The sequence below is a fragment of the Rhineura floridana genome, chromosome 3 (assembly GCF_030035675.1).
Source record: "Rhineura floridana isolate rRhiFlo1 chromosome 3, rRhiFlo1.hap2, whole genome shotgun sequence".
NCBI classification, from domain to species: domain Eukaryota; kingdom Metazoa; phylum Chordata; class Lepidosauria; order Squamata; family Rhineuridae; genus Rhineura; species Rhineura floridana.
In genome coordinates this window covers 59,578,326-59,698,101 of record NC_084482.1, presented here as the reverse complement: position 1 = coordinate 59,698,101, position 119,776 = coordinate 59,578,326, and the positions used below count along the sequence as shown (strand labels likewise).

Genomic DNA, 119,776 nt, shown 5'->3' with positions numbered 1-119,776 from the left:
CCAGGACACCTTAAGGACTGCCTGATTCCTTATCCTGGCCCAATCGCCAAGATGTTCAGGGGAGTCTGCTAATTGTATTCCATTGTTCAGATGGATGGCTTTGTAACTACCAGAATATTGTGGGCCCAACCCAGTGGAACTCCCTTCTGACTGACATTAGACAGGCCCCTCTGCCTGCTGAACCTCAGGTCTTGACAAAAACTTTCTGATTTCAGCAGGCGTTTTAAGGTTTCTATTATGAATTTTAATTGCTCTTATTCTTATGGGGTTTTTTTACATTTTATGTACACCGCTTAGAAATTTTGAATATTAAATGTGCATGAGTACTTGAAATAAATAAAATAAACAATGTCGCCCTCACTCCAATGCTGTGATGTGAAATAGTTGGGCACAATGATGCAGCTGGATCAGCTCATCTGGCTGTGGCGACTGTTGTTTGTGTACCATCCTGGCAGCTGCTGTGAGCATTATGATGTCCTCTGCTAGCCCATAGCAGGTCATATCACTGGGTTATAGGGAGGGAAAAAAGGCAGAGAAAAGAACTGCAAGCACCAGGAATGCCGTTCATTGCAGGCTGAACACTTCTTCAAGGGCACTGTAATTATACTGGCAACATAAATAAGATAAGGGGCAATATATACAAAATATATTATTGTAAACTCATACTAACCAAATAAAATTAACAAGTTTCTCTTTGTAATGTTACTACAAAAATTTTAAATGTAATGGCATGGATATATTTTTACTGATATATAACAAACTGTATAAAAAACAGGCTCCTAAAAAGTGAGAAAACTCTCTCTCTCTCTCTCTCTCTCTCTCTCTCTCTCTCTCTCTCACACACACACACACACACACACACACAAAATCCATTCAAACCAACAAAAAGCCCGAGTAATAAATTTTCCTAATAAACGTTACAAAAAGAAACTGGTTAATTTTTGTTTGTTCATTATATTTTTATGATAACATATTATATTTTCTTATATTTTTGTATCCTTTATCCAGTTTATGCTTTCTCTGTATTTACAGTGCCCTTCAAGAAGAAATTTTCTAAAATGTGTTGAGTCTACACTAAACTACATTTCCAGCACCTGGAGTTCTTTTTCCCGCTTTTTTCTTTTGCCTGCCAGTAGTGCTATCCCTGTTTTGTGGCTGTTTCCTGCAGATTAGAACATAAGAAGAGCTCCGCTGGACCAGGCCAAAGGCCCGCTTAGTTCAAGATCCTATTCTTACAGGGGGAAACCAGATCCCATGGGAAGCCCACAAGCAGGTCCCCTTGATATATATATATGTATGAGGGCCAGTGTGGTGTAGTGGTTAAGGTGATGGACTACGACCTGGGAGACCAGGATTCGAATCCCCACATAGCCATGAAGCTCATTGGGTGACCTTGGGCCAGTCACTGCCTCTCAGCCTCAGAGGAAGGCAATGGTAAACCCCCTCTGAATACTGCTTACCATGAACACCCTATTCATAGGGTCGCCATAAGTCGAGATCGACTTGAAGGCAGTCCAGTCCAGTCATACACACACACACACACACACATAGAGAGAGATTGTTTTGGAACTTCTTGCAATCCCTTTCCAATAAATTTGACTACCTCACTGCTCACCTGTAACATATCTAGAGGATATGACTAACTGGCTGGTGTATAAATACAACAAAGAAGCAGATCACTAATTGTGCCTCAGGTGAGCGGCCCAGAAGCTTGGCTATCAATCAGATTAAACCCAAGCATGTTGCTTAAATTGTTGGTGAATCATGTTGTCCTGTTTCTGCCAAGACACATAATTCATTTCATAATGGTGAAATTCTCTTCCAAAGGTTTGCGCCATGACTAGGGCACAGTGGCTGAAAAAGCGTCATCAGCAATCTTTAAAATAATCATCTCCTCCTCTGTTGGCAGCCTTCAGATTGATAGCTTTGTTTGCACACTCAGAGCTAAGACTGCGGCAGGGTATCTTGGCATCTTATCTATCAGTAGGCAAAGTGTAAATAAAAAGCAAGATGACTGGAAGTTTATGTAAAGCACCAATATTTATCTACGTGGGTTCCATAAAACATCATATGCCCAGGACACTCCAGCATGCATCACGTCAGACTGTTCCTGCCCACAGATAAGTACCCCAATGACATCTTGTCACTTAAACCACAATTTCAGCTGTGTTTTTCTTCCTGTTTGCAGAAAGCTTTTTTCCTGAATCTGTAGAATTGACAGCCTAAAGTTTTCATAATGTTAAATCAAATCTGATTCATTTTTTTTTAAAAAAAGAAAAGCATCAGACGGTTATTTAAAAAAATATCTGTTTAGGCTTTAGGGGTGACACAAAGGTTATGTGTCTTTTCTCCAAAACTGCTTGGTCTACAAACTCACATTTAAAACTGGAATTCTTAGGCCATTACCAGTACCAGTCCAGGTACTATATGTTCTTTTACAATTAATAAAGGAGCATTGAGAAATTTTACATTTGGTAGACAACTAGTTCTATCCAGGTCCAGGACAGGAAGCGATACTGTGAAATCTGGACCAGTTCAGTGTCCTTTTACTGATCCAGTTTTAAAATTGAAACTGCTGTGGTCACCCTGATGGATGATGTCCCTGTTGATTATCTGAAACTGCTTAGCAGCTTGCAATCCCTTGGGACCATGGGATCCTTTTGGTCTCTCTGTGGGAACTGGTATTTAGCATGACATGGAACAAATTGCGGAAGTCATCCAGAAACTTTGGGTTAAGATGACACTTTCTGTCCTCTTTTTCCTTTTCCTTTAATCCATGTGAGGCTGTGGACATTCTAAATAGGCACCTGGAGTCAGTAAAAGGCTGTCTAGGGGTCAATAAACAGAAATTTAATTCAGACAAGATGGAAGTGCTGTTGACAGAAGTAGCTGCGCCTGCACCACACCAAGCTCTTTGCTGCCTTGCCCCTCCCCCTCTTGGTGACTGGCAGTGGCATGTGGTGTTGGGGAACCAGCTCAGCGACACAGCCCTACCTGCATTGCTCACTACTGGTTTGTAGGTAGGATAACTGACCAGGGAGCTGGTATTCAGCCTGTCTAGACAAGGTTGTATTCATCCTAAAAAAAAGCAAGATCTGAAGCTTGGAGTGCTATTAGATCCAGCCTCGGAGATAGATGTCCACATGGCATCTGTGGTTTATTTATCACCAGTGTGTTATATGGCAGTCGTAATCCCTCCTGGAAAAATTTACTACAGCTATCCATGTCTTGAGAGCATCCAACTGCAATGTGCAGTTGTCTTTACTCAAACTTTACTCAAGATGTCTTGAGAGCATCCAACTGCAGTGTGCGTTCTATGTGGGTCTGCCTTTGAAGACTGTGCAAAAAATCCGACTGGTTCAGAATGCAGTGACCGAGCTGGGACTTAAAGAGCTGATCACATCTTGCCAATTCCTAAACATCTCTTCTGGCTGTCAGATTGGTTCTGGTCACAATTCAAAATGCTGGTTTGGACCTTTTAAGCTCTAAACAGTCTGGGGCCAGGGTATTTGAAGAACCACCTGCTTCCATATGAACCTTCCTGATTATGAAAATAATGGGCAGCCCCACTTTGCATCTTCACCCCCATGTCCATGTCTCCTCCCCCATCCTGTTCTGTACTCCCCCTGTACATAGACCACCTGCATGGTAACTTCCTGCATCTTCCTCCTCCCATACATGCAACTACTTACCCTTTTATGAAGCCACTGTTCTTCAGCCCCTTCTGTACCCATTTTCATCTTCACCCCCATTCCCATGCCTCCTACTCTCTTCTTTGTTTACAACCCCTTTGCCTCTCCCATTTTCACCTTCAGTCCCTTTTCTTTCCTCTTCCTCCCTCCTTTCCTCAACTCCCCCTTGCATACAGACCACTCCCATTTCCATATCTCCTGTCCCTCCTGTTCTGCAACCCCCCCTTTGCATGCACACCCCATTTTAAACAATGGGAGAGGTATAAGTAAAGCAGGGATGGAGGAGAATAAGAGAAGGAAAGTTTTGGCTTTGAATAACAGGACAGTTTTGAGTAAAGCAGGAATGGAGGAACACTCTGAGGGAAAGGGTTGTTTTTGAATTCCAGGAGAAATTTGAGCAAAGCAGAGATGGAGAAACAGTGAGAGGGAAAGGGGTGGTTTTAAACCACTGGAGAGGTTTGAATGCAGCAAGAAGGGAGTTGGGAAAGGTTCTGTTGTACCTGTGTTAGCTTTTGGGTGTTAGCTTCTGTTTCTCTGCTATTTCTCCTTGTTAAAAAGTGTTCCTTCCTCCCAATCTATTCAGACCTCTCCTATTGTTTTAAACCATCACTTTCCCCCCTCACTGTGCCTCAGTGCTTCACTAGGACAGAGAGGATCTCCGTATAGTTGCATGCACAGATGTAGTTCCGAGGCCACATCCCCACTTTGCTCCTCTCCCTTCATGCTTCAGTGGAGATGAGGCCTGCCCCTCCAGAGCAATGACATTCTTAGGCAAATGTAGAATGGGAGATAGTTTTTGATTTAGAGTCGCAGTGTTTTAAATAATGGTTTCATAAGCTACATTGGCAACCAAAATGATTTCAACCCAGCAGCTGATTAGTTCAAGCCTCTTTCTCCAACATATTTATTTATTACATTTATATCCCATTCTTCCTCCCAGGACCATAGAGTGGCATATTAATCAACGTCCTGACGGACACTGTCAGGTTGCAAAAAGCAATGGCTTCTTTGAGACCCACAAGAGGCAGCTGTTACTTAGGGTGGCATGCAGCACAATCGTTTGTATCTGCATCTCAGATTCCCAAGTACCTTTGCTTTTGCACCTATTTGCTTGGCAATTGTAACCGTGGAGCCCGAGACTGCTGCATTTTGTCCAAAGGCCAAACTGTAAAACAAACTCCCACAAACACACCACGCTGTCAGAGTAAAGAAATCAAGGCTGGAGGTTTGTGCTCTTCTTGTGTATTCTAACTCTGATTCTTAATGAGCAGCTAAAGTATGAGAGCTTTCTTATCTTTGGCTATTAGCAAGATTAGAGCCATTGTTGTGTAATTAAACAGTGAAAGGTCTTGGCTTTTGCACAGGCCCTGGGTCAGCCACAAGTGATGAATGGGGGACCTGACATTCCTGCTGCATTTAACAACAGTCTTTTCCCTAGGCCGGCCTAAGGCAGAACAAGAAATGGCACCTCCCTCCTCAAAACCCAAGGTGCATAATACTCTAGACTGGCCAAGTTATTTTGGCATCTGAGGCAGAAAATCTCAGAAGCACCTCTCCCTGTAGTATAACCACAATAATGCAATTAGACAACTGTTTGTTGTCATTCCAAGATAACCCAAAAATAGCTGCCTGAGGACCACCAAATTGCCTAATGGCAGGGCTGGCCCTTTGGAGTCTTTTCCTATGCATAAATGGGTGCTGCTCCCCTCCCACTCATTCACCCATATACTGAGGCAAGAGCTAATACACCTTGGCGGCTGCTTCTTACTGAAAGGTGGATATGAAATGCAGCCTGCATTGCTAAATAGCTTGCAACTTGCTAAAGTCAAAATGCAATATGTTAGCCCAAATGAAAAGACCTTGTGAGTATTTCTGAAAGAACACCACTGAAGTGTGCCTGTGAATACTAGCATGGCAAAAGGATGCTCTTTGGGGTGAATCATGATATTCTTCATTAGAATCGATCAAAGGGCAGAGGGGATGAGCAGTCTGTTAAGCATGTTAGAAATGTACACAGAACAGACTAGGACAGCCTTTGCCAGCCTGCTGCCCTTCAGATGTTTTGGACTACAACTGCCTGTGCTGGCTGGGGCTAGTAGTGGGAGTTGTAGATCAAAACATCTGGAGGGCAGCAAGTTGGCAAATGCTGCACTAGGGCCTCATGCAGACAAAGTGGCATATAAATACCTTAAACAAATAAATATTGCTTAGCAATGGGCTGTTTTTGAATGTTTAGTCATTTTAGTCAAATATTATTACCTGCCTTTCCATTAAAATTCACAAGGTAGTTTAACAATATGATATATATCAGTGCTTGGATGAACTAGTTCACTTGAATTAAGTTCACCACACTAGATTAAAAATCTCTGAACTATACCTGAAAGCAGTTCCCATAATTGCTGGATAAATTAAAGAGAATTAAGTTCATTTCGGGATAGAACTTTGAAAAATGTCTAGTTCATCTTTATGTTCATTATCTCCCTCCACTCCAGTCCCCTAGGCAGGAGGCCTGGACTCACAGCTTAACCTAAAAAAATGAAAGTCAGTTGGTCATCTATAAAGGAAACAAGAAAGGAAAACACGGAGACAATGTTCCAAGGCTTACTAAGAAGATATGGAAGCACTGTTGTTGCTAAGGCCGCCTAGTCACTTAAAAACTGTTGCTAAGCAATCAGAGGTAAGGAGTGTGAGGCATTTCCTGTATCTTCCCTGCTGAAGAGATTCACCCTCTTCCAACAGGAGCAGCTTGCAGTGAAAAGTACAGGGACAAAGCAAATGATGCTTTGTGCCTTTAGCCACTTTGTGTTTGGCACAATTAAACAGGGAAACCTTTTCATGTATGGAAATACAATGATTGGGAAAGCTTCATCTGGTGACATTCTGTCTGTCAGACATTTTATTGTGTGGTGCCAGGTTTACTTTTGAACTCTACACTTCTGCACAGGAGCTTGTAACATTCTGAATGCTGAAAAAAATGATGAGGATGAACTTTTTGTGAACAAGAGTTCATTTGGATGAACTAGAAATGAACTAGTTCATTTTGTAAAAGATTGAACTGGAACTATCTGAACATCCAAGGAGCAAAGCTGCATCCAAGAGGACACCCTCCCCCAGATTGTGAACCAGAGTTTTCAGTCTCTGCTGTTGCCCTCCCCACCCCTTTTCCGTCACCCTCTTTTTCCTTTTCTTCCAACTGTCATTACAGGATTCCCTCCCTGGCAGCCTTATAGCTGTTGTTTTCTCTCTCTTTTGTTCATTGGGTGGGAGGGTGCATGCCATCAGATTGTTTTCCTGTGAATTGTCATAAAATCTGTAAACATCTATACTTTTTTTAAAAAAGTGATTTTATTGAAAATGTTCAAACATAACTGTAAATGACAAATGTCTCCAGCAACATAAATATATATAAAGGAGAAGTTGCAATACAACATCACAATCAATGCAGAGAGGTCTTATATTCAGAAGGAAAAGCATCTTCTCAAAATGAATTCTGAGTCAATGGTGGGTGCCTCTCTGCCTCCCCCCCCCGAGCAAAACAGGTAATTGGGTACCAAACAGCTGGAAACTTATCTGTTTATTTTATAAATTTGTATCCCAGCTTTTACCATCTGTGTCTCAAAGTGGCTTACAACATTAAGAATGTACAATATACAAAATCTGAAACATAAATGAAACCTCAAATTGAAAACCTCAGAAATTTAAAATCTCAAAAATTTAAACACAAGCATGAGGCAATGTTAAAACAGCAGAGAAGCATTCATGATACAAAGGCCTCCTGAAACAAAATAATTTTAACCAGGCATCTCAAAACTCAGCAGGGATGGTGCCTGTCTGACTTCTAATGGAAGGGAGGTCTACAGAGTTGGGTACACAACACTGAAGACATGACTTCTTGTGGATGTGAGTTGTGGTCTATGGGGCACCATTAATAGTCTTCCCCCGGATGATCTCAGTGATCAATCTGTTGAAACTTCTTCCTTTGCCCTTTTTGCATTCTTGAGTCAGTTTCCCATCAAGACTCAGTTGCTAAATTCTGTGATACCAGCTTTTTACCGACATGTGTTCTGCCCCTTTCCAGTTTTTTGCCACCTCTCTCTAAGTATGCTGCAACCGAACCAGACATTTGATAATCAAAACCTTGTAGTATCAAATGACTGTATTCCCCTTGTGGAAGACTGATGAAAGTATTAAAGCTGGATCTGGCTAGACTGACTTTTGTTATTTGCCCAATTAAGGAAAAGACTCTAGACCAGAAATCTCTCACATTTGATATTCCCACCAGAGGTGACAGAGTGTTCCCCATAACCCACAACTCCTCCAACACGTTATGATTAATATGTTTGACTGAGGATGCCTTCTCTAATGGTTGCTGTGAATACCAGACCACATATCAGACTAGTTAGCTTCCAAAACTGAAGTATCAAGATCTACTTCCCAAGTCAGATGGTCATTTCTCCAAATTTAATATCCAGTAATAGCTTGTATGTTGTGGAAACAAGCCCTTTTCTGGCTTGCACAGACCTTCAACAATCATCAGTGACTGGTGAGCACCCTCTGTCCTCATAATCAGCCATACAAAAGAAGTGATTTGGACTACGTGAAACTAATTAACCCGTTAAGTCATGCAAATGCTGCAATAACGATCAGTTGGAAGAGGCAAACAAGTCATGCAAACAAGTCACGCACCGTAGACAAGTCCTTCTACTTGCAACCGGCAAAGTGCCTATATTTGTCCAGGTGCTTAGATCTAGAATGCTCAAGGAAAAGAAGCAGAGGGATGGTTGAGGTGTTAAAGCTTCAAGCCCAGCAATTCTATATCAAAAACGTTGGTTTTAGAATAGGATGGTCAATGCAGGGATGTCACTACCGGGGTGCGGAGGGTGCAGCCCGCACCCGGGTGTCACCATGAGGGGGGTGACACCCAGAGCCACCCCGCCCCGTCCCATTGCCCGGCAAGGCTGCTCCAACTCCTCCTCGAAGGCGGGCGGGCGGGCGAGACCGGGAGCAGCGTCGGTGGGGCGAGGAAGGCACGCTGGTGTTCCCAGGCCTTCTCCGGCTGGGTGCCCCTCCAGCGCGCGCCCTCCCAGGGGCATGGACGAGGTGGCTGGGCTTGCGTGCATGAGCACTCGAGGCCAACCACCCCGTCCATGCCCCTGGGAGGGCGCGCACCGGAGGTCCACCCCCCCCGCACTCCCGCTAGTGACGCTGCAGTGTCAATGGCTTTGAGGGCACGGGGAGAGGGAGGCAGAAGAAGCAAGGCTTGTACTGTACAACAGTCTAGCCAATATTCCATAGAAACCTATGGGACATCTAGATCATTTCTGATAACTGAGGCAGTTGATACAGATTGGCAGGCACCATAGCATAGCTGTAGGTTTGGCAGCCTGAAGCCACCCCTACTGCTTGTATGATATAAGATTGCTTTACTTATCTGAGGTCTTCCCTCACCACCACAGTAATTTTCAAATAGAGATGGGACCAGTTCCAGGTTTCTGGGCCCTTGGGCACAGTAGGCCCCTCTCCATCACCAGCACTGGCCTGCCTAGTTCTTCTTGCTGCCTGTCTTTGTTGTTGTGGCAACACTACCACCACTTCCTCCCTGCTTGCCCATCCCTTCAGTGGCTGGAGGCTCCAAGTGCTCCTCGGCAAGCGTTTCCACAGCCACCGCAGCCAGAAGCACATTAGGCCTCCATGGTGCATGCAAGCTCACTTTGCAGCAATGAAGATGGGAGGAGGTCCAGTGGTGAGGTGCCCCTGTGAGCTCCTCAGCCCTTGGGCCAGTGCCAGGCCTGATTAGAGATTGTCACCTCTTAAAGAGGTTGTCTGGTAGGAAAATGAAAAGGGACTGAAATAAAAACATGCATTTAGGGAGTATAGTCAACCTTGCAGCTGCAATTCTGCCAAGTCAGAAGGTGAGATCCTTCTAAGAATGGATCTCCCTCTTAATCAATTTCAAGAAGTGGGGGGACATAATTCCTATGATTTAACTGCTTCAGGTCCTTTGGAATTTAAATTCCAAGATTGTTAAATCTTCCAGATGAGAGTGACTGCCCAAAGGCAGATTGCAGGTGGATTTGTATCTGGGGCAAAATGTTCAAAGCATAGCATTTCAGATTTCCCGTAATTAATTTCAAGCCCCACTATTTTTTAGCAGCCAGAGAAATGTGCAGTTAGTGTGGGACGGCCTGCTGCAGATTGCTAAGAAGAAGAATGTCACCAGGAAAGAGGCTGATGAGATGTTCCATACCATTAATTGTTATACTACCAATATTTGGGTCTTCCCTAATTGTCTGCTAGCACTTATATAGCAATTGCAAAGAGGAGAGGAGATAATAGTAATCTGGATTCTGCATTTTAGACCAATTGAAGTTTCTAAGTAGTCTTCAAGGGCAGCCCTGCATAAGGCACGCTGCAATAATCCAGTATGGAAGTTACCAGAGTAGAAAATACAGCAACCAAGTTATGGACTGTAGCTAGCAAATCAGCCTGATTTCAAAATAGGCATTCCCAGCCAGCCACCTGAGCCTCCACTGATAGTGCTGCCTCCAGGAGTACTTACAAGCTATGGAAATGCTCCTTCCAGGGGAGTGCAGTCCCACTCAGAATAGGCCATCTCCCCACCTCCCGGTCTTGAGAACTCAGAACACATAACACCTCCGTCTTCTCCAGATTCAGCATCAATTTATTGGCTCACACACAACCCACGACAGCCTCCAAGCCCTGGTCTAGGAGCTCAACAAGCCTCTCCTGTCCCGATTCGGATGGAACAAAGACACAGAGGTGGGTGTCATCTGCATATTGATGACACCTCACTCCAAATCTTCTGATGATGGCTCCCAGTGGCTTCATATAGATGTTAAATCGCATGGGGGACAAGTTGGAACCCTGTAGGGGACACCACAGCATACTAAATTTGTCTTCACCCTGCGTTTTACACTTCTAAACCCAACACACTACTCTAGACTTTCCCAACCTGGTGCCCTCCAGGGCGGCTCTAGTAAATGCTTGTATACTACAATAACAATAACCTTTTAATCTCCAGCTGATTTTGCTCTAGATGTTCAGAATTGTGCTAGTCAGTAAATCCAGTGGAATTAAGTTATGTAAAACAGGCAGCTATGAATTTCAAAAGAAGAGAAGGTCTTCAGGCTCAAACACATGATTTTAATTTATTTGAGATTTTCAAACATCTCCCCCTCCCCCCATTTTTTAAACTGCAACGTTGCTTTCCATTGTTAATACAATTATATAAGAAGAAAAAAATTCTGGCAGTGTAGGTAGGTGAGTGACAATTGTGATCATATACTTTCACTTCCAAGCTCCTATAAAACATAACATAGCATAGGCTGTAGAGTTTCAGCCAATCCTTCCTATGATTTTAGAGCATTGTGTAACAGAGAATTAAGCACAGGACTCTTCCAAAGTTTTAAATATGAGTTCACTCTGCTAGAGCTGCTGCCTAATTTTGGCCTGGGAAAAAAGGTGTTAAAATGGTGGGAATGGGCCATGTTAGAACAATGCTGAGATATACTAGGACCCTGCAGGAACCCAGCATCCAAGGTTCAGGAGGCTCCACCAAGACAGCAGTGTGCAGATAGATATGATGCACACAGACGACATAGTGCTATCATCCTGTTTTGTGTTTGCAGAATGTATTGGATCAGTGAAGCCTCTGAACCTGGCAGAGCTATCTAGGTCAGCATTCCCCAACCTGGTGCCCTCCAGATGTTTTGCTCTTCAACTCCAGTCGGCCCTTGCCAGCATGGCCAATAGTCAGGGTGATGGGAGTTGTAATCCAAAACATCTGGAGGGCACAAGGTTGGGGAAAGCAGATCTAGATTCTGCTAAGTTCATCACCAGAAATAGACCCTTGGGATCTGTAATAGAAATTAGAACAGGAAACAGAAGTCTGGCAGATTAGCTAGAAAATCTGAATCTACAAACTCTATTCTCTGCCTTAATTTTGCAGTCATAGCGTCCACCAGAGAAGATAATCAAACCACGCAATAGATTTGGATGGGCTACATTTTAACCACAAGTACATGGGTGTCTATCTGGGCCATTTCCATGTTGACAGTCATCCAAAATTAAGCAGAGGGGAGGGGAAATGATTGAACAATGACCAAAAAAGGCCAAAATGAATCTCTATCCTTTTCATTGATAGACAATCCCCTGTTGTAGTGAAGGATGTGTAACAAACATGATGATCCTGACCAACATGGAAGAGTGGCTTGGGCAATTGCACTTGCAGGTTCAGCCTTCCAAAGTTTTGCACTGGATTCAAACAGCTTCCCACAACTTGACTCACCTCAGGTATTTCGGACTACAATTCCCATCAGCCCCATCCAACATGGACAATGTTCAGGGATAATGGGAGCTGTAGTCCAAAACATTTCGATGGCATTAGGTTGGGGAAGGCTGGATTAAAAGTGGCGGTGGAGGTGGAGACTTTGGAAAGAAGAGTTCATCAAATCCAGCGGCAATACACAGAACTTCCATGTATTTACAGACACCTCACCTAATAAGATGCTGCAGCAGAGTCTGAAGGACTAAGGGCAACAATACTCCACTTCCTACATCATCTGAGGCACAAGTGCCCTCACATGAACGGAAGAGACCCTGACCTTCTTCGGCATGCCTGCACTTTAAGCACTGCCAATGAATTGAGTTCAACGGTGTCTACCTTAGGCACTTTTCACTCTTTTTCTTATATTAGTATTGCCACAATTAAAATTAATAAATATATTTTTTGTAAAAATAGGCTCATTAAAAAAATATTATGCTACCTTTAAAAATTAACATATCTTAATATCCTTCTGACAGCACAACCCAATGCTGTTACACGTGGCAGGCCCTGATTCAGGACAGCAAGTGAGACTTCAAGCTCATACTTATTGTGTGAGCTCCAACAGGGTCATACTCCTGAGGCCTTTATGAATTGTTGGATCTCAGTTTCCATGAAGTAAAGGCGTGGTGGAGGGGGAAGAGCAGGAGCCTTGGATACAGGAACCTATGAAGTCATCCAAACTACAGTGAGGTATTTACTTTAACTGTCTCCAACATTTACTGAATTCTCTCAAACTGAGCTTCCCTAGACTAGTCTACTAAAGTCAAACAGTCCTTACAGTGACCAGTCTGGCCCTATACTGGGTTCATGTCACCATTTCCTGGTAGGAAAAAAAAGAATCAAAGATGAACATGCCTAAGTAGGATAAAGAAAAGAGCCGCTTAAATAGAACAAAAACCAAATAACAAACAGGAAAACAAACAAACAAAATACCTAGGGTATATTTGGGCTGTTGCCAGTACTGTTGAGTAATGCCCACTAATTACTAGGGTCTGACATCAAAGTAATGCTCAGTCTCTTTCCCCAGTACATCTGTATGGGCTTTCTGTCCTGAGAGGTTTGAGAAATATGGGTTCTTATTAGAAATTCTTCACTTTCCAGTTAAGACATGATGTAGACTTCTAGCAGGCTGGCCACTGCATGCATTCTGTAGAAGATGCCAAACGGCAAGCAGATGTCCACAATGGCAGCCCACATGGGATAGCCATAGAAGTTAAGCTCTGTTTTGTTGTCAAACTGTGGCCGGGCTCCAAATGCTGGCATGATCCAGAGCTGTTTGGGAAAAGACAAAAACAAAACATTAGGAAGTGATGCATGTGAAATGATGAGACGCCAGAGGGACATGGTTGTGGGTGCAGAGAGTGTCAGAGAGAAAGGAAAAGGATAAAGTGGGCAAGCTGCTTAAAACAGGATAGCATGAAGTCTCATAACATTCCATTTGTTTAGAAATCTGGATGGCTGTGATTATGGATCTTAGGGGCCTGGCATGGCACTAATTATATAAGTATTCATAGGTATTATGCCTGTGTGCAAATGTCAGAGAACGTGAATGCAGTGACCATGACCCAATGCACTGTTTAGTCTAATGGAGTTTCATTGATTGCATAACTGTGTAGTAGACTGTGGCCAATGGACCTACTCCATAAAACCTTGCTGCCTTGTGGGATGATCAGCCCATGCCCCCACCCACCCAGGCAACTCAGCTCCTGTAAACCCCAGTAAACTCCAGGTGTGCTGCATGGTTATGCACTTCCTGGTTTATAACTCAGATAACAGATTGTCCCTTGTACTGTTGAACTACCAGTCCCTTTAGAAAAAGTCCAGATCATGTAAAATTACAAGTCTTGCCACTGGATTAAATTCAAAAAATGAAGTAATTAATGCTATAGAAATGTTTGAGGTTTGCAAAACTTATTCTAACCACAGAAACTGGTTTCTTTGATTGCAAAACCTGGACACCTACATGAAGAAATCTAGATTGCCTTGCCTAACAATCTCTAAAAGCATATCCACTCAAACTGGCATGTTTGAACCATTTGAATTTGAAGCCTGTAGATGCTCCAACCCAGCTTCATTTGAATCTGTATGGGCAAACTCCGACCTTTGGTGGCTGATCATCTTGTTTTATTTATTTTAGTTTTTAGACATTTTCCAAAAGGTTCACAATGCCTTTCCCACAAAATAAAGTGAAAGAATAAAACTGGTCCCCATTCTGAACTCAAACTATTTCAGGGTGTTGCAACCTGCATGCAAATCAGGACTTGCTGGAACTCAGGTTTAGTTTCTCCCTGCCATTGTGATCACTTCCAAATGACCTGTTTAATGAGCATTCATTCTGATCTGTTTATGGGGAGAGCTGCATCACAGCAAGTGTTATCCCCTGATTTTTGGTACATTCTCCTACCTCTTTCCTCATCAGAAAAAATCAGATCTTTTGAGTAAGCTGTTTTGTTTCTCAAGAGCTCCAGATCAGGTTTAATTTAGCAGCCTGAATTTGGCGAGATGGGAGTGACTCGCACCCAAAAATAGTGACAGTCTGGAAGTGCTTCCAGAGATTACATCCTTTGTCAAGTATGAACATATTTTGGTTCAGTTAACATGACTGAAATTAGTTCTGCATCTAAAAAGAAAGAATCAAGTTGTACATGTACATTTTGTTCAGAACAGGAGTTCCTGGCATTGTTTGCTATTATGTATTTAAAAAAAGGAAGAAAATTGATCCAAACAATTAGACCCACAGAGAATACTGCCTTACTTACAATTACATTGCCCAGGAGCAGGAATACAGAGATCTCCTTTAAGAACCGCCTCCTCCAGTTCACTTTCTTGGAGGCCTTAACGGACTGCGTTACTTCAGAAGCCTGAATTGCTAGTCCTGGCAGCATAGTGGGTGGTAGAGCAGTTCCACTCTCAGGGACACGAAGTGATACTGCATTCAGATTGACAAAAGTGAGCCCATAGATATCCTTCTGCTGTGGGTCAATTTTGTCTTCCTCTTCTGGGGGCTGCCGGTGGAGGCCCTCAATTATAAAAATGTTCTGGAAAGTGTGTTGGGCAATCATCAGCAGGGAATAGCTCAAATTGAGGGCATTTACAGTGTCCCTTGCTGAACTAGCCACTGTAGCAACAATAGAGTAATAGGAAATGGCATATTGTCCTAAGGCTGCACCCATCAATAATGCTACATCCAAAGTTCTAGTTGGGTTTTTGTGATGGTCCATGTCTCTCTTGTCAAATCTATAAACGATGGAGCCTCCAATGGAGACGAGGGACATCAGGCTCAGGCAAATGATGTTGAAGGTGTAATACATAGTGAGTACCTGATTTGTCCTTTTAGAGTCATTTTTTGAATTTACCTGAATCTCGTACACAATCTGGACTGCTATGCCTGTCACCAGTAGCAAGAACCCTACAACGGTGCCCAAAAAATAAGTCCTTTTGAAAACCTTGAACTTCAGGTGGTGGATATGATTGTCATGGTGGTCTATGAGACGGCCAACATTCTTCCACATGACATAGACCATGGCGGAAGCAAAGAGACTGTACTCAATATTGAAGGGATACAACCAAAAGTAGCCATTCTGGAAGATTTTGCAGAGGTTGGTGTTGCAGGAACAGGTGTTTGATGAGCCGCCCGCCCTTATCCCAGCTGCAACAGAGAGAAGGCAAACATGTTAGGGATCATTGAAAAGTTTTTGTTCTTTAACATCTATAAAATTTGTCTGAAAGGAATTGAAACAAGCGCTCCCACTCCAGAACAATCTCCAGGATCCTTTAAGTCCTTTCAAGGCTCTACAAGCATTTGTTATACATACTGCCTTTTGTCCAAGGCGGTCAGGGTGACATACACAGTTCTCATCCTCCCAGTTTTTCTCACAACCCTGTGACGCTGGTTAGATTAAGAATGTGATTATTTAGGGCCTCTCTGGATGTTATTATCCTGAGGAAGAGACTGAGAGTGGTCCTTAGGCTCACATAAACTCATGCATTCCGTCTCTCAACCCCTCCTTACAGGGGCAAATGAGAGACTGAATGGGAGATTCCCCTTTTAAAAATAGTTTACTCTCTTGGGGGCAGGAGAGATCTCTTGTTCAAACAGTGTATTCTCCTTATCAGTCTTTCATTCCTTCCCATGGTAAGAGGAACAGGGCAGGAGAGGAGGCTAAGGTCTATTCCTGATCTCTTCCCAGGAACACTCTGTTAGGTTGTGGGGAAAAGGGGCAATGATCAAGGCAGCCCCTCACCAAGCAAGGAAAAAACCCACACAATTGACTTCTGGCCTTAGAATCGTCAGGAGATAGGAAGGATATGGGGCTGCTTTCAACCCTAATTTCAACCATGGGAGTTTCTACTGAAGTCAATTTTTTGGTAAATTGCTCTTCAATGTAAGCAATAAAATAAAATAAAATGTAAATAAAATGGTCCTCTATGAGACTGCTGTACTGTGGGGCTCTTCACTACACTGTAGCAGTGTTCATTCGATGCATTCAACAAGTGTACAATATGTGTACACAACAGTTGAACTGTGGAAATCAACAAGTATATACTCTTTCACACAGAGACTCGTACATGCGTAGAGACAGTCTGTACCTGTGTTCAGTGTAGTGTGTGAGAGTGCTTTGTGAGTTTAAAGTAATATGCTTCTAAGCTGGTCACCTTTCCTGAGCCACTTACCCCTTGTGTGTGAACTGTTTGTATCTGGGTTCTTTGATTCGGCCTTATGTACTGACTCATCTGTTACGGCTGACATCCACACCGCTAGGTTAGTGGTCAAGGTGACCATCAAGCCACATCTATAGGGAGAGAAAGGGGAAGCCATAGAATTGAGGACCAGCTCTGTTCATTACAGGATTGCAAACCACTTTCTGGGATCGCAAAACAAAAGTACCAGCCAATCCTATAGGAGTTGCTATCAAGATTACCATGATAAAAATGTAAAGAACTTTGAGCACTCAAGAAAAGCTCAGTATAAAAATTCTAAGTAGTTGATGTCATTTATTATTTCCATCGGGCAGCTGAATAAAGACCAACATATATTTTTTTCAAAAACCAGGAACAGGCAGAATGTGTGGGTGGAGGGAAGAGATCTACGAAATGAAGGCATGGTAAAAGATGCCAGCTCTAATCCTTGAGCATATGAGTTGATGGTTTGGAAGAAGGGCTAACTTGTAAAATCAGGCATATCTGGTATTCCTTCTTTTCTAGAACTGAATCCAAATAGTCTATAAAACTTTGGTGATGAAAAAATTCATTCTTGGGATGATTTAGTTTAACTTCATTGAGAAGTCAAAAAAGGAACAGTAATCCAAAGCATTTATAAGGGCCAAGCCAAAAAATCAGAAAGCGATGAGCTAGCTTTTGAGATTTACTTAACTCCCCCTCAAACTCAATGTTAAAAAAAAACCCAAACATCCAAAATTTGAAATGCCCTCCCTCATTTTGCCACTCCAACCACTGGTGGCAAGTGTGTGTGTGTATGATTCTGACAATTTTCAGGGAAGGGTGAATCCACAGACGTTTACTTTGGCGGTGGCATAAAGTCTTTTTGCTTAAAAAAAATACCATTGGTTGGGATGGTAGCCAGAGTAGAGCTCTGGGGGAAATGGCAGCCAGAGCCACATGTGTCCCCACCACAGTAAATATTCCTAATAGCCTTTTTACCCTGCCCTCAAAAAGGAGCCAAATTGTTTCACCTCACCTCCCCAACCATTCCCAAAATTGCCTTTTGGGGTGCGTGAGGAGAGGAATGGCTTTCAAATTGGGCAAAGCAGCAATTTGGGGAGGGATCCTCCTATCCCTACTCTCCATGCTGTATTGTACCCCCCAGCCCCCAATAATAACAAGAAAGCCTTCTAGTTCAGGGCTGGCAGAGAGTGCACATTGTGAGCCCTATAGCGCTATAAAGCACAGTGGGGGGAAGTTTCAAGAGAGGGTGGGAGAGAAAAAATGTGTCCACTGCAATCCCCAAAGCGAATGGCCAGCCCTACCATTAGACAAGAGTGAGGCAGCTGCTTCAGGAAGCTCATTTTGGGTGTTATCATGAGAGGACAGCAAGCTGTCACTTATTATTTTTGTATACATACTACCAGGGATGGCGGGGGGGGGGAGAAATACTTGCAGAATTTTTCTGCTTTAGGTGCCAAAATAACTTGGATGGCCTTCCGAACTATACGCCTTGACCTGAGGGGGAATGGCAGCATTTGCTGTTCTGCTTCAGGTAGCAAAATATATTTTAAAGAGCACTATAGGGCTGAACAGGATAATGCATTTTGGTGCAGATCCCCACTTGCTTTTCATTATTCCCACCAATGTCATGGTTAGTTGGGATCTGGCCCTGGTCTCTGTTCAGTCTGTAGTTCAACAAAACGATAAAACATCATGGAATATGTCTCGGCTAGGTGAACTTGATTGATATTCACTCACCTGGTAAGATCCAGATGCTTGTGAACACAGTCTTTGGCAGTCATCCAGAGAAAACAAGTCTAGGATGAAAAAAAGTATATATATTTAAAACAAGATTTAAAAGTAGTAGGTCTAGTCTGGCACTCTGCATGAAGTACAGGGCATAAATGGGAAAAAAGAAAAATTAAAGCTAAAAAAAGAACATTGAAGTCACATTAATGTATTCCCTTCATCTCATTTAGCAGCTTCTGTTGAGGTAATCTCATCTAGCAACCTGTTTTCTCTGTCTTGTCACTGCTCAGGGAGAGCAGGTGAACAGGAAGTAACAGCAAGGAGGTGCTGAGAGTCTACAGTGGGTTCCCCTGGAGAGGTGTGGGCCTTGGCAGATGCCCAATGATGCCAACCTCTGATGCTGGTGCTGAGGACAGGTTAAAACTATATAAAAGTTGAGGTGGGGACATAGCTAATATAGAAAAAAAATCATTCTGTGTTTACTGAAGTATTTTATTTTTCTCCTTCTAATGCTTTTTATTTTTTAAAAAGGTTTATGAGAAACTTGGGTGTTTGAGATGAGAAATGAAAACATGGGTTTGGATCCAGAAGTGCCATCACACAAGCATAGAAAGCACTTAGGCTTGTGAAAGGTGGGGTCCGTCATTTAATAGTTTCCCCATAGCCCCACCCCCGCCACAGATCCCTGCATCGCATCCTGAGCCACTCTGGTCTGGAGGCTTCCCCCAACCCTCAGGTGCAGCTGTTTGGGGTGGTGTAATGGGTTGCAGCAGGTAGGGAGAACTAGCAAAACAAACTCGGCTTGCACAAGGCAGGCCAAAGTGTTTTCCACTCTCAGAACAGTACCTGTGGATTCAAACCATAATTATAGAGCAGGACCTAACAGAGATGAGAATCATTTTGACTTTTTTTATGCTCTGTAATAAATACAAGCAACCAATGTTGTTTGAGCTATAGGATCATGAAACTGAGCCTACTTTTGTACTAGCTTTTATTTTGTGATATTGCCCCATTCTACAGTTTCTTGCAGAAATCAGTTTTTCCTACCTGCAGTGAATGCTTGAAAGCTATCCACACCAACTAGGAAAAGGAGGGGACAACAGGAAAAGTAAGAATCACTATCTTGGCTAATTGAACCAATTGGTCTGTAGGCAATGCTAAGCCCTTCCAGACACCCTTTTTGTGGTGATTTCATTATTATTTGTGTTCCTGACAGTACTGAGGCAAAAGAGCCAGTGTGGTGTAGTGGTTAAGGTGTTGGACCTGGGAGACCAGGGTTCGAATCCCCACATAGCCATGAAGCTCACTGGATGACCTTGTGCCAGTCACTGCCTCTCAGCCTCATGAAAACCCTATTCATAGGGTCGCCATAAGTCAAAATCGACTTGAAGGCAGTCCATTTCCTTCATTTTGCACCTATAAAGGTTTTGGGACAGACATACTGCTTGATTTCCAGTCAGTGTATGCTCTCTAACTTCCTGCTGAAATACTGCAACTTTTTATACCAGTTTTTGTTTTGCTCTGCTTTTGTTGTGGTATAGCACAAAAATGCCTTTCCAGATGACAATAATGTAGTAGGCACTAGTAGGGGCAGCATTTAGAACCACTAAAGCAGAATGATGTGTGGGTACTCCAATATAAATCCACTACTAATGCAGAGTTTGCACATCAATGGCATGTCGCAGAATACGCTTGCCAAAACAACCACCAGTCTGGAGGTGTCCTGGAACGAATCAGTGACAAACTGTCCTGCACTCATTAGAATGCTTTCTGCAAGACTGTGAAACTTACTAGGTCTGAATGCAGTCCAAAATGACAGACTAGAGGTTCCCCAAGCATATCAGGTAGGCAGCTGTGGCGGTCACACAAAAAGGAAGCGGTGGCAGAAATTGATCAGGTCTCCTTTTAGCAGACAAGGCCCTTCTGACCCAGAGCAGACTTCAATAAACACAAACACAGCCCACAAAAGCAAAGAACTTGCCCAGCATTCATTTGTTTTCCTTCCTCTGTTCAGCTAAATAAAGGTTGGTGCATGTGCTAGGTTCAGTAAAGCAGCCACAGCGAGATCTAAACTCCCCGTCTACCACCAATTACTCACAGACCAAGGGTAGGCATCATGGTGCTCTCTAATATTTTTGGACTATAACTCCCATCAACCCTAACCATTAGCCATGCTGGCTGAGGCTGATGGGGATCAGAGTCCAATCACATCTGGAGGACACCATGTTTGCTTCCTCTGCCATAGACCATTTCCTATGCACCTAGAACAAAAGGAACATTCAAACTCACCTGGACGATCACAAACACAGCCTGCACAATTGGATACATGATTTTGATGACTGACAGGCACTTGTAGAAGCTGGAGTAATATCCTGTCTTAAATACATCCATTACCAGTGTGAGGACTGCAAACAAGACCAAGCCTCCTGTTTTGGAAAGTAAATGCAATCACAATTCCATTCACCTTACATTTCTAGTCTTCTATAGGTCTTTTCTGTTTTGCCTTTTACCAACAGCCATGAATCCTTCATACCAATTTGCTGAAACTGGAGCTCTATTTGACAATTTTTGCTCACATAAAACAGAACACATCATTCTCACTATATTGGCTCATGCAAATCTGCAGCCCAAATTCAGTATCAGGATTGAAAATCCTTTTCTGCAAATGAAGCTCCAACTCTTCCAAGTCCTTGATCATACAGGGATACTCAGGACTGGCTCCAGATTTCTGTTGGGCCCTCTGGCATGGCACCATTTCCTATTTGACCAGACAAGACACCTGACGCTCCCCAGCAAGAGAGTGCCACTTGCTTACTACTGTGATTCACCCTCCCTAAAGCTCTCTGAAGCACTGGATCCAAGGCTTAGCTTGGTAGGCCCTCTGAACACTCATGAAGCTAGGCTATGTGCCCCCCAGTGTTGGCATCAGCTGTGGCCACACCAAATTTTACTTCACGTTTTATAGAATTCTCTGACATTGAAGGACATGCTTCCTCACAGCTCTCACCACAGCAGTAAATATTGCAGAACTGAGAGTGCAGTTGGGATATTTCACAAATACAGCAGGACCGTGGTTAGCCACTGTGAGAACAGAACGCTGGACTAGACTAGCCATTGACCTGATCCTGCAGGCTCCTCTTATGTTCTTACAAATGCGGCATTCCCTTCACAGGTTTATCCCACATGAATAACACCCACTTGCTCATGTTCTGTTTTGCCCCTCCCGCCCAACATACAGCCACTACTTACCTCTTAGCCAGATGGGTCCCGCATGGTTGTCCTTGCAGGGAATGGCATCCTCGAGTTTGGAGGTTCTGAAGATGTAGAAGAGCATCCAGGCAATGGCAAACAGCATCACAACAGTAAGCATGAAAAAGACATCATAGTCGTGCAAATCTACATTGTGGAAAGCCCCACCACTGACCAGGGTGCAGGCCAGGAGCACCAAATTGACAGCTAGTAGGACAGAGAAGATACGCCCTCCTTTCTTCCAGATTTCTTTGGGGCTGTGAGCTGATGGGAGTTTGTGGGGGGCAACGGGAGATAACTGATCAGGTCCAAAGCTGCCCCTATCATCCTTGTGGACAGAGCCCATAATCGAATCTGCACGTCTGATCTCGCAGTCTTGCCACATTGACACTTCGGTCATGATTTAACTGGCACTGATGTGTTGCTGCTGGCATGGGGGGGGGGGAGGAAGAGACAAAATGTATAATTCTATGTCAGTGATCCAGGTCTCATCCGAACAGGGAAGGTTGAAAATTATGGCATGATTAGAAAAAAGAGACAGATGCACAAAAAAAGGAACAAGAAGATTGGCAAAGTTGGTACAATTTTGCATTTTGACTTGGCCATGGTGTGTGAAGACCTATTTCTGTTACTGATTTTTAAGGTCCATATTTTGAGGGATACACAGCAAGAATTCTCTCGCTATGCTATCGCATTGTGAAGAAACAGAATCTCTAGGAGAATAACTACTCCACTGAAACTACACTTCATCAAATTAAATATTTTTTTTAAAAGAAAGGAAGAAGAAAATACAGTTTATCAGAATTATTCCTCTAGATAATTTGTATCTTTACAGTGCAGTAGGAAGAGATCAGTTGCTTTTTTGTGTATCCTACACAAGGCTTCTGATTAGTAATATCCTCTGCAGTAACATTATGTACTGCACAGGATTCTTACCCACTTCACTCCCTCCTCCAGGCATCTCACAGTGCAAACCTCTGCATGTCTCCTCAGAAGTAAGTCAGTCAGACTTACTCCCAGGTGTGTATAGGACTACAACCTTAAGCTGCAATCTTTATGCACATTGACCCAGAAATAAGCCTCAATGAAAACAATGGCATTTGTTTCAGATGTATAGGATTGCACTGGTAGAGTTAAGATTTTTTGCTGCCATTGAGAAGATAGTGTTTTCTAACAAGGCATGGAGAGAGAGACAGAACAATAATCATAGGCAAGGGCAAATCCACCAACCTCTTTTCTGCCTGTAAGTCGACTCTCTGTTCTCACCAGGGATTTTGCACAAGCTTCTTCTTTCCCCAGCTCACAATTGCCCCGGAATTTATATCTGTCTGGATGCCTTTGTGATTTACACCAATGGTTGGGCGGACAGCGCTGCTTCATAAACTTTTCAGTAAGGCTCACATGATCCATTTTGTGGATTAGCTACTTTTAGGGAAGAAAGGGTGAAAAAGAGGGGGTCAAGGTCACTCAATGGGAAAAATGGGAAGAAGGGAGCTTATCACAAGCCATCCTGCAGAGATTGCATTTTATGAAAAAGGAGCAGGTAAGAGGAAATTGGTCTTGGCTTAGTATCCACCTGCCAGTCCTGAGCTGGAAGGTAAACCTCCATAGACTGAAATCATATGCACACTTACCCACTCAGTGGGTCTCCTGAACAGACATGCATTGGATTGCATTGTCAGTGTTAGATTTCCCTCAGTGCCATGTTTCATACCTTTAGACTAGGGTTGCCAGATGCAAAAGAAGATTGGGGGGGGGAATCCTGTACCTTTAAGAGCTGTGTAGAAGCGAGAATTTCAGCAGGTGTTGCTTGTCATGCGAGGAACACCTGCTGAAATTCCCTGGCTATCCTACTTTAAACAGGTGCAGTCAACATTCATGCAGTGTTGACTTCTACATGTTATACAAATGTTATGGACAGAACCTTTTCCCATATGAAGGTGTCAGACCTATGCCCCTATGATAACTTCATCGGGAGTTGGCTGGGTACCTGCCTGCCTGGAGCAGCAGCAGCAGGCTTTGCTAGTGTAGGGACTGAGCTATCAGCTCAGCAGCAGCCAGAATCTTTAGGGCAACAGCTTTGTCCTATCATCTCAGAGTTTAGCACCTAACCATGAGCACAGAAAGGTGGCAGCTACTCAGAGAAAAAGGGTTATAAACTGACTTGGGGAGGGGAATTGTCTCCACTTGCTTCTGTTCCTCTAGTAAGCAGGTTGATATGCAGATGTCAGCAACCGGAGCATTGTTTTGCAACTGAGATAATTATCACCTGCTGATGTGTGCAGATCAAGCCACTTTTAAGGCACAGCTACAGCTCCTTAAAAAGTTGGCAACCCCATTTACATGATTATTATTTTGCAAGGCAAGGAATATTTATCATTTTGAAGTAGGGTGGCCAGATGAAAAAGAGAATACAAAGAGGGTATTTCAGTGTAGAGAGCCAGTGTGGTATAGTGGATAAGGGTGTTGGACTATGACCTGGGAGACCAGGGTTCAAATCCCCACAAAGCCATGAAGTTCCCTGGGTGACCTTGGGCCAGTCACTGCCTCTCAGCCTCAGAGGAAGACAGCGGTAAACCCCCTCTGAATACTGCTTACCATGAAAACCCTATTCATAGGGTTGCCATATGTCAGAATCGACTTGAAAACAGGCCATTCATTCATTTCAGTGTAGCTTGCATGACAAAACCAAACCCAACCACCCCCAACTATTAAAGATGAGGGAGTCCTGTCCTCTTTTTCACCTGTCCACTCTGTTTTGATATAGGTATAATTTAAAGCATTTGACATGGCAGTGTTTCTGGGAATCTGGGGTTAATTATCCATGCCCTTTTGTCAGCAGGGCACAATTGTGATTATTTGGGAGATGGAAGATTGCAGAAGTAGTCTTGCAGAAGCAGATCCTGCATGGCTTCACAAGGATAAGTCCTGTCTCACTAACCTATTAGAATTCTTTGAGAGTGTCAACAAGCATATAGATAAAGGTGATCCAGTTGACATAGGGTACTTGGGCTTTCAAGAAGCTTTTCACAGGGTATTTCACCAAAGACTCCTGAGTAAGCTTAGTGATCACGGAATACGAGGAGAGGTCATTTTGTGGATCAGTAAATGGTTACGAAACATGAAGCAGAGTGTAGGAACAATTGGACATCATAGTAGCAGGATGTAGAAAGTGGAGTTTCCAAAGGATTGGTATTGGGACCTGTGCTTTTTAACTTCTTGTTAAATGATTTAGAGTTAGGGGTGAAAAGTGAGGTAGTCACATTTGGGGATGATACCAAATTGTTCAGGATGGTTAAAATAAAAAGAGATTCCTCCAATATCTTCAAACTGAGTGAATGGGTGGTAAAATGACAAATGCAATTTAATATAAATAAATATAAAGTGATGCACATTTCTTAGCTTCACGTATAAGGTCATGGGGATGGAACTGGCAATGACTGACCAGGAATAAGACCTTGGGGTCATAGTGGATAACTCAATGAAGATGCTGACCCAGTGTGTGGCAGCTGCGGAAAAGGCAAATTCTATGCTAGGAATCATTAGGAAAGGAATTGAAAATAAAACTACCAATATCATAATGCCATTATACAAATCTGTGGTGTGACCACACTTGGAATACTGTGTACCATTCTGGTCAGTCACATAAAAATAAAAATGCAGAGCTGGACAAATGTCAAAAAAGGACAACCAAAATAATCAAAGGGATGGAGCAATTCTCCTACTATGTTGCAACATTTGAAGAAAAGCTGAGTAAGAGGAGACAGTGACAGAGGGGTATACTATTACGTATGGCATGGAGAAAATGGATATAGAAAACTTTTTCTTCTCATAACACTAGAACTTGGGGACATCTAATGAAGCTGAATATTGGAAGATTCAGAACAGACAAAAGAAAGTACTTCTTTACAGAGCGCATAATTAAACTATGGAATTCGCTCCCACAAGAGGCAGTGATGGCCTTCAACTTAGGTGGTTTTAAAAGAGAATTAGACAAATTCATGGAAGATAATGCTATCTTTCGCTACTGCTCATGATCATTAGGTTCTACTTCCACTGTTGTTATTATTATTAGAATTTATTAGCCACCCTTCACCGAGAGGTCCCAGGGCAGGTTACAACAGTTGAAAAACACATAACTAAAAGTTAAAAACAATCTAAACACTATCACAGAAAATAGGGTGGGTCCTAAAAATATACATCTCAGGTGTTGAAGGCCAGGGTGAAGAGGTGTTGGAGGCAATATGCCTCTGAATACCAGTTGCTGGGAATTGCAGGTGGGGAGAGCACTGTTGCCCTCAGCTCCTGCCTACGGATTTCCCCCAGGCATCTGATTGGCCACTGTGAGAACAGGATGCTGGACTAGATGGGCCATTGGCCTGATCCAGCAGGCTCTTATATTGTAATGGTTATGTTCTTATGGCTATTATTATACTCTAGGTAAGGAGCACTGACAACGAGCGCTCATTTATTTAACAAGATTTACAAAAAAAATGCTTAATCATAAAAACCTCTAAGCAGTTCAGATAACATATCCATCACACCCATTTATGCCGTTGTAACACAATATCATTACACCCATTTATCTTAAGGAAACTGTGTATGGGGTGGGGGGAATCATCTAGGTCCATGCTCAATAAGGCTCGAAGGAAATAAACATTTTAGAACTCAGTCTAGTCCACGAAAGCTTTTGTTGTTGTTATGTGCCTTCAAGTTAATTATGATGTATGGCGACCCTATGAATCAGCAACCTCCAGTAGCATCTGTTATAAACCACCCTGTTCAGATTTTGTAAGTTCAGGTCTGTGGCTTCCTTTGTGGAATCAATCCATCTCTTGTTTGGTCTTCCTTTTTTTCTACTCCCTTCTGTTTTTCCCAGCATTATTGTCTTTTCTAGTGAATCATGTCTTCCTTATGTCATAAAAAATTGGTGAGTCTGTAATGTCCTGTTATTTCTGGTAAGGAGATTCCGGTGGATTTTATTCTCTGAGCAACAGATGGCGCCAGAGGACCAGGTATTCCCAAGAGAGCTGGAAAAAGGAACTGTCTGGAATTCAGTTCACATGTTAATTTTTCAGGTATAGATTTTTTTTAAAGCATGTACACTGAAAGTGTGAATGCAGTGAGCAGCTGTTGGAAAGCACATGCATCATACACATAGCCTGGGTTAGCTGTGGCACCCTGTTGAGTAAATCCTTGACCAAACCCAGGTTTGTTGCTGTGTAATATGAGAAACAGTCCTGAGAGCCACTTCATTTGGGCCATTTTTTAAAGACTGGTGTACACTGGTGTGGATGGAGACAACCATGATCATCAGCACACATTAGTGTGTCTTATTTTATCAGATATCCACTGGTACCGTACAGGCCCGTGCAGAGGCATGCCCATTCTCACATGTATTAGATTCCTGCCCTACAATCTGTATACTGGGCATCACAGATAGGGCCTACGCTAGTTAGGGCAGACAGTTACCCATCACCTCCCCCCCAAATAAAAGCTGACACAGATTTAAATAAGATTTGCATATACTAATTTATATGTATATATGCATACTTGGAAAGAATTGCTATAATTAAACAGAAATGCAACGCAGCAGGGAATACAGGGATCAGGTGCCCTGTGTGCCTGCTCGGTCTCCTGCTTAGGTGCTACCTGTCGATGGGCAGCTTCAAGGCCCCGCCTCTCTCCCTTCTTATGGCTTTCCTTTTTCTTCTTTAAACTGGACTTGGACTGGGCAGCCCTTCAAATCGAGGTCTGTCCTCCGTAAAGTAGGACTCATGGTCACCCTAACACTCAGTGAGCTCTCCACACAAAAACGGTAGCCCAGCACACAACTGCTGGAGCCAGGGTAGGTGCCATGTGGTGGGAAGGGCATGAGAGTGTGATCCTGATCCTTTCACTGACCAAACATAGACTCAATTGTCTACACAGGGCTAGTGTACACCCGTTTACATGGCCCTTATCCCACTGCATAGGAAATAGATGGATGTGGAGTGGTGCACTGGGGTAAGGGCCGTAGCTCAATGGAAGAGCATCTGCCTTGCATGCAGAAGGTCCCAGGTTCAATCCCTGGTGTTTCCAAGTAAGACTAAGAATGTCTCCTGCCTGAGAGCTGCTGCCAGACAGAGCAGACAGTACCAAGCTAGATGGACCAATGGTCTGACTCGGTGTAAGGCAGCTTCCTATGTTCCTAAACTTTACTTAGCTGCCTTACGTAGCTGTGGTTCTTGGTTAGCTAGAAAAACTGGAGGGCACTGGAGACCAGTGGCTCCAATGTCAATAGGGCAATGAATCCGCTCCAGGTTTTAGCCCAAACTTTCAAGATACTGTCCAAGGTGCTGAACCTACTTTGGGAATGCACTTCGGGACCTTGGACAGCTCCTTGAAAGTTCGGACTAAAACTGGGAGGAGATTCACTGTCCCACTGACATCCAAGCCGCCCGTCTCCACTGCTGAAGGGAAGTCAGTTTCCAAAAGTAAAGGTAGATTTTAGTGTCTGTGGCAACTATCTCTTCTAAAAAAAGTTCCTTTCAAAAAGCTGCCATCCCAGATTTGAAGTCATAAGGGGAAAGGAAGAGGGGAAATATCTCAGAAGAATGGAGATAGCTGACAGAAGGTTTAAAGTTCCTTAAGAATGTGTTAGTGAGAAAACAGCATGGACAAAGAACCCCTGATCCACAGCATTTTCAGCACATTCCACTGCTAGGCAGAGGGCAGGACTAGTACTTTCTGCAAGGGGGTTGCTAAGGTGAAGTCAATAGCAGGGAGGAGCAAGGAATGCTTAGGACCCAGGGGAATCCACAGAGACTAATCTCATGCATTCAATATGAGGAGTTCCTTCCTCCCCTCACTGGTCAGGGATTCTCAGGTGTCCAAGTAACAAAGCTCTCTCCTCCTCCTCCTCCTCTCCTCTTTTCTCAGAAAGCTGCTTTCCTAGAACTCTCTCATCTGACTCAATGCCTGTTCTTTTACTCCCCCACCTTGCCCTTCCTAATGAAATGGCCAGGAAATAAGGCTGCACCATGAATGATCAGTACCACCGGGCAGCCAGGGATGGCTACCTCGATCTGCTGAAGGAAGCTACCAAGAAAGAGCTCAACTCGCCTGACGAGGATGGCATGACCCCAACCCTATGGGCCGCCTACCATGGCAACTTGGATGCGTTAAGGCTGATAGTTAGCAGAGGGTAAGTCCTGCTTTTTGGCCTCTCCGCCTTGCCTTAGTTCAGGGCTCAGTGAAAACTCCAGGGTCCTTTCCCTTGACAGGCCACCCAAAGTGGCAGAGGAGGAGAGCGACAGCCTCTGTCCTCCTCACACAGCACAGGTGGATTGAGCTTGTTTGCTTCTCCACTCTTGGGGAGAACGGTTAGAGTGTCATGTATGAATCTATGCGCGCCTGACCTTATTGATGAAATTTGTCTCCCATATCAAGAGGTTCTAAAAGCAGAGATACTCCATTTCTCACTGCAGCTGTTGTGAGGGTCAGTGGACAAGAAAACGTCTGCCTCCCCTTCCCGTCCCATCTTTTAACAACTGTATATTTCTCGATCAAGAGTGTCCACATTATCCAGGAATGGTCTCCCTTCCTCTCAAATTACACCCTTAAAATCTCTTGTGCGGACTCCAATGCTGTTTCCTCTCAATGTTTGTCAAAATGTTGGGTGTCTGGCTGACAACCCTAGCCCCCCCCTTCTTTTCTCTGGTTAAGGTAATGGTTTTGGTAACTCTCTCCTGTTATACATGGCAATAGTTTTAAAGAGAGATGGAAGTGATGTGAGAGAGGCATTGCTTTCTACACTCTGTCTCCTAGCGTCCCCTATTGTCTCCTGTCAAATAGCTTTTGTGTGCATTTTGAAGCAATAAAAAAATCTACAAAACCTATTGGAGGTGGAAATTGGATGGAGGATATAGCTGCATAAACACCACACATTTAAAGCACATGACTTCCCTCATGGAATCCTGGGAACTGTAGTTTGTCAAAGGTGTTGGGAATTGTAGCTCTGTGAGGGATAAATAGTTCCCAGGATCCTTTGGGGAAAGCATTGTACAGCAGGACCCCACTCATACAGCGGGTTACGTTCCGGACCCCCGCAATAAAGCTAAAACCGCTGTAAAGCGGATCCCATTGACTTACATTGACCCAAAATGGTGCCCGGCGGCAAAAGACCACCATAAAAGCAGAACAAGCACTGTAAAGCGGGGCCTTTCTACAATTCACAACTGCTGTATTAGCGGAACGCTGTAAAGCGAAGCGCTGTAAAGCGGGGCCCTACTGTATTTTAAATGTATGGTATGGATGCAGGTCTCCATGCATATCTGCACATACAGGTACACACCCCACAAGCAGCGATTCCTTTTTCAAGCCAACTCTGATTCTCACGGGAGGGAGGAATATTAGCTTTCTGTTATAGTTTGAAGAGGGATTTAGCATCCTTTGCCCCTCCCCACTCCAAAATCCATTGCTGAGAAGGCTGGAGAAGGCCTGTGAAATAGGTATGCTAAAATATAGATTGGATCTATACTATTATTTTCTCCCTCACAATCACTGATGATGTTAATCATAGAAGAAGAGGACTGGTGAGAGAGAGAATCTGAGAGCTGGAGAAGTAACGGGATAATTGGATTCTCTTCCTAGATTTTGCTGCCTGAGGCAGACCATCCTCTGTTCCAGAAAGCTTGAACTTTACAAGATGAAAATAAATATCTTGGTTATTGATTGAAAAGGTGTATTCTGCAAAGGCTGATCTGTCTATTGGCTGAAGACTTCCTTTATATGGCAGCTCTACTGTGAAGAAATAATCTAAAGTGTCCTCATTTCAGCCACTGCTGTTAACAGCTCTGCAAGATAGGACCACTGTTATTCCCCATTACACAAATGAACTGAGAGGCACAGAAACAGAGGTTTGCCTGAGGTCAGACAGTGCGGCTACAACAGAAGTGGTTAACCCCTGTACTGGGCCCCCAAAATATTCCCTCTCAAGCAATTTTGGTGGTGGCAAAAAGAAAAAAATGTAGAGAATGGGCAGAATTTTGATGGGGAGGCAACTTGCCCCCTCCCTTGTCAGCTGATCTATGCTGTGGTGGTGGGGCCTATGTGTGTGAGTGTGTAAGAGTGTGGGGTGGCAACACCCAGTGCTAGTATGTGGCCCTTGGAGGGATGGCCCTCAGCCCAAAAAATATTAGTCACCCCTGATCATTGAGCAGGGGGTTGGACTCGATGGCCTTATAGGCCCCTTCCAACTCTACTATTCTATGATTCTATGATTCTATGATCCACAGGGCTAGTCTGGGGTTTCTCCAAGTCTCTCAGGCAGATGCAATTTAGGAATTTAGGCAATTTAGGAATTGTGATATTTACTTATTTAAGGTATTTATATACCACTTAATGACCAAAGTATCTAAACAGCTCTGTGATAGCTCCAGTATACAGATGTGTAGGAGTCTAGAATCTTTTGGCCAAGGAAGACCTCTTTCACAAGATATTTTAAAATCTCAGCGTCACAAATAGAGCGGACCTACAAGCAAAGAACAAATCATTTGAGAACCAATGACTAGCCTTACATGGAGGCATTTCGATTTCCATGAGTGATAATACACACATTTTTATGTTTCTTCTAGTACCAAGTGTGAATATTCTCATAATCTGATGTACAAGCTGCATTCCTTTAATTTTCCAGTTTAGTCTGCAGTTCCACGCACAAGGAGAAACCCTATTAAACTCAAGGGAACTCAGTTTCAAGTAAACAGTCATAGGACTGGGCTGCATATCTCCATTCTCTCTACATCCCACAACTCTGATCTGCTATTCATTTCCTTGGTTGCTGTATAACTCATCTCTGCACAACACTCCCCTCCCTCCCTCCACACACACTCCAAAGGACCTAACACAGGCTTTGCCCTCCTGATGTTTTGGACTACAACTCCCACCAGCCCTAGCCAGTATACGGAGGGAACCAGGTTGGCAAATGAAGGAATTTCTGTTTCACCACCCATTTCCTTGGGGAGTGGGGACAGCTGAGATGTCCATATGATTCTCCACCACCACAAAGGGGACTTTAAAGTAGATTTCTGCAGATGCTGATGGCACGTTTAAGCTGGAATAGATGGTCCCAGGCAGAGAATCTTCCTTGCAGCTCAGTTAATTTTTTCAGCTCATTAAACACTATGTGCTTGCTGTCTGTGGGAGGATATAGTACAGAGGAATGTTCATGCCCTTTTGGTGATGAATGTTATTGGGAAAAGACAGATGGGGCTGGCGTTTTTTAAAAGGTGCTTTCATCCTTGGCCACAGTTTATCAGAGAGAGAAGAAATATACTCCAGTGCTTAATTAAAACAGCACAGAATTTGCGAAAAGGAGGGAGGGGGCTTTCCTGCACTCAGAGGAGCAAAATTACTGAAGCTCAGTGTTGACTGGGTGACTTCTCATGAATCTGCAATGTCACTTTCCCCCCTCCCCTTAACAACAGAACCATTTCCTATATTGGCACAGCTGCCTAGCTGCAGAGCAGAAATAGACAGGGAACTTTACTTTATTGCAGAGGATTAGGGATTCTAGTCATTTAGGTCTCCTGCTGGATGACTGCTTTTACCCATTTGCAAGTGATTCCTATAGACATTTCTGCATCAGTATTCAGTGGCTGGATGCACTTTGCTGTGCTAGGCTGGAGGCACAGACCCAGAGAGAAATGGCAAGGCTGCTGTCTTCTCTGGCCTGCTTCCCTATGCTTTCCCAAAACTGTTATCTGGGGGTAAATATGGTGGCTTTGATCATAGGCCTCCCCCTCCCCACCAAAAAAAAAATTACATCAATTGCACTTATATCTCAATGTCCAAGTCGAGAGCAATAATACTATAGTCACACACGGAGGATTTGTCTCTGTGCGCATGTCAGCATAAACAGCATGCTTGTCTTTCATGATGCAGCATAGGCACTGGATGAAGGCAAGACTGTGGGGAAGGACTTGGTGGTAGATCTACCCTGTTCATTAGCTAGACAAAAGGCCTCTTTCATCCTTCTGGCTGTGCACTAATGAAGAAAAGCAACACAATTAATGAGATGGCTGGGCAAATGGAGGCAAGCAGGCATTTGGTGCCATCGCCTCTGAGAGACAATTGCTTTGCAGTGTAAGTTTTTGACAACCTCATCAGTGGGGGTGCCTGAGATGGGCCAACTCATAATCATCTGAGCTCAACAATGAAGGGTTTCAGGAGACAAGCTAGAGAAGAGGTTGCCTTCTGTCAGACTGGCAGTGTGGTATTTTGGCAACAGCGATCTTACAAAAATAATGTCCCCCCATCCCCATATATGTTTTATTCCCTGGTGAATGCTGGAGATGCTCTCATTTCAAAAGGGACATAATTCAGCTATAAATACAGTATGGAGTTCAGATTGGAGGATGCCTAGATCCTGATCTGAGCTATACGTCCTGCACTGGATTTGAATTTAAGACTTTGCTTGATCCTACTCTTTGCAGGAAGCAAACACCATGAGGCAGGCTATGTAATACAACTGTATTGAACTCCATCTGGACAATTTGATCTAGGCAGGGCTTAAGCTTCAAATGGTGCTTATCCAGAGTAAGGAGATATAGAAGGATGATCTATGTCTAGGCAGGTGGTTAAATGCACTTAGACACCAGACTTAGAACAAAAGTATACTTTTTTAGTCAGACCATGCATGGATTGGTTCGCTTATATATGTGGACTATTCCACATATCTATGATCTGATCTGTGCAGCAATCCAGGAGGGCAAAACATTCAAAAAAGCAGAGCAAACTGAAATCCTCTCCCATCTCCACTCAGGAGGACAGACCCTGGCATACAGAGGGCTGTGTTGGTGTTGTTGGTAGTGGGAAGCATACACCCCTGCACACTGTCACAAGAGAATCTTACAACAAGAGTTTGCTTTTCTACAATATGACGTGTTTAGAAATAGCAGCATATTTCTGTTTAGGGAAAATGTTGTGTGAAACAGCTAAAAGGAGATCTCTTTTCAAGGAAGTGGCTCAGCCAGGTCATCACTTGGCAACCTTGGAGAATTCAATCTCTTTCGGCCTCAGTTCCAGACACACAGAATGGAATTCTGACATCCAGAGATTTTAGGGATGAAGTACTTATACAGTCAGAATGTCTCTAGTACCCTACAAGTTTGAGGCTCTAAGCAATAACCACTGAGTACTAGCACAATCAAGGTACACCAGACGGTTGGAATATTATGGATGCATAACACAGGGATGGGCGAATCCTTACATGTAGGACAAAGTTTGTCTGCTCCCTCTTTTTTGAAACCTGCTGCCCCATCCTACCCTCTTCTTCTACATCAGGTGTGGGGAACCGTTGGCCCTCCAGATGTTGCTGAACTACAACTCCCAATGGCCAAGGATGATAGGAGTTGTAGTTCAGCAACATCCAGAGGGCCAAGGTTCGCCATCTCTGTTCTGCATCCATTGTCCCCTTCCCTCACTCCAAGTTTTCCATGGGCTCACAGGTTATTTCCTCTGCCTCTTCATAGTTGTCTTGTCTGCGTGCTGTGCTTACATGCATCCCCCTCCCTTTCCTCCGTCCTCTGGCCATACACACTTGCTGCCACCTCTTCCTGCCTCAGAGAGAATGCAGGAGAAATAATAAATATAAAATACTTTGAATTATTAGGCCAGTTATAAATTGAATTCAACATTTTATATAGCCCTCTAGGCAAACAGGCAGATGTTTTGAAGATTTAGACAGAAGCTAGCTCTATTATCATTTTCCTGTCTGGTTACACATGGCAATAATTGATCTTTGCCCAGAGCTTCTCTAAGCACATAAGTCATTCAGTCTAAAAAAAGTAAAGGCATTAGTAGATTGCTAGGCTATTTTAATTACTGAAAAGTGGTTATGACAATTGTAAACACAAAAAAAGGAGTGAAAGTTGAGACTTGTTTTACTGGTTAATGGTGTTATAAAGGCACTCAAGCCTCTATACTCAGTCTTGCTACATTCCTCTCCCTGAAACTATTCCTTGGGGGAGATGACACTAATGTATGTTTCCAAATATTAGCCTATTACCTTCCTTTTCCTCTCAGCCCTCCCATTTGTGATTACCCCCCTGCCCCATTTTAGGCAGAATTTGCTCATCCAGAGGCTCCTAACAATAAATATTAACCAGTTATCTCCCTTTCTAATTTCCTTCAACATCTCCTCTGGCCCTTTCCCCTCAGAGGAGGGCGGCCTTCTTTCCTTCCCTCTTCTCCCCCTGACTTCTGTCTCCCAGCTACCTTTACTCAGCACAGAAGGAGCTGCAGATGCAGGCCTTGGTCCATCCTAAAGGCTATGGCATGGCTAGGGGGCGGGGAAGGCAAGGGAGGATGGAGGAGGCACTGGGCAGGCTGTGGAACTGAGGCCCACCTGAAAGTGGCCCAAGGCCTGCGGGTGGGTCCTATGTGAAAAGCAATTATCTATAGGGTATTATGGTGTATTTTTTTTAAAAATGGGACGCGCTGGAAATTTTTTGAAGTTAGGAAGTGGTACTACACACACAAGCTAAACAAGCATTACAACCTATTACATTATTATTAATAATGTAATCACATTGTGATTAAGCTGCACTCTCATTGACTGGACCTTGCTGCAACTCTACTCCTTCCCATGCATTTCTCCTGTTATCGGTCAGGAACTGATCTACCCAGCAAAGGGACTTCCCCATAGTTCCCCAGGGCTTGCTGCTTCCCGCTTCCAGTTGTTTTGTAACTGCACATAATAATTGCATATAATTATGTTTTTCCTAGGAAGGTGTTGTCAGTTGGGATTATCAGAATTCCCTGTGCAGGATGATCTGGTATCAGTCAAGTGAAAAGGAGATTTCTTCACAGGGCTCTTCTACCTCTTCTCCTGCATCAAGGATCTGCTTGGCCTCTGTGTCCTCTTCACATGATGCTGATGGCATCCAGCTATGATGCTGGAGCACTTGACATCATGCCAAGGAGGCAGCAGTCCAGGCAGGACTATGCTGGAGTAGAATGGAAAGCACACCAATTTGGCACTTGAAAGAGAAACTTGTCCTAGTCTCTTTATGACATGAGAGTCCATCCTGCGTGGAAACTGAGCAACCCTTGGACCCAGGGTTGGCCCAAGACATTTTGCTGCAAGATGGCACCCCTCCCCATTCCAAGTACAGAAGCCAATTGGAATGGCAGATGAAACTGATTTCAATGCTGGGGACACAATAGCATCTTCCACTGCAGGTGAGGCACCAGGCCATTGCAGGGTGACCAGGACAGGTAGTATAGCAACAGAGAGGAATTCTCAGGAGGAACACTCCAGGAACTGCCCCCTCCTGTGGCAGTCACTGCAATCTGTCTAATGGTAGACCTGGTTCTGCCTGGCCCTGTCAGCATTCCCCATTTGCCTCAAGTACTAATCTATATCCACCATTAATTGAAACACACTTCTCATTGACTCTCTATAGTAGAGTCATTTTCCTTGCAACAAATTTCCAGAGGGGTAGCTGAGTTAGTCTGTTGTAACAAAAAACAACAAAGAGTCTTGTGGCACCTTAAAGAGTGACCATTTTATTATTTATTTATTATTTGATTTATATCCCGCCCTTCCTCCCAGCAGGAGCCCAGGGAGGCACCCATTATGGCGTACACATTCGTGGACTATAGTCCACTTCATCAAATTCATGAAGTGTTCCCTGAGTTATAGCTATATGCATACATGATTTGTGTGTGTGTGTCGATTGTAAACAGTGAGGTCAGCTCAGGATGGGAAATCATTCATCTGATGAAGTGAACTGTAGTCCACAAGAGCTTATGCCAGAATTAAATGGTTAACCTTTTAAGGGGCCACAAGACTCTTCACTGATTTTCCTTGAAGAGGCACAGATTGAAGAACAGCCCTCACCCCCAGAACCTGCCTCAAGGAATGGTCTGGCACTGGAAGCAACTGCAACCCAAAATAACAAATCCATTCGTACCTTCAGGCAGGTTGAGTCAGCCCACCTCAGACAGTAGATGATAAAGTACCATATAAAGGGCAACAACTTTTCAATTGTGTCTGAATTGTATATAGTTGCTATCATTTGGGGATGTACCACTGGAATTTTCCTGTCTTGGGTTGTCTCTGTCAGTAGTAGTGAATGTACCAGGAGCTACGATTCTCAGAGTGGTTTAACAGTCAATCCCTGTTCCCAGAAATCTCTGGGAATTGTAAGTCTGTGAGGGGAATAGAGGTCTCCTAGCAACTTTCCTCACCGTTAAACTACAGTTCCCAGGATTTTTTTGGGAAGCCATGGCTATTTAAAGTGGTATGATAATGGTTTAAATGTATAGTGTAGATGAAGCCTTCCTCCTCTAGGATGCTTAGGATATAGAAATGAAGCAGGAGAGAGACTTATTGAATTCTGTGAAGCCAATAATTTGTTTCTTGGCAAACACATTTTTTGAGCAACAGAAAAGACAATTGTACACGTGGACATCACCAAATGGTCAATATAGGAATCAAATTGATTATATAGTTGGTAGTAGAAGATGGAGAAGTTCCATACTTTCTGCAAAAACAAGACCAGGAGCAGACTGCGGTACAGATCATGAACTGGTAGTATCGAAAATCAGAGTAAAGTTAAAGAAGAAGAACAAAGCAATCATAATGCCAAAATACAATTTAAATAACATCTCAGAAGAATATAAAGATCAAATAAGGAACAGATTTGAGGCTTTAAACTTAGTTGATAGAGAACCAGAAGAACTATGGAGTGAAGTTAGAGACATTATCAGGGAAGAATGCAAAAAGACAATACCTCTAGTTAAGAAGAGAGAAAGACCTCAATGGAGGACTTAAAATGGTTGAAGAAAGAAGGAAAGCAAAAGGAAATAAAAACATGGTCAGAATCCTATATGCAATAATACAACGACTAGTACGTAGGGACAAAGAGAGCTATTACAGTAGTTATTGAATAGAAATAGAAGAGAACAACAAAAAGGGAAGAACAAGAGCCCTATTCCAAAAGATTAGAGAAATTAAAGGGAATTTTAAACCAAGAGTAGGGATGTTGAATAATCAACAGGGGAACACACTGACTGACTGAGATGAAATAAAAGGAAGATGGAAGCAATACACTGAAGAACTCTGTAAAAGAGATGCAAGGATGTCAGATTCATTCACAGAGAAACCATATGATGAAGAATCAGAAATTTTAGAATGTGAGATAAAAGCTACTCTTAAAATACTTGGAAGAAACAAATCACCAGGAATAGATGGCACACCAATAGAGTTGTTTCAAGCTACTGAGACTAAATCTGTCCAAATTTTGACAAAAATTTGTGAAGAAATATGGAAAACTAAACAATGGCCCACAGACTGGAAGTAGGACTGGTGCCAGGCATGCCGGGGCCCTTGGGCCTTCTATCTCTTGTGGCTGCATGCGGAGGGCTTCTATTAACCAAGATGACAGCTGAGGTTTCCCTAAGGGGCTGAATCTATACGTATGGTGCTACGTGCAGACACCCCTGCCATCAACCAAGATGGCAACAGGGGCATCAGCACCTTAGGGAAACCTCGGCCACCATCTTGGTGAATGGCAGCCCTGTGTGCACAGCATGCGCAGCTGCAAAACACAGGAAAGACAGGTAGGTGGAGCCAGTGAACGGGCGGGCGGTTTGCAAGCTCCCTTCCTGTGATCTGCGGCAGCTACCCACAGATCGTGGAAGGAGAGTGCTACTCCTCCCCCCTATCAAGGAGCCCCTCACAGGCCCCCGTGGCACCAGGGGCCCTCGGTCAGGGCCCAACCTGGCAGCCCTTTGGTGCTGGCCCTGACTGGAAGCATTAAATATATATCCCAATTCCAATTAAAGGGGATCCCAGGGAATGCAGTAATTATCAAACTATTGCCTTAATATCCCATGCAAGTAAAATAATGCTCAAGATTCTACAACAAAGGCTCCTACCATATATGGAGCGAGAACTGCCAGATGTCCAAGCTGGATTTAGAAAAGGAAGAAGTACCAGAGATCATATCGCCAACATACGTTGGATAATTGAACAGACCAAGGAATTTCAGAAGAAAATCACCCTGTGCTTTATAGATTACAGCAAAGCTTTTGATTGTGTAGATCATGAAAAACTATGGAATGTTTAAAAGAAATGGGGGTGCCACAGCATCTGATTGTACTGATGTACAACCTATACTCTGGACAAGAGGCTACTGTAAGGACAGAATACGGAGAAACCAATTGGTTCCCCATCGGAAAGGGTGTCAGACAGGGGTGTAGTTTATCTACCTATTTGTTTAATCTATACACACAACATATCATACGGAAAGCGGGATTGTACCAAGATGAAGAAGGTGTGAAAACTGGAGGGAGACATATCAATAATTTAAGATATGCAGATGATACCATACTACTAGCAGAAACCAGTAATGATTTGAAATGAATGCTGACAAAAGTCAAACAGGAAAGCACAAAAGCAGGACTACAGCTGAATGCCAAGAAGACTAAAGTAATAACAGAAGATTTATGTCACTTTAAACTTGACAATGAGGACATTGATCTTGTCAAGGATTATCAATACCTTGGCACAGTCATTAACCAAAATGGAGACAATAGTCAAGAAATCAGAAGAAGGCTAGGATTGGGGAGGGCAGCTATGAGAGAACTAAAAAAGGTCCTCAAATGCAAAGACGTATCACTGAACACTGAAGTCAGGATCATTCAGACCATGGTATTCCCAATCTCTATGTATGGATGTGAAAGTTGGGCAGTGAAAAAAACAGATAAGAGAAAAATCAACTCATTTGAAATGTAGTTTTGGAAGAGAACTTTGCAGATACCATGGACTGTGAAAAAGACAAATAATTGGGTGTTAGAACAATTAAACCAGAACTATCATTAGAAGCCAAAATGATGAAACTGATGTTATCATACTTTGGACACAAAATGAGAAGACATGATTCAATAGAAAAGACAATCATGCTGGGAATAACAGAAGGGAGTAGAAAAAGAGGAAGACCAAACAAGAGATGGATTGATTTCATAAAGGAAGCCACAGACCTGAACTTACAAGATCTGAACAGGGTGGTTTATAAGAGATGCTACTGGAGGTTGCTGATTCATAGGAGCGCCATAAGTCGTAATCAACTTGAAGGCACATAACCACAACAAGATGATGCCTTAGTGGTTAAATTTGTTTTGCAATTTTCCATAATGTGAGGGGCCACTTCACATATTTCTCTCCTGTACAACAAGATAATCTCAATTTTGTAAGAACAAACCTTTTACAACATCTCTTGAATCATGTGGCACAAATGTTTATTTTGAAAAAATATATTTGTATTTAGATCCTCCTGCACAATCTCCTCTGGGTCCTCAGGACCTTTGAATACACCGAACAAGAAGTCAATGCTTAGGGTGAAATAAGCAGTTGTATTGTTCTTCACAGGTGATGGTGTACATGTATGTTTCTACACAGAGATCAGCTCAGGGTAGCAAAAAAACACTTTGTGATAAGTGGACCTAAACTGTTTTCCTTAATGTTGAGTCACAAAACCTTAGTGAATTCTAGGGATATGCTAGAATTCTGCCCAATTTGGATTCAGTACCAAATTTTCCATTAATCCACTTACTCTCGATTGTTGCAGATTGGATTTTTATGTATTGATTTTCTGCAGCTATTTTTGAAAAATATCAACATTAAGAATAACTATAAATAATATCAATATTTTAGGGAAGAAAAAATCAGATCAGTCAAAGCAGCACATAGCAGACAAAGAACAATTTTTTGAAGCAGCACTGGCCAACACAGCCCATCCTTAATTCCTATTCTATTGAATATAACATGGGAAGGAATCCCCCGCCCTCAAGCTGGGACATTCTGCTGTGGTATGATGAAATTACCTGCAGGGGCCGCAAACATCTTTGATACAGCTGCACTTTCCTACCCCATGAACTGCACCTGGTGCTATGAGGCTGCTTTGGGATAAATGGGGTGTGAAATACTTATTTTTATTGGGAAATAAGCAATGGCTTGCTTGCATTGGGAAAAAAGTATGGTCTCATTCCACTCCTTTGGCTGCTCCCACCCTTACACACCCAATTCCAGTACACACGTGTTCATTCAGAACAAACATAAACAATAACTCACACCCCCTGCACTCACAGCCGACACTGGCATTTGCAGTTTCACTGGCTCTTTAAGCAAACTCCATCAATAATTTACTCCTCTCTTGCAATTCATCAAATATTTATCTTTTCCCTGAATTTCCCACTACTGATAGGCCAGTATCAAGGTGAAAGGAAGAGGGCTGGCTGGCTAAGGAGTCAGAATGAATCTGCGCTATTTACCAAGGCCTCAAAGCAAGAGAAAACCTCCTCCAGCGTTCTTCTACCAAACAACACCCCTCTCGCCACCTGTCGCTTCTTGGTGGGCCTGGCCAATCTGGAAAAGGCCACTGACTGTTATTGGGACAGGCTGCCAGATATTCAGAAATCCTTCACTGACCTCTTTAGCGCTTCATTAAAGCTGGGAGAAGGCATGCAACTAAGAAATGTTATTTTAAAAAGTGTCTCCTGCCTTTGCTGATGAATTTCAAAGGTAGTTGACAAGCAGTACAACTCCCCAAAAACTTTATAATATTTATATTTATATCCTGCCTTTCCTCTAAAGAGCTCAAGGCAGTACACACAATTTGGGAAAACTGTACTGACCATATAAATGTAATAAATAATCATAAAAAAGACAGTGTACATGGCACTCCCTCGTCCCCCATTTTAATCCTTACAACAAACTAGTGAAGTCAGTAGGTTAGACTGAGAGATAGTATGACTAGCCCAAAGTCACCTAGGTAGGTAAGAGTGGGAATTTGAACCTGGGTCTCCTCCTACTTAGTGAGGATAAACCTGACAGAGTGTGTGTACCATGTATGCTATCTTGAACTCCTTAGAGCAGTGGTTCCCCAAATCCTCCCCCCCCCAACCACTTGAAAATTGCTGAGGGTCTTGGTGGTCTACTTCATAATTTTTCTGCCTGTTGGAGCCATTGTAATGCACTGTGCTAGATGCTGTATGGTTTTTAATTGTATTTTTACACACACTTTGTAGACCACCTGAACGAAGCTCATGGACCACTGGTGGCCTGCGGATCACAGTTTGGGAACCCCTGCCTTGGAGGAAAGGCAGGATATACAACAAAACAACAAAATGTTGTTAATACTATTTCTGCAAGACCAAGTTTTGGTTTACATACTAGGTTGGATTTTTATCGCGTCTGATTACATTAGTTAAACATCCAGTAACCTAGCATTGTCAGAGTGAAGTGGGCACAAGGGTTGATGTCACTACAAGCTCAGCCACTGACACTAGTAAATAAAATGGTTTTGGGGGTGGGCAGAGAAACCTCATAAGTACTCTATGTATACGAAGCCTACTATTCTGGGCCTCTTCTTAGAAAATCAACAAAAACACATACCAGTGCACAGTCACAGACGTTTTGTTAAATGTCTGGCACTGATAATGGACAACACAAAGTTGTACAGCTCCTAATACTGCTGCTACTCTATATACCTGAGCTACTTAGACAGAGGGTACAATATAATGACGAGAGAGACTTGTTATACCATTTTAAAAAAGCACTTCAGGATCGCATGCAAAGTGTATGATTTCTCCCTCACACATGCAGCACATAATCATTGTTATCGGATCACAGATATAAATTAGTTATGAACTTCTGTAAGTGCTGATCATGTATTAATATTCTGTGGTAGTTGAACAAGCATTGAGAAAGTGGGGTCATAGGTACTTCCTTCAAGACTATTTGCAGTCTTGTACTGTCAATATTTCTACTATTTTTCTCATAAAAAAGTGTTCCCTTGATTTATTTCATTGTTGCAAAGTGTGTTGTGGAGGAATCAGTCCTGGGTTAGCTATGGTTAAAAAATAAATGGCATATTCATGAAAGCAAAGGCATAGGGTGACCACGTGTTTGGATAGTCAAATGTTCATTATCTGACTACTGAATGGTGAATAGTAGGTGATCTAGCTAAGAAAAGGCCCACAACAGCAAGCTTCACAGAAACAAAATCTCACAAGGCTGAAGATACTTATTCCTAAATAGTTGGATGTGTAGATAAATGAGACATCCTTGTGGAAGGTTAATGGCTATAATTCAGTTTGCAAGGCTATCTTCCTTTAAAAAATGGTTGAGAATTATTGTGATTGATTAATATCGGAGATACAGGTAAGGCGAGGGCCAGAATAAGAATGGATAAAGTGAGTGTTGATACATTTCCTTATGTCCTAATGAACATCTACACAAAAGATAAACATGTCTCCTTGATCACCAACTATTTGTTTCCCATATTTTAGGGGTGACCCAGACAAGTGTGATATCTGGGGGAACACGCCTCTTCATCTGTCAGCTGCCAATGGTCATCTGAATTGCCTCTCTTTCCTGGTATCTTTTGGGGCCAACATCTGGTGTCTGGACAATGACTACCACACACCACTGGACATGGCGGCCATGAAGGGTCACATGGAGTGTGTGCGTTACTTGGACTCCATTGCTGCCAAGCAGAGCAGCCTTAACCCCAAGCTGGTGAGCAAATTGAAGGACAAGGCCTTCAAGGATGCAGAGAAACGTATTAAGGACTGTGTAAAGATGCAGAAAAAGCACCATGAGAGGATGGAGAAGCGGTACAAGAAGGAAATGTCTGATCACTCGGACACAATGAGTTTTTCCAGCTACTCCAGCAGCACTTTGAGCAGGAGGTTCCAGCACATGCCTATGATGACTTCCTTGCCATATTCTCAGGCCACCATACATGGCACAGCCAAGGGCAAGACCAAAATTCAGAAAAAGCTGGAAAAGAAGAAGCAGGTGGATGGGACTTTCAAAATCTATGAGGATGGGAGGAAAAGCGTGAGGTCATTGTCTGGCTTACAGCTGGGCAACGATGTCATGTTTGTGAAACAAGGCACCTATGTTAGCCCAAAGGACTGGACTCGGCGCAACATTAGGGACATGTTCCTGACTGATGAAGACACTGTCTCCCGTGCCATTAGTGACCCAGGTTTGCACTTGGACTCGGCCCATTCTGAGGTCAGCACTGATTCTGGTCATGACTCTTTATTCAATCGCCCTGGACTTGGCACTATGGTTTTCCGGAGGAACTATCTCAGTAGTGGACTGTTCGGGATTGGTCAGGATGACCCCAACATGCTGGGAGAGGGAAATATGGATAGGATGGGTGTTAAACTTCACAACCGCCTGCAGCGCTCGCCAAGTCTCAACGACAGCATCGGCAGTGCCAACAGCCTGCAGGAGAGGAATGTGGAGGAGCTGCCGTGGGATGAGGTGGAACTGGGCCTGGATGATGATATTGAACCTGAGACTAGCCCCTTGGAGACCTTCCTGGCTTCTTTACATATGTCTGAGTTCATTTCAATCTTCAAGAAGGAGAAGATTGATCTGGAAGCTCTTATGTTGTGTTCAGACAATGATCTGAAAAGCATCAGCATTCCACTGGGGCCCAGAAAAAAAATTCTGGATGCTGTCAAGAGGAGAAAACAGACTTTGGAGAACCCTGATGTCATAGAAGACACTGATTTGTAAGCAATACAGCCTCCTACCTTCATACTCATGGAATACACACAGGTCTTCAGAACGTGATGAGCAAAATGTAGAATGGTACTTCTCATGTACAAACAAATTATGTGTTTGAAGAATAGGAGTCCCCCAGTAGATCAGGGTGTTAGAAGAATATCTACACAACATATGACAGAAGACTGCCAGCTGATAGAACTTGACTGATGGACAAAAAGGAATTTATACAAATGTTTCAGTATTTGCAAGCTGGGTACACAAAAGCAGAGGTGCTCAACTATCGTGAGGTAATGTTTTGGAACATTTCTAGATTGGATTCTTATAGTTACCTAGATTAGAGTATTTATAATTTTTACCCAGTGAAATCAACACTAGTGCTGCCATTAAAGGCACTGGAAGGCATTTTAAGCATTCTTGGCCAGCCAAAACCAGAGCTTCATGACACAGACCTCATACTCCTTCAGGAGTACTATTCCACACCCTCATAGGGCAGGTATTATTATAGGCTCTCATGCCCATGTCACCTGACCATTTCTCATATATGCTCTCAGTGGCATGGTACCTCTCCTTCCTCCTTATCTAAAGCTTATGCTAGCCTTTAAAGCTTGAGATGCAACGAGAGAGACATGGGAGGTAGCAAAAGGCCATCTTTGCTGCTTGCTGAATATCAGCTAAAGTGGAGGAGACTCACTTTATCTGAAGGAGATGCGAGATGGTAGCAGAAAAGGCAGGTGAGGCAGCTGACTGACCAGCTGTGCCTAGACCAGGGCACTGATGTTCAACTGGGCAGTTTGCCAGTCATCAGCCATACACCTGCACAGTCATGGCAGAGTCACCTGCTGCTTCAGATGATGCAGTGCATCTCCCTCTGGAAAAGAAGTGTGGGTAGGGCCCCCCCTTTGGATGTGGCTTACTACCAGGAACCCCTTATTACCCATGCCTGCCCTGCATCTCCCTGGCTCTGTTGGGAGCTTTAAAGGCAAAACCAGTCTTCATGTGTGTCAATCTGGAGAGAGAGGCGATAAATCTGGCTTTGTAAACAGACTGTCATGCGTTCAGCTACTGAATTTGTGACTGCACTGCAGGCAGATAATATACCACCTATGGCAGCACAGGAGCCTTCAGTTATTCACAGTGTTGGAATTATATCTATGAAATGTGGATCCCAGTTAAAGCCAGTGCTGCTTCTTGGTAAATTGGATGCCTGCTATTCTTTTCCCCAGCCTTAGGTGGTTATTTGTAAAGCAGTTCTGAAGATTTAAGTACACATCTTTCTTTGTTGCAAGGAATGGAGGTCAGGGACTGTAATCTCATAGGCAGTTTTGAAAAACATTTCGAGAAATCTGAGGTTGGATTTACAGTAGACTACTGCACCTCAGCTTCTCACAGATAGTATATTCTGTTGCTTTATGCTTTTGTATCAATGATTATTCCATAGCCCTGTGAAGTATTTGTTCAGTAATTATACCCAAATGTCCTTTTCCTTTCTCTGTTACAGATAGCTGTTTTTAAGAAACAAACAAACAAAAACCCAATTCTAAGTTGCCAGAAAGCATCCTAACAGTTGGAAACCTGAACCTGAACGACGCCATAATAAAAGGCCCAAATCTAACAACCTCTCCGCTTCCTTTTTCTGCTTTCCTGCCTGCAAAAGTCAGCTAGACAGCAGCCTCATGCTAAAGAGAATTGTTGGGATATGAGTCACATAAAACTAACAATACAATCCTATGCAAGTCTACTCAGATGTAAGCCCCATCAAGTTCAATGGGACTTATAGCTAAGTGTGTATACGTTTGCAGCCTAAATTCCCTTCTTGGAGAACTAAGGTGCAAACTCAAGGCCACGTAATACAGATTATTTAGTCTTTAATAAATATGTCCCAACCATCTGGCAGAATAGTGGGATACATTCTTATTGGTGTAGGGTGGATTAGAATCCTGACTTAAGCCTTTGCATACAGAATCAGAATTTGGTGGTTGTTCTGGATTAATTAACAGAGTACAAAGATGTGACCTTGAAATCACAGTTCCATGAAATCTAAGCAGGGGACAAGGGAAACATGGAAAAGATAGTAAGAACACATACTAAAGGTCCATTTATCCAAATGAATTTGAGGGAGGGGAACATTAAAAAAGAAATTTGGAGAATGAAAAATTAAGATAAAGGAGACAGTTTTACAGAAAGTACATACGAGGCACAAAATAAATCTGGTGGGCACATTTAAATTGGGTTGTTAAAATGCTTTTAACTGCTGTTTTAAAGAAAGCATTTACAATCTTAATTTTTTAAAAAATTAAGCATAAATTAACATTTTAAAGTGGTTTAAAATTTAATAGATTTTTAATTTTTTAAAACTTTAAATCACTTTAAAATGATCATGACTTAAAATATTAAATTATAATGGGCACAGATTTCCCATTGAACACCTTTGGCAATTTTGCCTTTGAGCATGCAGGGATAGTTGCTATCCAAGGTATTCAAATAACACGATTTAAAGACTTACATATGCTTAACTCTAAACTACCTCCAAAGGCTTTAATGTAAATTAAAAACAATGTCTATTAACCTTTACTCATGCTAAAGTGCTGTAAGGCATATTAAATACTTTAATCATCTTCCTGTAATTGCACCTCAGTGTTGATCACCAAAGTTCCTGTTTCTAACCGTATGATCTAGCTGCTAAAGGCAAATATGTGGTTTGTGGCAGAAGGCTTGCAGATTCTGTTCCTAAGTAAGACAATTTTTCAGCAATGGAGTTGGAGAATCCAGTTACAGGCACTATTTCAAAAGTTATGTCATTCTGGATTTTGATGCTGGCCTTGAGACACTCTGATTTATTGTACTCAAAGTATATTTCATTAATTTTAGGAATGTCAATTTATGAATTTAATTAATGCCTGTTAAAGGTCCTATTTATTTTAGTTCCCCATTTAAGATGCTTTTAATCCCTCTCCAAACTTGAATTTCCATGGAATGGATTGAACCAACCTTCCCCAACCAGATGCCCTCTGAATGTTCTGAACTTCAATGCTTATCAGCTCTGCGGTTGTTGAGAGTTGTAATCCCTACCATCTAGAGGGCACGAGGTTAGGGAATGCAGGATTGAGCCAATCCATTCAAGGATTGAGGTTTGCCAAGATGGTTGTACTTGCACAATGTGAAGTTCAGAACATAGATAGCAACATGTGCAGAGGTGGATTGATTACAAAAACAGGCAAGTTCCTCAAAAGCCAATTTCCTGGAAAGCCAATTCCCTTGAAGCCACAGTTGAGGAAACTATAATTTGGCCCTTCCTGTTGCTAAACTACATCTCCCACCATCCCTTTAGCCATGCTTGCTGGGGCTAATGAGAATTGTAGTTCAGCAACATCTGGGGGGGCACAGGTTTGTCACTCCTGCAGCTGCTACAGTTCTTCAGCAGGAGTAATAATGGAAATGGGTGTTGACATAAAAGTATCAGTCCAACTGATGCAGCAATGCCAGTAGCTACATCACTCTTATGTCAAGTAGCAGACTAGCTTTATCAATCCACTACTCTTATGACTCATTCCTCTAAGACAGAGAGACAGAGTTAGAACAATAGCATTTCAAATCATTCCGAGGGTAGAACTTGGCAAACCCGTGTCTTCAAATGCAGCTTGCCACCAAACAGCTGTCAAGTGGAGTCATGGAAGGCCTTGATATGTGGAAGAGTAGAGGGCTGTGGATGGGGTGGCTTAATCCTTTGTCTGCTTACTTCTTTTCCCTGCACTTTCTTCCCTCCCTGCCCCCATCTCCCACCCCATTCCAGCTACTTTTCTCCTACACAGGCCATAATAATAATAATAATAATAATAATAACCCCCAGCCAAGTTTACATCTGCTGATTACATCTGAAGTTGAGAATCTGCTGTCCTATCTAGTTTTATTCTTACTTCACACATTGTGGGCTTCTTCAGATAATTGATGATGATGATGATAATAATAATAATAATTCTCTCTACACACATGAATGACTAGATGCAATTATTATAGGAACTTTGCTAATCCCCAGCTGTCTAAGGGCCCGTCTATACCTCTTTTCTATCTGCAATCTAAGCCCCTTGTGTTTCCATTAATTCACCAGCGCCATTTTGGACTTTCTTATACTTAAATCTGTGTTTCCTCTACCCTGCTATAAATCAAATATTATTGCTATCCCAATTATTAACCACTGCAACATCTGTAGTGAGGTCAACTTGCTCCATTTTTTTTGCATTATGGGTTGATCACAGGGATTGGTCCCACCATCTGTCCACACCTCCTCCTCCTTCCTTACAGCTCATTTGTGCTTCTAGCATTGAACCTGGGCACCTCTTTCCTTCACTGCAAAGGTTTATATTGTATTAATAACTTTTAAGTACTATGTACTTAAGTGCTCTATGTAACAGACCCTGGAAGGGATTTTTGAGTAAAAAACTGTTTTTTGTTTTTGCTTGAATGTTCGCGCTCAACTGAAAAATCAATTATTTACAAACGCACATTTTGATATAAAATGACTTGCGGATTTTCAAGGCTTAAGAAGGTTTATTTTGCTTGCACTTTGGGGGGGAGACTGTTAAATTTGCCATTTTGCACATCCATTTCCTGTTTATGTTCTGATGCCTTTAACAACGGATCAATTAAGTTCTGGTCTGAAACGCCTTTCTTTCTAGGGCCTCCTTTCCCTTCTTTGCAGGTAACCATTTTCTGCAGCCCATTGTTAGAACAGGATGGAAACTATCTGCTGCTCCGATTTCTGAGCAGGCTCTCAGTCCTCCTCCTATCATTCTTGCAGACCCTCCCTCATGTGTCGGACCCTTTAATCAGATATGTTTTTGCACTCTTCCAAGGATTGCCAGAACCAAAACATACGTGAACAGCAAAGGACCTTTAAAGACCAATCACCTTAAAGGGGTGGACTTAGAGGCGTGACAAACAGGGAAAGCAAAATAGAGAAAAAAATAAAATGCACACATGACGTCTGAAAATTCGGGTTTTAAACAATAAATCCGAGCACAAATAGGACATATATGGATCCTGAGGCCATCAACCTAATATGGAAAATGTTGATTTTGAGGCTAGGTATTGATGGGTCCTAAAAGTGTGAAAGAGGTTTTTAAAAGCATAAGACTTCAAGTGGGAGAATGCATCCATCTTGAGTGTGATTGTTTTTGCCTTTGAGTTGCCAAGATTTTACATTTTGATCCCAAGATGCAATCCACTAGGAACGTCTCCTGTGCAGACTCTGTTATGGATGGCAGTTTCACAAGAGCAATCTCCATGCTCTTGTGCAAGCCTAATACCCAGAAGCAAGAGAGGCCTGGGTTCTTGCCCTTTTAATTGCAGTGCACTTCAATCAAGTGCAGCTTTTTCTCACTGCTGTTGCAACACTGTGCTATGACAAGCAGCACCTGCCAAAATTCCATCTCCTGTACCAAGGCTGGGGAACCTGTGACCCTTCAGATGCTGTTGGACATGATTCCCATCATCCTTGGCCATTGGCCATGCTGTCTGGGGCTGATGGGACATGGAGATCAATAACATCTGGAGGGCCACAGGTGTCCCATGCCTGTCCTATACTAACAGCAGAAGTGTAGGAGCCCTTAACTGCAATATGGTCACCTGACTCTTGCATTCCTTTCACCCACTCATGAGCCAGGAGCTATATTTGAACCAAAACGTCATGGTTCTGTGCTTACTGACTACCAAGATCTACAATGTCAGTGGAATCCTACCAATATTGTAACTTTTGTTAGGGGCTAACACATTATTAAACCACCATTATTCAAAGCAAAGCTTAACCAGGAGCTCACCAGCATCACCTGATGTGAGAATACCCGGGCATCAGTGTAGGCATTATTCAAAACTTCTTTGCACAGTTCTGATTGAATGGCTTAGAGTGGAAGTAAACGTTCCCCATAAAATGATACCCAACTAAGGACAACAACAACAAAATATATAGAGGTGGGCATTTCATTTAACCCATGTTTTATTCGTCATGATTGCTCTTTCTGGGTAGCATTAGTATATTTTTATGCCCATCGTGCCTTTTCTCCTGCTGCCTTCACTCATTCTGACGGGAACAAAAATATTTTGGGTTTTATCCAACTAAGTCATCCTGCTAGTGCAAGGACTTGCTCAGCAGATCTTCTCCTCCCTCTCTTCCCTTGTGCACCCTCCCCATATGATCTGTGAATTCCCCCAACCCTCTGGAGCAGATTTGAGGGAGGGGGAGAAGAGAGGAAGGTGAAGTTCTATTGTACAATAAGAAATCATTGCGCTAATGCAGCCATAACCTTTGTCCCTCCAAAGGTTGCTGAATCACAATTCCCATCATCCCTGGCCATTGGCCATGCTTGCTGAGGCTAATGGGACTTGTAGTTCAGCAACCTCTGGAGCAGCCTTTCCCAACCAGTGTGCCTCCAGATGTTGTTGGACCACAACTCCCATCAGCCTCAGCCAGCATTCCCAATGGCTGAGGCTGATGGGAGTTGTGGTCCAACAACATCTGGAGGCACACCGGTTGGGAAAGGCTGCTCTGGAGAGCCGAAGGCAGTAAATAGAACAACTTTGTTGGGTCCAATTTTTTGTTTCAAGGTATTTTCCCACAATGTTCTTGTTTTTGTCAGTGGATGGGCTGTTCTATGCTATGGCACTTCTCTCTGATTTTTTCATGCATTTTGTAAAGAGTTGTGTGTGTGTGTGTTTTGCAGCCTTTTAAATAAATATGAAATAGAACAAGCAAAGCCATAACAATTAGATTGATGAAAAGCCCACTGGCAAAATGGGGTAGACTTTTTAGCACTGGATAGCCCATTGCCACATAGGACTCAATTATGATTTGGCAGCAGTTAAAAGTAGATGATCACAGTTGCATGTGGTGCACATGCCAACAGTGGGCAAATAAACTGCAGTGTAGCCAACCACTTTGTGTATGTTAGCCATTAAAATAACAAATCAAACTTAGTTGCAATTCTCAGGCTAGTTTTACTCAGTGGCATTTTTTTGGAGTAAGTGTTCTGTGGTTTGAGATCATGGTGAGAAATTGTTTCCCTTTTTCCAATTTACCCGTCTCTCTGTCACCTGGTCGTTTCTGCATTGTATATGTTTCAGGCTGCAATCTTATGTGAACTTGGGAGTAAGCCCCATGGAACATAGTGGGTGGAATCCAGTGCTCTGCAAGTTGACTTTCTCTTGCACAACGGGTCTTCACCTTCCTTTTCTCCCTCCTGCTGTCCCCTGTGTGACCCCAAGATCTGCTCCAACCCTCCAGAGAATAGTTTGAGGGTGTGTGAAGTATTGTAGTTTTGGGAGGAAAAAAGGAAGGTTAAGACCTGTTGCACAAGGGGAAGTCGATTCTGCTGTGGCATGGATAGAACCTTATGGGACTGATCTCTGAGCAAATATGCATAGAACTGGGCTGTCAGTTTAGTCAAAGTACATGCACATAAAATCTCTACCTTCTTTGAATGCTTGGTATGTTTTGTATTCCCTGTATGTATGTATGTATATCCTACCTGTAAAATGACCTTGATGTTTGCTGCTTATTTATTAGACCATGTGCATAGCATTTCCTGCCACTGTCCAACTACAATACTTTTAATAAAAAGTACCCATTGTATTCTGTCTTTCTTGACTCTAGCTTAAACACATGGTAATCATTTAGAAGACGAGGCTGCTTCCAGTTCTGAGGTTCCGCTTCCTGCAAATTTATTTAAAAGGCACATTGGACCTTTTGGGACTACAACAAGGGCACTATTTTAGTATAGCCAGATCCCAAGAAGTCCTATTTCTTGGCCAAAATGAGGCCCACTGTCTCCAGTACTACTTAGTTGCTAAGCTAGTTTGGCTACTTTGCCGCCCTGGGCTCCTACTGGGAGAAAGGGCGGAATATAAATTTAAATAAATAAATAAAGCTAGTGAGACCACTGTGTCACTCATTCCAGATAGCGGCTCCACCATGATGATCAATAGGTGCTCTGGGATACAGTCACAAATTGAGCACAGTGTAGTTGAGGAAATCAACAGGTTCCAGTGGTTGCAGCCTCTCTAGTGCTGATTCTCACATACACTTTTAGAGTAAATTTACCCAGCGATTTTGGTTTGTTGCATACAGTAAAAATTACAGATAGTCGAGGCTGGCATAGTGCTGTTCAAAGTGCTTTGCAAGACCTGACATTCAGCTAATCTGGGGTTTCAGTGCTAGACAAAAATGGATCTCCTGATGTCAGCTGATTGACAGGTAGTAGTCAATCTTGGCTCATGGGGGATGGGAGTTCCCTACCTTTGCAGTAAACGTATATAGTTGGAAGCAACAGCAGCTAAAGGGAAGGAAGGTTTTATCATTGTTCAGCTATATATCTCACTATGCGTAATTTTTACAGAGGCAAAGCTGAGTTTTCCATTGAGTGTATACCCAACAGGGAGCTGCAGCCAATCACAATTCCCTTATAAGTAGACTTGTATGGTACACATATTTGCAAACTGTGTTTGTCACATTCAAACTGTATATATTTTGGTGTGCATTTAAAAATTCTTGGGTGCTTGTGTACCCTTCAAATATGTGTGACGTTGCCCTGGGGGATCTTACGCAGGTAGGTGTACTGATGTTTATAGCACAATGACAGCTAGGCCACATCACATCACACAAGGTCTTGGGGAAGTTGCTATCTTTCACCTAAGCTACTTCACAGGGTGTTGCAATTGCAATGCTAAAATATCATTTGAGCTTCTTGGAGACCCCTTAGCCTGTCCACTTGACAAAGATGGGTGTATTTGACACATGTTCTCTGCATGGCAATATTCATGCATTCAGCATGGAAACAAAAAATCCAAATCCGACTTTCTCTTTCTTCTGTTTTTCCATGCTTCCAGTTTTGAATTAATGCAACAAATCAAAGCCTCAGAAAGTTGCTGTGTTGCTGTGTTTATTCAAGCTGTAGCACTGACTGGTTATAGGTTGAAGCTACTACAACCCCACTATTGGCAGTCCAGCAAATAGTCTTGTGGACACGCTGACAATAAATGCTAATCCATGGTTTGTTTAATAAACCATGAGTTGTCCCATATGTGACCAAACAAACCATGGCTTATTTCTCCAAAGTTTGGTTTGTTGTCCAGCTTCTCTTCTCTTATTCTTTTGTAGACGGATAAGCATCTGGGGTGGGGCCAAGCACACCATGGTTGTGGCTGAGCATATTCCCAGAAATTTTAAGTGTATATGTTGGGCAAGAATCACAACATTTATTGGTACAAGTACGACAAGACAGATCAATGTGCCTCAAAATGTAAACTTGTGATGGTTCTGCCATCACAATTTTAACATGAACTGGGCTTTCCACTCAGGAAATAAACAGTAAGCTATGATATATAAGGGTACAGAGAAGAGAAAAGCATAGTAAACAGTGGAACCAACTGACCATGAAGCAATGCAATCAGTATACAGTGACAATTCTATGACAATCAGTGACAATTCTATGTAAACATATACAAAATACAGTGAGCGAACGCTCACAACTACAGTCATCTTGTGGTTCTCTCTCTTGCTCTTTCCACACCATAAAACAATGTACTAGACAACTAGCACAGCCCTCAGATGTAACTGTAACAACCCTCTGAGTACATACAGTCCTGGGTTTAACCTTCCGTTGCTCAGTCTTAAACCATTCCCCAGTAATGAATTTTAAAATTAGTGATGCAATTACCCCCTCTGCTGGAGAAAAAATAACTAGTAACATCTAGACTCTACCAAGGGTTGATCTGTGTGATGATTCTGCAAAAGCGTGACCTCTTGCAAGTCCATTATGCTTTCTATATCCAGCCTGGATAACACTTTCAGTGTGATTGGGGGGGGGAGAGGGGCAATATGAGTGCCAGTCATGTGTGGTGTTTTAGGAACTTGCAAATAAAGTATTAAGTAATTTTGTCTGATCAGGACATCTCTTTCTTTCTACGTACAATAGATTGGTTTGCTCTGCTTGGAGAACACCAAGGAAGGAATTCCCTAATGCATGACAATTACCTTCTGTTGTGACAGATGTAACTTTTGTTGTTGCTGCTGATCTGGAACATAAACAATGCAATCCTATGCATATCTACTCAGAAGTAACTCCCACTGAGTTCAACAGGACTGACTCCCAGGGAAGTGTGTATAGTATAGTAGCCAATGCAATGCCCCTGCAGATATTGTTGGACTCCAGCTCCCCTCGTTTGTGACCGCTGGCATTGCTAACTAGGACTGATGGGAGTTGGAGTCTGGCAACATCTAGAGGGCACCACATTGTCTGCTCCTGGTGTATGGGGTAGTAGCCCCAATTACTTAAGCTCTTTTGCCTGCAGTATTGGCATTTAGCCATCATTGCAGCGAAAGGCTTTGTTCCTGGAAGTTCTTTATTGAATCTACGGCATCTAATTGTTTAGGTGCTTAATAAGGTATTACATATTTATCATTTACTAAATTAAAACACGTGTCCCTCTGTGTTTATTAGCTTATTACAAGTGCATCTGCTTTGCACTGGTTTATGATCGGGAAAAGTGAGGTTCAGCCGCGGCCCCACCAACACAAAATGTTCTACTATGGGCCTGGGCCAAGGGCTTATTTCACAGGATCCTGCAAAAGCATTCCCAACTCACATTCTGTCAGGCCCAGGATGTGACTCAGGAACCAGACCAACGATTGTAGTTAATTCGTGTTTTATTAGGGTAATGTCCAAACAAAGACTGCGTTTTCTCATGAATCAATACAGGGATACAGGTCCTGCGGCATTGGGAGAAAGTTGACAGAGCAAGGGACTTCTTCCCGCCTGTTCTTTAAGAAGGGGCCAAACGGGCGCGCAATCTTTCGCTCCTCCTTAACTGCCCCTCAGGTACTGCCCGCCTTCCCCCCCTTCTCTCCTGTCTTTTCAGCTGTCTGCGTGTGCGCAGTGAGGGGGGAAGCATCACCCCCTCCTCTTCTGAAGTTTCCGATTCCAGGATGGGGGATAGGGGAGGAGCTGATGGTAAACTGCCTCCCCGCTTTTCGGCTGTGAGCAGCCCTCCCTCTTCCCCCTCTTGCTCTGAGCCTGAAAGAGGGGGAGGCGTGAGAATGTCCAGGGAGGGCTCAGGCTCCCCGTTGCTAAGCGACCTTATCACTGGCAGTTCCTCTGTTTCGTCTTCGCTCCAAAGGGGGAAGTTCCTCCCCCTTCCCTCTGCCATCCATCCGAATACTCTTCTCCCAACTCTCCGGGATCCAGCTCCCCGGGATTGGGACCCCAGCTCTGCCTTCCGACACATTCTTTCCTTTGTACAATCCTCTTGCAGGTCCCTCAAGGTGCAAAAATCCCATGCCTCCAGAGCATGGTGGAGAGAACACAATCTTGCCAGGGCCCATCTAAAACATTTTGCTGCCCAGAGATTGGGACAAGTTGGCACCCTAACCTAAAATGAGCTGTATCTATTTCACTTCTGCTATTTTATTAAAAAAAAACATAAATCCTGATAGGCCTTTCAAAATGTCAATGCCTTCATGTTTGGAAATGAATATAATTATATCTATTTTTTAAAGAATATACAACTTTTCTTCCACAAGGGGGATCCAAAGCGCTTAACAGCATCTTATTATACCATATTTTCTGGGTTTGATCTCTGCAGGGGCCAGGAGAAGGGATTTCTGGATCGGAGATTGGAGCCTAAATATATACATTTCAACTATTGGTACAGCGTTCATCACATTAGCCTCTCTTTGGGGGTAAAAGTATGCATTTCTTAGATTTCCCAGACTGCACTGGCAGTCTTCAATAAGGTCGTCTTTTGGAAAACTCAGAACTTTGCTTCCTGATCCTGAGATCCTCTTTGCTCCATCTCATGATTTATTGACTGATGTTTGTTCCTCTCTCTTTTAATGTGGCAAAACCACAACTAAGCAGTTACTTACACCCAGGAGAAGAATCTTCAACTGAGGAAGCATTTTAGAACTTAACTGACAAGCCAGCATAATGAGGTGGTGTGAGGCAAAAGGAAACTGCACCCATTTTATGCAGCATTTGGAAAGCTCTGGAGGTGTGTGCGCAGTGCATTCACTATGATTATGAGTCAATTCATGCCACCTAAGGGGGTGGCAGGCATTCTAGCAGAATTCTGAGCAGCTCTGTAAGAGCTGCAGTTCTGCTGTTGGGGTGTTCGATCATTGGTGGCCCACTGATATCTATCCATTTCACATGGGGGGGGGGAAGAGGACACATCTGCCATGTATTCCAAGATTATGTATATGCAGGTGCAGTCTACTGTTGCTGAGAAACACCAGTTTTACAATTCGATTTTGGAATTGTTTTATATCACTTCCTTAGGGCCACAGGTTAGCCCTCTGGCTGTCCACCTGTGGTAGCTATAGAAAATGCAGCTTCCATTGAGCTTAGAATTCTGATTCAGGTATCCAGAGACTCTTTACTATGTTCTTTTTAAAAAAATGTTAATGCTGTAACCCATTTGTTACCTGGTCAATGCAAAGGCCCCTGTTCTCCCTCTTCCTCAAAAAAAAAAAAAAAAAAAAAAGGGGAAAAAAAGATTAGACAGACTTCCTCAACCTGGATTTTGTTGATCCCAAGTCTGAATGGCCCATGGTCAGGGATGATGGCAACTGTAGTCCAAAGCATCTGGAGGGCACCAAGGTGGGGTAAAACTAAGCTAGAACAAGAGAGCCCAGGGCTTCAAAGTGCAGAATGCCTTCACTTGAAACTTCCTGAACCACTGACAGAGAACCTATAGCTCTGCAATGTTGCTGGACTACAGCTACCATTAATCATGACCTTTGGCCACGCTGGCCGGGGCTGATGGGAACTGGAGTTAAACAACATCTGGAGGCCACAGATTGCCCATCCCTACCCTGAGCTATTGGGTAGTTTGCTTAAATGAGGTTCATCCTAGCAGGACTCTTTTTTAATAACTATCCTTTTCCAATCTGCTTAGGACACATCTTTATAAAGGGCAATTTGTTGTTATGTGCCTTCAAGTTGATTATGACTTATGGCGACTGTATGAATCAGTGATCTTCAAGAGCATCTATCATGAATCACCCTGTTCAGATCTGTGGCTTCCATCTCTTGTTTGGCCTTTCTCTTTTTCTACTCCCTTCTGTTATTCCTAGCATTATTGTTTTTTCTAGTGAATCATGTCTTCTCATTTTGTGTCCAAAGTTTGATAACCTCAGTTTCATAATTTTAGCTTCTAGTGATAGTTCTGGTTTAATTTGTTCTAACACCCAATTATTTGTCTTTTTCGCAGTCCATGGTATCTGCAAAGCTCTCCTCCAGCACTACATTTCAAATGAGCTGATTTTTCTCTTATCTGCTTTTTTCACTGTCCAACTTTCACATCCATACATAGAAATCGGGAATACCACGGTCTGAAAGATCCTGACTTTAGTGTTCAGTGATACATCTTTGCATTTGAGGACCTTTTCTAGTTCTCTCATAGCTGCCCTCCCCAATCCTAGCCTTCTTCTAATTTCTTGACTATTGTCTCCATTTTATAAAGAGCAATACAAATATTATTTTAAATTAGTTGGTATTGGTTGGTTGGTCTGGATGTTCTCTTGGGTTACCTTCTACGCTTGTGATTTTTTGTATTATTATTGTAAGATTGGGGTGTGGATAACAGAAGGACTGCTTAACTGGTCAAACCTGCCAAACACATCTGGATTTGTAAGATAAAGTAGTTGGCCAAATCCCATTCCTTTTGTGAAGGAGACTATTCTACACAGCTCCACTCTTCAGAAAGGAGAGAGCCTTTGGGGAATCAGACTTTGCTCCCTGGCTCAATGCCACTCTATAGGAGATCGAGTCTTTTGTGGAGAAGCTGCAGGTTTAGCTTTTTAAGCAAGACAGGCAGACTGAGGGGCCAGAGAGTTAACTGGAGCTCTGGAAGATTTGGCTTTGAGTTGTGAACCTCCGCCTATGCATGTATATTTATAAATAAATGGAAATATTACAAAACATCAGTAAGCCTCCATGACCTATTCAAAGGTATGTCTATATCATTTGTTATCTTTTGTTCTTCCAATACTTACAAACCTAGGGCTCATCCAATGATATCAGTTGGCAATAGGTATTAAAATAAATGAAGAAAAATGAGAAAGTGTGTCTTCATTTGTTTTACATGCAAGATATAATTAACTGCACCAGAAGATGCATTGTTGGCTTAAAAAACAACAAGAAAACCCCAAGACAGATTAAACAAATTAAACAGGCAGTTAATTGTCAATCCATAGCTATTGCCTGCAAATTGGAATTTTTTTTTTTTTTGCAGTATACCTCTGCTGCAGGGGTTGCCAACTTTTTGGGCCTGTGACCACATCTGCAAACCAGAGATACTGTTATGCTCCCCCCCGGCAACCTGTTCTGTCAGCTACAGTAGAATGCTGCTTTCCAGCCTAATTTCAGAGGGGAAAGAGGACCATGCAGGTACCAAGAGAGGTCTGTTTGGATGCCTGTGTGCACACAGGCACCACATTGGTGATGCCTGATCTAGAGACAAGCATGGATAGCTATCACTGTCCCTCTCACACCTTTTTTGTGAGCCATCCAAGTTGTTCCTGCTGGAGACAATGCGAGAACGGCAGAACCTTTGGTCTGATGTTCTGCAGAATGATTCTGATGTTCTGTATTTATTAGGTTACACTCACATGTTGAAACAGGCTATTGTTGAAAGGAAGTGCATTTGGTAGGTCAGCCAAACAGCCACTACACGTGCTGATTGCATGCCCAGAGTTTATGGCAGCAGCACATTCATTCTAGAGAGGCAGCTTGTGAAACCAACACATAGGCCAGTGTAGGTTGCACTCCTTCAAACATCCTTAAGTATTGTGCCTCCAAGGCAGAAACTGCTACAGACTGAGTGTCCTTTAATCGGCTCTTTTCCTAACAAGGAGAAAACAACTGCATGGAAAACTTCCTATTCCTTCTTGTTAATAATTTCTGCAGGCCCTTTATAGCCTCATCTTAATGATGTTTGCTAAGTTGTCCAATGGCTTTAATAAAGGACTACTTAAGACTACTGGAGATTCCTACTTAAGACTACTTAAGATTCCAGCTAGTCAACTTTACAATCCTCACAGTCTCCACTATTTTGTTACCATTTTACAGGCAAGAAACGGAGGGTTGTCCAAGACTACCCCATGGGCCTGCTCAGGTCCAAACAACATCCCTTTGGCCAGACAACGTCGCTCTATGGCATGCAGGCTGTGGAACTTCAAAAGATCAAAAACAACACCGCCGGGGAATATGATATCAAGCTGATTTCCAAACCATTTTTTTTGTGGAAGCTGCTTGATATCTTGATTGAGAAACAATGTTCTGTTTGATTTCAATTTCCTTCAACTTATTCAGGAGAAACCTTCTTGAACAGTTGTGTAATGGTAAGAAAGCTTTATTCCATTTCCTGACCACAAAGAAATGACTCTCTCTCAATCTGCACATTAGGTTCACATGGACAACTTTTGAAAATGTCTTTACTCTGAATTAAACTGGGAGAAATTAGAATATTTGTTTGAAAAGCAAATGGTGGTTAGTTTCCCCCAGGGGAGGTATATTCAAAATGTAGTGGGAAACTGAGAAGTCTCCTTGTCAAATAATTTTAGCTTGTACCTGCAAGTTTTGTCCCCTCGTTTCCCTTTGTGGCCTCTCATAAATAGGGATAGAAGGATCTGTCAGTTTTGCTTCTCTTTTTCTAATTTTTCCAATCTTAAATTCATTTCTCCACATTTATGTAGCAATTTGTGATTTTTTAAAAAGAAATCTGCATGAAAATTCTTCATAATTTTAGTGCCAATTTCTCCTAACATACACATTTTTGTATGCAGGTTTGACTAATATACAGATTTTTGAAGGCAATTTCTCCTAATATAATTCATTTTTATATGTTATTTTCATTATTAATTTTTATGCATAATTTCCCCTAACATACACATTTCTGTAAACCTTCTTTGGTTGGACAACTGCATTGCACAATTTGAATAAGTGCACATTTTTGAAAGATGGCTGTCTTTTGGTTCTCATACTGTTTTGGAAAGTGCACATTTGATGGATTCAGCTTTAAATGCAAACTGAATTGAATTTCTGCTCCATCCCTACTAATAAACCAGGAAGAACTCCACACAAATTGATACTACCAAGAGATAACCAAGTGTATCTGGTTGGTGTAAACATATTCTGCTCCCCCACATTTGCAGTATATTTTAACATGTGCTAGTAAGCTAACTGAAGTTTTGGTTCCTCAGGAATAAGATTTGCACCACTAAAATAAAACATTATCATGTCATCCCTCTCTATAGAAGTCAACAGAACTATTCCAGAGTAAACCTGGTTTCAGTTGAAACAGAGAATCAGTCTTGGGTAAGCCTATTAAAATGCTAATTTATATGACCAGAATTCCTCATACATTGTAGGAAGGATCTTACCCTAAAAGACCATGCACAATGTAGAAGAAAAACATATACAATTTTTAAGTATCCATAGGGAAAAGTATGAGAAGTGCACCCACCCCTGCAAACAAAACCCCTGCATACCTCAACACCAGTCCACTCAGTCTGCTTACACGTTACTGGCTTAAAATGTAGCTAGGTCCTTCCCCCCCCCCAATTCAGATTAAAGCTGGTCTGAGGAAAAACACATCGAAATGCAGCAGCAGGACAGATACAGAGTAGATACAAATTGTGGCTAACACCATGCGTACACAGCTTCCCAAACCAGTGGTGGAAGCACACTAGATGTAGCAAAAATTGGAATGTGTACACAATCTTATAGAAAAGGGGAGGAGTCAAGTAGATGGCAGAAAGAGCTGGAAACCACAAAATGATAGTGTTTGGTGAATGCCTGAACACACAATGGAAACTGAACAAACATATCAAATGAATGAACTATTTTTCCCTAGATGTAAACAAGCAATCTTCAAAGCAATAATTTGCAAATTAATAAGTCAGCCCCAAATTTGGTTATGGAGTCAACTTGACTGTAAGTAAGGAATGCTGGAGGAAATGTTTTCCAAATCAAATAATGTCCTGTTGTAATCTTAGGGAATTCACTGGATTCAGCCAGAACTGTATGTTGAATTAATGAATGAATGGTTTATTGCAGATCACAGACCAATCCCCTCTCCCAGTATGTTTGCAAATCAGGAGTGAATGTCATCCAGTTAAAGACATCTTTGCTGATCAACCAATTTAACATGATTAATTATCTGTGTTATCTGTTGTTCTATTAAAAAACAACTTAATTGGAATCCTTGTTCCCTGCCCCGAGATCAATATGATCTAAGGTGGATTATAAATATTTTAACTAATTTGCATACAAGTGAAAACAGTAGTTCTGAATCAAGAACATGCTTTGTTATTGGATGATGCATCTAAAAATGCATGTGTTGTAGTTAGGGATGGGCGAAAAACTCAATTAAGCAGAGCTTGGAAAAGTTACTTTTTAAAACTACAACTCCCATCAGGCCCAGCCAGCATGGCCACTGGATTGGGCTGATGGGAGTTGTAGTTCAAAAAAGTAAGTTTTCCAAGCTCTGCAATTAAGTTTGCATTTAAAGATGGATTTATCAAATTTGCATTTTCCAAAACAATATGAGAACCAAAACACAGCTATCCTTTACAATTCACACTTATCTGAATTTTACGATGCAGTTCTCCAACCAAGCAATGTTTTACAAAAATGCATATATTAGGGAAAGTGTGTGCAAAATGAATATATTTGTGAAAACATAAAAATGCATTATGATACATTGCTTGCAAGAATGTGTACATTAGTCAAAACTGCATACAAAAATGTATTAGAATAAATTTGCCCTAAAATGCTAAAGAATTTTCCTGAGGATTTTTTTAAAAAAATTGCAAACTGTTGCAGAAATGTGGAGAGCCATATTTAAGATCAGAAAAATGAGAAGCTGAGAGAACCAAAATTGACAGACCATTCTATCCCTAGTCCCAGCTGACATCATGTTAGAAGAGGCATTCCCTCTAGTGTAAGAGAGAAAATAGAATGACTCTTAAAATGGTGCTTGCCATTTGAAGTTTTTAAAGTAGTTCTATAAAAATATATTTTTTTTAAAAATCTGCTGCTTATTAAGAAGGGCACTTTTTAGTCTCTTAAAACAGTTTTTTAAAGTGATTAATCTGATTAAACGTTGCAGTTCTATTGTATACAGAAGCCATATCAATGAAAGTGGATTAAACTGGTGTGTATTATCACATCACTCTTTTACAAGTACACAATAAGTTTTGGGTTGTATTGGGTATATGCTTGGTGCATGTATGCCAAGATAAAGGAAATTAGCTACAAAAGCTGGAGTACTGCAATTTAAATTTAAATTTTAAAGGTTTGATTTTTGCACATTAACATCCGTATACTTTCCATAAAGTGGAATATCTGGTATGCAGTAGGGCCCCACTTTATGGCGCTTCACTAATGCGGCGGTCTCAATTAGATGCAATTAGACTAAAGCCCCACTCATACGGCGCTTGTTCTGCTTTTATGGTGGTTTTCAGGCATCGCGTGCCATTCTATTCAATGAGTTCTGCTTTTCGGCGGGGGTCCAGAACGTAACCATATGAGTGGGGCTCTACTGTACTGATAAATTCAAGGTACTTTAGGGTTCTCCCCAAACTGAGCAATTCCAACCAGAGGCGTCACTACCAGGGTGCGGACTGCACCCGGGTGACAACCTGAGGGGGGTGACACTCAGAGCCGCCCCGCCCTGCGCCGTTGCCCAGCAAAAGAGCTGAGAAGTGCTCCGGGTCGGCGCAGCCAACTCCTCCTCGGAGGCGGGCGGGCGGGCGAGACGGAAAGCAGGCGCCCACTCGCTGGCGGTGAAGCCGGGATGGGCCTTCCACTGCCAGCCTGGCCCGCACCCCCCCGCGCTCCCGCTAGTGACACTGCTGATTCCAACCTGCCTACTTGAAAATCTCTTGCAGTTTTTGCTTCCTTTCACAAATGTTGTGCAACCTTGTGGTGTGTTAATCAAGATTGTAGGCATTCCTCCACCAGAAGATGCTGCAATTCAGTGCACTAACGGGTGAACTAATCCCAGAATACTGCCATCTGAATATCATTTGCTCCTGTCTTAGGGATGTTTAAATATGGACTAGGTAACTGCTAGCCCACATTTAATCAAAGCTCAATAGGATTTGGCTTCTCAGTATCAGTGGCTGAATAGTATATTGTATGCAAGTGCCATGACAAGCAGAGCTTTCTGAGAAGGAGCTGGATACAAGTGAAGTGACATGGATAAGCATCTGCAGAGGCTGACTAAAATTGCACAAAGATGAGGAAAAGTACCTTTATGATTTCATTCTCTTGCAATGCTGAGAAAATCATAGGTATTTACAGATGTATGGCTGAGCCACCAATCTGATATGCGGTTTTATGGATTTATTCATTAACCCTTGTAATTCATGTTGATTGGGATGAAAAAACAGGTCCATGTGACAAGAAGAGCCCAGGAAGAAAGACAGAAGCTAGAAAGCATGCTAGAAGTCTATAGTACAGAAGTTGTAAAGCAAACAGCTCGGCTTGGTTTTCCTCTCATGCCCAGACCTGTATGGGGAGAATTGTGGGAATGAAAAGTTGGCAGCTACTCAGCTACTTTGTGGGATACCAGACAGAGGAGGAAGAAAAGCCACTGGCTCTGGGAAAGGCTTCTTGGCATTGCCGCCCCCAAGTGACTCTACAAACAGCAAAAACCGCAGTGTACAGAGACAATAATGAAATCACTAAGTGCTAAGAAACAAAGCGTAAAGTATTTAAAAGCTAAATGCGTCACTGCCAACACAACTTAAGTCACAATCAGATTATCCCCCAATGGATTCTGGAGTCATGAAAGGTGGTTTAACCACTGCAGAGCAAGCATAAAGATGGGCCACAAAGGCATAAACCTGTTGGGAGCATGCTTGAGCAAAATAGTGGTTCACTATTCTGGGCTTAACATCTACTGGTAAACCTATTTTAATTTTATTTATAATCTCCTCTACTTTGAATTCTCCTGTGACCTAATAACAGGCTGCATACACATGACATTTTATTCACGAATCAATGGTTACTGAGCTTCTGTTTTTCTATGTAGTTCACACACAACCTAGACCTACTGAATGTTTTTTTGCCCCTGAAAAGCAGGTCTTGACAAACTGGTTTCATTCCAAAAATAAAAGCCATTGCAGATTGATTCTGCATTACGCTGCAGTGTGTGCACTTGAAAACAGACGTAGGTGGCTCCAGCAATTGTGTGTGTGTATCCCCACCTGCCCAATAACATTGTGGATGGGCATATACCAAGATTGCAAGGAGAGGATTTTCAAACGCATATCAAAAGAACCACACCCACCCATCTGGAGGGCAGGATCTACAATCAATCTAGATTGGAAGCAACTTGTTGAGGACAAGCATGAATGATTCCATATTGAGAAAAACTACATTTTTGTGCTATAAACAGGCTTATATCCAGGTCATATCAGACTGTCTCCTCTTAAACAGATTGCCTCTTCCTACAGGGAACAAATTAAAACCTTGCTACAATTAACTGATTTGTCTGTGCTTTATGCCCAGTTCTTATTTACTCTAATTTCTTAACCCATGATCGAGCACAAGTGTCTGTTGTGCTGTGCGATTCCTATCCATTGCATGAGAGGCTTACTTTGAAAGAGTCACACTCTTTTCTTGATACTGCTCTTTCTCCTTTCGTGAACCTGGGAGAAAATAAAACATTCAGGAAAAATCTAGATGCAGGCAGGAAAGAAGTTTAAAAGGTTCTATTCTTGGTCATTCACAAAGATTCACAGTATGGTGACCTTCCTAATGTGGCCTCTGATGCCATTTATGATCTGGAGAGATGATTTCCAGAATCTGCAACAACGGACTCACAGACTGAATCTGCTACAACAGACTTCAGACAGAAAGAGAAGAGCTTCTCTTGGTTTCTGCTGAGCAACAGTGCCTGCCCTTCCCAACATTCCCTATTAGTGAATCCCCATATACTGAACAGGCCTTGACACCATCCCCTTTCTCACATGTCTCAGTGGCCCTGGGCACCACCACAAATACATAGCAGTCTTTGGGCCTCTCTGCTGTTTTTTCTTCATCTCTCCCCACTACCTGGTTATTAGAACCACCAGGATCCCACCTCCTGAGATGCTATACACCTGTGTTATCAGGGCCGGCCCCAGGCATGCCAGGGCCCTTGGGCATCAGCTTCCCCCAGGCCCTGGTGTGTGTGCGTGCACGCGTACAACCTCCCACGCCCCCACTTACCTGTCGCCTGTCTTTTAGCATTGCCATTAACCAAGATGGCAGCCATGGTTTCCCTAAGGGGATAAAGCCTCCACTGCCATTTTGGTTGATGGCATGCGTGCTTGCTATGCACATGCATCTCTGCCATCAACCAAGATGGCGGCAGGGACTTCAGCACCTTAGGGAAACCTCAGCCGCCATCTTCATTAAGGGCAATGCTAAAAGGTAGGAAACAGGTAGGTGGGGCAAGGGAATGGCGGGCTGGTGGAAGCTCCTGCCCTGTGATCTGTGGCTGCTGCCGCGGATTGCAGAAGGTACGTGGAGGGGCCCCTCGGGGCCAGTGCCCCACCTGGCTGTCCTTTAGAATCGGCCCTGTGTGTTATAAACAACTAGGCTTGAATGCTACCTCAATTGCCACAGTGCTCCTATGCCTTCCAGTTTTTTTTTCTTCATTTCTATGCTGCAAACTCATATAAAAATATATCTATGTGGTGTACAAAATCTCCATTAAAACTAAAAACAGCCTAGGTAGATAAAAAATCAAAGCAAAAGGCATTAAAGAAACAATTTTCCAGGCTTCCTCTCTGTCCTAAGTTGGGATGGTGAGTGGAGTTGGTCTCAGTTGCTATATAGGGTATGCGTATGTGTGTGAGCACACTGTTTGCCTACAGCAAAGAGTTTCCACTCACCACACCTGGAGGTGCAACGGGTTGATCTGCCAATCAGTTGCAAAATCTCTTTGAAGTGAATTTAAAAAATACAGTTAAGCTGCTCCTGCCAAGTTTTACAGTAAAAAGGGGCAGAGTTTGACTAGTGTTGTGTGCCCCAGTTTTCAGTAAAGAGAGGTGGAGAGCACTGGATCCGGCAGAACGGTAAGCGTGTCTCTGTGCTTGAGTGTGTGCTGGACAGTTTAAAGGAACACTATCCTGCTATATCTGACCGTTTAAAATGAACGTGAAATTCAACCCCCTCTGTCTATGAAGTTTGGCCTGCAAGTAATCACATGCTCAGCTTTGCGTTATGCAATGATGGTTTTGTCGTATTTTACAATATCATCTATCAAAATAAGGGGCTCTGTGCAGCTTGAACTGGGCAGGAGAAAAAGAAAATACAAAGGCATAAGGCTGAAGTAGGCCCCCACTACTCTTCATTATGCCAGCTTCTAAACTTCACTTCAGAACTAGTATTTTCACAGCCCGGTGAAGCTGTAGCATTTGGAAGAAAAACAGTTTATTTTAAAAATCCAATATAGCTGAGATGAGTTTTAATCCTTTCACTTGAGCACAAAGGGGTTGTGGACTGGGATGTTTATATAAATATCCAGCAGTCAGGACTCTTACCATGGGCTCACTTCATGGGGCATATAACTCCAATACAATTCCAACTTCACTTGTTGCCAGTTTGTTTCCAGGCCCAATTCAAGGCCATAGGAGACCATAGGAAGCTGCCTCATACAGAGTCAGATTGTTGGTCCATCTAGCTCAGTATTGTCTACACTGACTGATTGCAGCTCTCCAGGGTTTTATACCAGAGCATCTCCCAGCCTTGCTTGGATATGCCAGGGATTAAATCTGGGACCTTCTGCATGCAAACCAGATGCTCTATTACTGGGCTATGGCCTTTCCCCTTAAAAGGTCCTGATAAAAAGTAGTGGATCGCAAGTTGAACATGACCCAGCAGTGTGATGCTGCGGCAAAAAAGGCAAATGCGGTTTTGGGATGCATAAACAGAGCTATAGTTTCCAGGTCGAGGGAAGTAATAGTCCCACTATATTCTGCATTGGTCAGGCCTCATCTGGAATACTGTGTTCAGTTCTGGGCGCCTCATTTTAAGAAAGATATAGACAAGTTAGAGCGGGTTCAGAAGAAGGTGACGAGGATGATAGCCGGTATGGAGAACAAGTCTTATGAGGAAAGGTTGAAAGGTCTGGTGAAGAGAAGGCTGAGGGGTGACATGATTGCACTCTGTAAGTACCTGAAGGGCTGTCACATAGAGGAGGGTACAGATTTGTTCTCTGCTGCCCGAGAGGGTAGGACTAGGTCTAATGGTTTTAAGTTGCAGGAGCGTAGATTCAGACTGGACATTAGAAGGAACTTCTTGACAGTAAGGGCAGTTTGGCAATGGAACCGACTGCCTAGGGAGGTGGTGGGATCCCCTTCGCTGGATGTCTTCAAGCAGAGGCTGGACAGCTATCTGTGGGAGATGCTCTAGCTGTGGATTTCCTGCTGTGAGCAGGGGGTTGGACTCGATGGCCTACAAGGCCCCTTCCAACTGTATGATTCTATGATTCAAGTCGATCCCGACTTATGGCAATCCTATAATGGTAAGTGGTACTCAGAGGGGGTTTACCATTGCCTCTCTCTGAGGCTGAGAGGCAGTGACTGGCCCAAGGTCGCCCAGTGAGCTTTATGGCTCTGTGTGTGTGTGAGTGTGTGAGTGAGTGTGTGAGTGAGTGTGTGAGTGAGTGGCCATTGGCCACACTTACTTTTGGCTACACCTATTGCTGGCATGAGAGTTAGTAAAGGTGAATGTAGACCTCAGGCTAAAAAAGGTTAGCTGCTCCTGCCCCAAATGGTTTGGTGCTCTTTCAGTTATGGCACAATGGTTACAGAATACTCTCACTTTTCCCAATCACTGTTTGCCTTTTGGTAAGTAGTGAAAACCTGGCTGTTGAAGCATCTGGTGCTGATTCAGTCTGCTGCTGGATATATTCGATTCTATGTGATTTTTAAATTTTATTTCTGTAGGTTGTTTTACTATTTTATAACTTGGTATTCTTAATTCACTCTGTAAGCTGCCTTGGATTCGAAAAGGTGAGATACTAAATGTAATAAGTAATATACAGATAAATATCATTCATCACTGACTCATTTATCCAAGCTTATCTGGCTTTGTTTTGCTATTTTTACTTGGACCGTTTTAGGTTGAAGAAGAATAGATTCTCTCTGGCATTCTCACCACTCATACCAACCGCCAACCCCAGTCTGTGGCTCACCTGGAGGTTGTACCTACAGCAAGGTTAAGATCTTGCTGCAGGCACCAACTGAATGCCTCCCACCTTTGATGGTGGTCAGTACTCTGGAATGGCATCTTGAATCATCTCATTAACAGCTGTTTGACCAGGAATTATTAGTGTTGTCTGGGATCACATCCATACCATACATTTAAAGCACTCTCACAGCACTTTAACAGTCATGGCTCCCCCACCCTCCAAAAAAATGAATCCTAGGAACTGTAGTTTCTTAATGGTACAGACCTCACAGAACAACAGTTTCCAGCACTCTTAACAAACTACAGTTCCCACGGTTCTCCATGACTGTTAAAATTGTATAAGAGTGCTTTAAATATTTGGTGTAGATGTGTCCTGGCCTGGGTGATTTTTCATATAAGACCCTTCTATCTCCGAGAGAGTCAAGGAAGGAAAGGGGAGCATGGGAAGTGGCAGAGCATGATGGGCAGTGCTGATTGATCTGCCATGTTTTTACAATTGGGATTTTATGCTAGCTAATCAAGCCACTATGAAAAGAACATCATGTGAGAGACCTCTCATTGCATAGGCCCATTAAAGGCACACTTTATCCCTTCATTAACCAGGTCCAAGCCAGCTGCAACAGCCACATACAAAATGGAGTCACCTTGGAATTCCACCTGTTGCCATCTGACTGGTGTGTGGTTCCAGGGAACACTGAGGTGGAACTCAGGAGCTCTGCCTACATTTCTCAACTCCTCACTATATTTGCTGTGTGACTTTGGGCAAGGCACTCCATTGGCCTCTTGCTCAGTTTCCTTATTTATAAAAACAAGAAAATCGAGCTACGTTGACAATTAATTGTCTGGTGCATCTATCAACAGTTGATGTTACAGTCATGGGACCTGTGTTGTCACCATGTGTGAGCTACTAGCTTATGGGATCTCCATTCATTGTAAGGATAGGAGGGAAATGCCCAACACAAAACTAAAATGTCAGCATAAAGGACCCACATTCCAAGGGTGAATCTTATACTGAAGGGACGGCGACTCTTGTGGTCTTCCAGATGCTGTTGGATTATAGCTCCCATCATCCTTGACCATTGGGCCATGCTAGCTGGCACTAATGGAAGTTGAGTCAAACAACATCTGGAAGGCCACAGGTTAATCATCCCTCCATTGCTTTGGAAGTACAGTGTGGGAAGGACGGACTGTTTCTGTTCTATGGTGATCTTACTCTTAATATTTATTTGCTAGGGACCAGCAAGGTGTGGGAAGAAACTCTGCTAATACTCTGCTGAGCTTGAAGTCAAGAGAAATTAAAGAAGAAGTAAACAGAGGAACGTGAGTCAAGAAGAAGATGGGTTTGGACCCAATCACTCCATCCTGTTTTCAAACTGTGATAGTTTTTTGTATAGGGCTTTGTTTGGGTGTATATGTTTTTATTTATTGCATTACCACTATTGGGTTAACCCAGCCCACTGGGTTGGGCTGGCATGGTGATTAAACAAAAATGACTTAAAATACCTTCAAATTAAGAGTTCTCATGCATAAGAAAAAATGATTTTCAGAGGGATCTTCTGTTCCCTAAAGAGTTAAGAATTCCCATTGTGTATGATCACTTACTGTTTTCATGCCACTAAAGAAGCCATGGGGGTGGCGGCAGGGAACCAACAAAGAGCTCTCTCTTGTCTTCTGTGCATCACCGACACATTCTAACCTGGCAGCTGGATGATGAACATTACTCTGGATTTTTATGGAGTAAGTTTAAAGCAGAAACTTCCACTTTGATGCCAACATCGCATCAATTGGGGTGGGGTTATATATTCTACAGAAGGGAAGGGAAATCTCAGGCCTCTATATGTGGCCCCTTCAACTCTCTCCATACCATGCTCTTCATTGGCCCCGCACCAGTGCTTTTGCCTGGCTGGAATGCAATAATGCCTCTTTGATTGCAGTGGTGGCCGGTGCCCATTGGGACTGACAGGGCAGAAGGCAGCGAAACTAACAGTAGGTGGAACCAGAGCCAATGACAGGAGGAGCCAATGGAGTCTAGTCTTGTCCCTATCTTCCTCTCTCCCGAGTTCTACAAGTCAACACTGCCGCTCCCTGCGCTGCATGTAAGTAAAAAGGCAGGCAAGTGGGGTCTGACTGAGGTTAGTGGGCAGTGCCCCATACCAGCTTCCACTGCTTGATTGCACGGACTGAGTGGTGTGTGTGTGAGCGCCCATGTGCACATGCACACAGAAACCACTGACTTTTGCTATAATGTGGTCTACTGTAAGAGTCACATCTATTGCTTCTTTTCATTATAGCCCCACATGCCAGTGGCATGTTGCCCCTTCCCCAACTGTCTCTTACAGTCTCTTCTAACCTGTGTTATATTATAATCCCACAAATGGGTATTCCTATAATAATAATAATAATAATAATAAATTTTATTTCTGAGTCGCCTATCTGGCCGAATCAACGGCCACTCTAGGCGACGTACAATTTCATCAATAAATACAATAAAACCACAAGAATCATAATAATAATTAATAATATCAGTATTAAAACTAAACCACCCCAGAGGTCCCGTAGGCCTGCCTGAACAGCCAGGTTTTCAAGGCCCGGCGGAAACCTATCAGGGAAGGGGCATGGCAAAGATCGAAAGGAAGTGAGTTCCAGAGGGTGGGGGCCACAGTCGAAAATGCCCTCTCTCTGGTCCGCACCAGCCTCACTGTCCTAACTGGTGGGACCGAGAGAAGGTCTTGCGCGGCTGATCTCGTCAGGCGGCATAATTGGTGATGCTGGAGGCGCTCCTTCAGATAAACTGGGCCGAAACCGTATAGGGCTTTAAAGGTCAATACCAACACCTTGAATTGGGCCTGGTAAACAACTGGTAGCCAGTGTAGATCTATCAACACCGGAGTGATATGATCACGGCGGTGGCTGTTCTTAATCAAACGTGCTGCCGCATTCTGTATCAGTTGCAATTTCCGGACCGTTTTCGAGGGTAACCCCACATAGAGCACATTACAGTAGTCTAGGCGAGAGAAGACCAGGGCCTGTATTACCTCCGGGAGCAGATGGGCAGGCAGGTAGGGTTGCAACCTCCTAATCAGATGTAATTGATACCAAGCTGCCCGGCTCACTGCCGAGACCTGAGCCTCCATGGACAGCTGGGAGTCAAGAATGACCCCGAGGCTGCGGACCTGGTCTTTTAGGGGCAATCTTACCCCATTGAACACCAGGTCTATATCCCCCAGCCTGCCCCTGTCTCCCACAAGCAACACCCAGTCTTGTCGGGATTTAGTTTCAGCCTATTCCTTCCCATCCATCCACTTACGGATTCCAGGCACTTGGAGATGGTATCCACAGCCAACTCTGGTAAGGACTTAAACGAGAGATAGAGCTGGATGTCATCTGCATATTGGTGGCACTGCAGCCCAAATCTCCTGATGATGGCCCCCAGCGGCTTTACATAGATGTTGAATAACATGGGGGAGAGGATAGAACCCTGTGGCACTCCACAATTGAGAGGCCAAGGGTCTGAAACCTCCTCCCCCAATGCCACCCGTTGATGCCTGTCTGAGAGATAGGAACGGAGCCACCGTAAAACAGTGCCCCCTATTCCTAATCCCTCCAGGTGTTCTAAAAGGATACTGTGGTCAACGGTATCAAAAGCCGCTGAGAGATCCAGGAGGACGAGGAAGGTGAATTCTCCCCTATCCAGCGCCCTCCTCATATCATCCACCAGAGCGACCAAGGCTGTTTCAGTTCCATGTCCAGTCCTGAAGCCCGACTGGAATGGATCCAGATAATCTGTTTCCTCCAAGTGTGTCTGTAACTGTTTGGCCACCACTCGCTCAATCACCTTGCCCAGAAATGGTAAATTAGAGACTGGGCGGAAGTTATTTAACTCTTGGGGATCCAAGGAGGACTTTTTTAAGATGGGCTTTATAACTGCCTCCTTGAGGGCTAATGGTAGTTCACCCTCTTCCAAGGATGCATTTACTATAGCCTTGATCCTTTCACCCAGTCTCTCTTTGCAGCTCATAATGAGCCACGAGGGGCAAGGATCCAGTAGGCAGGTGGTTGGCTTCACAGTAGAGAGCACCTTGTCCACTTCCTCAGAGGGAAGAGGCTGAAACCGATCCCACCGGACCGGAATGCAACTGGCCGGCTCTGGCTCACTTCCTGTATCCATGGCGTACGGAATCAAGCTTTTCAGGCGCTCGATTTTATCGGCAAAGTGTTTATACCTATATGCATCAGGCTTCCCCAGCACAAAAAGGTATTTCTCAGATATTGTCCCTCAAATATGGAAACCCACTTCCTCCCAGGCCTACCCAAGTCTAGACATTTTGGGAAATGGCATAAACCTTTCCTAAGAACATAAGAACATAAGAAGAGCCTGCTGGATCAGGCCAGTGGCCCATCTAGTCCAGCATCCTGTTCTCACAGTGGCCAACCAGGTGCCTGGGGGAAGCCCCCTCTTTGTTTTAAACCTGGGTTGGCTTTTGGTGGATAGGGTTCATCTTTCTGAGAGTGCAAGATTTTAGCATAGAGATAATTTTATGGAATATTTTATGTGCTACTACAAAACTGTTATAGTCTTGTGAGTCAATAGGTGATGATGTGTATGTGATCATTAAAAAAACACAAACACACAAGTGCTACTACAGATTATGCAGATTAAAGTGCTTGCAATATACTTTCTTGTTATGCTTAGTTTATTCTGCTAGTTCTCAGGAAAGGCAAAGAGCTATGCAGTGCACCAATACCCACCCCTAACTCAAATTGTGATTTCTGAGATTTACCCAAATCCATACAGTTTTAAGCCTTTCATCGCAGCTAAGGGCTAGAAATTTGGGATTATGTTTCCTTCTTCAAATGAACTCTGAGATGAAACTGAAGAATTCTGGTCTGCGCTAATATTTAATTTTGTGTGTATGTGGTACAGCTGTGGAATCATGAAAGGGGAAAAATCATACTTCTATTTAACACAGAAAAATATGATTGTCTGCTGCACAGTTGCAGTCTTAACAGGTGATTAAAGTATGATTTCAATCATTTGTTAAGACTACTACTATGCAGCCAACAATCATATTTTTCTGTGTGGACTGTGTTAAACAGAAGTGGTGACAGTGAAAAGAAAAAATGGTGGCAGTGGTGTGACATTTTACATAAATATTGGGCATTCCGAATCTACAAATAGAATAATAAAATCCACTGCAGATTAAGAACATGCCATGTATATTATTTGCAGTTTGACACCTCATCACTTTCATCATAGGTGGTGATGATATGGTGAAAAGGATCAGCCCTTGGCATATCAAGATGTTAAAATCTTGTTTTCTCCACGCTTTAATCAAGTCTCCAGTGTGGATGTGGCAAGGAGATCAGATTTTGATAACAGGAGCCATGCTGGCACCTATGACAGGTATGATTGGTATGATAACTCTGGGAGTTTACGTGCCAAATGTCACTAGGCTCAAACCTGGATAATGGCAGAACCGTTCCTTCATACAGATACTTATAACGGGGAGGGGGGGATGGGCCAAACCCACACAGAACTCAACTGTACGCTGGAGAGAGTTAACAAGAAGGAAGGGAAACCGGTATGATCTTATATATTCCTGCTGCTGCTTCCATCAGGATCAGGAGTGGATTCTGGAAATCTATCTACCTTGTTCTTCTTTGGCCACTGAGTAGCAACAGGAGATACACAGCACAATCCTCCATCTACGCTGAAGTAAATCCCATTAAGTTCAATGGAACTTATTCCCAGCTAAGTGTGCCTAGGACTGCAGCCTCAAGCACCTGATTGCCTGCTAAGGACGGCACTGATAAAGGCCATCTTACCTATTCCTGCAAGCCACACGGGAATGAAAGAACAGAAAAACCAGCCATGGAACAAACAATATTGAAGGTAAGTGGGTGGAAAGGTGCCAGCATTTTCCCTAAGAGCACTTCAAGGAAACACAAGTGCCTGAACCACTAATGGATTCTTGGTATCTCAGCTAGTGTCGCCACATGTGCTCACCCTAGTCATTTTGGTGTCTCCTCCCTCTGACTCAGCCCTTGCTGATATCTAGCAATAGAGAATGCTTCCGAGTTAATTACATACATTGCATCTGGAAGTATTTGCACCATGCTGGAGAATGCAAGAGTTCTTTCGGTCATACCTGTATTAAAGGAAACCACTCCCCTCCCTCTTGTTTCACCTTCATGTGGCAATAGGGGTTGGGGAACCACACACACACGCACACACACACACACACACACACACACACACACCAAAACAGGGCTCATCAACCCATAATATATTTTAGTCCTCCCTAGCAGATGAATTAAATTATATGGAAAAATAGAGAAAGGTAAATGGATTATGGTTTAATATGAGCCAGAATTAACTTGGGCTGACCCCTGGAACTTGTGGACTCAGCCTCAGAACTTGTTGTCAGTGATAAGGCTTCATACCAGGACATGAGAAGTATGAATAAAGAAGGGATTGTTCTTGAATATATGCAGAGTACATCTCTGTCTTATCCCAGCATCATGAGAACCTCCTTCCCTTCCTGCATATGTATACATCCGGGATTAGACAAAAGGGCTTCAAATGTAAAATACAAGCCTTCTGGACAAGTTTGAGCCCCAATACTAAAAAACACGAAAATAGCCTGGAAGGACTAAGAGACTGCCTGATTGAGATGCGGAGATAATGTTTAATTGCGAGGAAGCCACGGCTGCATCTTATGCATGCTTGTTAGAAAAAAATCAATTTTGATAAATGATTCTGTAATTGAAGCTGTAGCCATAACCTTCTGAAGCAGTTAGGCACTGGTCACCCCACATTTCCCCAATAGATCTGATGCCTCTCCCTCAGTTTAGAAATGCAAAGAGTCCCATGAGGCCCATATATTTCCGCACTGGATCTATCCCCAATTCCACCTCTTTCCCCACCCCACAGTGTGGTCACTTGATATGGGGGCCTTAAGATACAATCCTATTCCATCCTGCTTCTTAAAACCCCTTTTAAAGTTTTTTTTGGACCCACTTTTGTTGTGCTGTGTTGCAGGAGTGCCCCTCCAAAGGGCAATAATGCAGTACCAATGGGGAAACATTGCAGAGCTGATAAAGTGGAATATGTGGATAGTCCAGTATAAATCCACCACTAATGCACTACTATTGCATCAATTACATTTTGCAGAATACATCCCCCCCGCAAGGAAACAGTGTGGAAGAGCCCAGAGATTAGCTGATTGAGATAAGGAAAATGGAAATGGACTGCCTTCAAATCGATCCCGACTTATGGCTACCCTGTGAATAGGGTTTTCATGGTAAGCAGTATTCAGAGGGGGTTTACCATTGCCTCCCTCCCTCTGAGGCTAGTCCTCCCCAGCTGGCTACGGCCTGCCCAGCTTGCCACAGCTGCACAAGCCAGCCCCTTCCTTGTCTGCAACTGCCAGCTGGGGGGCAACTGGGCTCCTTGGGACTCTGCAGCTTGCCCACGGCTGCACAGGTGGCAGGGCACATAACCCCTGAGCCACTCACTGTGTGGGTGATCTTTAGCTGGCCCTTGACACCCAGGAGACACGAGCGGTGATTTGAACTCACAGACTCTGGACTCCCAGCCAGGCTCTCCTCCCCACTGTGAGGACATAATACTTAGATTGTGCGGAAGCCGAGGCTGCATCTTATGCATGCTTGCTTGGGTGTAAGCCCCAAGGAATGCTTGCTTGGATGTAAAAATCAAAATATTCATATTGATTTTTATTTGTATTTTTAATGCTTCTTTTCTTTCTTACATTGTATTTCAATCTGAATTCTATGGTATGCAAATAGCACATCTGTGTAAGTAAGCATGCATAGGATTGTACTGCTAGCCTGTGATCTTATGCACGCTTACTAGGATAAATCCCCCAATTGAATTCATGTGAATTATATTTAATTAAACATTTTATTTTGGATCCAAAATAAGTGACTGGCAGACGTCGCCATCAAAAAGGTTTATACCCCATTTCCTTTCTGTCAGAATTAGGGTCCACAAGCAAATTAAACAGGCAATTTGGCATTTAAAATAATTACGGACATCATCCTTCTTGTATGCCTCTATGTATTAATATTACTAATGGCAAGAAAAATGCACACACACACGCACCCCGGATTTAGTGTACTGTTTGGTTAATATCCACAGAAATGGCCTTGTGGTCATCTGCTTCGCAAGGCACGATAGGAAAGAAGGCTGAAACCCAGATGAAAATGGGTGGGCTGCCACTCGGTGTGAAACAAAGCATACTACTGGGAGGAAGGGCGGGATATAAATCTAATAAATAAATAACTTCGGTCGCTTCAAGACAACCTGTTTATTGAGATCAGACGATGCTGGCTCAAGCAAGCATTATCCCACATTTTCCTGTCACTTTCCTCATCTCAAAAAGTCTTCTCTTTTGGGAAAGTGGGTTTGTTGCGCAAGAGCACTAAAACTTTAATTTGCACAACCTGAATTTGCCAGTGTGCAATTGAATCCCATCCCAAAATAGTGATTGTCTGGAAGCAGCCTTACATTCCATTGAAATAAATGAGAGCTATTACAGAAAGTAAACAAAGATACATACAAGGTGAAATAAGAAGAAAGCATGAATATCCATTTGCTGGATTGCAGGCATAATATTAACGGTGGAAGAACAGGATGATACTGTTCTGTTAATTGTGGTTAAACGTGGTGATTATAAATTGCAGGGAAGGGGAGTATCAATCCACTCTGCTTGATCATCTGAAAAGTCTAGACCAGAGGTTCCCAAACTGTGGTCTATGGACCACCAATAGTCCACGAGCTTCCTTCAGGTGGTCTGTGGTGTGTCCTCATTAAATATTCATATTGATTTTTAATTGTATTTTATTACTTTTCTTTCTTACATTGTATTTTATTGTATTTCAATCTGAATTTTATGGAATGAAAATTGTAATACCAAAAAATAGAGTCTGTGAAATAAAAGGAGCAATAAAAATACAATTATAAATCCTACAGCACCTAGCACGCTGCATTGCAATCACTACAACAGGCAGAAAAATCATGAAGTGGTCCACCAAGACCCCTCAGCAGTTTTCAAGTGGTCCATGGGGAAACTTTTTTGGGAACCACCAGCCTAGACAATAACCTTGCACAACATCAGAATCCAATAAAGATCTAAGTTCTAACTTATGTTCTGCATATAATTTAGAGTGGGAGACAGTTGTGGCCACAGAATCAAGTCACTATCTTTTTCAAATTGTGATGCCATTGCTCCAGTAACATGAGACCGAATTATGGCTTGACAGATCATTCAGGAAGGAGATAGTCAAGAAATTCCTCCCCTTCTCCCCAAAGAGAGATGAAGATAGTAGAATAAAACCACTGACGCTCACAGTTCTGCACACTGATTTTCCTCTGCCATTCAGGCTCAGTATCTTAGCATCACTGGACACCTGCTAAGGTCCACAATCCTGCAGAGAGCCCACAGTTGACCTTCAGAGCTTCCTAGTCTCGCTACTCCTCCTCACTGTCTCTGCCTGTTAACCTGTCCTCTCTGAGTATCTAAACAGTGACAACAGCAGTGGACATAGAGCAGCCCACACTTGCCTTGCGCAGTTAAGTGGACCGAGCTGAGAGGTGGGACAAGCAAATGGGCAGTGGTTATAAGGAGGTGGGCCCACTCAGAGAAGGGGGGGGCTGAAGATATTTTGGCCAAGCTTACCCCACGCTTTAAGTTGGCACTAACACAGCTATTGACTCTGGCCAAATGGATTTTGCAGGCTTTGAGTGCTTCAAAAACCTGCTAGACATCTTTGACCAGAGGGAATAGAGAAAAAAAGAAAAAAAGAGTACATGCACCAGATCCATCTATCTACAGTCTCAGACAAATATCTGATGTTTTTGGTTCATGTTTTCTCAGCAGAAACCAAAGGGCCACCCCCTGCCTGTGTCTGATGGCTCCATCATGCACTTAAACCAAGTTTCAACCTGCAAACAGATGAGCTACCAGCTTCCATGTACAGTGTTGCAAGCTGAAACCCCACTTGTCCATGTGACAGATGAGCCAGATGACAGTTTGTGCTGCACAGCCACCACTAATACACAGTGATCTTCCTGTGTGATGACCAGGGCAAAATTTTGATTATGTGACTCACTCACCTCTATGGTTCCAAGGCAGGTAAGGCAAAAAGCACAGAGAGACTTCAAACAAGAATGACAACTACTGTTAAGAGGCTGAAGAATGTACAGGAACACCGCCAACAAGCTAAACCAAATACTTGTAGCTCAGAACCCTACAGTTTCTATATTAGGTTCCCAGGTTTTCAATTCTCACCAGTCAGAGAAGGAAAAGACCCTTAAAACAAGCAGTACATTATTTAATACTGCCCTTTTAAATGTCAGCACGATAGCAAACTTGCTTTGCCGCTTGTCCGGATCCTGCATATTCCAAGGCTCCACATTAAAGAAAAGCAGATAAAGAAGTTATTCTGTTTCACTGACCTTGCTCCATCCCTCTTTTCTCTGGTGCGTGGTGGTTGTCTTGCTACAGAAGTGATGCACTGAGGCCTGTTGCTTGCAGTTGGTGTACCAGGCAGTCAGTGGGATAAGAAGGAAACACAGGTGTTTATCTTTCTTCCAGGCTGACTAGAAGATCCAGGAAACTGCTTGGTGATGAAGCACCTGGCACTCAGAACAGAATGACTCTTGACAGGTGCTTCTATAAGCACCATTGGCCCTTAGTACATTCCCTAGTATTACCTCCTCCTGAGCCACAGTCCCGCCCCCTTCCATGACCTGAGGCACTTCCAAGCTCTGCCACTTGATTAGGTTTGGTAGTGGTTGGGCAAGACCTGTTGTATATTCTCTACCATCCGTATGCTGAAATGACAATAAAAGCTATTTTTAAAGGAAAAGAGAGAGAGAATTGTAAAATAAAGTAAAGTACTTACTGGTTTCTTACATGGTGTCCAGATAAGAATTCTGCCCATTTTTGCAAAGGAAACTTTCCTTGGCCTGGAGCAAATTAGACTTTATAAAGAGTGATGCTGAAACACACCTGTTCAGGCTGGTTTATGTTACTATTTGATCTTGTGCTGTTATGACTCTGAAATGGGTATTTATTATCTGTTAGAAATTAAGCATGCTTTTATTTTATTTTTTGTGCTGAACTGCTTATAAAACCTTTATTGGCTTGAACTGGAGCAATTTCAACCACAGATGAAAACAAACAGAGTAAGGCTCATTTTAAATGATAACTGAAGTTGTGATACATATTTTTTAAAATTTTCTTGTTAGCCACTTTGGATGTGGCCTCCTTGGGAAAGTGGGGTATAAATCTATTCAATGAATGAATAAATAATAAAATCCTAATATGATGTTCAGTTCTTCATGGTGGGGGCAAGGGAGAAATTCTGCATTGGCTTCTACAGTTTAAGCACCTATGCAAAGCTCGAGCCAATATTACTGTTTATTGTTTACAGTTGATCAGGAGCCCAAATCAATATTATAATCTCCCATTGATAAAATCAAAAGGTTTCTGTAGAATGGATTTCAGGTAAAAAGGAGTCGCATCCAGCAAAACCAGCCCTTTTTATTTTGCTACCTGGACACACGTCTGTTTTCAGTACCAACTGGGACCTTCACACCTCAAATATTCTCTGTAAAACCCCAACCACAGATCTGCTCAGTCCTGCCCTCTCTTCTGAAGTGGGAACTGGAAACCAGGGATGAGGAACCTGTGGCCCTCCAGAAGTTGTTGGGCCCCAAATCCCATCAGCCCCAGCCAGCATGGCCAATGGTCACAGTTGATGGGAGTTGCAGTTGAGCAACCTCTGGAAGGCCACAGATCCCCGTGCCTGCATTTAAAGCAAATTGGCAGCTTGCTTTTCCAGTTCCATGTTTTCTTCTTATACCACTAGAGGTCAGTAGGGAGCTTGAGCTGGATTAAAGCTTTTTCGCTTACAGACCCGGAACTGGTTCATAATGCCAGTGGTTGGCTGTTGATCATGTGAAGTAATCATAAAGAAAATAACAGCCCTGAGCATAACCAATTACAGCCCATGTACGTCTGAGATTACAGGCAATGCCCAGGTATTTAAGCAAGTTGGGGGGAAGGTCAAAAGGTTTCCTGCTTTGTGTTTCCACGTCACCTTCTGAAGGTTACTAAGTAGCATTCCATTTCTCAAATTAGAAATGCTGAGGCGCACAAACTTGCATACAAGACCACCTCCTGTCAAACTGCTAAGCCCTGCCCCTTTTGAGTTTGATTGATGACATCAGCGGAAGTCCCGTGCCCCCAGAAATCCCACCCCTCTATTTCCAGTTCCCCTGATGACCTCACCAGATATCCTGTCCCCCAGAAGCCCCTTCCCTCATGTCCCACCCCGGAAACGGTAGTCATGTGACCCCCATGAACACGTGGCCCCCACTGGACCAATGGGTGTATTTTTACTCAAAACGCGGTCCTGGAGTGGTCCCCATAGGGGCATATGACCCCTCTATGAGCACGTGGTCTCCAGGGGACCAATCTGACGTGGTTTAAAACCCTTAGGTGAAAATAGGGTGCCGCCCCTCTCCAGACTGCTTCCTATAGGGGCATGTGACCCCTCTACAAGCACATGGTCTCGAGGGGACCAATCTGAAGAGGTTTAAAACCCTTAGGTCAAAGCAGGGTGTCAGAAATGGACCCCAAAGGGGTCCATTTCTGACACCCTCTCCAGATGGGCCCAACAGGGATAAGTAACCCCTCTACAGCTACGTCACCCAATAGGGGAGGTTTTGAAGGCCTAACCAATCAGGAGAGGGGATGGTACAGAAGTGCATTTTGCATGCCCAGACACATTCTGAGGATTGAACATGGAACCAGCCGGCACCCCTTTGAGTCCTACTCAATTAACTACACCGCGACCAGTAGAGAGACCTAACCCTCGAAAGTGCTTTATTAGCACAAGTTCTAATGAAGATGAATGTTTTTCAGCAACTAAACTGCTAAAAGAGGAAGAGAACAGCCAAATGTGGAACAGCATGTTGGAGACATAAGAACATAAGAAGAGCCTGCTGGATCAGGCCAGTGGCCCATCTAGTCCAGCATCCTGTTCTCACAGTGGCCAACCAGGTGCCTGGGGGAAGCCCGCAAGCAGGACCCGAGTGCAAGAACACTCTCCCCTCCTGAGGCTTCCGCCAACTGGTTTTCAGAAGCATGCTGCCTCTGACTAGGGTGGCGGAGCACAGCCATTACGGCTAGTAGCCATTGATAGCCCTGTCCTCCATGAATTTGTCTAATCTTCTTTTAAAGCCGTCCAAGCTGGTGGCCATTACTGCATCTTGTGGGAGCAAATTCCATAGTTTAACTATGCGCTGAGTAAAGAAGTACTTCCTTTTGTCTGTCCTGAATCTTCCAACATTCAGCTTCTTTGAATGTCCACGAGTTCTAGTATTATGAGAGAGGGAGAAGAACTTTTCTCTATCCACTTTCTCAATAATAATAATAATAATAATAAATTTAATTTCTGAGTCGCCTATCTGGCCAATGGCCACTCTAGCCGACGTACAAAATCGTTAAAACACAACATAGTAAAATACAGAATACAATATAGAAACAGTATAAAAGCAATACAGCTGCAACAACAATATTAAAACAGGGCAGGAGGCATTTCAGTCATAGCAAATTCACCCTCCCCGGAGATCCCAAAGGCCTGTTGAAAGAGCCAGGTCTTTAAGGCTTTCCGAAATATATTTAGGGAAGAGGCGTGCCGGAGATCTTGTGGGAGGGAGTTCCAAAGGGTGGGGGCTGCCACTGAGAATGCCCTCTCTCTAGTACCCGCCAATCTAGCTGTTTTTGTCGGCGGGATTGAGAGAAGGCCCTGTGTGGCTGATCTTGTCGGGCGGCATAACTGGTGGCGTTGAAGGCGCTCCTTAAGATAAACTGGGCCGAAATCATATAGGGATTTAAAGGTTAATACCAACACCTTGAACTGGGCTCGGAAAACAACTGGAAGCCAGTGTAGATCGAACAACACTGGTGTGATGTGATCCCGGCGGCGACTGTTCGTGAGCAGTCGAGCTGCCGCATTTTGTATAAGTTGTAATTTCCGGACCGTTTTCAAGGGTAACCCCACGTAGAGCGCATTACAGTAATCCAAACGAGAGGTGACCAGGGCGTGTACTACCTGTGGGAGCTGATGAACAGGAAGGTAGGGTTGCAGCCTTCGTATGAGGTGTAGTTGATACCAGGCTGCCCGGCTCACTGCCGAAATCTGAGCCTCCATGGACAGCCTGGAATCAAGTACAACTCCAAGGCTGCGGACCTGGTCCTTCAGGGGTAGACTCACCCCATTGAACTTCAAGTCAACATCTCCCAACCTCCTTTTGTCCCCCACGAGCAGCACCTCGGTCTTATCGGGGTTTAGCTTCAGCCTGTTCCTTCCCATCCATCCACTCACGGATTCCAGGCACTTGGACAAGGTCTCCACAGCCAACTCTGGCGAAGATTTAAACGAGAGATAGAGCTGAGTGTCATCTGCATATTGGTGACACTGCAGCCCAAATCTCCTAATGATTGTCCCCAGCGGCTTCATATAAATGTTAAATAGCATGGGAGAGAGGATAGAACCCTGTGGCACACCACAATTGAGAGGCCAAGGGTTTGAGACCTCCTCCCCCAATGCTACCTGTTGGTACCTGTCGGAGAGAAAGGAACGGAACCACTGTAATACAGTGCCTCCAATTCCCAATCCCTCCAGGCGAAGTAAAAGGATACAGTGGTCGACAGTATCAAAAGCCGCTGAGAGATCGAGAAGGACAAGAAAGGTGAATTCTCCCCTATCTAATGCCCTCCTCAAATCATCTACCAGAGCGACCAAGGCTGTTTCAGTTCCGTGACCAGTCCTGAAACCCGATTGGTATGGATCCAAGTAATCCGTTTCATCCAAGTGTGCTGACAACTGGTTGGCCACCACTCGCTCAATGACCTTGCCCAAAAATGGTAAGTTCGAAATTGGGCGGAAGTTATTGAAAACTTGGGGATCCAAGGAGGGCTTTTTTAGGATGGGCTTTACAATTGCCTCCTTGAAGGCTGATGGCATCACACCCTCTTTCAAGGATGCGTTTACCACCGCTTTGATCCCCTCGCCCAATTTCTCTCTGCAGCTCATAAGGAGCCACGAAGGGCAGGGATCAGTAAGACAAGTGGTAGGCTTCACAGACGAAAGCACCTTGTCCACTTCCTCAGAAGGGAGAAGCTGAAACCGATCCCAACTTACTGGCGTGCAACTGGCCAACTCTGGTTCATCCACTGTATCCACGGCGCACGGGATCGAGCTCCGTAAGTGTTCGATTTTATCAGCGAAGTGCTTTGCTAATAAGTCACAGGAGGCATTTGACTGTTCCAAGGGTTCCTGAGCAACTGGACCGACCAGGCTTCGGACCACTTGGAACAGCCTCCTGGGACAGCACTCCGCAGACGCAATAGAGGCAGCAAAGAAAGCCTTCTTTCCTGCCTTTATTGCCACTTGGTAGGCAGCTACTGCTGCTCTAACCTGTGTTCGGACATCTTTGGAGCGGGATTTCCGCCACCGGCGTTTTTGTCGTCTCACCTCCTGTCTCAGACTACGCAACCGCGGTGTATACCATGGTGCTAGCTGAGTTCTATTCAGGGGGAGAGGACGTTTCGGAGCCACCCGGTCTAATGCCCTGGTGATCCCCTCATTCCACTCCTTCACCAGGGTTTTGACCGGGCGACCTTCAGCTGGTTCCAATTCCCCTAGCGCAGTCAGGAATCCATCCGGATCCATCAGGCGCCTGGGGCGGACCATTCTAATAGGTCCTTCACCCCTGCGGAGGGGGCATGGCAACGAGAAGTCCATATTTACCAGGTAGTGATCTGATCATGACACAGGAGTGGCATAGACCACTCCCAACTTCAGATCACTTCTCTCCTCTCCTAGGACAAACACAAGGTCGACAGCATGACAGGCTACATGGGTGGGCCCAATATTACTTATGTGCAGTTCCCAGGAAGCCATGGTTTCCAGGAAATCTTGAGGGGCTCCCGCGAGGGCGGCCTCAACATGCACGTTAAAGTCACCCAGCACTAGCAATTCTGGGGACAATGCCCGTACAGCCGAGACCACCTCCAGCACCTCGGCCAGGGAATCTGCTGTGCAGCGGGGTGGGCGGTACACCAGCAAGATCCCTAAACTGCCCTTCGGGCCCAACCTCCAGTACATACAATCAACAAATCGAGTCCTATGGAGAGGAGGTCTGGCAAAAACCAAGGACTCTCGATAGATGACTGCCACACCCCCTCCCCGCCTTCCCACCCTTGGCTGCTGTGCATAACGGAAACCTGGCGGACACATGGCCTCAAGAATGGGAGCAGAGGCTTCGTCTAGCCAAGTCTCCGTAATACATGTCAGGTCTGCCCGCCCATCCAAGATCATATCATGGATGAGCGAGGTTTTCTGAGCCACAGACCTGGCATTACATAACAGCAGTCGAAGGTCGGTAGGAACCTTGCGTCCCCCAGTTTTCGTTTGGTTCTGAGCAGACCCGGAACATGGGATGGATATAATGCATCTGTCCCGCGTTCCCCTATTCCGGCATGGTCTGCCAGCAGCACCATTCCAGCGCCTGCCGCCCAAACTTCCTATAACTTGGCCCCCCACCTCCCTCCCTGGCTTGCACATGCCTCTATCCCTATCTGCCAGTCAACAGGCCACCCACCCTAATAAAATTAATCCGGAGACCCGCCTCCGTACCCTATAACAGCTGTAATACAAATTAAATTAAATTAAATTAATTAAACTAAATCAATATAATTTCAACCCAATTTCACATTCACACACATTCATACATCCATACATCCATACACACTCCAGCTTAAATTGGCACAATTCCTTCCATATTAAATAATCAACCGTGTCAGCAATAATGGCCAGAATTAACAAAACGGCCTAAGCAGCCCCCGCAATAATAAGAAAGCAGCACCTGGGTCGTGATAGCCGGCTAGAATGGTAGTCGCAGCGGTAGCCCAAGAGCCATCTAACTGCAAACCGGCCACAATGATGGATCACCCGAGTAGCAAAGCATTGAAACTGCAATGACAGGTCCGTAGAATGCCTGGTCCGGGTCGCAGCGATGAAATCCCAGTCGGCACGGGCGGGTGAACAACGGCAACGGTGACAATGCAATGACAATGTAAACAATGTCCCATCAGCATGCCATGCATAATTTTATACACTTCTATCATGTCTCCTCTGACCTGCCTTTTCTCTAAACTAAAAAGCCCCAAATGCTGCAACCTTTCCTCGTAAGGGAGTCGCTCCATCCCCTTGATCATTCTGGTTGCCCTCTTCTGAACCTTTTCCAACTCTATAATATCCTTTTTGAGATGAGGCGACTAGAACTGTACACAGTATTCCAAATGCGGCCGCACCATAGATTTATACAACGGCATTATGATATCGGCTGTTTTATTTTCAATACCTTTCCTAATTATCGCTAGCATGGAATTTGCCTTTTTCACAGCTGCCGCACACTGGGTCGACATTTTCATTGTGCTGTCCACTACAACCCCGAGGTCTCTCTCCTGGTCGGTCACCGCCAGTTCAGACCCCATGAGCGTATATGTGAAATTCAGATTTTTTGCTCCAATATGCATAATTTTACACTTGTTTATATTGAATTGCATTTGCCATTTTTCTGCCCATTCACTCCATTTGGAGAGGTCTTTTTGAGCTCTTTGCAATCCCTTTTTGTTTTAACAACGCTGAACAATTTATTGTCGTCAGCAAACTTGGCCACTTCACTGCTCACTCCTAATTCTAGGTCATTAATGAACAAGTTGCAAAGTACAGGTCCCAGTACTGATCCTTGAGGGACTCCACTTTCTACAGCCCTCCATTGGGAGAACTGTCCGTTTATTCCTACTCTCTCCTTTCTGCTTCTTAACCAATTCCTTATCCACAAGAGGACCTCTCCTCTTATTCCATGACTGCTAAGCTTCCTCTTTGGTGAGGTACCTTGTCAAACGCTTTTTGAAAGTCTAAGTACACTATGTCCACTGGATCACCTCTATCTATATGCTTGTTGACACTCTCAAAGAATTCTAATAGGTTACTGAGACAGGACTTTCCCTTGCAGAAGCCATGCTGGCTCTGCTTCAGCAAGGCTTGTTCTTCTATTTGCTTAGTTAATCTAGCTTTAATAATACTTTCTACCAGTTTTCCAGGGACAGAAGTTAAGCTAACTGGCCTGTAATTTCCAGGATCCCCTCTGGATCCCTTTTTGAAGATTGGCGTTACATTTGGCACTTTCCAGTCCTCAGGCACGCAGGAGGACCCGAGGGACAAGTTACATATTTTAGTTAGCAGATCAGCAATTTCACATTTGAGTTCTTTGAGAACTCTCGGGTGGATGCCATCCGGGCCCGGTGATTTGTCAGTTTTTATATTGTCCCTTAAGCCTAGAACTTCCTCTCTCGTTACCACTATTTGTCTCAGTTCCTCAGAATCCCTTCCTGCAAATGTTAGTTCAGGTTCAGGGATCTGCCCTATATCTACCACTGTGAAGACAGATGCAAAAAATTCATTTAGCTTCTCTGCAATCTCCTTATCATTCTTTAGTACACCTTTGACTCCCTTATCATCCAAGGGTCCAATTGCCTCCCTAGATGGTCTCCTGCTTTGAATGTATTTATAGATTTTTTTGTTGTTGGTTTTTATGTTCTTAGCAATGTGCTCCTCAAATTCTTTTTTAGCATCCCTTATTGTCTTCTTGCATTTATTTTGCCAGAGTTTTTGTTCTTTTTTATTTTCTTCATTCGGACAAGACTTCCATTTTCTGAAGGAAGACTTTTTGCCTCTAATTGCAAACTAATTACAAACTAATTGCCTCTAATTGCAGACCATTGCAACAGATAACGCTGTAATGCCGTAAGCTTTTATGTGTAAACTACTTGCATGGAGAGCTCCAAAATATAGGAGGGGAAAAAATGTGAAAACATGTCCTTACTTTTCTAGGGATCTTCAGTAACTGAAAACTCTGCTGAAGCTACTTCCCTGCCATGTCCATCTACCCTGTGGAAGATGGCATCAATAGGAAACATTCAAATACAGGTTTGTAGAGTGATTATTTTCATGGTGTATTATAAAAACAAGGAAAAGTCTGTGTTTGATTTTTTCTAAATCTTTTTTTAGGACTCTGCAGATCTGTCAACAAATCATCCCAACCATCTCATCTCTGGAAGCATTCTAGGCATTCAAACCGATGAAACAGACAATATTTTACCAAGAAAACGGAAGGCAGCAATGAAATGCATTGTGAGAGCAGCTGTGTATGCCATTTTGAAGCACTGTTTAATGCAAAATATGCATGAAGCTTGTGTGAGTTGCATAATTCAAGCCCCAGGTCAACATTCACATGAATGTCTGAACTGGACAAAGCCTGTCCTTTCTAGAATGTTGAGAATTATATGTGGAAAAAACTGTTTTAAAAGTGTGCTTCATGTTGTTATCTTAACAGCTTACAGTCTGAATTGTCTTGTTCTAACACAAGAAAATGTTGATGAAGTATTAAATCTGGTGACCAAAGTAGGCCGTTCCCAGAAGTCTGTTAAAGTTGTTGAAAAGATACTGAGAAACACTGAGCAGTCATATTTAAGCCACATTTTAAGAACAGAAGTTACAAAACTTTTCTAACATCTCTCAATGAAACTTCTGAATAAAATGCTCTATTTGGAAACATAGCGTCTCTTTCTTTCTTTCTTTCTTTCTTTCTTTCTTTCTTTCTTTCTTTCTTTCTTTCTTTCTTTCTTTCTTTCTTTCTTTCTTTCTTTCTTTCTTTCTTTCTTTCTTTCTTTCTTTCTTTCTTTCTTTCTTTTCTTAAATAAAGATGTAAATACATGACTCCTCCAGTGGAACACCCGAATGATTAAATTAGGACTGGTCTTATGGGGGTGTGAGCTAATCATTCTCACCATTCTGGCTTTAATGCCAAAAGTAAATAAAATATAATGGATGCTGACCATGAGCAGCTTCCTTAGGATTTAATCCTATCTGGATAGCTTCTCCTAGGCCTTAATTCAATCAGGGGAGATTACAGTTTAAACAGAATAAATGTACAGGCTCTTTTAGATTAAATAAAATACATAGGTTCCCAGTACCCAATAACACATATTATATTGAAGAGGATACTGTAAATGAGATTGTTATAAACATTCTCAGAATAAATGTACAGGATCTGTTTTTTTTAATTTCCCATTAGGTAAATCTTTGAAAAAACTAAAATATAGGGTTACCTGAGAGCTAAAGCAGCCCCCCCCTCCATGCAGCATGCCTATAAGATGTAGGGTTTTTATACTGTATAATCTGAATGAATTGTGTTAAATACAGGGTTTACCAGAGAGCTACAGCTAAAGCAGCCCCCCCACAACAAAAAAGTACCCATTTGCAACATACCTGGAATATTTTGGAACCACACACAGATCAAAGATACCCAGTTCAGCAGTGTTCTTCACGATGCAGTTATCCATGGTTATTTTTGTAAAACACGTGGTTTTGCAATGCATCCTAGAAATTAGCTAACCACACAGTGTAAGGTCTAGGGGAAAATGGCTGTGACCACATGGACCAGGGGAAAAAATGGCTGTGACCACATGGTATGGTCATATGATTCTAGATGAAATCACGTGGTATTGGACGGGCCAATACTGGACGCGCTCTATAGGTAAAAAAAAAAATAGCAGTTCTCCAGGGGTGGCGAATATGCTAGTGTAAACCAATCACAGAGCCTTGGTTTGCATACAATAGGTGTGGTGATATAAAAGAGCCTACACAGCTCAGGATCTCTCTCTTTTACCTGGCAACGGTGAGTACCCTCTACTGTTTTCCTAGCATGATTTTAAATGTTTGAGGCCATGTGGCTGTTTCTGGCCCCTTTTAAAAATCTTTTTTCCCCGCAGAGGCTGTTTCTCTCAGCAAACACTCTCTAATCTTCTAGAAGGTAATTGTTTATTTCATTAATGTGATACATAGTTTAAACTTAGTATAGAAAAGTCCTAAGCAATTATTTGCAAGTATGTACATTTTTCCTAGCATGATTTAAAAATTTTGAGGCCATGTGGCTGTTTCTAGCCCTTTTAAAAAATCTTTTCTCCCCGGAGAGGCTGTTTCTCTCAGCAAACACTCTCTGTAATCTTCTAGAACAGTGTTACCCATCCTTTTTTGACCCAACGCTCCTTTGCAAAATCTTTTTGTGCCCAACGCCCCCTGCAGATTAAGTATATGCCAATGCTTCCTATTCTTCCCTTAAAATATGAGTAATGCATAAAAGGTATTTTCAATGATTGCAGATATAGGAGTTGTTTCTTATTTCACAAATCCTAAAAACATAACCAAAAACTAATTAAGTCCACACAGTATGAACCAATAGAATACACTGTGTTACTTAACAACAAACTCATTCAGTTTACCAGCATTGTTTCATTAAACAAGTTCATGTAAACATCACAGAAACAAAAATTATGCAAAAATTGCACAAACAATCTAGCCTACTTGCTTTAGGCAAGAAGGGTTTAAGTGCCTTCAGGCTAGGCCAGTCACCAGAAGGCCTCTGTAGGAAAAAAGGAGCCTAGTGTTTTAAAGTCTGTTTTTATGATTTTTAAAGTGTTTTTAGTGCTGTTACTTGCCGCCCTGGGCTCCTACTGAGAGGGTGGTGTGCTGCCTCCGCAGGGTTTAGAATTGTATAGAGAGAGACTCCTTCTGTTGTGCTAAATAAGGCATTTATTAGGTAGAGAGCTATGGAACTCTAGAGGTCTGTCTCAATGCTCCCTTAGCCTTACAGTAACTTCCTGTCAGGTGACACCACCCTTCTCTTTAACTGGTTAGTTTCCTTCCAAAACCTGCCTCAGTTTGTTTCAGTCATCAGTGAAGCTAGCAGCAGGCCTAGTAGCCTCAGAGGACAACACTCCTTTTTACCTACCTCTCTCTCTCAGAAGATATTTCTCTGCCAGAGTTCACCATCCCTAGAGACTGTACACTTTCTTTGAAGTTTCTGTGTACCTTTGTGTTTTCTGGTTTAATAAAATAGTTCTGATTAAAAGAGAGAGATTGAGTTGACTGTCTGGCAAAGTGGGTTTCAGAACCACAGGCTCAGAACAGGTGGGACATAATTCCTAATGGAGTTCAATGGAGTTTACTCCAGGTACATGGAAAGCAAGTATTGGATTAAATAGTTTCATATTACAAAGGTTTTCAAAGCACTGCCCTCTTCAGTAGCCCCCAGGGTCTGACTCTTGCACACAAGAGGAAAAAACTGTAAGCCATATTCTTACTTGCTCAAACTGAGAATCTCAAAGTTTTCTGACTTTGCAATGAAGTCTAGGCACTGCCTGGGTCAACAAAACACAACCCTGGCTTCCCTTATTGGCTACAATCCTGAAAGGGTGGGGCTTGGAAAAGTTGCACCCAGCTTATCAAACACTCTCTCGTGATTGGTTCCAACATCCCTCAAGACAGCATTGGAACATTACCTAGTGCTGGGGCATGGCTAATATCCCCATTCCTTGATATGACACTGGCTGCTATTCAGAATTTCTTTACTAAAGAGCACACACTATTTATAGTGTTATTTCCATGAATTGAGACTATTAAACACATTCTAACATGGGAAAAAAATGCTTCAACTGTCGCATCAGACCGCCAAATGTCAACGCCCCCCTAATGAACCCAAATGCCCCCTAAAGTTTGTAGTCACGCCAACGCCCCCCTGAAAAGCTGTAACACCCCCCAGGGGGGCCCTACAGCCCGCGTTGGGAATTGCTGTTCTAGAAGGTAATTGTTTATTTCATTAATGTGATACATAGTTTAAACTTAGTATAGAAAAGTCCTCAGCAATTATTTGCAAGCATGTACATTTTTCCTAGCATGATTTAAAAAGTTTGAGGCCATGTGGCTGTTTCTGGCCCCTTTTAAAAATCTTTTTCCCCACAGAGGCTGTTTCTCTCAGCAAACACTCTCTAAGCTTCTAGAAGGCAATTGTTTATTTCATTAATGTGATACATAGTTTTATTTCATTAATGTGATACATAGTTTAAAATTAGTTTAGAAAAGTCCTCAGCAATTATTTGCAAGTACAGTAGGGCCCCGCTTTGCAGCGTTCTGCTTTAAGGTGTTCTGCTGATGCGGCAGCTTTCGTTTTTAATTTAAAAGCTATTTTTTTCCTTTTGCGCCGTTTTGCGCCGTTTTCACGTCATTTTCATGCGACGCAGCCCATTAAAGTCAATGGGGTTCCTCTTTACGGCATTTTCCGCTTTACGGCGGGGGTCCAGAATGGAACCCACCATATAAGCGGGGCCCTACTGTATGTACGTTTTCCTAGCATGATTTAAAAAGTTTGAGGCCATGTGTCTGTTTGCACTCTGCTGCGATAACATGGTTTAAAATTACTTTTCTTTTTTAAATTTAGTATAGAAAAAGCCCCAAGCGTCATAAAGAGAATGTCTGCAAGTAAGCTCTTTTTTTCTTCTGCAAGTTTGCAGCATGTAGCTTATTTCTGGTCCCATGTGAAGATTTCCCCCCCATTTTTCCACAGATTCTGTTCTTCAGGGTGGGAAAGCATTGAAGACAATGCAGCAAAATTTATCTAATCTGTTTGAAGGTAATTAATGCATGTTTATATAAAGAAATCCTCAAAAGGCACATGGTCTAAAGAGAGCTGCATAAATTATTGGTGACAAAGTGGTGAATTCCATGCTGTTTTAACATTCCGTTTACGGTTCTGTTTAGCAATTCTTTGCCACGGTCCGTTTGGAGCTTTCTGGGCTTTCTTCTACTCTGACTGAATATAACATTAAAAGCTTTAGAGACCTCTTTGCCTGTCTTGTCTTTTAAAGGCAATGCCCATGCATACTTAGACAGAATGTCTATGACTGTTAAAATGTACCTATAGTTCTTGTTGTGCTTAGAAAATTGTTGCATATCTACCAAGACTGCCTGCCATTGGGCATCGATATCAGACACAATAGTCTTGTTTCTTTTAAAGTGGATTCTGGCTGGCTTATGCAATGTGTAAGCATCTTGGTCTGAAAGCCAAGTCATAACATGTTTCCTTCTTAGTGTTTTACTGTGCTTTTTTGCCTCCTGAAATATAGGGTTCACTCCCCCAAAGCTCCCAGCCTCCTCAGGTTTGTAATATGTGTTTTTTAGAATTTTATTGTGCTCTCCCATATTGGTGGTTGATACAGGTATGGACACAGAGGGCTAAAGCAAACTATTTTTATTGGTACAAAAACTCCAGCTTCAAGCTTTCAGGGTTCAGGCTTGGGACAGACACATGAAATGCAGGAAATATTAACAGCCTGCGAACTCTCAATGTGTAGATTTTCCAAATCACCATCATGCATCACATCTTCCTGTAGAAAAAAAAGAGGCACTTTAGCATTGAGGTTGCACCAAACTGGGAAAAACAACACACTAATAAAAAATACAGCTCAGAAACAAAACACCTACCTGTGGACACCCTTGCTCCATGTCTTCATTTAAATCTTCCAGCCACTCATTTTCTTCAGCCTCCATTTCCTCCATGGGCTTAAAAAGTACATTTCCATCCACAACCTCTGCAAATTTCATAAATTCTTCTTCCTTCAGGAAATGAACCTTCAGATCACACCCACATTCACACTCTGTGTCAGACCAGGGTTCATTAGAATTTGCCTGGAATGAGGTTTCAGGGTCTGGATATTGGTTGCAGTGGCGTCACTAGGGTTGGTGTCACCCGGTGCGATAACTCATGGTGTCACCCCCATGGACCTCCTCCCATACCAGACCATACAGAATCCTTAGCAATGTTTTTTGTACTAATGTTACTCGTAAATTGTAATTCCCATATATCACTGAATGTAATAGCACACACACACAGAGCCAGCTGTGGGATCGTCACACAAACAACCTAGAACATTTTTTCCCTTTCACAAGGACATGCAAAAGATTGAACCCAGGACCTTCTGCATGCAAAGCACATGCTCAGTCTACCACTGAGATATAGGGTAGAAAAGCACTCACTGTTCTGCTGGCCTGGGGATAATTCTGAGGGCCAGTGGGAACCACAGATGTGATGGGAGGCAGGTAGAAGTGAGTGGGCAAAGAGTGCAGGTGCAATGCCAAGGTGCCATCTCAGCAAAACTGATGCCAGTCCTAGTGGGTAAGCCCCATTCAACAGGGTGGGATTTACTTCTGAATAAACATGCACAGGATTGCAAGGTGGGGGGGAGCAGCAAATCCCCCCTCCCTCAACCCCAGCTTAGCCCTTCCCTACTTTAAAGTTGACAATGAGGACACTGAACTTGTCAAGGATTATCAATACCTTGGCACAGTCATTAACCAAAATGGAGACAATAGTCAAGAAATTAGGCTAGGACTGGGGAGGGCAGCTATTGGAGAACTCACATGCAAATATGTATCACTGAACACTAAAGTCAGGATCATTCAGATCATGGTATTCCCGATCTCTATGTATGGATGTGAAAGTTGAACAGTGAAAAAAGCGGATAAGAGACTCATTTGAAATGTGGTGTTGGAGGAGAGCTTTGCACATACCATGGACTGTGAAAAAGACAAATAATTGGGTGGTAGAACAAATTAAACCAGAACTATCACTAGAAGCTACAATGATGAAACTGAGGTTATCATACTTTGGACACATAATGAGAAGACATGATTCATTAGAAAAGATAATAATGCTTGGGAAAACAGAAGGAAGTAGAAAAAGAGGAAGGCCAAACAAGAGATAGATTGATTCCATAAAGGAAGCCACAAACCTGAACTTACAAGATCTGGACAGGGTGGTTCACAACAGATGCTATTGGAGGTCACTGGGATTCACAGGGTTGCCATAAGTCGTAATCGAAGGCACATAACAACAACATCAACATTAATTATGTACAAATGGCAAAGACAGAGGTATTAGAATTTGCTTTGTAATGACTTTTTATTTGTTATTACATTTATAGCCACCTTTCCTCCAAGGAGCTCAAGATGCACAATAACCCTATGAGGTATGGTAGGCTGAGATGTGATGACTGACCCCAGCTTCATGCTAAATGTAGATTTGAACCCAGGTCTCCCATGTTCTTGTTCAACACTCTAACTGGCTCCCAATGTCCTTTTCTGTGACACTATACATTTGTGCTTGCATCAACTGTGAGAAAGGAAATTGAAGTAAAGGAAAGAGTTCCGATTTAAACCAGATCTTAGAGTCCGAGTCAGATCTATGAAGAATGCAAAATATGCACTCCCTAAATAATATCGAAGGATAGTGAGAAGTCCTGTTTCCAATGTGATGCTGATCAGGCTTACATTTTGGCATTAGCCACAGACCTGGACTTACAAAATCTGAACAGAGTGGTTTACAACAGATGCTACTGGAGGTCACTGATTTAGAGGGTCACCATAAGTCGTAATAGACTTGTTAAGTACACTAGTTTTTCTTCTTTGTGAATAATATTATGCATACTTTGGCCCTAGGAGTTTGTCCCGAAAGTGATGCTGAGCTTACACATATTTTTTAAAAAGGCCCTATCTGCACTATATGTATAAAGGTTATACCATTTTAAACAATCATGGCTTTCCCAAAGAATCCTGGGAAGTGTAGTTTGTTAAGGATGCTCAGAGTTGTTAGGAGGCCTCTATTCTCCTCATAGAGCTACAGTTTTTAGAGAGGTTTAATAGTCAATTCCTTTTCCCAGGGAACTTTGGGAATCATAGCTCTCTGAAGTGTATAGTTGTTGTTGTTATGTGCCTTCAAGTCGATTACGACTTACGGCGACCCTACGAATCAGCGACCTCCAAGAGCATCTGTCATGAACCACCCTGTTCATCTTGTAAGTTCAGGTCTGTGGCTTCCTTTATGGAATCAATCCTCTCTTGTTTGGCCTTCCTCTTTTTCTACTCCCTTCTGTTTTTCCCAGCATTATTGTCTTCTCTAGTGAATCATGTCTTCTCATGATGTGTCCAAAGAATGATGACCTCAGTTTCAACATTTTAGTTTCTAGTGATAGTTCTGGTTTGAAGTGTATAGGGGTCTCCTAACAACTCTCAGCACCCTTAACAAATTACAGCCCCCAGGATTCTTTGGGGAAAATTATGACTGTTTAAAGTGACATAATACTGCTTTAAATATATAACTCAGAGGGGGTTTTCAGGTTCATTCCCTGGCATTGCAAGTCAAAAGGATCCACTAGCAGATGATTAAAGACCTACAGCCAATCAGAGTAAACTAGATGGACAAGTAGCCTGACCTGGTACAAGACAGCTTTCTATGCCTATCTTGGCTGTTTTATACTTATAAACAGATACGCAGTTGCCTTCTAGTTTAAAGAAATCCAGAAGTACTTGAGATGCACTGAAGGTTTAAGTATCAGTAGAGATATGGAAGCCTGAATTCCATGATGTTTGGGTCCAGTCTGACTCATGGAACTCTGTACTAACTCTTCTGCTGCATTATTTGATCATTGTTTCCATGCATATGCTTTGGAAATGCCAAAGCAAGGTATACAGAAAGGGGTGCACGTGTAGGACACCTATACACAGGAGTTAATGTATTTCCACAACATCTAATGCTTAGAATTCAAGAATGCTTTGCTAATTCATTCTGAATCATTTAAAAAACCTGGAGAGTGAAGAAGTCTTATGTTCTTAAGTCCTTGTGTTGCCAGTGCCCAGAGCCCCATGTTCCTGCTCCTCCTCACCCATCTCTCCCTCAGCTCAGCGGCGGCGGCATCGTCGTCTCTGCCTGGGGGACCCCATTGCGGCCGCTCCCGCCCAGCAGCGCCCACAGCATGAGGGGTGAAGCGGGGCATCCTTTCCTGAGCAGGGGAACCGGCTCCGGGGCTAAGGAGGAGCAGGCCCGGCCTGGCCTGGCCTCCACTGCCACCGCCTCTTCGCGGCTCCTGCTGAGGCTGCCAGGCCGCTCGGGTGCCGTCTCCTAGCAACTGCACCTGGACCCCTCCGGCTCCCGAGACGGCGCCCAAGCGACCTGGCAGCCTCAGCAGGAGTTGCGAAGAGGCGGTGGCAGTGGAGGCCAGCCCAGGCCAGGTCAGGCCAGGCTGGGCCGGCTCCTCCTTAGCCCCAGACTCCCCACAGGCCCCCGGAGCTGGAGCGCTGACGAGCTAAGCGGCTGCATTGGGGAGGAATCGGCTGCTTGGCTGACCAGCTTCCTGGTGCCTGGGGGGGGCGGCTCTGGGTGTCACCCCTCTCATGGTGTCACCCGGGTGCGGCCCGCACCACCCGCACCCCCTTAGTAACGCCCCTGCTTGGTTGGCAGTAAACACCGCCACAGGTAAGTTTGTTGTTGAAACAGAACCTTTTTGTCTGAAATGCTCTGGTTCTTCCTTTCCATGGCTAATTTTCATACTCGCTGGTGGGAACGATAATCTCCTAGGCTTTACCCACCTTTTTGAGCGCATTTTCAAAGGTGCTAGAGGATAGGAAAAACCTACTAGCCCCAATGCTGATTCGCTGGCTGGTTCCATGTTCAATCCTCAGAGCGTGTCTGGGCATGCAAAATGCACTTCTGTACCAGGTCTCTCCGTCCCTGCTCCTCATCGGTTAGGTCTTCAAACCTCCCCCTATTGGGTGACGTAGCTGTAGAGGGGTTACTTATCCTTCGGGGTCTATTTCTGGTACCCTATTTTGACCTAAGGGTTTTAAACCTCTTCAGATTGGTCCCCTGGAGACCATGTGCTCATAGAGGGGTCACATACCCCTATAGGGACCAATCCAGGACCCCGTTTTGAGTAAAAATACACCCATTGGTCCAGTGGGGGCCATGTGCTTATGGGGGGGTCACATGACTACCATTTCCAGAGTGGGACATGAGGGAAGGGGCTTCTGGGGGACAATATATCCGGTGAGGTCATCAGGGGAACTGGAAACAGAGAGGTGGGATTTCCGGGGTGGTGGTGGTGGTGGCGGCACTTCCGCTGATGTCATCAATCAAACTCAAAAGGGGCAGGGCTTAGCAGTTTGACAGGAGGTGGTCTTGTATTACTACTTGCAAATGGGAAAGCTGAGGTGAAAAGTGCTCCAGTGTACACATGCTGAATTGCAGAACCTGCTCACATTTTACTCAGATCAACTGGATTTTTTTTTTTTAAAAAAGAGATGCTGTGCCTGGTAGTTTTTGAAGCTTTGTAGTCATCATCACCTCTTCTTTCCCTGGCTTTCTCCCTATTTGCTGAACTCCATTCAGGCTTGGCTCTGATCAAATGGCTCATTGGACTGTTTTGAAGTAAACGACACCAGCTACTCTGGGTAGAGGGAGACCCAACTTGCAACCACCTTTTATTGCTCATTTGTGGACACACACCTCCCTCCCTGCCAACAAGCTAGCTTTCTAGTCTGGTGCAGCATTCAGTTGTGAGAGCTTCCTCCTGTATTTTGAAGGGTTCTTGTCTGTGGCTTGTGAGAACAAGGCCTTTATTAACCATACCACTCACTGCCCATGCCACTTAATACTCAAACAGGCTGCAATCCCAAATACACTTACTAAAGAGTAAGTCCCACTGAATTCAGAGCAACTTACTGCTGAATAAATAGGTGGAGGGCTCACAGCATGCCTGCTGATGAGCAGAAATCATGCTTGTTAAAGGGACAGACAGGGTAAAAGGAAAATCCTGACAAGCTTAGGTGAATCTCTTTGATCACTGAAGTGATTTTCTTGGCTTTTGTGAATGGGATATACAATTTCAAAATTGACCCAGTGCCTGTAGGAGGAAGGGGACCACCATTGCCCAGGGAAGAAGGAGAGCTGTTTGCTGCTGCTGCCTGCCTGCCTGCCTGCTTGTTTGCTGCTGCTGCTGCTCGGCTACCACCACCGCCCTCTCCCTGTTGGACTTCTGCTCTGCAGGGGTCACACCTTGCAGGACGAGGCCCCCAGGTACTCAGCCAGATGTTGCTGATATCATCCACCTGTCCCTTCCCTGGATGGGATACATAGGCTGACTGGCTGAGGCAGCTCCTGCTTTGCAGATTGCCTGGTTTTTTGCGGCTCTTGAGTCATGTGCCTGGGAGGGAAGACTCAGAGCCAAGTCAGGAGACTTGAGGGGCCCCCAGTTAGTGTAGTGATGGGTAGAGGGAGATACGGTGTTGCGAGGAGGACTTGCCACGTAAGGGGAACGCGGCCCAGGCAGTTAACAACTGTGTCTTGTTCCGGTCCTCCCCACACCCGCAGGTTTGTTGGTTGCCATATCAGCCGGCTCTCAGACCTCCAGATGCTGCTCCTAAACGCCAGATTGGTGCATAATAAGATCTCCCTCATTCATGATTTAATTGTGGATGAGGCAGCTGATCTGGCATGTATAACCAAGAGCTGGGTGGGTGAGTAGGGAGGAGTCAGTCTCTCCCAGCTATGTCCGCTAGGGTACATGGTTCAGCATCAGGGTAGACCTGAGGGTTGGGGAGGGGGGGGTTGCTGTGGTCTATAGGAGCTCCATCTCCCTCTGCAAGCACCCTGTCCATGTGACTACTGGTCTGGAGTGTTTGCACCTTGTGTTGGGTCAGCAGGACAGACTGGGGATTCTGTTGGTGTACTGCCCATCCTGCTGCCCAACAGACTCCCTAGCTGAGCTGACAGAGGTGGTCTCGGGTGTACTGTTGAGATCCCTCAGACTGTTGGTTCTGGGGGATGTCAACATCCATGCTGAGGCCACCTTATCTGGGGCAGCTCAGGATTTCATGGTTTCCATGACAACCATGGGACTGTCCCAATATGCTACTGGCCCAACACATGTAGCAGGGCATACTCTAGACTTGGTATTTGCAACTGCACATGGAGATGGTGATCTGAATGTGGGGGGCCTTACATCAGTCCCTCTGTCATGGACAGATCACTGCTTGCTGAAGTTTAGACTTACAGTGGCTTTTCCCCTCTGCAAGGGCGGGGGACCTATTAAGTTGGTCCGCCCCCAGAGACTAATGGATCTGGATGATTTCCAAAGGGCTCTGGGGAGTTTTCCAGCTGATAGGGCTGGCGCTGCTGTCAAAATCCTGGTTGAACTGTCAAATACAGAAATGAGTTGGACAGTTGACATGATTGCTTCTGAGCACCCTCTCCTGTGTAGAGCTCGTACGGCTCCATGGTATACCCCAGAGCTGAGAGCGATGAAACAATATAGGAGACGGCTTGAGTGCAGATGGAGACAAAATCCTGGTGGATGCAATTACACACTGGTAAGTGGCTATGGTAAGCTGTATTTAGGGGCAGTAAGGGCAGCAAAAAAAAAATATTTTGCTGCCACAATCAAATAATCAATCTGCCACCCAGCGGAGCTCTTCAGAATTGTCCAGGGGCTATTACATGCTGGCCCCAAGGACATGGTAGAACCATCTGTGGCCCGCTGTAATGAATTTGCTAGGCACTTCCAGGATAAAATCTTTAGCATCTGCCAGGACTTAGACTCCAGTGTTTTAGCAGGTGAATCAAGCGGGGTATCCAGAGCACAGCTGTGACATCCTTCCCTGGCACCACCTGTGTCGCTCTCACTCGTGGCTACCAGCAGTCAGGATCGTCGTGTTTATTTTTACCTCTCTCCGCTCTAGCACAGATCTCAAAAGATCCCTCTGCTAGGCCACACTACCCAACACTCTGTGTATCCAATATAACCTCTAGACTGTGCCTTAGTCTCTTCCTGGTTATTTTGATACCTTGTGTCTGTGTGTATAGGTAATTCCCAACCCCCCTGAAGCCTCTTGCCTATGAAGCTCTCACAGCTCTGGGTTGCTCTGTGGTATTGGATGTTGATACAATATCTCTTCCTTCACCACTGCCACCATTCAATACTATTTCTTCTGCAGCCTTGATTACTCTGCCTCCCCCCTGGTCTGTGCACCTCAGCTGAGGAATCAGGCTTTAAGTAAACCAAGAAAATATTTATTGGTAACACTAAGAATAACAATATTACTTATAGATTTCATTGACAAGCATATGGTTTCATATGTTTTATGTTCCTAATTCCTACTATTTGCCTCAGAACTCCCAATCCAATCTCTCAACAGCCACCTCTTACTCTCCAATCAACCACCCTGTCCAACACCCACCGTCCAACACCCACCGTCCAACACCCACCGTCCAACACCCACCGTCCAACACCCACTGTCCAACAACCAACACGACTCAACTGTCATCCTCTCATTTATACCTTCAGCCATTCAAACACACAACCAATCAACATCCAGCATTCTACAGCCCATGTACTTCCCCTTCTCACTCACTCCACTTACCATATTTCCTATAATAAACCTGCACTTACCATATTTACATTACAATTCACATACAGGAACATCACAGCAGCCTTGTCCCAATTTCTTGGATGAGTTTCAGTTGGTACAGCTTGAGGGCATTGGCAAGGTGCTTGGACGGGTTCGTGCAACCACTTCTGTGCTGGATCCTTGCCTTTCTTGGCTAATAAAAGCTAGCAGGGATGGAACAGCCAGCTGGGCCAGGGAAGTGATTAATGCCTCTCTGCGAGAGGGAGTGATCCCTGGCTGCCTGAAAGAGGCGGTAGTGAGACCACTCCTGAAGAGACCCTCCCTGGACTCAGAAAATCTTAATAACTATAGGCCGGTAGCAAATGTTCCATTCCTGGGCAAGGTCCTTGAACGAGTGGTGGCAGGCCAGCTCCAGACACTCTTGGATGAGACCGATTATCTGGATCCATTTCAGTCGGGTTTCAAGCCTGGTTTTGGCACGGAAACAGCCTTGGTCGCCCTGTATGATGACCTCTTTCGGGAGAGAGACAGGGGGAGTGTAACTCTGTTGATTCTCCTTGATCTCTCAGTGGCTTTCGATACCATCAACCATGGTATCCTTCTGGGAAGACTGGCTGAATTGGGAGTGGGAGGGACTGCATGGCAGTGGTTCCGCTCCTACTTGGCAGGTTGTCTCCAGAAGGTGGTGCTTGGGGAACATTGCTTGGCACCCTGGACTCTCCAGTATGGGGTTCTGCAGGGGTCAGTTCTGTCCCCCATGCTGTAAAACATTTACATGAAACCGTTGGATGCAGTCATCTGGAGCTTTGGAGTATGTTGCCATCAGTATGCTGATGACACGCAGCCCTATTTCTCCTTTTCATCTTCAGGTGAGGCTGTCAATGTGCTGAACTGGTGCCTGGCTGCCACAATGGACTGGACGAGGTCTAATAAACTGAGGCTCAATCCAGACAAGACTGAGATGCTGCTAGTGGGTGGTTCTTCTGCCCGGATGGTGGATGTCCATCCTCTTCTGGGTGGGGTTGCAGTCCCCCTGAAGGAGCAGATTCGTAGCTTTGGGGTTCTCCTAAACCATCTCTGTCACCTGAGGCTCAGGTAGCCTCGGTGGCACGGAGTGCCTTCTACCAACTTCGGTTGGTGGCCCAGCTACGCCCCTATTTGGACAGGGATAACCTGGCTTCAGTTGTCTATGCTCTGGTGACCTCCAAGTTAGATTACTGCAATGCACTCTACATGGGGCTGCCTTTGAAGACGGTTTGGAAGCTGCAGCTTGTGCAAAATGCAGCAGCCAGATTGGTGACAGGGACCAGATGGTTTGAACATATAAAACCTATTCTGGCCCGCTTGCATTAGTTGCCTCTATGTTTCCGAGCTCGATTCAAGGTGCTGGTTTTAACCTATAAAGCCTTACACGGCGTAGGACCACAATACCTGATGGAACGCCTCTCCCAACATGGATCCACCCGTACACTACTCTCAGCATCCAAGGCCCTCCTCCTGGTGCCTACTCGGAGGGAAGCTGGGAGTCTGACAAGGGAGAAGGCCTTCTCAGTGGTGGCCCCCAAATTATGGACTGATCTCTTTGATGAGGTGCGCCTGCCGCCAACACCGTTATCTTTTTGGCGCCAGGTCAAGACTTTCCTCTTCTCCTAGGCATTTTAGCATGTGTTTTTAAATTGCTTTTTTAAAAAATGTATTTTTAAATTTGTATATTTGTATTTAATGTTTTTAATTGTTGTAAACTGCCCAGAGAGCTTCAGCTATGTGGTGGTATACAAATGCAATAAACAAACAAATAAATAAATAATAATCAAATAATTTTCCAGAAGAAACCAAATTTAAACATGCCCTTTACGTGTTCAAAATGTCCCTGAAGAACTGCTTGGAATTGCTTGGAATTTCTTTTTTAAATAGAATGTGTAACTCTTTGTTTCCTCTGCTTTGAAGAGGCTGCTTGGGCAATCCCAACTGGTCTGGAACCCGGTTTCTGAATACTGTACTTTCTACTACTTTAGTACAATGATTCAGGGATGGGCTGCACATTGTAAACTGCCTATTTTAGCGGTATAATAATAATAATAATAATAATAATAATAATAATAATAATAGAATGAAGGGACATATCACACTGGGATAGATTGTACTTTAAATTGTAGATATTTTTGAATGAACCCATATGTTAAAACCCCCACCTCCCTGCAAGTGGAAAACTAGCACAGAAGGGAGTGGGCTGACATACAACCTTTGTCCCTAATACTAGCACAGAAGGGAGTGGGCTGACATACAACCTTTGTCCCTAATATGTAAGGTTTGCTTGTTTTGAATTGACAGGAAATATTTTATGTGGGGGAGACTGTGACGTCCTTCCCTGGCACCACCTGTGTCACTCTCACTCGTGGCTACCAGCAGTCAGGATCGTCATGTTTATTTTTACCTCTCTCCGCTCTAGCACAGATCTCAAAAGATCTCCCTGCTAGGCCACACTACCCAACACTCTGTGTATCCAATATAACCTCTAGACTGTGCCTTAGTCTCTTCCTGGTTATTTCGATACCTTGTGTCTGTGTGTATAGGTAATTCCCAACCCCCCTGAAGCCTCTTGCCTATGAAGCTCACAGCTCTGGGTTGCTCTGTGGTATTGGATGTTGATACAATATCTCTTCCTTCACCACTGCCACCATTCAATACTATTTCTTCTGCAGCCTTGATTACTCTGCCTCCCCCCTGGTCTGTGCACCTCAGCTGAGGAATCAGGCTTTAAGTAAACCAAGAAAATATTTATTGATAACACTAAGAATAACAATATTACTTATAGATTTCATTGACAAGCATATGGTTTCATATATGTTTCTCTTATGTTCCTAATTCCTACTATATGCCTCAGAACTCCCAATCCAATCTCTCAACAGCCACCTCTTACTCTCCACATCAACCTCCCTGTGCAACACCCCCCCTGTCCAACACCCCCCCTGTCCAACAACTCTCCTGTCATTTATACCTTCAGCCATTCAAACACACAGCCAATCATCATCCAGCATTCTACAGCCCATGTACTCCCCCTTCTCACTCACTCCACTTACCATATTTCCTGTAATAAACCTGCAGTTACCATATTTACATTACATTCACATACAGCAACATCACAGGGACCCAAACCACTGCCTGTAGTAATATAGTCCACTCTACCATCTCAACAGGATCTTGCCACCTCACTGTGCTGCAGGTCCTAGACCAGACCCTAGTCCAGGGGCTCCTGACAGTGCCCAGCTGGCATGGGAACCACAGAATAATTAAACACCCATTTCAGAGGGAAAAAAGCCAAACGGCAAAACATTTACAAACCCCAAAATAAAAAAGTGGGCAAACCCTCAAAATGGAACTTCACACCAAACAGCTACTCCCAAACCCTCAATTTGAGAAATACTTTGGGAGAGGCAGGGGACTTTGGTAGGCACCAAGGTAGCATAGTGTCTGTGGGCACTGTAGCACAGACAAGTGTCACACTGCAGACCCAGTCCCTAACCTTCCCCAACGTGATGCCCTTCAGAAGTTTAGAACTACAATTCCCATCATTCTTGACCATTGCCTGGGTGGGCTGCAGTTGAGGGGAGCTGGACAAGTTGGGGACTATGGTGATTTTAAATAAACAAAAAGCTCTCCAGGATGGAAAAATATGCTTTACACATTTTTTTCCTGGAAAATCGCCCCTAAGAACCATTAAATTTCAATAAGTACAAATAAGAAGAAAAAGAAAAAGAAAATCTCTGTGTTTCTGAAAGTGTTGTGGGAGGTAATGATTTGCTGGGCGTGTGGGTTGAGGGCCCAGAGGAACGAGGAAAGGAGAACAAAGGGGATTTTCTCTCTAGTATCCTTGAAGGGAGTTAAGCAAATAGGGGGAAAGCCAGGCAAACAAGAGGCGATGATGACTGGTTAATCACTCTGATGATGTAATTTCTTCCTCAGTTGATCTCCTTTTCCAGACAGGGTTCATTCCTTACAGGAATCTTCCATTATATAAGCACTGATGGTGAACCCCTGTGGCATTATCCAGCATTTATTAAGGCATCTTGAGCTATGCAGCCTGATTCTTGGCGTATTTACACAGGGTTGTATTCAATGTAGCACAAAGTTAAATGTTCCATCAGTGCAAGGATTTCTGCTTGCGCAACAGAACATTCTCCCTCTGTCTCCCCCCTGCACCCCCCAAAATATGTTCTTGGGGTTCCCCCAAATCTTCAGAACAGATTTGGGAATGGTGTGGGGCATTCACTAACAGGCAAAAAAAACCCTTGCGGTTTAAGAACATACCTATAGCCAACAGGAGAGGGGGGAAATCCTCTTGTGTTAGTTGAAGTTATTTCTCTAGTCTAGCAGAAACATTTAGTTGAATACCACCCTCAGCATTTGTAGGGCCTTTTCTGAGGTCATAGTTACTAAGTGCATGATCCATTCCACACAGAAGGAATGCTTAAATCCGTGCTTCAGTCTAATCCACTGAAATCAATGGAAGTTTAAAAGCACTTTGACTGTACAGTCTCATTTCAGCTAGAAGTGTGGGCAGGACCTGTTTGTATTTTTTCATTTTGTAAAATGCCAAATATGGCTTTAGGTACTTGGTGACTAATCAATAATAAATCTACAAAGAATGGGCATCTTAATTTACAATGCAAAGTGGCAGCATGTTCACATCGTACTGTACCTTTATGAACTAATTAGGTTGCTTTCAGACTATGGCTATTTTGCAAGTGGGATTCAATAACATACAGGCATGTGTAGATTGCACAATTAAAGTGGATTTGGTGCAACAGAATCACTAGAGACTGTGGGATAATGACTGTTTGAGGTGACACTAGAAAGTGTGGAGTAACAATATATTGACAGGAAGTCGGGTAACCTCCGTGCAAACAAGGGTGAATGCTCAACAGCAGATGCCATATAACTTTTCTACAAACAAATCAAAATGAATGCTTGATAAACAGGTTGTCTGGAAGCTCCCTAACTGCTTTCAACTGGGACTCTTCCCTTCCTGCCTGGTCTGGGTTATTTTTAAAGCAGGCATTTTGTGTAGGAGCAGTTTTGTACAAAACTGGTGCATTAAAAATAAATTTATATGTGTACTGCCAAAATGTCTTCTGCAACCAGTGCTAGGGATTGAAACATGTGTTTCATGCATTGTGAATATTTTTTAGAAGCACCCATAGCCCAAAGTTCTCCATGTACAAAACCCACATTTAATAATTCACATACATACACACAAACATACTTAATACTGCACTTTAAACATTAAAATATTAAACATACTTTAATAGTTCACATACGTACACACAAACATACTTAATGCGCTAACAGGCAAAAAACCCTTGCAGTTTAAGAACATACCTATATCCAATAGATATTTCTATCAAACTATAAAAAGCAGGGAAATTGGGCAGCTCTATTTCTATTTTGGGTGCATTAACAGTTGAATCTGAAACTACAGTTTGATGTAAAATCAGATGGATTACAATATGTTGCTACTTAAGCAATGACTCTAGTTGTTGGGGGAAAAGAAACTTGGCCTGCACAAGATGCATGTTTTCAGCTTGCTATGCTTAAACCACTTAAGAAAAGGTGGCATGGTCAATTAAAAACATAGAGCACACCTAGAATTTTGCTAGAATATATTTCACCTCCTACTGTTTTTTCTTGTGCAAACAGACACTCCTGATGTCCACTGGAGACTATTCTGCAGAATAGTGAGTGCTATTATTCCACAATTGTTTTTGGAGTTTTTTAAGTGTATATTTTGCAAAGTGTGCTGTGCTTCACATACTCACAGAAACAGAAGCAAAAGAAAATGATTTACTATCGGAAACTTCACTAAAACTGCAGAGTAAATCAAACATATTTAAAGTTACTATCTGAACTAGGGAACGCTATCAACTGTATCTTAATAATGCTGCTTCGTCCCTGCTAAAACAAGATCAGCACAGCACATTCTTTATTTGGGATGATTGCAGGTGTTGCCACCATTCACCATATGCTCAGAGGCACATGTTACCAAATTCTTCCAAGCTACACAGGAAGTGGATTGGACTGTGGAAGACCAACCCTTTGAATTTATTTAATTCGGTCCAAGACCAGCAATGAAGACCAGCCCAAATTGTGTTTGCATTTTGACAAATTTGTAAAATGGAAATGGACTGCCTTCAAGTTGATCCCGACTTATGGCTACCCTATGAATAGGGTTTTCATGGTAAGCGGTATTCAGAGGGGGTTTACCATTGCCTCCCTCTGAGGCTAGTCCTCCCCAGCTGGCTAGGGCCTGCTCAGCTTGCCACAGCTGCACAAGCCAGCCCCTTCCTTGTCTGCAACTGCCAGCTGGGGGGCAACTGGGCTCCTTGGGACTATTCAGCTTGCCCATGGCTGCACAGGTGGCAGGGCACATAACCTCTGAGCCACTCACTGTGGGGGTGATATTTAGCTGGCCCTTGATACCCAGGAGACACGAGCAGGGATTTGAACTCACAGACTCTGGACTCCCAGCCAGGCTCTACAATATCTCAGAGAGAAGGTCAGGTCTCCTGCTTCCCTGGTGCATTCACCATAGCGGCCCAATTTCCCTGCTTTTTAAAGTTTGATAGAAATATCTGTTGGCTATAGGTATGTTCTTAAACCGCAAGGGGTTTTTTTGCCTGTTAGTGAATTTCTCTGCTTTTTAATCCAGGAGGTAAGAAATGGGATCCTGTGCAAGTTTGCTGAGAATGGATTGATCATTTGCATGCTTATTGAATTCAGTGGGATTTACTCCTCCGCAATCATGGTTAGGATAGGTAAAACTGACCATGGGTGGGAGGGGAAGGGGAAGGAAGGGATTGGAAGGGGATGGGGAGAGGGAGGGAGGGAGGGGCAAAGGAAGGGGGAGGGAGGGGATAGGAGGAAGGAGGAGGGCAGGGCAGGTTTGATCATTTGCATGCTTTTTGGGTTCAGTGGGATTCCTGTGCAATCATGCTTAGGATAGGTGAAACTGACCTGGGGGAAGGGCAGGAAGGGGGGAGGGGGAGGGGAAGTGATTGGGTGGGTGGGCATTGGGCAGAGGGGAAACTGTCAGGTCCCCACCCTGTGGTCACTGCCTTGTCACGGTCCCACCTCAGGGTTCTGCTGTCAAAAGAGTTCTCTCACTGGCTCTAGCAAAAATCTCACAAGATCCCACTGCTAGGCAGCACCATCAGACACTCCCTGTAAACAATAATGCCTTGAGACTGTGCCTCAGTCTTCTCCTGGCTTATTGCTACGTTGTGTCTGGGTGCACTTGCAGGCCTCAACCCCCCCTGTATCTTTGTCCCTATAAAGATTACAGCCCTGGGTTGCTCTGGATACCTGATGATGTTACACTATCTCTTCACCACTGCCACCATTTATACTGTTTCCCAACCTTGGTATATGCCCTGCCCACCCTTCTGGTCTGTGTAAACCCAGCCAAGGATCAGGCATTAGGTAAACCAATAAATATTTATTTATATACACAGGGAATAACAAGGTTACTTAAGGGTATAGTCAACAAGCATGTGGTTTCATAAGATGCGTTACGCTTTATGTTTCTAGTCGTCAATAACCTGCCTCACTACCCGCCTAATCCAATCCACACTCCAACCCTCAGAACCAACAGAACCAACAGAATCCCCTCTCAACTGTCATCCTCTCAATTATACCTTAAGACACTCAAACACTCAGCCAATCATAATACAACACTCATCAACATTCCAACCCATGCACTCCCCCCTCTCACTCAGTCTACTTACCACATATACTCTGATAAACCCGCACTTACCATATTTACAGTATTATATATATACAGGGACATCACAGAAGCCCCTTTCCTTTCCAAAAGGAAAACATTGTGAACAGTATCAGTAATGAGTTTATGGGAAGCATCAGAATGGCATAGGGGGTATTTTCAATTTACATTACGGAATGCGAAAAATCCATGCTGGCTATAATATGCAGCCACTCTCACGGCTGTATAATACTGCACAGAATTCATACCATAAAATCCACAGAGATGTAGCACTTATATGCCAACATAAGTTAAATGTGTCATGAACTGAATCAGGCTTGGAGTCCTCAAAAGAGAATGTCCTCCTGCTGGCTGCTTATAGGATATGTCAGTCTTGTAAACACAGGATTGTTGCGAGAGATCTCTCTTCCTCTATTCTGGCACATAAAGAGTGGAGGCAATCTCTAAGCTAACCAAATTCCACACAGTGGAATGTACAGATCAACAGAGTAGCCCCAACCCTGACTCTTGGTAGTCCATATTCTTTCATGGGCTCAGCAGTTGGCTTTCGTTCTAATGGAAATGTAACGGATAGAATGTAATCTAATCTACAGTAATCTAATATGGTACAAAATGTGGTATTCCAGCACTGCTGATTTGGGGGGCTGCCTGATCATTCTACTTGGTGGAGACTTGGACCTCTGCCCCAAAGCCCTAACGGCACTACTGTACAGGTGCTGATCAGGGAATGGCCTGGGCCTTCTCAGCTGTGGCACCCAAACTCTCAAACATTGTCCCCAGAGCTGCTTGCCTGGTGCCTACTAGTTCGTTATTGTGACCCTTAGACACTAGGCCAGGACCAGCCTTTAATGATTAGAAACGTTTTACTGCCTTTATTGGGCTTTTTTTTGTACCTATGGCTTTGTTTATGGCCTTATGGGGTTTTTTTTAATCTTCAGAGTGATCACACTTTAAGTTAATGTTAAACTGATCAGTTATGTTTTTCACTATTTTTGTAAGCTGTCTTGAGAATTTTTAATGACAAGGTGGGGTATACATTTTAAAATTTAAAGTAAAGCCAGAGCAATAACATTATTTATTTCTCCAATCTGTAGGCCCATCTACATCATGTGAATGTGATGCCAGGGCCATTTCTGACAATGCACAAAGAGAGTATTACATAAAATGTAACAGTTATTAAAAACAGCCCAATTAATTAAAACAAGCAATAAAGTAACAGCATGAGAACAGTAAAATTAGAGTGTTTACAAGTTTAAATCATCCACATCCTCATCCTCCAGGGCAGATGTTACTGCACCAAGCTTGCAGTCTACTCATGTAGTATCACCCCCTCTCTTTTTGGTCAGGAAAATAGCAAGTTGCCACTTTTTCTAATAATAGTCATGGATCTGTGTTCCCTTGCGTGATGTTCCCATGGTGAGTCAGCCACTTGCATGTGAGGAGTCATTTGCAAGGGTTAGCTGTCTGGAGTAGTGTCTGCACCAGTTCCATAACCAATTGTCTCATGGCCATTGGACTGGATGTTTATTTGGAGTGCTTATTCCAAAGTAGCAACCTCATCTGAAGCCTGTTTAAGAACTCTGAGGCTGTTACTTCACATCCTGAATATGTAACTTTCATTGAGTTATATGTTACTGAAGGTCATTCAGCTCAGATTTTATTGTACCTGGACAGGATCCAGCGGGATCAAGGGGGCAAAGTGATCCCAAGGGGTGGAGACCCTTATCTGGTGTGAGGCTCCTTCTGGTGGAATTGTCGAATCAAGGAAGAGACGCTAGTAGTAGCAATCAGGTTGGTGAGCAAACTGGGAGGGACAGAAATGACATATGCTAGAGGTGGAAAATGCATTCACAGCATGATGATTTCCCTTGTTATATTATGCTTATCTTTAGATCTAGGCTTCAAGATTATTTTTGCTAAGGATACACGTTTCCCTGCCATTTTTAGTATTCCCCCAGCACAGCCTCTCCCAGCCTGCCATGCTTGCTGGGGTTGACAGGAGTTGTAGTCTAACAACATCTGAAGGGCACCAAGTTGGGGAAAGATGCCCTAGCACCTTCTCAAAAATCTGCACTTTGTCTGTGGAGGTATGTAAAGCTGAGTGGTAGATATCAACAGCAAGGAAGCAGCAAGTGCACATTGGCTGCCCTCCATTCACATAGATCATAGAAGTGGCTCATGCCCCTATCAGATTTCCAGAATATGTGGATACTTTCTTCCCTGTTTGGTTCCTGACACAATTGAGTCATCTGGGCACACCCACTATTTGGCAATCTAGACTCCTGAAGCGGGTAGTCCCATGCATGAAATGTTGTAAACTCATATATTCAGTTACTCTGAACTCGTCCTATTGCTAATGTCTCATATTAGAAAATTCAGTATTATTCTTATATACATGTAGACGAGGACACATAGCATCACTATCTAAGCCTAGGAAGCTCTCTGTTCCTACTTCCAACTCTTCCTGCCCTCTCAGACTACAGAGCTATAGTAAGAAGGAGCAACACTGAAAAGTGTGGAGGATCCAATACTGTATCAATGTCATCAGAGAAGGTATTTCATCCACTAAGGTATCAATTGCATCAGAGAAGTAAAACCTTGAAAGAACAAAGGAGTGACAATTGCCAACTCAGACACAAACTGTGTGGTTTACTTTATATCATGCCTGTCTGAGATGGCAATTGTTGTTCCTTCATACTTTCAAGGTTGTACTTCTCTGATGCAATTGATACCTTAGTGGATCCCCCTTACATTTTCTGTGTTGCTCCTTCTGCATTGTACTCTTCCTATTAAGCTACTGCAATATTCCTAACATTTGCCTCAACTGTTGTGAGTGACTGTCCGTAATACATGAATGGACCATGTAGGGAATGGGCAGGAAGAGTTACCAAAGAGTCACTTTTTCTAGTGAAAGTGCCAAAAATTATTCCATAGTTCAGTGTATTAACTTGTGCAGCTTGTCATGTTTCGCTGTATATTATGAATTGAACACCATTCTTCTAGTTCTCCACCTCAGAATATTCTCTCTCTCTCTCTCTCTCTCTCTCTCTCTGTGCACCGCCACTGCTTAGTCAGCAATAAGCAGAGCAGGGTCCCAAAGGTGACTGATTTCTTTGAGTATTATGCACAAGAGTTTGTGTCAACCTCTTTGGGCTCATCAACATGGGAGCATTACTTCATACTAAAGACGCTGGTTTTACCTCTGTTTTCTATTTGCACCTTCCACAGTAAGGGCTCAATGCTAGCTGCAAACACTGTGTTTTCCAGTCATACTGAGGGGAAGGATCAATCACCCTCCAATTTAACAGTTTGTTCTACCAGTTAGTTTCATTTAAAAAAATGAGCAGTAGAATGCTGGATGATTGGCTGAGTGTTTGAGTGGCTGGGAGTATAAATGGAAGAATGACAGTTGAATCTAGGTGGATGTTAGTAGGGTGGAGAAGAAGGTGTTTGGTGGTGGATGTTAGTAGGGTGGAGAAGAAGGTGTTTGGTGGTGGATGTTGGGAGTGTGGAGAAAGAGGTGTTTGAGGGTGGAGGTCAGGAGTGTGGAGAAAGAGGGAGTTGGAGTTCTGATGAATAATAAGTCAAGTACAAAACAGGAATAGATGAAACCATACGCTTGTGAAACATTCTAAAACTAATCTTGTTATTTCTGATATTTAATAAATACTTATTTGGTTTACCAAAGGCCTGATCCTTGGCTGGGGGATATACATACCAGAAGGGAGGGCAAGGTAATTACCAAGGCTGAACAGAAACAGTATCTAATGGTGGCAGCAGTGAAGGGAGGATTAATAACAATTCAAGTATCCAGAGCAACCCAGAGTTGTATGCATCATCTATAAAGATACAAGGGGGTTGGGAACAGCATAAGCACGCAGTCACAAAAGTAACCAGCTAGAGAGAGACTCAGGCAAAGTCTCTGGGAGTATTGGTTATAGGACGTGACTGGTGGTGCTGCCTGGCAGGGGGATCTAGTGAGATCTGTGCTAGAGCGAAGTGAGAAACCATATAAAGGACGGTCCGGACTGGTGGTATCCCTGGTGGTGCCTAGTGAAAGGCAGTAGCCACAAGCAGGTGAGAACCTGACAGGGAGAACCAGGGAAGGATGTCACAACACCCACCTAAAAGCATCAGAGCAAAGTGTCTGCAAGTACTAGAGATATGGAGTGAAGATGTTTTTTCCTTCTCTTTTTGTATTATCAGTGGCAGGGCTGGCTCCAAAGGGTGGCCAGGTGGGGCCCTGGCTGAGGGCCCCTTGGGCACAAGCCTGCCCCGGCACTTCCCTTCTGCGATTTGTGGCAGGATCGCTACTGCGGATCCCATGGCAAGAGATACAGAGCCCCCGCCATTCCCTTGCTTCTTCAACCTACCTTTCTCGCACGTTGTGTGGTTGCGTGGGCAGCGCTGCCCTTAACCAAGATGGCAGCTGAGTTTCCCTAAGGGGATGAAGCCTCTGCTGCCATCTTGGCTGATGGCACGCATGCATGCTACGCGTGCATGTCCCTGAGTTAGTACGGATTCACAGGGGAAAAACTGCGATAGCTTCTGTTTGCCAGTAACATCATGTGAACCATGCAAATTAAAAGGGGATGTGAGTAGCACCAAACACACATAAAACCACCATGTAGATGAGCCCTTTCTCTATGAAACTTTATTTGATTGCTGTGAACTATGTGCCCAGATTACCGGACTATCTTCCCTGTGTGGGCCAATTCTCTTACTGCCTGCAAACATTTTCTATGGCTGCTGTTCCCTCATCCGGATTGAAAATACTCTCTTGTTCTTGGATATGTTTGGTGTAAGGATGGAGGAGAAGTCAGTTGGAACTGGGAATTGAATTTTGCCTGCATTGGACCACTTCTTACATTGAGTACCCACATGTCCAATGCATTGTCAGTTTGTTGCTTTTAAATCCTGACTAATTATATGCAAATTCTACACAAAATGTGCATATTATACACATAATATTTATGGAAGTGTCAGGCCCCATGCAGTACTATATTTCTGTAGCATAATTTTATAAGTATCAATACATAAGTATTTTATGCAGTTTTAAGCATTGTTGTATGTATCTGTTTATGAGACAGTTACTTTAGGAAACCTGAAGGATGCATGCTGCATATAATATGTGAGAATTGTTTGTATTTTTAGCAGAATAGGTTAAAAAACTTGCTTCTGATCAAGAAGAAAGAGTGAGATGGGTACTGGAAAAATAATCTTGGTACACTTGACATTGAAATTTTCAGAAAATGTCACCCCTTGTTCTGTGATGTGGGTGAATTTTCAAGCAGCACTTTAGCCTAGCTGATGTTACTATGTAGGTGCAGGGCAGATGAAACTAAATGACAATTCCCAGGAGGAGCAGCGCGACAATGCGCTTGCATGCAGCACCATCAGTACTTATGCTCCCTTTACTAGAAGCTGGGAGAGAATTCTTGGGGGAAAGACTTGCCTTTTTTCCTGAAGGCTTACCAAGAAAGCTTGTAAATACCAAGCCAATTCTGAACTGACCCAAGGGTAGTTTGTATATTACTGCTTTTTATCTGTCCAGGTTATTTTTATCTTAATCAAGTTAAAAGGTGGCAGCAACCCTTAGCCTCGGTATGGTTTTTGCCTCTACTGAACTGGAAAAAGGCAGCAGAGTGTGGTGAGAGAAGCAACCAGGATGGAAAGGGCTGTGGCTCAGTTGTAGAGCATCTGAGTTGCATGTGGAAGGTCCAAGTTTCAATTCCCGGCATCTCTAGGTAGGGCTGGGAAAGATTCCCTGCCTGAAACCTTGGAGAGTTGCTGCCAGTCAGTGTGAACAATACTGAACTAGATAGACCAATGGTCTTACTCTGTATAAGGCAGCTTTCTATGTTTCTATGAATGCAGGCCTGACTCTGTGCCATAGACAGGCCTACTGGCACTTCTGCTCCTGTCCAGGACAGTCACAAACCCTTCTTGTTTGTGCTACATCTGGAACCAATGACACACAGAACCATTCATAAACATGGCCACAAGAAAAAGCATATGACGAACTTCAGAAAAACATCTCAAAAGAAGGAGGGAGGGATTTCACTATAGAGAAAACCTTACATACAATCATAAAAGTGCACTCCAAATAAAGTCTGAGCTGAATGGGACGTTTCTTAACAAGTGTACTTAGGATTGCGGCTTCAATTTAATAAAACACTGGCAATCAATAAAGGGGGATTCTGGTCTGGGGGAGCACAGCTTCTTTTGCTCCCATTTTGCTCTGAAAAATGGGGAAGACTCTTGGCCCTCTGCCTCCTGGCCCAAAAAAAGCACCAGGACCTGGCATGGTGGAACTAAAACCTGGGCCCTGGGAAGGCTTAATGTCACAGTCACCACTGTATCTGATTAGTGGCTGCAGTGAGTAGAGCTCTAGGTCTGAGCGCTCTCTCTCTCTCTCTGTGTGTGTGTGTGTGTGTGTGTAGCAGCTAGTGCTGCCCTGTTAATGATTCTGGCACCACCCCTGACATACACATGTCTGGGCAAGACCAGCATTATTAACAGGGTGATGCTGGTCAGTCCATGTGCACCAAGCAGGCTCATGGCGCTGCTCAGCCCAACCGCATCCAGTGCATCCACTAATCCCTGCTCGTCTGCCCCTGCCCCAACATGCATACCAATAAGTGATGGGGGGGGGGAACACTATCATGGGCAATTAACCAGGCCCTCTCCTCAACCTGGGCCAGGGCATAGCGAGCCTCTCTAGTGAATGGATAGAGATTGCAACATTACTGTATTTTATTTCAACAGCATGAGCTCTCATTGACTACAGTCCTCTTTGTCAGATGCTGCCTTTATAGATTTACTGTTGTCCTCTCCATTTCATCATCTGAGAAAGTGGATAACAGCCTATGAAAATTCATGCTCTTTAAATAAATAATTAGTCTTTTAAGGTAGGCTTTTTGGAGGCATCTGGTTGGTCAGTCAGAACAGGATGCTGGACCAGGTGGACTCTTGGTCTGATTTAGCAGGGTTCTTCTTAGGTTCTTATTGTCCCTCTTTTGCCTTTAGTTTTTTTTTTTTTACTGTGAGTTGCTCACGTTCTTCAGGGTTCAGATCGTTCCCCAGTGTTTCTATAATTTAAATCCAGGGGTGTAGTCGTCTGAGGTCTTGGGGGTCTTAGACCCCTTACTTTTTTGGGAGCAGGGTCCCAGCAGAGTCCCTATGTCTCCAGCATCCTATGAGCCAATCAGCATGAAAGGGGAATGTGTTAGCCACTGAGAAGAGTCTTTAAACATGCTTCTTTGTCCTTTCCTGCTGAATGGAGCCAATCAGAGTGAAAGGAGATGAGTCAGCTACTGAAAAGACTCTTTGCAGTAGCAAACACTCTCCCCTTTCATGCTGATTGGCTCCTAGGTACATCTGTTGTTGTGGGAGAAGGCATTAACAAGCATCTCATTCTAAAACCAGTATCAAAAAGGACAGGGTGTGTGTGGCTGTGACTGTCATGAAGGGACCCTGCTCTTCTGAATTTGCCACTACACTACTGGTTAAATCTCAGGGCACTTTCAGACTGTTTCTAATTTTGAGTGGGATTCAATCATACTAGCATGTTCACGTTGTCCTATGAAAGTTGATTTAGTGTTCTTGTGCAACAAATCTACTTCCCCCCAAAACTGGACTTTTTTGCGGTAAAGAAAGTGATGGGAAAATGCACTGGAAAGTGTGGGATGGCGATTGCCACATTCAATGTCATATAACCTTCCTGCAAACAAAACAGAACAAATGCTCAGTAAATAGGTCAGACTGGATACAACTTGAGCCTCAAGTGAGGAGTGGATGCATCTTCTCTGTGCACATGCATCTAAATCAGGGGTAGCTAACCTTTTTCGGTCTGAGGGCTACGTTGCCCTGTGAGACCAACCCTCCAGGGACTGGACGCCAAAGTGGGCATGATGGCAGAAGTATAAAAGGGTGTGTTGCCAACTTATTTTTAATTCAGTAAAAATTCATTATTGTTTCATTAGTATTTAATTTCAGTCAATTAATTCATAAATACATTATGGACTCTTCCTTTTATTAAATTTGCAATGGTAGTGTCCTCAGATCATAAAGCAAGTGATTACTAATTAATTAACTGACTCTTCACCAGCCTTTATCAAACAAGTACTTGCCTTGCAGGACACTCACCAAGCACTTCACTAAGAAATGCCACTTTGTAAAACTTCAGGCAAGACGTCTCAATTGCAGCTTTGAGAAGCAATCTCCGCTGGGAATAGCCAGTCTCTGCTGATCACTCCAGGGAATAGCCAAACCCTCCCAGAAGTGCTAGAACAAAGATTACTGAGCATTGCAGAAGCAGCCAGGAATGTGGAAGTGACAGGCAGCTTACTGGATGTGGTGCTGCTGGTGTAGCAATGACGATGGCTATGGGGAAATTATGCATTAGCGATCACTCGCGGCCGAGCAAGATTGTCTTCCAAGATAAGGTCTTTAACAGTGGGTCCATATGTAGAGGTCAATTCTGGATCCACACAGCCTCCCACAGTGAGGACATAGGAAATTATGATACCTCCCTCCAAAACCCAGTGGAGAACTCCACACCACAGTTTGTAAAAAAATGCTACTGGCATCCGCAAATACTTTGGGGTTGGGGGGGAGGTCATTAAAAACATCTGGGGGATTTTTTTTTGTGTAAGGATAAAAATTAATTAATGTGTAACAGTTCTGACACAATCATAAACTGAATTATGTCTTGCTTTAAACGTTATATTTTAAAATATTGATAATCTCATGATAAAACTGTCAATCTGACAATCAATCAATGACTTTGTTTTTGTAGCACCATAAAGGCTAATATGTAGTTCAAACCTATGCATGTTCATTCAGAAATAAGTCCCACTATTAAGTTCAGTGGGACAGCACCTGGCATGGTGGGGCAAATGCTGAGGCCCTGGGAAGGCTTAATGCCATAGCTACCATTGCATCTAATGCAGCTCATCTGGCTGGTGGTTGTGGTGAGTGGAGCTCCAGGTCTGTTAGTGTGTGTGTGTGTGTAGCATCTTGTGTTGCCCTGTTAATTATTCTAGCACCACCCCTGACATACACATGCCCAAGCAGGGCCAGCATTATTAACAGGGTGATGCTGTTCAGTCCATGTGCATCAAACAGGCTCACATACACACACGGGAGGCTGGATCTGACCCACAGGTTAGCTATCCCTGATCTAAATATCTCCTGTTTTTAAATCAGTGGAAAACAAGTAATACTTTCAGAGTCAATGGATACATTTATAGCTTATAGCAGGTGGATGACAGCCTTTTACAATATGTGACAATGGTGGGGAGCTTGGGCACTGATCCTTGGTATGAGAAATGGGGTGACATAATCGCATCCCTATATGCTTGTGAAATGTTGGAAATCTCCAGTCTCTTCCTGCACAGTGGCAGATGCTGGCATTTCTATATCAGTGCTCACTCTCTGCTTTCTCATAAAATTGTGGGGCAGCTGTGTTTCCAGAAGCAGTTGAGGAAAGAGAGGGCATCAGTGCAGTAACTGGTCATTTCTGTATCCAGGACAAGCTCTCATTCTATATATTCCCATGACAAATTCATGGAAGATAAGGTTATAAATGGTCACTAACCAGGGCCATGCTCTACCCACCATTGGAGGCAGTATGCTTCTGAATACCAGTTGCCAGAAACTGCAGGAGTGGAGAGTGTTGTTTAGGGAAGGAGGAGAAATTTGATCTAGTCTGCATTTAAAGCAGAATTTACCAAATTTGTACTTTCTGAAACAATATGAGGACCGGAACACAACCACCCTTCAAAAGTTGCACTTATTCGGATTTTGCAATGCAGTGCTCCAACCAACCAACGTTTACAAAAATGTACTTATTAGGGAAATACAATTGAACATATTAGTGAAATTAACACAAAAATGCTTTATATTAGGAAAAATAAGGATAAGACAATCAATGTCTACAAACCATGACTATGCTCTGCCTCCGCTGTTGGAGGCAGTATGCTTCTGAAAACAAGTTGCTAGAAGCCGCAGGAGGGGAGAGGGCTCTTGTGCTCAGGTCCTGCTTGCAGGGTTCCCATGGGCATCTGGTTGGGCACTGTGAGAACAGGATGCTGGACTAGATGGGCCACTGAAAAACCATAAATATGATACACCAAAAATTATGAACGTTATTGTATTTTCTTTTATTTCTTTCTTCATAAAAAACTTTCTTCTTCATAAAACAGCCCAACGTGTTTCGGCTTTTGTTAATAGCCTTCGTCAGGGGACTTCACTTCTCCTATTCACGTCTCTTTCTTACTGTTATTCACCTTGCTCATAACAGTAAGAAAGAGACGTGAATAGGAGAAGTGAAGTCCCCTGACGAAGGCTATTAACAAAAGCCGAAACGCGTTGGGCTGTTTTATGAAGAAGAAAGTTTTTTATGAAGAAAGAAATAAAAGAAAATACAATAACGTTCATAATTTTTGGTGTATCATATTTATGGTTTTTCAGTAAACCCTCTTTTTCCTCTACTATCAACTGTTCTTTGACCACCAACTGTACTTTTTTTTCTAGATGGGCCACTGGCCTGATCCAGCAGGCTCTTCTTGTGTTCTTATATATAAACTGCCTCCTCTGGGAGGAAGTTACCCATATCTAATTCACACTTTTTGAAACACAGCTATCCTTTGAAATTCAAACTTCTCAAAATTTTGTGATGCAATTCTCTAACCAAATAATATATACAAAAACATGTATGTTGGAGAAAAGTGTGCATAAAAATTCATATATTAATGAAAATAGCATATAAGATGTGTTATATTAGGGGAAATTACTTGCAAACGTGGGTACAGCAGGCAGTGTTGCATATAAACATATGTACATTAGGAGAAATTTATTCTAAAATGCTGGTTGTTTTAACAATTGTCAGTAGAATGTTAGATGGCCTTTGACATCCGTATTGCTCTGCTGTCTAGGTGGCTTTTGGGGCAGGTGCCCCATCCCCCACCCTAATTACACTATTGCAGCATAGAATGAGGGCAGAGTTCCCTCTGGCTTTTTGCACAGTATCATGTAGGCTTTGGGGGCTTGTTGGACCTGTTGTGACAAGCAGCAAGAGATGGTGGATTGCTTTGTGTGGCAAGTAAATGGTGATTTCCGTTGTTGCTCTATCAGCAGTCTTGGACCCAGAAGTGATAAATGGAAAAAACAACTCTCACTCAAAAGGAAGGATGAATATTTGCTTCATTTAACAGAACAGGATAAGGGTGAATTCTT

General features: G+C 43.5%; 2 protein-coding genes across 7 annotated transcripts; one reads left to right on the top strand and one right to left on the bottom strand.

Annotated features, from left to right (window-relative positions):
- Positions 1-10,835: 10,835 nt before the first annotated feature.
- OTOP2 (otopetrin 2) lies at positions 10,836-79,204 on the bottom strand. 5 transcript variants are annotated; one of them, XM_061616105.1, is made up of 8 exons: positions 78,998-79,204; positions 22,933-23,127; positions 21,703-22,129; positions 20,743-20,879; positions 18,463-18,521; positions 16,714-16,832; positions 14,799-15,688; positions 10,836-13,311 (listed from the first exon to the last, which is right to left on the bottom strand). In XM_061616105.1, exons 3-8 carry the CDS (start codon positions 22,100-22,102, stop codon positions 13,141-13,143), a joined length of 1,776 nt encoding a protein of 591 aa, XP_061472089.1. In that variant the 5' UTR covers positions 22,103-22,129; positions 22,933-23,127; positions 78,998-79,204; the 3' UTR covers positions 10,836-13,140. The 5 variants fall into 5 exon arrangements, with proteins under 5 accessions (XP_061472089.1, XP_061472090.1, XP_061472093.1 ...); XM_061616106.1 differs by having other exon boundaries at positions 21,703-22,126; XM_061616109.1 differs by having other exon boundaries at positions 22,933-23,124.
- On the top strand, positions 26,708-46,568 carry USH1G (USH1 protein network component sans). Of its 2 annotated transcripts, XM_061621811.1 has the most exons (4): positions 26,708-26,780; positions 28,709-28,888; positions 43,042-44,565; positions 45,777-46,568. In XM_061621811.1, exons 2-3 carry the CDS (start codon positions 28,725-28,727, stop codon positions 44,285-44,287), a joined length of 1,410 nt encoding a protein of 469 aa, XP_061477795.1. In that variant the 5' UTR covers positions 26,708-26,780; positions 28,709-28,724; the 3' UTR covers positions 44,288-44,565; positions 45,777-46,568. The 2 variants fall into 2 exon arrangements, with proteins under 2 accessions (XP_061477795.1, XP_061477794.1); XM_061621810.1 differs by lacking the exon at positions 26,708-26,780 and having other exon boundaries at positions 28,564-28,888.
- Positions 79,205-119,776: the final 40,572 nt, after the last annotated feature.

Excerpts from the sequence above, each read along its gene's own strand:
- USH1G (XM_061621811.1), top strand. The coding sequence starts at position 28,725 with ATGAATGATCAGTACCACCGGGCAGCCAGGGATGGCTACCTCGATCTG. Across the intron at positions 28,889-43,041 it reads AGGCTGATAGTTAGCAGAGG|GGGTGACCCAGACAAGTGTG; the intron begins GTAAGTCCTGCT and ends CCCATATTTTAG.
- OTOP2 (XM_061616105.1), bottom strand. The coding sequence starts at position 22,102 with ATGACCGAAGTGTCAATGTGGCAAGACTGCGAGATCAGACGTGCAGAT. Across the intron at positions 15,689-16,713 it reads AAACAGTTCACACACAAGGG|CTGGGATAAGGGCGGGCGGC; the intron begins GTAAGTGGCTCA and ends TCTCTGTTGCAG. Across the intron at positions 13,312-14,798 it reads TGCTCCTGGGCAATGTAATT|CTCTGGATCATGCCAGCATT; the intron begins GTAAGTAAGGCA and ends TTTCCCAAACAG.